General features: G+C 40.7%; 2 protein-coding genes across 7 annotated transcripts; one reads left to right on the top strand and one right to left on the bottom strand.

The window, feature by feature from the left end:
* The first annotated feature begins 53,883 nt into the window (after positions 1–53,883).
* On the top strand, positions 53,884–124,880 carry BMP2K (BMP2 inducible kinase). Of its 4 annotated transcripts, XM_067297458.1 has the most exons (16): positions 53,885–54,109; positions 78,582–78,700; positions 80,101–80,206; positions 82,038–82,180; positions 82,497–82,618; positions 83,709–83,790; positions 84,450–84,582; positions 87,295–87,398; positions 89,793–89,872; positions 91,551–91,711; positions 94,375–94,553; positions 95,607–95,702; positions 97,107–97,294; positions 99,227–99,384; positions 105,670–105,783; positions 119,261–124,880. In XM_067297458.1, the coding sequence occupies exons 1-16, from the start codon at positions 53,938–53,940 to the stop codon at positions 120,691–120,693; spliced, it is 3,390 nt and encodes a 1,129-aa protein (XP_067153559.1). In that variant the 5' UTR covers positions 53,885–53,937; the 3' UTR covers positions 120,694–124,880. The 4 variants fall into 4 exon arrangements, with proteins under 4 accessions (XP_067153560.1, XP_067153559.1, XP_067153562.1 ...); XM_067297459.1 differs by lacking the exon at positions 105,670–105,783 and having other exon boundaries at positions 53,884–54,109; XM_067297460.1 differs by lacking the exons at positions 53,885–54,109; positions 78,582–78,700 and adding an exon at positions 80,943–81,040 and having other exon boundaries at positions 80,162–80,206.
* A 1,497-nt stretch (positions 124,881–126,377) lies between these two features.
* PAQR3 (progestin and adipoQ receptor family member 3) lies at positions 126,378–135,037 on the bottom strand. 3 transcript variants are annotated; one of them, XM_067297455.1, is made up of 8 exons: positions 134,801–135,037; positions 134,554–134,716; positions 132,542–132,697; positions 131,570–131,767; positions 130,048–130,138; positions 129,606–129,754; positions 128,904–129,215; positions 126,378–128,367 (listed from the first exon to the last, which is right to left on the bottom strand). In XM_067297455.1, exons 1-6 carry the CDS (start codon positions 134,983–134,985, stop codon positions 129,612–129,614), a joined length of 936 nt encoding a protein of 311 aa, XP_067153556.1. In that variant the 5' UTR covers positions 134,986–135,037; the 3' UTR covers positions 126,378–128,367; positions 128,904–129,215; positions 129,606–129,611. The 3 variants fall into 3 exon arrangements, with proteins under 3 accessions (XP_067153556.1, XP_067153557.1, XP_067153558.1); XM_067297456.1 differs by having other exon boundaries at positions 126,378–126,688; XM_067297457.1 differs by lacking the exon at positions 132,542–132,697.
* Between the last annotated feature and the right edge of the window lie 8,841 nt (positions 135,038–143,878).

Raw genomic sequence — 143,878 nt, 5'->3', positions numbered from 1 at the left:
CCTCACTGACTTCTAGAAGGTATCGTCTCGCTCTGCAGAAGTCTGGAGCTCAGTAGCATGCTTTGACCGCACACTGACTGTGCTGTTGAGTTACCAGTGGGCAGCATAGTCACACCAGGGTGTTTCTGTGCACTCACTTTCTGAGGAAACAAGTCACAGAGCACTTGGGAAGCCTTACTAGCTTACCGAGGGGAGCCAGGCAGCTCCTGTTAAGCTCTGCTAAGGCAGTAGTTCTGCCTGGCTCCCCTAAAGCAGCCAGGCTGGGCAGTCCAGCCCCACACGGAGCCTGCCACGCTGCACACCTCAGACACATCCAGTGGGGGCTGCTGTCAGCTCCTGTACGCACCTCTTGAACACAGCAGGGGTACAGCGGGGCACTACCCAGCCACGCGGTTCGTGTGGCTTCAGGCACATCCTGCAGTACTAGGCACTGCTTCCTCGGGCCGGCCTGTGCGCTGCTACACAGCCTGGAAGCCCTGTACGCCTTTAGAGAAGACCTTCTCAGCAGGAGCACAGGAAGACTTGCAGGTGCAGCTATGTGTTTTGAAACTATTATATTCTTCGGTGCCAGATAACTGCATTAGAGGGAAGACATGTACATGGCTGTAAATTGGGGTATAGAGCTTCATCCCTTCCCTCGTGTTTTTGCATCTGCCTTGCTCAGTGCAGTGTTCTTTTAATTAAATTATGAAACAGTTACAGTGCTTCTTAGCAGAGGAGATCTCCACTAAGTCTCCCTATGAACCAGTTGCATGGAACAATTACCTTTCCCTATACCAAGGGTTCCTGTATTTAACCCAGCACAATATTAAATTAAATGAAATAAAGCACCTGTGAAATCCCCAATAGGTTTCTCTTCACAGGTCTGGCTTTCAGCTTGAGCAAAATCCTCCACTGCACAGAGCTTTTCCAAAGAAACAGACTAGAAATTGGCAGAAGTCCCTAGTCAGCAAGTGGAAGGAATAGGTTAAAACTCACCACTCACATAGTACATAAGTTGCAGCAAGACAATCTTCCTCAAAGAGATGCCCTCCCTGTGACTTGAGTGGAGTGCAATCTGCATTTCTCTAGGAGAAATTTGTTTATATGCACTCCCTATTGGGACAACAGCTTCAGGTATCAGCTTTGTCAGTTAGTTTTAGTCCTCCAAACCCACGAGCAGAGAGGGCCTTGCTCAGAAGGGAGCCAGGAAAGGTAGCTTTGCTGTTAGCTGAAGGGATAAGGAGGGTCAGTTGTTTAAAGAAGCTCTACAGCAAGTTTCAGATAGTTTTAAAGTTTTCCCTGCACTCCTGCCTTTATCTTCCTCCAACATGTTCGTTAGGAAGCTGAACAACATTTTTCCAGTTAAGTAAACTGATAGTTACAGTTGTGTATTCACTAGAGCAAATTGTGCCATCAACCAGTTGGAAATCTATGTCAAATAAGCAAGGATCTGAATTACCAGAGCAAACAAGATACCATTAGGGATTTTGTTCATGCATTGGCTTAATGACAGAGAGTGTTACATGGTTTGATTACTGCATTAGGATGACCATAGCAGAGCCAAAGAATGGCATCTAGAAAAATTCTATAGGAAATTTGCTGTTGTTAGCTAGCAAACTTTTGGGAGAAAGAAGTGTTTGAGAAATAGAAATTACAATCTGCAAGCAAATAAACCGCCAAGCCATTCCTTTTTCCTCTTCTGCACTACACTGCTGACAGACTGCATGACCTTCAGAGAAAGTTGTCCCAAGGTGCATCCTGTTTAGTGATTACACCAGACTGCAGGAAACTTGGGTCTGTAAGGTAAAGCTCGTCAGAATTCCCTCTCCCCCACACCATGAATACTCTGCAAAAACAAACCTTCATGTCATCATTGGGTGGATGTCTAGCAGCTTGTTTTAAGCAAGCCTTTTCGTAGTATGTAGAGCTTCCTGTAAAGTTGCTACCATTTAGAGTAGCTTGTTCCTTTCTTCCAAGGCACAGATCTTGGATTTATCACCAGGAAAACCGAGAATTATTCTGCCTAAAGATCCTTTTGATTCTTGTAGGTAAATATCTGGATTGACTTGTCACTTAAGCCAGGCAGCTCCACAGGTTTTGTCTAGAACAGACTTACCAGGCTGCAATGTACTTCACAATCCTGACTTACTCTATTTGGACAAGTCAGTTTTAAACTGCAAACACTATAGTTAGTTTTTAAGTGGATGATATTGGTTATCTACCATAGACTTTTTTTAATTAAGGAAGCTGTTGTTTATACCCCATGCTAAAAAAAAAGTACAACCTATAAGTAAACAAAACAACCCAACAGCATCTACTTTATTTCTCCAATCCTCACCATGTTGCCCAGTCAAATGACTAGCCAAGCTCACATATAAAGTTTTAAAGTAGAAATGATCAAATGACTGACTGTACAAAGCCTTGTAGTACTCTGAATAAGATCACAAGTTAAAAAGCTTTCAACATTTAAACAGTACTAACAATAAGTAAACAAGTTCTATCCGGGAATTATAGCCTCCTCCATTGAATATACAGGCCAAAACATACTAGTGGTTGATCAAGCACTGACCATGCAGGTCCTCACTGACAGCTGTTCTTCACCTTAAATTCTTTTTCCTCAATATAGTGGTACCTTGCAGTTTGTAGCCAGCAGCAAACTGGTTCTTAGGTGTTTCATTACAGTCCTTTTCTACTACCCATAGCAGATGATGGATATGTTTAAGCTTAACACACTTATGCAAAGAAGCAAAAAGAACAGGTTATTCCACCAGGAAAGGGGAGTCTGGACCTCGGGGTGACAGCCAGCAACACCATGCCCTCAGCATCAAGAGGCACAGGCCCATAATGGTTAAACAAACACAAGCACAACAGGTCTAGTAACAGCAGTCAGGGTCAGCCACATCATGATCACCAGATTACTCCATTATTATTAAACAAACCCAAATCCCAGCCAAAGCTTCAAGACAGTAGCACCCACAATTAAAGCACATATAAAAACAACACAGGCACCTCAAAAGACAAAGGCACAAGCCTGAGCTTAAATGGGGCTCCTGGGCCAATGGGCAGAGGGTGCACGGGAGAGGCCCCAGATGTGGCTGGTCAGGGCAATTAAGGCCAGCTGGTGCCCTCACAGCCCTGTCAATTTACATATCAGGTGTCTTTTGCAGTTTCTTTTACTTGTGTATGAGCAAGGAAATTCAAACATGGGAGCTTGAATCAAGCCACCTCAGCAGTATGAAAACTTTCCATGTCTGCAGTATCTGTGATCCAACTGGCTTTAAAGCATGTTGCAGACAGCTGATGTGCAGTTCTCCAAGTCTCCTGTGCAAAGGCAGCCCCGAAATGCAGCAGATGTTTTGTCCTAGCAGTGTAACACAGCAATACTCTAGGAAAGAAACTATAGAATTACTAAATGGATTGGAATCCAGAAGAACAGAATGAGATTTCTCTTTGCAGGATTTAGTGATGTTCTTTAATGCCTGTCAAGTTTCCACTTCCTCTTAGTACTTTCAGACCTTCACTATGTTGCTACCTTTAGGGAAGGATTTTTCCAAAGGACCTCAGAGGATTTGATTCTCTTAGAATTTAATTGAATAGTCAAATTCCCTGGCTACCTTTGAAAATTGTATCTTTAAAGTTTTGTTCGAACATAGATGTCTCTCAGCTACAAAAATGGTAAGAGTTTCTCAATTTATAAACAGAAGATATGCTATTGAAAGCACACACATAGTTTCCTGGAATGGGAGAGGGTGTACAACCTTGTGCAACTATGAAAAGATAAAAGGTGTACCTAAAGACCAGCAAAAAATATAGTTGTCAGAACACAGAGACTATGGAATTCTGTTTAAACTCAGTACGTGACATGCTTCTACAAAATTCAGATCTCATTCATGAACATCCTCTGCTGGTGCAAGGATTACATCACATAAACAGAAGAAAACCATCTATGGAGCTTCTCTTTTATTTTCTTGCTTTAGATATGTAGAGAGTGTTTTTGCTCTTTCATCAGAGAGGGCAAAGTTTGCCTGGTATCCCAAAGCAAGAATGGGACAATAACAACAACAGCAATAACAGATAAAGTGAAGACACATAATGTTCAGCTCCAAGATTTACAGGTGCTTTCAAAAGAATGTGTCCTCTCTTCTGCTATCTTAAAAGCAGAGCAAGGCTGATGGGGCATGAGCTTGTAGATGGGAGGAAGCGCAAGGAAGTTTGTCTAGCTGAAAGGCAAACGGAGATTTAAACTGTTTGACTTTTCATTCTTTGAGTTCTCTCTCCATGGAAGCAGGGAAGTTGGCATGGCATGGATGGGTATCCTTTTGTTATGGAAAATCAGGCTCGCCGGCCTCCATAACAGGGTCCAACCCTAGGTTCCTGCTGAGGCAGAAGTTCGAAGTCAGATTGAAGAAAAATAAAATTTAATGATACACGTGTGGTAATCACAGCTCGAGCTGGGTGCCTCCGAAGAGGGACCCCAAACAAAGAAATCCCTGGGCAATTATACCCTTACAATCTAAATTCCCCACCCCTTAAGCGATAGTTTGGACCAATAATAATAGTTAGGTCTGTGTTCTTCCCCTTCTTCACTGGGCCCCTTCATTGTCTCTAGGCAGGCTGCTGCTTATCTTCAAGGTGTGCTACTCCTGCCATCCGGGCAACTTCTTTGTCTCTCCAGCTTGAACCGGCTCTGGGGCCCCCTTTTACTTATCTAGGTAAAAATTCACAGCCCGAGGCCTAAGGCTTCAGCAAATTTAGCTACTAATGCTAAGCAAGTTATGCTAAGCAATTAATTCTAAACAGCTTCTGTTCAATATTCTCTAACACCTTTTGACTCCTAGGTTTATAACAGCTGCTATGACCTTATGCTTAATAAATTCTGGCTTGTTTGTAGGGAATGTGAATGAGCATCAGAAAACCTTCCATGGAGCTCAAGAAACTGCCTGCAGGACTCAGAGATAGAGTAGGGTGTTGTACACAGGGGCAATGAGATGGCTGAGGGCACCTCTCTTTCTGGTTCAGCAGTTTATAGTACATTCACAGGCAGCAGATACAACCAAGGTTGCTCTTGCTATGGAAAGTCATCTCTGTCAAACATGAGCTAAGCATACTCAGGTAACTGTGATACTTTGTGAAGATTAGTACTTATAGATTTGCTCAGGTCCTTGTTCAGATACAGTTCCTCTACGGAAACCAATAGCTACCCAAAGGGTAACTGCCCCCTATCAGTGCTGATGGATTGGCATGCCAATTCTGTCCTTGCTGGCCTCACTGGCTCCCTGAAATCCCCCTTTACCTCTGTTTTTACACAGGGGAAGTTTTCTGTGACTCATATAGTGTTCTTTCATTTCCTTTTCCTGAAAGGAGAATACTTACTGTCAATATTTAAGCAGTTTGATTATGTCTTGCATAACTCAAGCTGGCCGACAACTTTCCAACAAAGCATTTTATTCATTGGAAAATACAGCTAAGTGGAGAGAAATCTTTCTGCAGGAGGCTTTCTGTTTTAATGAGGGGAGGAAGAAGCGTTTTCTCTTTCCCAAGGGAAAATGTTTTGATCTTACATTTGGGAACTTTTCTACACTTTGTTTCATCATAAATTAGAGGACATTAACAAAGTAGAATCTGTACAAGATATTTCAGTGGTAGCAAAACACAGTATTTTAGTGGTCCCCAAAGTATTTTTTTCTTCTTGCCCTAGGCCAGCCTCTAAAAAAGCCAGTTGTATAGTAACTGGTCTGCTAACTTTACTGCCTACCCTTGGACAGTTTGAATACCTCATTATCTCTGTGCTCTCTTCCAAGGGATAGACAAAAGTAAAGATGCGCATGCAGTCACTATGGCTGCATGCTTAATTGCTCTGAATGAGGGGGAAAGACCCTGGATATGTATATAGCACTTCCCCTTCTCCAAAGCCGATTTTTATGTGAAAACAAAGAAAAAAATGCAGGGAGCACAAATTCTACATGGCCTCATCTACCAATTTGCTGTGTCTTCCATGGGACTGTAGAGACTGGCTAGGCCTCTTCTGGTTGCACATGGTGCTGTTTCGTGGCTAATTTCTCCTGAATGGCATTTCTTTCTTCCAAAGCCAAATCATTTCTGCCGAGCTCTGTAAAATACCTCTGTGTTCTAAGAGGCATGAATATTCCAGTGTTGGCAGATATTCTAGCCTTTGTAAAGGCTCAGAAGATGCAAGCCATGTAGTGCATGGGAAGAACTTTCTTGCAGGAATCCTGTTCCGGCTGTGCAGAGTCACTTGTCAGGGACAATAGCTGTTGGCGGAGCACTAATATGACAGAATTGGGAGTGCTGCCAGCGAAAGCAAACTCCTTTGTGGGTTATGCAATGTTGTGCTAGCCTGTCAGTTTGAGATCAACATTGATGGCCATCTGAAAACTGCCTTTGAGCATCATTAAAAAAAAAAAAGACTATTCAGCAAAAGGGATAATGGACTTTGTCGTACACTCACAGCAACAAAACCAGGTTGAGCTGATCGTGTGTGTGTGTGTGTGTGTGTGTGTGTGTGTGTGTCTTACACCAACTGCCCTCTGTGCTGCAGAAGCTCTGCACTTCAGGCAACAACGGTTTAGTCTGCAAAAAGGATGTTGGAGTGAAGTCTTCTTCACATGTCTTCTAAGAAAACTCCAGGATCATGGAGACCGCATGAAACAAAGAGTCTTTCAACTTCAGAGCTTTTGACTATAGGACCATCTTTGTTCTTGAAATTCTGCCTGTTTGTTGTTACAGGGATCATGGTATTAGCTAAATTAGCTGTAAGAAGTTGACTTGCTTTTGCACAAGAGATTTTGTGGCATTTAGCAAACTAAATGGACAGTTGCAGCTGAGGTCCATGAAATTTCAATTATTTCTTAACGTGTTTGAGTTATGAAAAACAGCACTTATTGATTCTTACCCTGTCATTCATTCTTGGGAAGTACTGTAGCCTATGAATGCTTGGAGAAAGGCTACTACATGCCTGCAATGATTTTAATTCACAGAGGGAAAGAGCTGTGTGGCTGTGACTGTGCCAAGCTGTCAGTGACATCTCTGACCTGTCTCATTTGGCATCACGAGCTGATGTGTAAGGGATTGCTCTTATCTCTAGAGTTTTGCCACTTCTAACCTTTCCTCACACTTTGCTCACGGTTTTTGTCTCCAAGCGATTCAAATGGAACCTGCTTTCTCTTGTACTGAATTAAGGTAAGCCAAATGAATGCTATATTAATTCTACATGAGAACTTCCACACAGATATCATGTGATATAATTAATCCATTTTATATTAGTGCCTTTAGGTTGGATGAGTCTTTCTGAGTGTCCTGGGGAAACCAAGCTGCTAGTGAAACCAAGTGTCAGCTGTGACTTTAGAGGCAGCCGCTGCATAGCATCCCCCATCTAGCATCCCAACAGCTGAACAGAGTCTGGAAAGGATGCCATGTGATTTAGACAGACAGTTTCATAATTGCACTAAGTGCTTCCAACTATATGGAAGAGTATACGCCACAGAAGATTTATGAGCATGCCGCGTGCACTTCGAGAAACCATGTGAGAAATGACACATGTAGACTGCCCACATGAAGTGAAAAAATGTGTGCTCAGGGCCTGTTCTCAGAAGGCCAGGCCTGGTTCCGTGAGCCAGTTGCTTATACAGTTGTAGGGCAACCTGCTCTAAGCCGTGGTCTGATCTTTGGGCAAAGGTGCAATAGTTCATGCGCTGCAGAACATGAGCTTTAGGTCGCTGAATCAGCAGAAAGCTAGTTTTCTTTCACCTCTCTCTAACTGCCTGGAGTTTCATAGAAAAATATTTTTAAGACAGCACTGAAGCACTTCCTCTTTGGCCAGAGCTTCCTGTTTTGCCTACATGGTCTGTCTCCATGCTTTGCCCTTCCCCCTGCTTCCCCTTCCCTGCCTGGAATGGTGCTTGCTATTTGCACCCTCTAGTGCCACTGTGTTCAGGCCTTGAAGAAAACTGCAACTCCCCCTCCTTGTTGCTCAAAAATAACTCTCCCAAACCCTGATTTCTCAGCACAGTTGAATATCAAGGTTGTTTTAAAGGATCAAAAAAAAAAATCTTTCTGTAGCTTCCAGTAGATTTTATAATAATTTCATTGCCAAGACATGTTTCTAGATCTTTGATTCAATAAAGCAAACAAAACTTCCAAAAGAGGACTCAGTGGGATTAGTAGGTTTTGGGGTCTGTGAGGTGCAGCTGTTTAGGGTAAGTTTGAGTTTAGAAAGTAAGATATATCCTTCAGTCTTGCTCAAGGCACCATTCTTAACAGTTGCCTTTACTTTTAGAGCAATAAAGTTTTTACTTTTAGAGCAATAAAGTTTATACACCACTAAATGACAGATAATGCGCTAACTTGTTGGACAAGGAGACTGCTACCAGCTCTGCCATCTGAGATCAGGCAGATCCCTTTGTTTAGCTATGCCCTGTCCAATAAGCATGTTAAGATCTTAAAAAGGAAGTTTTTGTTATGGTTGCAAAGTGACTCCACTGCTCAGAGTGACTCTATAGCTCAAGAGTGGCTACCTGCAGGATGGACCCCTGATTGCCTGACTTTTGTGACAGTTGCCTGTGCCTGTGCCCAAGCACCCTGCAAAGGGTTTGTAACCCATATAAAATACCGTGCAGGACATCAGAAGAGCTTATATGAAGGGAAGAAAGAGAGGGACTTTGTGATGAGGAAGAGTCACAAGCTTCAAGAATGAGAGAAGCTGGACTACTTGTTATAGGTGTTCTGCACTGGGGCTCAGCCACATGATTCAGTTCAGAGCTATTTTACATTACTGAAAAAACATTTCACCAGAGATGGAGTCTGTGAGGAGCTGATCATGGAAATGGAGATGACACCATCTGGTTTTAGTTTCCAAATGGGATGTGCATGGACTTTTGCTTATTTTCACCTGGCTTGCTGAAGAGACAGACAATGTTACAACAGGTGTTATATAATTGCAAGAGGGCCTCTTTAAATGCCTGTCTTCCTCCAGAGGAGTGATGAGTCAGCACCTTGTGGTCCTTACACCAGCTGTCTCCCAGCTGACCTGTGAGGAATATAAAGGAGCAAAGTAAAGGGAATAGGTTTTTTTTCTTTTGCTCTTTGCTTTGCTTGTGGTAAGTCCTGTGATGCCAGAGTGGAGGGTTTTTTCCTAGTGATTTTGGTCATTGCTTTTTCTCCTTAACAAATTTGTGTAAAATATTGCTGTGAAGAGGGGGAACCTTAGGTAATGTTTTAGGCATTATATCACTGCACTGATGTTTGCTGGAGGTACTTCTGAACTACTGTGTTTGCTGGTCTCTGTTTTCAGTGTATTTGAAACTCAGAGTAGTGTTTTGGAGTGTTAAATTGGGCAAGTAAAAATAACTCTCTGTGATTGTCCAGAGGATCTTAAGTCTCTTTGGGGTGTAAATGCTGTTAGAGCTACTTTTTTTATTACTGCTTGTTCCTGGTGCCTGCTGCCCATCTGCAAACTGGCAGGAATTGTCTGTGTATTTTTTAACTGTTGAACTGGGAAGCCTGGAGGTTTTGCTTAACCCACCTTCATTAGGTGCCTGGGAAATGCTATATGTCACAGGGGAAGAGCCAATATTTCTTGCTGTATTGTGTTTTGCTGAAGAGATGAAAGCAAGCCATCAGCAGAGGTAATAAAAGAAATAAAAAACCCTGTGGAGTATGTGAAATCTCTTACATGTTTGCTCAGGGTTTATTACAGCCCTGAATTAGGTGTTATTTTGGTAAAAACACTCTACTATGAGATGAGTGTAGTGACACCCAAGCCCCAGGGTGACTGTACTCATGCAAATGAGTGACTATGGCCTGCTGTTCTTTCCAGTGCTGTAGCTAGTTCTTGTGCTGCAACTTATCTCTAGCAGGGGGAGGGCTCGACTGTACTTAACACAAGGTAAAGGTTTTCCTGAAGGATTGATGTAAGTCAGGGGAGAAGGATTTGTACTTCAAAGTAGCAATGCCTCAGGGACAAAGGTAAAGGAGCCCAGAGAGGCTAGCAGGGAGGTAGTCAGACCTTTGATCTATCCTTACCTTGTCAGACTATGCAGATTTAAGGTCTCTGTAGAGATTGGCCAGGTGACAAGTTGTTGGTTGTGTAAAGACTGAGCCTGTCAGTCTTGGAGTTCCTTAAGGTAAGCAAGTCCCAGAGGACTTTAATCCTAGAGGATTTAAAAAATCAACTAAGAATGGGTAACTCCCACCCTGGAGAGTGGCAGACTAAATGATTGTGGGGAAGGCCTGGGTTGTGATATATACAGAAGTTTGCACCCTCTGCAGTGTTTCAAATGCTCTCAGCTCCTGAGGTTTAAAGTCAGGAGCTCCAAACTCAGGCAAGAGTTACAAGCAAGAAGATCCTGATCTGCCTGTCTCTGGTTATTAAAGAAGAACCAGCTCTGTGACTGCCTGCCAGCAAAGAGCCTGGATTGTATTATGTTGGACTTGAACAAGCCACCATTTTCCTTTCAGTACTGGGAGGCTTGTTTCAAGCCTTTGTGAGGAGCTGGCCTTCTCATGTATGTTTGCTTGTTGCTACCCCCCACCCCAGAAGAAAAGGTGGCTAATGGGATAAACACTGGAAAGCTTGGCTCTCTTCTCCCACATCATCTGCTTAGCAGCTGTCTGAGCCAAGAAGATCCTATCTACCCTGGGGGCTTTGTGGTATTGCCATCCTTAACTTGTTACAGCTGTATCTGTGCCACCCTGGGGATGGCTGCTCTTCTGGGAGGAAAATGGGCCTGCAGTCAGCAGCACTTGCAGATGCCTCTATGACTATCTGAGGGTTGTGGTGGTTTCTTTCCATGATGTCAGGGAGCAAATGCTACTTCTGAGGGAGCAGGTCTGTATTTTGGCCTGTTAAATCCTCTGCTGTGCTTCTGATGTGCACAGGCAACCAGGTGTGCTGTGTACCAAAGGCTAGTGTCTGTTTAGGAAGTCCCCAGCAGCCTGGATGCAGTGGACACATGTGAAGTATGTTTGTGGCAGGCCTGGGCCTCTGTGTGAATCCAGTGGCTTCCAGAGACCAAGCAGCCTGCCTAGAACTGACTCTCTGACCAGAAAGTCTGGAAATCCTGCATGAAGGGTGATGGCACTGTTGGCTCTTGTCTTCTTTTGCACTAGAATCTCTTCACCTCAGAGGCTTTTTTGTTTGCCTTTCCATTTCATCAGCTTCAGGCTCTGGTTGTGCAGCATCTCCAGCTTGTAAGCTTAGTGGGTGCTATTTCTTACCTGCAAAGACATGACTTTTTCACTGAGATGGTGTCAGTATGTGTTCCGAATCTGTTGCTCCTCATCTATAGAGGACCCATCTTCTACTGCTAAACTTGCATGGTAATAGCAACAATAGTTTTGGGAGTGACAGTAGATCACAACAGGGAGACATTTTACTGGGAACTTTTATGAAAGGATAATAGTGGTATCTCTCCCTCCTTGTGATTAAGGTTAAGTAATGTGTTGAAATTCATTTTGCCAATTTTCTGTGCTCAGATCAAATCCTTAAATAGAGAAATACAAAGAAGTTTGCTTCTTTTTTCCTCTTCTGAAGGCAAAAGCCAACAAAAAGACACCTGATCTAGATCAAATTACTTTCCAGGCAAGAGGTGTTGCAAACATGTGAAGCTGCCTTCTGAGCAGGTGACTCTGAGCACAAGGACAGGAGTTTTGTGTTTGACAGAAACATGGCCATCTGTCAGAGCAATTATTTGGACAAATGTTGGATAGGGCCTGGCAGTGTGTGAGAAGTGCTTTCCCTCAGATCCCACTTGAGCAAGAAGGGATGACTGAGCAGAGTGCTTGTGGAAAGAATGTCCTGGCAATTTTTGTTCTTTCAGATCTGCCTAATTTTTCAAGTGCCCTCTAAGATAGCCCAAGTGACTCTTGAAGTAATTGTGTTGTATTCCTGGGCATACAGGGCTCTCTTGCTGCCATTCCCTTTGAGAGCCTGACTGGAAAAGTATCTATCAGCTCTCCTGGACATGTGTCCTTGGCTACTGGTTAAGCCTATACACTCAAGGTTATACAGGAAGTGCGTGGCAAAGGGAAAGCATTAGTGCCTGTGAGGTTCAGCATCTATGCCTCAGTGCCTCTAATTTTAGGGCCTTTAATTTCTATTAGCTCAGGCTACCAAAGAGCTTCTATTATTCATTCCCCCTCCCCCCCACACCCTTTGCAATTGGAAGGGAAAAGGCCTTTCCAAAAATAAGGTATAGCTTAGAAATGTTCTATTGCTGAAGTGCTGAGCCTAGTACAGACAGAATTCAACTGGTGTGACACTCAAGTAGTTAATAGTCTTGTTTTCCTATCTGCAAGGGAAAATGATTGTTCCTCTAAAGCTTTTTCTCTGTGCAATAGGCTGCTGTCCTTCCTGGCTCAGCATCCGGCACTAACTTCCTCCTGTCAGATGAAGTGAAGTTTATCTATAGATGTCTTATAAATGGAGGAACAGGTGAGAGGCGACAGTCATGAGATGTGATGGTATGACCTATGCTCACTGTGTGTTTTGTTGGGGAGTGTACGTTAACCAAACTCAAAACTAAGTAGGTTTTCCCCAGTGCCCATAGGGACTAGTAGAGGCCCCTTCTAAAGGGGAAATTGATGTCTAGGTCACCAAGCTCAGAGCCCTTGCACACAACCCTGCCATGCAAAGTAAGCTTAAAGCATATCAAATGTAATGCAGGAGGCATGTTAACAGTGTAGTCTCACACTTGGTTTGAATAATGACTATGAGGGATGGGGGTTAATTAGTAAAGAACTTTGGGGCTCATGTTCTGCTGCTTATTTTTTGATTGTGGCATATTTTTTAGTTCCTAAAATGTATTTCTTTTAACCACATATATAAACACAAATTCTATTTACATGAATTGTGGGCCTAGACTGTGGTCCTACTGTTTGGCCAGGAGTCAAAGGTCAGGTTCAGGTTGATGGTACAAATTTTACTTTAAATGATGCTCTGCAAGGCTTTCTGGTATCTGGTTAGAGGCATTTCAGTACTAGAAGAAGGTTCACTTTTAATTACAGAAGGAGTAAAAAATGTAAAGGAAAATTCTTGGAAAATGCTGTATTACCCATGAAGACAATCCTGAGAAAGGATTCATTTTTTTTCTGTTCATCTGATTCTTTCAGAACTGCTGTCTTTTTTTTTTGTTTTTTAAGCAAGTATTTAAAATAAACCTCATCTGTTTAGCTGGGACAAGAGATGCCTATTTACTATTCATGTCCTCATGTTTAGCCCGTGCTCCTCTTCCTCATTCTGCAGTGTGGAGGGAGTGGAACATCCAGTGCCCCACTGATGTGTTTGCATTGGCTGAGCGCACTGCAGTCCCTGCTTCCCTGCTGTGAAATGCAGCCAGGGCTTTGCTGTAAATAATGGACCTCGATGTACCTGCAATGTAGTGCATCTTCCATGAATCTCATGGACTGTATGCACTGCACCTGGTAAGGGGGGTGGTGGCCTGCACAGGGATACATAAACAGCACTTACTAGCCAGCCTGGGTTCAGTGGTGGCATGAGCTGTCCTAGCCTCCAGGACTCAAGGTCTGCCCTCCTTTGACCCAGAGTCAGTGATAGTGAATGTCCTTACTTGGGTTTCCTGACCCTGCTGTTTATGCTGCAATTTTAGAGCTTGGCCCAAGCCCCCTTCAGGGTTATGGAAGATGGGTATTAATTAGCATGCCTTGCATCACAGTTGCAGTTTTGCTGAATTAACTTGGTGTTGTAGCTGCAGTCCCATTATTTACTAGCAGTAATGGAAGCTGATCCTGTCACTGATGGTGAGTTGAGTCCTCAGAGGAGGACATACTGTGGTCCAGTGAATAGATCTTCAAGATATGGGAGAGGTTTAAGTGTGTTTTCAGATGGACTTTCTATAATGTAGATGTCTTCATGAGCAGGACTCGAGCTTCAGTGAACCAGGAATTTCATTTTGGCTCTATATTGCTAGTACTGTTGGGTGCTGCTGGCAAATCTACAACAGATCTGGTGTGCCTGGATACCATTCTGTTGTTCTGCCAGCTCTTCCCTGTCAAGACTATGAACTGTTTGAGATGGGTGTTGTCCCTGTTCTGATTAAGACTTACTGTCTTTCTAAAAATATAGCTTTTCTTAGGAGTATGTAATCCAATTATTTTGTTGTAAAGAGGGTGTTTATTCAACTTAGTGATACTCTGGTGTTCCTTTTCTGCATGCATCCAGCAGAGAAAAGGAATGGCTTTGCTTTGATTGTAGACTTTTCTCACATTCTTCTTTTGAGACCAGTATTAAAGGCTGTGTGTGAGAGCTGGTGTTGAAAAGCGCGTGATCAATATGTTCTTGCAGCAGGTGCTGTACAAGGCAAAACAGTAATTTGGTAGTAATTAGCTCTGAGGTTCTTGGAGCTGGCTATGTTCCAACACTCGAACTGAAATATAGTTCTCTTGAATCTCTAGTGGCTGACAAGGTAAGAGTCCTTTAGCGGGGCCTGAAAAAGGGTCTATCTCTCCTCTTTGCTATTCCTAACATAAATGAAAAGTACAGGGTCTTAATGTCTGAGATATCTGTCAATCGCAAGTTGACCTTTCAAGCCACACTCAAAGACCTTACTTTTAGCAGAGACAGAGGTAGGGACTTCTGTTAGTCCAGTGTCAGTTAAAAGTGGGAAGGAAGCCAACAGGCAGCTTGTACTTTCTCTGTTTGTCCCTGGGTAATGTGGCTTCATAGATTATTAAAGAGGGAAGGGGAAGAGGTAAGAAATTAGAACAGCTCTAACCAGCTGGAGCTAGGTTTCTCCTAGCTGAATTGTTACAATTTGTCAAACAGAAACAATGCCCAATTGTTTGCCTTGCAAGTAAACATGACCAGAACAAAGCCTTGGCTGTATGTGTGCGCTTCTGAGCCTCCTTGCGCTTTACTGGCTGGCTGTGTGCTGGTCAGTGTGTGGCTTGTATCTTCAAAGACAAAAGGGGAGGGATGGGCAGGCAGCGACAGGCAAACATAACCCTTCCATACACTGAGATCTGTAGTTTGTCTGTGCCTGCCCTATGGTATGCCTCTGGAGTGTCAGAAAGATTTCTGTATCTAGTGACACACCTAACTAAAAGTAGAATTTGCAAGTAAGTTCAGATTGGCCAGGCTACAATTACTTCACTGGGCTGTACAAAGAAAACAGCTGTCCTACTGAGGTTTACAAATGTAGCTAATCTGGTTCCTACCATGGTCATTATGACTGTGTGGTGAGAGCAGGTGCAATTAGCTTGGTGCTCTCCGTGTTGTCCCTTTCTGACAGGCACTGCAGCACTGCTGAGCGGCCCACTACACCAACTAGTGTTCTGGGGTTTTTTTGTCCAAGAACTACGAAATTCCTCTTCAGTTTTGTGCAATGGAACAGCTCAACTGTTCATCTGCAGGTAGTGAGGCTCAGAACTGAAACTGGTGTTGCTGATGACCCACTCCTCTTTACAGCTCTTGGCTTTCAACACTGCTGCTCTGCTCTGTTGCCCAAGTCTGAAAACGGGGAGGTTGATACTTGGTTTCCCAGTGTTCCGTTGCACTGGGAGTCCCAACACAGTAATGCTTTAACTCGTGTGTTGCTGCCCCAGTGATAGGAGGGGAGAAATGTCCTTGTGGTGTGGGAGTGATTTGGAAACAGAAAAATTTGGGAAAATGAAATAGAGTGGGTCTAATAAGTCTGTCAACATGAAGTGTTTTGTAACCTTGTCCAGGCTTAGACTGTGTGTGTGTTGGGGGGGAGAGGAGGAGTTGCTGTGTGTCTAGGAGCATCTGGAAAAACAAGAATTTAAGGCCTATGATGGCAGAAGATGTGGTCAGGGAGGGGTGACATGTAGGACTGAGAACAGTGATGCTGGAATAAGGAAAAGAAGTATTGGGACTGATTGAGGTAAGTAGCTTGGTTTAGCTTCCTTGCAAGCAGTGGAGTAACTTTCATTCAGGGCAAGATAAGAGATAATTTGCCTAAAACTAGATTCAACACTGAGGGGTAAAATGTAAAGAAAAAGCTCTCCCCATAGGCACAAGAGTAGGCTGGGTTGTTCGAGTCTTTCCAAACAGCACTAAAAACCCTCTACCAATTTATGTCTGCTTTCTGAGGTACTTGAGGAAGCTGAGGCATTATGTTCTCTAGATATGTCTTAGTTACCCTATTCTCTCAAAGCCTTTAGGTACTGTGAAGAGGTCTCTAGTGAAGTAGTGGCCTCCTGCTTAATTGCTGCCTTTTAACTTCTGTTCCCGCCACAAAAGGCTATGCTAAAAGGCAGCACAAATTGACTCTTGACTCACAGTACTTGGCAAAGCAACCCTGGAACTGATTAGCCCCTAACTTCACTTATCGGCTTATCAGCCCAGCTCTCTGAGCTAGTGAGTTGGCACTAGAGCCTGCAGAATCAGGAAGGTGACATTGCTTTGGCTTATTATATTCAATCCATATCCAGAAGGTTTCCCCTGGAGGCATAGAAGGAGGTAGAAGATATAAGGAAAACACTTGATGAAGGCTGTAGAATAAGCAGCTGATATTTTGATGTGTGTGGGAGTCAGCTTGCCAATATTCAGAGGCAAGTGGGATTTTTGCAGCTGCATATGATGACCTGAAAGATGGGGAGCATGTATGCAGTCAACGACATGCTCTAATGAGTTATGTAATGTTCCCAGCACAAATGAGACTAGCATTAAGCCTATGAGCCTAGTTAGTACAGACTAGATGCTTCTCAGACTTCAGAAGATGCAGCCACAGTGTTAATGCAGTTGACAAGATGTCTTTGATCCATCTGACACAGCTCCTGTGTACTGCACTAATTTCCCCTTATGTGGGTCTTAGCCTTTAAAGGCACTGGCATCTCTTTTCCAGCCTGTGTGCAAGTCTGGATTTGTGTGGGGTGGGGGTTTTGCTCAGTTGGTTCTTGTGGCTAAAGCAAACAGCTTTTGAAAACTCTGTAATCAAAGCAGGTATTTGTGTCAGAAAGGAGAAAGAGGACATTGCCAGGCTTCTCTCAGAGAGGGGCAAGAGCAGCACAGGGGAGGAGGGGGTTAGGGAGAGCAAGTACAATGGCAGTTAATGGCTAGCCCTCATGTGGAACAACACTGTCTCCTGGCAACCTGTGGCAATTGGTTGACAGAGCAAAAGGAGCCTGGTTGAGGTGCCAAGGTCCATTTCAAGTGTTTTGGAGAACTTCTTGCTATTCACTTAGTGCAGACCTGCCCAGTTTACTAAGAATGCTTCCTTCTGATGTAATCCTCACTTGCACAGAAGTGCTGACAAGTTTATGTAGGGCACAGATCTGCCCATGGAAGTGGTGGGCAGTGCCTTCATTTGGTCCTGTTCTGGGCCTGCTTCTTGGCCATGACATTTTGTTGCCATGCCAACTTTTCAGTATTAAATCATAATCTAAGCACAGCAGGAGACCAGAAGCCTTTCAGGTCTAGCCCCTGTTCTCTCCTGGTTGGTCATATCACTGGTTGTGAGTGGAACTGGCTGGCTGCTTTTTGGCAGCAACAGCCCAGATAAAAACTTGCCAGCAGGGAAATGACAGTTCAGTTTGGAAATGGGTACAGAAGTTAATCAGAGTTATGCCTGGAAGATTTCGGGTTTCCCAGCTCTGCCACTTGTCTGAAATCAAGACTTCTCTGTCATTCAGCTTGCAGTGCTCCACTGACACAAGCTGCTCTAGAGTGCCAAGGGAGCATTATTGCTCAAAGCCTGCTCCAGTGCTGATGAGTGAAGAAAGGCTTATATTTTCTGGGTTTAAATACATGCTTGGCATAGATACTGCATAGATACTCTTACAGTAAGATGGCTTCTGGATTATCAGGCATGCTTCAGATTGTCAGGATCAAGGCCTTAAAATAGGCAACACGGATAACAGTGTGTATTAGAGCCATTAAAATACTGAAATAAGCTGATTGTACAAATTCTGTGTACTTTCCTTCCTGCATATCTCCTGTTTATGTGAAGCCCTGTGTACAAGTGGACCTGCTCAGAGATTTTTCCACCAGAAAAGCCAATTATACAGGATCATTTTACACTAGAAAACTCTCCTCTGCCCCTGGTTTTTCTGCGGTGGGGGTGAAACATGCTGGTTTGGGAGTTTGACCCAAATCAGATGCTTTGGTTTTCACTTCTTGACATAAACACTTGCCACTTAAACATTGTCAAGTCAAAATAATGATGGAGTACCTGGGGCAGCTGCTGGTTGCTGCTTGGTTTCTTTCAATGCTCTGGCTTCAGGCAAGCTACATGTCCCTCAATGCCCTTCAGCTCCAAGGACTGGGACAGCCTGACCCTTCTAGCCCATGTAGAAGGGTGACAACCTGTGCTACAACTCTTGTGAGATAATGGGTCAACAAAGAGCCACATAACTTGTAATGCTGAAATAGGTCAATTGAGAACCTGCTCTAGGACAAAAGAAATGAATGTTTTGTGGGTAGAAGTTCTGTGTGCTCTGTTACAGCCAGACAGGAGTTCACATCCATCCTGTTGCACCAAGATAACTCAGCATGTACTTTGCTGTAACTCTGAGCTTATAAAAGGGAGTTCCTTAACAAAGGAGGGATAACTGAATAAATGGAATTGGGGAACTTGCAGTGAAAAGCATTTTGTAGTTGGTTAAAAAAGCAAAGCTGCATTTTGCAAAGAGGTGAGTTGTTCTTTCTCCCACTTATTTCTTAAACTGTTTTGCAGTAGGAAGCTCTTCATTAGTTATTTTGATGAAACTGAATCTCTACAACTTGGAAATGAATATCAAATGCATCAAAACATACATCAAAAATAGATAAAGATTTCTGCATAAGCTCTGTCATGAGAAAAAAGTTGACTGCCCTTGCCTAAGCCTTAGGATTTCCACCCAGGGGTGAGGCATTACTGGAGAGCAACAGTGTATACCAAGTCTGTTTCTTAAATATTTCAGGTATCATGCTCACTTATGTTTGTCATTTTAAGTGACTGGAAGGTTTCTTTCCCTCCCTGTGGTATCACAGCACTGGTCTAAGGAGCATCCCCTCATTACCATTATAAAATGTGTGTTGGCAAGGTTTTCAAGTTGGCAGCTTCACTGTAGCAATTGTTGCTCAAGTGACTTGGGCTGTTCTGCAAGTCAAGAGTGGGGTGAAAGTAGAGCAGCTGGACTTGCTATTCTCCTGTTGGTCATAGTGATGTTGTTGAATAATGATCAAAACTGTTTTTCTCCATGTAAATCTGTACTGTGTTTTAGCTGATTTTTTGCTTTGATTACCCCTCTCAGGTTGTTTGGAAGGAAGACAGTGTTGGTCCTACTTTTGCAAGAAAAAGAGTAGCAGCTGTCTTGACATTCAAGAGACTGTGCTCTTGGTTGCAAGGAAGTTGCATGCTTGGACAGCTCAGGGAGCCTGCTAATATATTCAACCAAACAGAACAAGTTGATGCTGTGTCTGTTTCCTAAGGCTGTGAGTGACTTGGAGGGAGAGCTATGTGACAGTTCAGGGGTCCTGAGTACTTTGCTTACTGAGGTTTTTTCCTGTCCTTCATGTTCAGAGAGCAGATTCACATATTGTGGCCCAGTAAATGGTATTAATTTCCAGCTACAGACTACAAAGAATAGGCCTGACCTTTTACTAAACTTCACACTATCACTTCAGCCCCACTAAGAAGGGGATGTTTGGCGCTCTCCATGTGCTAGGATAAAGTCAGAGGTACTTGGTTGAGTCAGTGTGGAAAGCATCTTGCCCCTGTGCTGCAGGGGATAATGCTCTTTTCTCTTGTTCACTTTTTCTGAAGTGCCATCTTAAATACAGTTGGAGAAGGAGAGGGGAAAAGACTGAACATGTAGGATAGCAGGGTTAAGTGAGTGCATGTCAGATATTACCACTCTGATCCAGATAAATTGTAATCTCTCAGCCCTGGTGTAAATGACGATACGAAGAACAAGACAAATAAGATGGAAACCTGTTAAATGCACATATGCATGGGATACTAGTGTTTTAGGTCAAATGCAGACTGACAACTTTTGGTCCTGGACTGCTGCCCTGGATGAATGAGTTCATGACATGTTTACACTGGATGCTCTGTATTTAACTTGCTCTGCCTCTATAATTCTGTTCAAGAATATACTAGGAACTGCTGCACTGAAATACTGAACTTTACTGCAGGTATTAAGTGAAAGGGAGCCTAACATGGAGTCTTTTCTAAACACTACCTTTTATGTTAACTATTGCTAAAGGAAAAGGCTCCATTTGTTCCTAATAAGGACATACTCATGTGAGTCATGTAAAATGCAAGATCCTCTAAGGGACGTGGTTCCCACACTAGTCAATTACACTGGAGGAGTTATTTAAAAACAAATACTGTGGCAGTATGCAGGAGCTCTGGTTGTGAACCAAGACTTCTTCTGCTAGCTGCTATACCAAGACAGAACAAAGACAGTGCTTTCGGTGGCCAAATTCTGTTTGTTTCTGAAGCTAAAAATACCTATTTGAAGGTTTCAAAGATGTTCCTACTTAAAAACACATGTTCTTAAAGAAAGTACTAATTATGTGGTGGATGTCAACTGCCAAGGCACATGTTGGGAGAGCTCTGATTTCATGCTCTCTAGACAAGTATAGTTCAGTAGCTAGGACATAGTTTTTTCCTTTTAAAAACAGTCTGGTAAAGTGTAAGTAGCAAAAGGATTTGCTAGTTTGATCATAATGGCAAGTGAAAGTTTACATGCTAGCTCTACATACATTTTTATCTTCATCTAAAAAGGGTCTTAAGCAAAGTCATTTTATGCCTTAGATTGTATTCTGCATTTGACTTGTGCTTTTATACTGTCAGTAATGCCATACTTGTAAATATTGAAAGATTAAAATACTGGATATAGTTTAACTGCACTTGTTTTTATAATGTTGCATGAATTAAGGAAGACTTTGACTTGAGATCCTTTAAGTCATAATTGCCAGGCCTTGCATATCACTGTCCAGTCTGCCAATGTTTGGTGCTTTCCTTGGACTGACTGACTGTGCTCACAGACTTAGAGGAAAATCAGTTACTGTGTGAAAAAAGCAACAAGGCAAAAAAGCTGGCAAGCCTGGCTACCATGCACCTTCAAGGCTCAGAAATAAGATGATTGGAAAAAACCTAATTTTTTTAATTAGCATTGCTTGACTCATGCACCTTTAATGGTTTTTTTCTGACAAGTTGATAGTTGCTGCACTGCTAATGCATGTGGGCCCCTGGAAGAGAGTTTGGGATTTTGCCAGGGCCTTTGGCAGAGCAGAGTCAGGCCTTAGAGCTGGCTCATTCTTGAGTTTGACATTTCCTACTTGACTTTCTTTTACTCTCCACCTGCTGTTCAATACTATATAGGACTAAAAACTGTGTAAAACCAAGAGATAATGCTTACCTGTAACATGGCATGGCATAATCACTACTGTTTGTACTGATACATGTGTATGGGAGAAGTATCACAGTTAAACCTCTCTCTCTCTTTTCATGGAATCCAGGAGATAGTTTATGCAGTCCCTGAAGCCAGATAGCAGTCTGGGTCATCCAACACTGATTAGCTTCAGGGGAACACTCGGAAGCTCTGGTAGGTTGAATAGTCCTAGGCCTTATGCACATACACAACCAGCTGTGATTCTGCATAGCTCCCAGTGTAAAGCAGCGTGATGGGAAATGCTAAATTACCCTGCTTCAACTGGTCAGAGGCAGAGTGGGCAGTGTGAACGTCTCACTTGGAAATCAAGTATCCCTTCTAGTCAGCACTACCTCTTTGAGTCAGGGTTCCCGTGAAATTAAAGAGAAATGCTGTGGTAGAGGTAGAGACTGGAGAGGGAAGTGTGGGGGTTTTACTGTATAAGATGAAATGTCACCAAGCAACAACTCCAACAGAGGGGGAAAAAGGAAGCAAGAAGGCTGCCTTTATGCAGCAGCTCTGTTGCTCTGTTTTGCAGAGATGTTGGCATGATTACAGAAGTGTAAGGAGGATCAAAGAGGCAGTCTTGCAAATGACAGAAGCTTTTGCCATATCAGTTTTTTAGCCCTTGCTTTAGGCAACTTGCTGACAGCAGTGCGAAAGCTCTCCACTTATCAGGTGGTAGATTGAAGAAAAACTTGTCTTGCAGGCTTCATACTGTAAATGCAAATGCCTTCTTTGCTTGTGGAGTGTATCATCTACCTTGAAGGCCCTACACTTCTATACGCTTGATTAGAGGGACAACTTTCACACTTTCCTGAAGAGTAAAGGCTCCTGGAGATGTTAACTTCAGAAGTAGAACCATAAGCAAGAAGCAACAGGAGGTAGAAATATCCTGTGGGAGTCGGTGGTTTGAATGGCTGGCCATCAGCAATTCATCACTAAAGTGAGCTTTAGGAGAGACCCCCAAATCTTGTGGACACTGAGACAGGCAGAACAGGCACAAGCTTTAGTGAGAACAATTTGACAAGATCCATAGCATGTAAATCATGAGCATGAACAGAGATGTCATGTCAATAAGGAACCATGCTTAACCTGCATGTCGGTTAGTATCTTGGTGGGTGGAGGAGATGACTGCAGCTGCTTAGCCACACATCCTGAAATGGGTGGGAAGGTCTTGATCAGACAGGCCCTAGATGATAGAAGTGTTCTACCTTGTGTCTCTAAGAGCTGGTCTCTTAACATCTTTTTTTTTTGGGGGGGTGGGGTGGTGCAGAGCTGCTGCAAAATCATGTTAAGTTACAAAATAGTTCTGCATGGAGGAGAGTATAATTTGTTTTTTCTGAAAAAACAGCTGAATCAGGACAGTCTCTAGCTGAGTACAAAATACTTGCTGTACATAGCGTTCCCAAAGGCTCAGTCAAAAAGCAGCTGTTGAAAACGTGCACCCATTTTGTGCCTTTTTGCCCACCCTGCCTTTCTTGTGGCAACTCTCTGTAAGGCTGTTCTTATCAGGCATCAGACACAGCCTGACCAGAGTGCTGAGGAGGGGCAACTTCCAGAGCAGAAACCAGAAACACTGAAAACCACCAACTGAAACTTGGTGAAACTCTATAAGGAAAGAGGAAGCTATCCTTGGGCAAAGCTCTGTACTTGGCTCTGCGACCCAAGCAAGAAAGCAAGCCTGTTTTCCAGCCCCTGCAAAAAGCTGTGGCACTTCATCTGATTGTGATTCAAGTGGGAAGACAGCATGTAGACCTGGTAGTGTTGCTGATCTGAGGCCTGGCTGAGCCACATGGTGGGGAGTAGGTTTCATCTTTATTAGGTAAATTAATATGAGCAGGAAAAAAAATTCAACAGTTGGGTGCAGAAGGCTTTCCTCCAGCTGGACATGGAGGCAGTAAGTGGCAAAGCCATTGTTCTGAATGTTACCTGTTAGATGCTCTGAGAAAAGCTAGCTTGTGCCTGTGGAACTGATGGGGCAGTAATAAGGTAGTTACCACCTCAGGGAAGGAGAAAGCAAGCTTTTGGAAAAGGAACAGAGTGGAAAATGTGAAATGCCATAGAAGTAATACCCTTGCTCTTGAGCAAGTGGGCAGGAAAGGAGGTGGAGGAGGAAGGGAGGGGTTTGACTAGGTGGAGGGGGAACGTGTGAGTTGAGTGGGGCTGATGAGCTGTATCCTGAAAACATTAGGATCTTTTCATTTCTAGAAGGGAGGAAATAAAAGCTGCATAGTGATCTACCTAATTCATCCTGTGTCTTCTCTTACTCCACAGCAGGACAATCTATACCTGGGTGTCTTACCTGTTCTATAAGCCTTCCTGTGCTGGAGATGCCACCAGCTCCCCAAGGCATTCATTCAGTACTTAATTATCTTTCCAGCTACAGAATTTGTCCCTGAAGTTTAACCTGAATTTCCTTTGCTGTAATTTAAGTCAATATCTTTATGCCCTGAATAGAAGGAACACAGCACCGGCTGTCTTCCTCTTTGCTCTATTTGTAACTAAGAAAAGTTACTATGTTCTGTCTTGCCTTCTCTGTGATGAACCACCCCCTCCACTTGGTCTATACTCACAGGGGATGTGTTTTTCAAGTTTGTCATCATTCTCATGGCCATTCTCTGGATTTTATCCTGTTAGGCCACACCTTGTTTTGAGGCTCAGTATGCAAACTGGATGCAGCATTCCTGTGGATATAGAGAAGGGAGGGGTAAATTCATCTCTTGCATCCTGCATTCTTGTTAACATAGCCCTATACACTGCCCTTTTTGAAACCACATGATACTGTTGGCTTATGTCCATCTTGCAATCTACTGTAATCCCTTGAGCTTTTTCTGCAGAACAGCAGAGTGACTGGTTGCTTTTGCTGCTCCAAGCACAGGGCAGCACCTTGTTCTTGTCTGTACCCAGCTGCACTTTTATTTGCAGATCATCTCTCTATTTATTCAAATACTACTTAGTTCTAACTCTGTCCCTCAGTGGTACATGCAGGCCTTCCAACTCAGTGTCAGATTTAAGTGGTATGATCTCTATTATATAAAAATTACCATCAAGGTTTTCTGTGGAAATACTGAACAGCACTGGGGTAGGAACAGCCCCCTCTGGAACCTTACACGATACATGTTTCCATCTGGACAGCGGATTATTAAAAACTAGGCTTTTCCAGCAGTTTCTGCACTTCCATTAAATTATTTTCATGTAAATGGTTTCTTTTGCTTGTTTCGCCTGTGAGACAACCAGGTCCCAGGCAGGGTGGGGAATGCTGTCCTGTCCTGTCCTGACTTATCCCTACCCTCTACATGGTGTTCCTGGGACATGATTTATGTCAGCTGCAGCTTTCCAGGAACCATTGTACTGACTGATGCTCAAATGCCTGCAGACTTTGACATGCCAGGGTTTTCCTGAGGCACAGGAGCAAAAGTAGGGCAACAGTAATTTGGGGAGGTGGGCTGTTAACATTCTTTTAGCTGTTCATATCCCAGCTAAACCTGATGGGAATTTTCTGGGGCTAGAAGCAGGTAATTTCTTGGCCACAGGGCACATAACATGATAAATAACTGAAAATGCAGTTGTGCAATGGAAGCATAAACTCTTCTTCAGGAGGGTGGTTTGTTACCATTAAGTGTGGCAGGCCAGCCTGTTCTTACTACCCTAGTGATGTGGGCTACTACAGATGTGGCAGTTCTTGCTGCACTGTCATGTTAGTGTTCCTTCTCCTTGTGTGCTCAGAACAAAAAAAACAGTGTGTGACTGTCTCGAGAATGAGAGATGTCATTTTGGTCACAGCATTTCTTTTTTAGCAGCTGGATCTGAGACCAGTTTCTTTCCATGGTTGCTGACTAATAGGCTTAGCATTTCCCAGAATCCTTAGTTTTTCTTAACCAGTGTCTCAGTTCTCTAGAAATGCATTTCTTTGTCTTGGCACTCTATGAAGGAGAAAGAGAAACCTTCTGAGACTGGTGAAATGGAGACCCATGCAAGTCCCCCTAGTCACTACAGTGACTTTGGGTAAGAAAAGGTGAGAATGTTGTTTCCAGTATGGAATTCCAGTGACTTCTGTGGACTAAATGATCATGTTCCTTAGCAAGTTTTAAGGCCGGTGCCTATCTAGTGTGGCTGTGCTGGGAAGCAGTTTGCCCTGAACCCACGCCCATGGAGCAATGAAGAGGGATTTGACAGTACTTTACTGTTGTGTAGTAGAAGGTTACACCTGCATCCCTTAACAAACCAACCAGTACTAGGCTTACAACTGGGAGGTGCCCCTTCTCTGGAGCTTCCCAAGGCTTTGAGCATGGAAGTATGCAGATTCAATGATATATCAGGTTGGGAGGGGGAAATGCATAACAAACTCTATCAGTATTGAGGGGCAGGTTCCTTATCTCTTTCTCTGCTTCTGCCTCAAGGGCTGTATGTTGACCTAGGTTTTCCCTCTTGTCTTCCCTCAGCCCTGATGCAGGAAGCATGGCAAGGGACTGGCCTGTGGTCGCTTGCTGGGTGTAGAACATATTGCTGGTCTTCGGGTTGTGACAGTCTGCTTGGGACCCAGGAATCCCCCTCCAGGTGCAGAAGAGTTAGAAAAGACATTACAGGTTTGAACAACTACTTTTCTCAAGGGTAAGGGGGTTTTTTGTTTTTTGTTTTTAAAAAACAATCTTTTATAGGCCTCATGTCTATGCCCTTTCAGCTTCCCTTCAGGAATATTTTCTCTGGGCCTTTTCATAGAAGCAGTGCCAGGCTTTCCAGATTACCTTGCCCTTTGGTATGTTTGTCAGGCTTAGGGAATTTACCACTGGTGCTTTCCTTTTGCTGCTTCATGATACTGTGACCTCTTGTCCAACCTAATATTATGACTGTGTGGTAAGTTGGCCCCTGTGCTAGTAAAGAGCATGCTAATGAGATGAAAATTTGTGATGCAAGCAGTGCTAAATCTAAATGTGCATAAAATTTGCACAGGTGAGATCTGACTATGCTGAGGGGGTTGCTCTTGGCCTCCTTCTGTTGTGCACAAACTTGGGAAAGAAGCTGCACCAAGGCATCCCGAAGCTGAGGGGCCAATACGGATTTCTGTGCCCCAGCCTTTCTTTTCTCAGAAGTGAGTTTGTGTGCAGTCAATCTTCAGGACTAGCCATAAAGCAGGGAAGATAGCCATGAGCTCACGGTCTTTTGCACCCCACCCAGTTCTTGCTCTGTTTGCCTTCATTTGGAGGCCAAGTGAGTAAGGCTATAGTTGTCCTTCAGTTCCCTAAGAGTTAGAGCTATAGTTTGGAAATTACTTTAGGGTCTTCAAAATGACAGAATCATAAATCCAAATAAAATGTCTCTACAGCAATGCATGTTACTACCAGTCCTATAAGAGAGTGACCATGTTACACCTGTTTTGTTTGCATTCTGACATTTTTGTAACTTTCTACCTGTAATATTTATCACAATCCTGACAGTGTCCTGCATATATCTGAGGTAAAGCAGAAGGCAGGCTACTGGTTGCTTTCAGTGTCCAGGATAAAAACTATTCATGTCCTACTGAACGGTCCTTGAAATGGAAGGCAATCAGCTTTGCCACTAAGGGTGACTGATACTGTTTCCTCTTGTCTTGCTGGCAGTAACTATCTCATGCTGCCTTCTTTTCTATTTCTGAGAGATTTTGCTCTTCTAAGAGGAAAAGTATCCTTTGTGTTGGTTAAGGAATGTAGAGCTACCAAGAGGTGGGGCGTTTTGGTGTTATTGACTCTATTGCTGTAAACCACAAAACTCATGTGAGCTGTTCTTTGCTTGAAATTGCAGCTCTAGAAAACATATAATGAAGGGAGTTTTCTGGGGACTTTTAAATATGCCTCTTCGAAGAGAAGCTGAAAACATGAATCCTAGAAGCAAAAAATGCAGAAAATCAGGAAATATTCCCACCTGAAGAAAAGCTATGATTTGGGGTGTGAACTCCCTTAGAACTACTTTGTATGGTCTGGCTGCTTACCAAAGCACGCTTCAGTCATCAATGTGAGAACACGGGCACCTCAAAATGGGAGAAAGAAATAGAGTGCACTGTTAACTAAGTCTTCTCTTACATGAACTGCTTTTTGCTCTCAGATCAGTTGAGCAGTTGGCAGTCCAGCCAAGGAAGCACACCTGTTGATCTTTGAGGTTTGTGTACTTCAGAGCAGTCAGGAAAAAAATATTTTTGCTGCAAATCACTTGCAGTAAGTATGTGCAAGGATGTGCAAATAAGAGTATGTTAGCAGAGAGATACCAAAGGAGTTAAGTTAGGAGTCAAGGCTTCTGTTGGGTGAACAATTTACTAGTTTTGAAGGGAAAGTGGTAGCTGCTTATTGTTTTCATAACCCTTGCTTATGAACTCACTGACCTATAGTGAATTTAAGCATCTCTTTGATTTCTGCTCTGCTACAACCCTCAGTGCAGAAAATGTCCTTCTCATAGGAACATCTGAGTGTCCTAAATTACTTGGCTGAGGCTGCACTATGAGCTGAGTTACTGTTCTGTGACAGTGCTCCTGTCTCTCCCACTATTGCTTCCAGCTGTCCCTTGAAGAGATGGATTTTGGTGCTGTTTCCAAGCTGATGGGCAGCTAGGGTGGCCAAAGAATGTCTGTGTCCAAGCAAGTGTAACACCCCATCATGTTTGCTTTCCCATTCACAGCAGTTTTGCACTCTGTTTTATGGAACAGACGCTCAAAAAACCTACTTGTAGTTGGGGACTTTTGTTGGAACAAACTTTAAATGCAATTCCAGTCTTAAAAGTCACTAAAAAAAAAAACCCCAAACCCCTGTGAAATCCAAGTGTTGAGCAGTTCCCTGTGTATTTCCTTACAGCAAACCTCAGGAGCTGACAAATAACAAGTTTCCTTTTGTTTTTTGAGCTGCCAACACTGAAATGTGGAAGCTGACATTTGAGCTAGGTTCTCACACATGTGAAAATCTTTCTGAAAATTAACTGACTCTTCTCCCAGGTGAGATCACAGTGGAAGAAAATTCTGTATGGTGTGAATAACTGCACTGCAGCCTGTCCCTTGAGGATATGTGAGATGAAACCAAGTCCCACTCATATTACTACATCTGCTATTAAGCTCCAAAAGGAATATTTCCTTTTGATTACTCAGTGGCTCTGGACATGGATAGACAACATAAACAGGCAGTTTTTTACTGACTTTTCAGGGTTAAGCATCTATTAAATTGCACGGGAGAACTACGAAATGACTTAATAAGGAAGGAGTTCTTATATTGAACCCTTAAGTTCATGGCCTAAATCTGTTTTTAAAGACCTGTTAGGCACATTAGAACATAATGTGAAGAGCTGAGGTGTGTTTGGGCCTGAAAACTTCTGCCTCCTACATGCTATAGGGGTCAGTTCTGACCTATTAGTTGCTCTAATTTATAACTTGCTTTTGAAACTAGACCATGTGCATATGCCTTTAAGAAGTGAATCCTATTGTCCACTCTGCAGTTCATGTAAAATAATTTCCCACTTGAAATCATGTCTGGTTTAATGCTTTTATTTTCACCAATGTGAACTGCACTGCTGAAGTGATCATCTGTATTAAATGTTTATGAAGATGCTTCTCTGACAGACTACTAGAAAAAAGCCCCAAAGCAAATGAGAATCTGGGCCTATTTTGAGTATTTCTAAGGTAAGACAAGTACTAAATTTTTCTTGTGTTTTACAAAAGAATTGGAAATGCTTGCTGTGGATCAAATGCTGAAAGGAAACTGTTCTTTACAAAAGATACTTCAGTTGCATGTCATCAGTTTGTCTTTCAGTCCTACCTCTAACTCATGGTCAGTTTATTGCCTGGGCGAATGTAGCACACTGCCTCTTGCTTGGTTGCACTTTTATATTTGCATGCATTCTACAGCAGCTAGCTGTTTCTTTCCTCCTCTCTCTCCCTCCTGTTTTTCTTTCAGTGCTTCATCTTAAGTCATCTGCTTCCTGTTCAAAACTTGCAGAGCAAAATTTTGCAAAACATACTGTAATAGAAGCAGTTATTTAAAAATGCTGTGGGTCAGTTATCTTCCCAAATGTCCAAGCCTTAGATGTAGAAAGCTTCCAAATTAGCTGACTAAAGAGACTGTTGCTATTTTTCAATTGTTTCTGCTGTGTGTCAAGTCTTGACACTGAGCCAGCCTGAACTGGCAGCAGATTGCTGGAATAAGCCATGGGGAAAGCAGCAAAACAGTCATTTATCTTTGAAACAAAAGCATTGAAGATGGAATGTCTGATTCTCTTCTTACTTGGACTGGTGTAAAACAGGCACAACTCCTTTGAGATTAAGAACCGAAGAGCAGAAGGAAAGAATTGGGCTTTTACACTGTATACCTCAGCAAAAATATAACGTCAATTTTGTGTGATAAATACCTAGTTTTACTTCACTGGGTAGGAGGCAAGGATTGCTGAGAAAATTGTTACAGTAACTTTTCATGGTGTTTTCTGTTCTTTCAGGGTATATGTTCCTTACAGGACTGGGGTAAATCTGTGGGCTGAGAGTCGCTCTAGACTGATGCGGGTGAAACCGATAGGAGAGCTGGATTGCACTGTTAATTCTGGTAACAGGGTTGCTTGTCTTGGAAAAACTGGAGACTTGCATCATTTGCTGAATGGCATTTGTGCATCCTGCAAACAAGCTTGGATCAGGTTTTCAAGTCTTCTGTCCTAATAGAAAGCCAGCATAGCTATTGACTTAGTGATATTTTGCTGACTTGGTGCTGGTGTGAGGTCAGAATCAGTGCTCAACTTTCCTGTGTACAGAAGAGTCTCATTTTGTAATAATTTGATCATGACTGCCAGAATGTACGATGCGGAAGTGAGAAAATGCTGAGGAAGTAAAACAAGCTGTTGAATGACAGATCTCTCATCAGACCTTAAAGGGAAACTCCAAGGTTTTGAAAGAGCTGTTTGGGACAGCTGATGACTCAGAATAACAGCTATGATATACAAGTAACCTTATGGCTAATACAGGAATAGATCCTGTACTCATTCAACTCTTACTCAAGCAGAAGTCCTACTGAAGTCCCCTAAGGGGACTTGAGATATGTATCACTGCTTTAATTTTATAACTAGGGAAACTGAGTCTTTGGGCAAGAAAGGGATTTTTCCATGGAGTCATCCAGTGAATTGGCAGCAGACATCAGGAAGACTTAATTCTGTATCCCAGTCATCTGAGTACAGCATATACTGCATGTGGATGTATAGCCTAAGTTCAGGCACGTGACTGTGCAGTATTTTTCAGCTTCTGTGGTCACCTTATGTAAGAAATCTGACTTCTGTGTATATGTACAAATATATGTATTTCAAAGTAAATTAAGTACTAGAGGAAATGAGAACTCCAAGGCAATTTAGAGCAAAACTGGATTTCTACTACAAATATATGTAAGCTAGACTAAATATACCCTGTATTAATGGTCAGTCTTAAAGCAGCTGTTAGCTTTTGGGAGGCTTGATACGATTTTTTTTGCCCTATCTAGAGCTAAGTTATATGAATGACAGAGCTTTGGTTACTTGGTAGCTGCCTATGTTTGGTTTAAAAAAAAAAAAAAATTCTTTGCATCTTGTATTGAACCAAGCCATGTCTGAAGTTGGTTTCTAGGTGCTGTGAAGTGTGCTTAGGCTTTGGGCAGTATAACTATATCGTAAGTTTGAGCGTGGTTGCTTTTCCAGGTAGATGGGATCCAATATGACACAGACCAACCAGTAACAGGTCAAGTATCCTTTCAGTGGAATTTGATCTGATAGTTGTTCTGCTCATCTCCTGTATAAGGAAACTGATTTTTTCATCTTAATTGCCTTCATGACTAAAATGCAGTAAGGTAAACTAAGAAGTGGGCTTGTGCTAAGTGCTGTATGAAGAGAAACAGAGCTCTTTTCTGGGGGGGGGGGGGGAGAGGGGACTAAGGCAGGTATAGGGAGAAACATGTTTTTTAAAAAACAAATGAAGCCAGGAATGTGATGGCAGCACTATCTTTATCCTCATACTTTTGAATTCCACTGTTTAGAGGAAGGTGGCTTTATTGAGAAAAGGCTCTGCTAAAGGGGAAGGAAGAATAGTAATGTCAACTGAGGGAAAAGACGTAGGAGAGGACAGATGTGGATTCTGTTTTGTATCAGAATTAGATTATTTATATTAGGAGATGAGAGAAATGAGTTACTAGATGAAAAATCACAACTGCACAGTCACCTCCTGCAGGTGAACTGGGCCTGGGGGAAAGTCTGGTGCTACCAGAGGCAGGAGGAAATTAAGTTTTGGATTGCATCTTGTCTGGGCCAGAGATGTGCAATTAAGCCTATTTCAAGTATAGGTTAATTGCTGCATCTCCTTATGTGGAGATTCTTGGGTTAGGGTTCTTGGGTTATATCCTCTGTTCTGCAGCCCAATTGATGGTGCAATTAGCAATGTAGTTCAACTAACCCAGGTTAAGGGGGGGTATTTAACAAAGAGAGTTAAAGCCAGGATGGAAAAGCCAGAGACAGCTATAGCTTGAATTGGTACAAAACCAGGAGGAGTGGCTGATAGGCCAGAGGGCTGTGTTGCCATTCAGAGGGACCTCCACAGGCCAGAGATGGGCAGAGAGGAACCTTGTGAAATTCAACAAAGGTAAGTGCAGGGTCCTGCACCTAGGGAAGAATAACTCCATGCCCCAAGACAGGCTGGGGGTGGACCTGCTGGAAAGCAGCTCTGCGGAGAAGGACCTGAGGGTCCTGGTGGAGGACAAATTAACCATGAGGCAGCAATGTGCCCTTGTGGCCAAGAAGGCCAATGGTATCCTGGGCTGCATTAGGCAGAGCATTGCCAGCAGGTCGAGGGAGGTGATCCTCCCCCCTACTCGGCCCTGGTGAGGCTGCATCTGGAGGACTGGGTCCAGTTCTGGGCTCCCCAATGCAAGAGAGACAGAGTTACTGGAGCAAGTCCAGCAGAGGGCTACTAAGATGATGAAGGGCCTGGAACATCTCTCCTGTGAGGAAAGGCTGAGAGAGCTGGGCCTCTTCAGCCTGGAGAAGAGAAGGCTGAGGGGGGAATCTTCTCAATGTGTATAAGTATCTGAAGGGAGGGTGTAGAGAGGATGAGGCCAGACTCCTTGCAGTGGTGCCCAGCAATAGGATGAGAGGTGACAGGCACAAACTTGAAACACAGGAAGTTTGGTCTGAACATAAGGAAGCCTTTTTTTACTGCAAGGGTAACAGAGCACTGGAACAGGTTGCCCAGAGGTTGTGGAGTCTCCTTCCTTGGTGATATTCAAAAGCAGTCTGGACACAATCCTGGGCCAGGTGCTCTAGGTGACCTTGTTTGAGTAGGGGGGGGGTTGAACTAGATGATCTTCAAAGGTCCTTTCCAACCTCAACCATTCTGTGATAGTCTGCCAATTTTTGTAATGTCAAACTGAAGTCTTAGTTTGGAAATAGTTACTTGATCCTGCAGTTTTAAGCATTAACTGAGCTGGCAATGGAGAGATTGGTACTCTGTATTTATACTGTGCTCACCAGGTCTGAGATCTGACAATACAAGTGGTGGGGATTAAAAGAGAAATAGCCTTTTGTATGCTGTGTTTCAGACTGAGCAGATATATTTGAGTCCCTGCATATTTACTTAGCTGATGAAACTTCACTGGTTTTTGGCTGGGCCAGGAGAGGAAAACAGGTCTTTCCCCAAGGAGCTCTGTTTTTTCCTTTTTTGTCTTCAACTGTTTTCTTATTTATGATAAATAACCACATCCCACATGCTTTAGTTTGATATGCAAAGGCACAAATGAATGTGTTAAGAGGCCAAGATGATATGCTTCTGTTCTCATGGATCACTTTTAGTTCAGGTTAAAAGAATTCCTTTGCTTTGTGTCAGATGGGCTGGAAAGCCAAGTTACAGACTTATCTCTGCTCCCATTAGTTTTAGTAAAGGCTGAGATGAAGTTTGGCCATGTCTAGACAGTGGTGTTAAGACATGACGCTGGCATATGTGAGGACATACTTTCATTGAACTCAAGGTCACTGAGTGCTTCTGATGTTGATACAGATAATTATCTGAAAGCTGATTGGAATATCAAGAGACAAGAGTAAAAACTTCTAATATTAAGCGTGTTCAATATGAAGATGCAACTTAACCAGCTATTTATTTGCTTTATTTAAGATGCCTTCCAGGAAAAAAAGTAAAAATGGTGTTCTCTTGATCTGCCTTGTAACTAGAACATAATTTCCTGCAAGCAGGTCAAATGACTAATAGCAGAGACAAGAGAAAATGGGAATGTTTTCTTCAAGAAATATTTGGCATGCAAAACAGAAAACTTCTGTTTGAAAATCTGGCAGATTACCTTAAAACATATTAAAACATGTGAGTGAGCACATCAGCAACTTCCTGTTGCTGGCAGTGCTGTCTAAGTATATCCTAACTGTATGGAGCGATAATGCAAAGCCCATCTGGAAAGCATACAACACCCTCCTCAAAGCACTTCAGAAAGCAGAGAACTAAGACTAAATGGTCTTCTGAGATTTTGTTCCAGTGGTAGGAGATGACTTACTAAAAATACAGGACTTCTTCTATTTGTACATCTCACAGTGGTCTGGTAAGCTGATGCATATGATCTATGTTTTTCAGAGTAGATAGAATCACAGAGACTCTTCAGTCTGAGGCTGTAGCAGGCTGTCTGCAAAAGCAGGAGGAGCACCTGGGTCTGCTCAGAGTCCTATGCACAATTCATTACACTACACACTTGTCTACCTAAAATACCCTGCCTGCTGGAAAGCAGGATGAATATGTAAGATATGCCTCTGAAGCTTGTGTTCATCACAAAAAAGAAATCTAGTCATCTTGAACACAAAAAGAGTATAACCCAAAAAGAATTTGCAGACATGAAATAGGTTTTCTTTCTTTTTTTTTAAATGCAGTCTTGTCAGAATTTGATCAAGGGGAGGAACTGAAAGCAGTGCTCCCTGAAGGGATAGAGTTGCTCTAACATCTGAAAGATGCTTTCAGGAGTAGTTATGGCATTGCAGATGTGCAGAGCAGTGTACCCTAGGCTGGACAGCTGCTCTGCATTTAGCCTAAGTAACAGTAACTTTTTATTAACTGCTTCTAAAGTGCTTCCATTGGGTGTGACTGCTGATGCATCTTGCTTGGTCCAGCTGGCTCAGACCAAACCCTCAGTAGGGATTACTTTCAGGGAAGCAAGAGAATGCTGTAAAGGGCTGTGCCTCAGTCCAGCTTCCTGTCTGAGGAGGTCTGGTGCACTGCTGCTTCTGCAAACCAGTATTAATACTGATTTGAACCTAGTGAGATAATGTTAAATGGTCTGGAGAGTCCTTAATGGCAAATAAAAATGGGCACCATGTTTGAATCCCCCCTCTCCCCTCATAAGTTTAAATTGCTCTTATAGCCAGGGTTTGATACTGTGGCAAATAATTCTCTGGGAGTCCTGTGGCTTGGGCATCAAGGGCGCTCTTCAGTTTGCAGCTGCTACTGTCAGCTGCAGCACAAATCTGTCAGGATGGTGGTTGGGATACAAAAATAAAGTGGGGGGAACCACAGATTGGGACAGAAGCAAAAGGAAGGGCCAAGAGAAATGGGGTGGAAGCAGAAGAAGAGTCCTGAATATAAGGAAGAGAAAGCTGAAGAAGAAGAGAAAGTAATATAAATAACTGAAGAGAAGGATGAAATATAGGAGGTGTGGAATAAGGGTGATTTTATTGAAGAAGGTAGAACTGAGAAAGAACAGTGGAGAAGGAGGTAAATAACTGATGGGTTTTCTTCTTCAGAATACCTTATATGATGAATTATCCAAAATCTTCTAAGGGAGAGAAGGGAACAAGAAGTGGTGTACTGAGGTTCACTGTTTCCTTTATTCATTTGTGATCTCCAACCTTCTCCCCATTCCCCATTAGATGTGTAGTAATTACTTGATCTGATCAGACTGATTGCCCTTCCCATCAAGAGAGACTTCTCCCCCCATGCTAAAATGCTTTTTTCCCTTCTAGGCAAAACTGTCCAGTCTGTATTTGTAATTGTCTGTGTTATGGACAAGGGTCTTTTCATTCCAAGACTGAGAGTGCTATTTTGGCCAAGTACACTGAATGAATGTATTTATTTCTCTTCTCCTAACGCAGTTTCCTTTTACAGGACATGCCATTTTTATAAAGCTAAGATGAAATAGCCCAGGAAATTTTGGACCAAAATATTACAGTACAGATTGAGTGTCGTAACACACTTAAAATATTCCACTGTGCTATCCCATAAGGGACATGCATACTCTTGTTGACTCTGAGGTTGATGAGGTTGTTGGGAGACCTACACGAAAACATAACACTCTAAACAAATGAGTTTAGATGAGAAGGCAGTATGGAAGGAATCTAGTCCTAGAAAGGACATCAGAGTGCAGAGAATGGTTTGGTTCATCTCTTAGGGATTAAACAACTTTTTCTTTTAAGCCTTTGAAATCAGGTTATTCTGGTAAGTATCTATTTACAGAGATATCTGTGTAGGCTAAGTAAACTCAGTTCTTACACTGTAACAGCTTCTTGGGTACTCAGTCCTGTGACACAAAGTACATAGTATTCCTCACTAGAAGTTTTATGAAGAAACAGGGGCAGAGGAAACCTGGGGGGCAAATAACTTGGAAGCCATAGGAGGAAGTTAGAGCAATTTGTTTGTCTCCTCCTGACTAGCTTTATGTCTAATTTCAACTCATCTTTATAGCAAGTGAGCCCATTCTTGACTATGTTCTTCCTTTTTATGTGCCCTGCTGAAAGCGAACTTGATTTCAGTGCTGCAGGGTTTGTGTGAAGTGACTGTCTCGGCATGCCCTTGGGCATAGCGGGTGGACACAGGCTTGAGGGGAGTTTGTTAGAAATCTGCTAATGCTGTACTGTCAATCTCTTAAGAAAACATTATGTAAAAACAAACATGCATGAAGGATTTATCTATAGGTGTGTTTTTATAATGTGGTTGCTCCCTCTCCACCCAAGCTGAGTTGAGGGAATCAGGTTTAGGCTTGCATCAGCGTGTGGAGTGTCCCAAAAATACAGCCACAGCTTTGCTTTCCCAGCTGGAGTTCACTGACAAGTCAGGCAGACAGATGTGCTGCAAAAGGGTATGGGAATTTGTATGTTATCAAATTCAGAAATAACCAGGCAGATCTGCTGCTGGTGCAAACCTATGTAACTGTTGTACAGCCACATGCTGGTTTATGGCACCATATATATTTGATTAGCTTTGTTAGAAATAGCTAAGATAAGCCTGTAAAACCCACAACAGTGGGGTTTTGAGCTCTGATATCAATGCATGCCATCACTGGGAAGGTTGGACTTGGAGCGGGGAAGGTGTTCAAGTTTTCCTTCTAGTATATCTTAGTGCTGGTCTCCCAATAGACAGTCAATGGGATCTGTTGTATGTCTAAAAGCAGTATTGACCAAAAAATAGGATCTAGGCCTTAGGCTCTCAGGCCAGCAGGTTATGGCTGGGAGATGGCTCGTCTATCCACCTGGATCACTTCCAGCACCCTCAAATGTGTAGGGGTTGTTCTTCTCTATCTTCTCCTGATCACTGGTTTTCTCAAAGTATGGAGAAGACTGCAACCTTGTCCTCTCTCTGAAAGGCAAACTGCTTCACAAGCACAATTCCCACTCTTGTTTCCTTGTTTCATCCCACACTTCTACTTCATGAAACTTAATTTTTTTCAGTCAGCTCAGTGTAAGTTGTAGAATTATTAGCTCTAACACCACAATCCTTTTTACTTTTAACTCGGACTGTTTTCTGGTTTTCGTATACAGCATGACTCAAATGCTGTGTGCTTTCTCAGTATTTGAGAAATTACGTTCCTACAAAGCAGTTCACCAAACAAGGGCAGAGACTGCAAGATGGAAACAAAAGGAGAGGGATAAATAAACAGGGGATGTTTGACAAGCTACAGCAAGCTAGTTTGGGTCTCTAAGAATGACTCAAATATTGTCAGGGTAGGATTCTTGCATACATGTCTAGCATATTTCATTCCTTTTTGTTAAAGGAATTCCTATTTGAATAACTTCTAGCTAATATAGTGTTTGTGCAGGAACCTGATCATTTTATTTCCTGTATTATTAGGGTAGGAGGGGGAATGAAGAGGGAAAGCAGATCTCATTTGTTCAGCTTCAATGTCATACTATGTGTTTTCTATGAAAATGTTCTTTTCTCTTAATGTGATATATTCTGTCCCCTTTACATTGGATGTGTGGGGAGCCCTATGTTTTTGAAGGTATTAAGAATCCTGAAATCTTATACGTCTGTGTGGTGTATGCACAATTAACTTGGGCAAATTGAAAATGAATTTATCAAAACACCAATCTTGTAATAGCTTAAAAGGGCATACCTAAAGTCTTATATTTTAAACAGGAAACAAATGAAGAAATACAATCTTTGTCTGCTTGATTCAGCTGCCTGATTCCTAAATGCTAACAAAGGTTTAATTTTCTTTGCAGAATATAGAGATGCTTGCTGGGGAATGAAAAAAAACCACTACTGTGCTGTGAGAAGGATAAACCGAGAAGGAGCTGTTTTAATTGCTTACTGTAATATTAAGCTGCTCTTTGTACTTTTGTGCATTTTTTTCTGTAGTTCCCTAACGTTGTGTGCTGTATGAGGTTACAAAACAAATGACTAGAATTATATTTGTGAACATGGCTTAATTTGCCACTTCAGGCAATGGGGGGAAAAGAGGAACTTTGAGATGTAGTGCCTGGTTTAACCATTGTAAGCTTGCCTGGGCAAAGGGTGCTTTGCCTGTTGTTATGATACAAATTGTGGAAACAGAAAAATGGTCAAACAAATTTGTTTGTGCATTGATATTAGCTAAAATGAAGTCACCAGAGCCATCAATCTTCATTCTTCAAAGTATAAATGGTTCCTGGGAGGTCAAGTAGTAATTTCTGTTGTAAAGTAATGCTGTACATTTGCCTGCCTTATGCAGACTTGAAGCCTTCTCAACTTTCTATCAATTAAAAGCAGATGCTTACCCAAGCTATTGTTGAGGTAAATGATGGAGTAAAGGTTGAGTTTCAGGATAAGGATGGCTGAAGTTCATTCTCTATTTTTAAGTGGATTCAATACTGACATTTACTTCATGAATTATGACAAATTTAATAGTGAAATTCCCTTAGGTTCATGCAATATACAATTACGTAAGCCACCAGGAAAAAAAGCTAAGAAATGATGCTGCTCAGTTGGCTCTGCCCCCTTAAACCTGTTCCTTTGTATCTTTAATAATATGACATTGTTTCTCATCTACAATATATTGGGCAATTTATTCTGCCCTCTTATGTATGCTGTGTGTTCTGTACTTCAAAGAACATCAAACCATTCTTTATCTGCTTCATCAATGCCAGGCAAGCTTGTATCCTGCTTTAATGATGCCGCACATGCTTTTTTCCCCGAAGGCAAAGCATGTTCAGGGTAGAACTGTAGAGCATGATTCAGCAGAAGATGCATGTTCCCATTAGATTAGGATACTGTGGTGGTAGTTTGTCAGGTTGATATTACTTGTACTGTGATTCTTACCTTACTATTGGCTTTAGCTATGGGAATTGAATCTAGAAACCATTTGGTCCTAACCCTACCTCACATGTTGAGTTTTCCCTTTTCTGTCTCAGCAACACTAGAAGACCGGTGTGGCAGGGTGGGAAGGGAATGTGTCCTGTGGCTCTTTGAGTATAGTCCTGCTCTGGTCCTCGTGGTGGAGAGACCACACTGTTGCCTGTGTTCCTCAATCAACATCATGGTTTTATCTCTTGTGGTGCCTTCCTGAACACCTAGATTCAGCATTTCTGTGTTGAAGTATCTCAAAACTTCCAAATACATGTGGTCAGCATGGCTGATGGATGCCTTGGAGGATAAGCTTTATACCAGAAATGGTATAGGTTGCCTTTGAAGGCTAAGCTTGCTGTTGTCTCCATGCCTAAATGACGCAGATGAATCCAAATACTGGTTTGATAACCCAGGACTAAGCTCAGGGACAAATGCCTCTTCCTGTGCTTTTTCAGAAAATAGTTCGCTCTATCTCAATCATTTGTCACATTGGTCAGTGGTGTTGATTTGCTTTTTTTAAACAGCAAAGACTACATATTTGACTTTTTATCTCCAAATAAACTTACTTTCATATTTTGGGTGAGCAATGATTTTTATTTGATAATCAAATATAGCTTTGAATCTCAAGTAGTTAAAAAGAAAATAACACATGCTCCAATTAACTGTCTTTAATGCTTCTGTTATGCAGGTTTAGTGTACACAGACTTGTTTCTGATGCAAACTGGAACTGAGTTTTAACCTTCCTAAATGTGTACATGTTCACTGTGTACACAGAACTGCTTAAGTTGATCACTTGTTATATCACACCCTCCCCATTTTCCAAAAGCTGAGTTCATGTCATTCCACAAACAAAGCTGCTTTGGAGAGGCTAACTTTATATTATGCAAGGGTGGTGCAGTGCACTAAAATCAAGAAATCCATGGTGTTAATATTAAATAGTTCTCACATCTTAGCTGTGGGCAGTTTTCTGTTTTATTAAAGGTGTCAAAGGCACAGGAGGGAAGTTGTGCTCAGCTGCTCTTCCTGCTTTTGCAACATCTCCCTTATGATGTTTAACTACTCAGCCTCTCCCAGTTCCTGATTCCTTAGAGGCCAGAGGAGTTCCTCAGTGTGTTAGTTGGATCTAGACCTTAGTAGGGACTTGAACCATAAGTGTCTTACAGCACTGCCTGTAAATGAGTCTATATTCAGCTATTAACAAGCTGCTGCTGCCTCCTTTTGTAATGTTATTTTCACCATAGATATTCAAGTGTAGATGCAACCGTCAGTAAGCAGCCACTTTGCTTCTCTGTGACAGAGAGAAGCAGCGGGAGTTGGAAGCATTTCCTTTTGTAGGTCACAACTCGTGGTGGTTTTCCCCCCTCCAGCTATCTCAGAGTTATTAATTGAAAAGGCATGTCTGGCTTCATAAGGACAGTGGGGTTGAAAATGCTTTTGGAAACATTATTTACTGTGTTGATGCATCCAAACCAAATGAAGCACAACTGTGAATTTTTTTTTTGTCATTGCTCAAACTGTATCTCATGTCACAAAGCCAGGAAAACAATGTTTTCTGCTTCTCACCACAGAAGATAAACCCTCAAAGATGTGGGTTTTCTTAAATTGACCTTTCCTTTGAATAATGTTTGTCTCATTACTGGAAAAAATGGTTGCATGCACAAATATGTGCTCTGAAAATAGCTGAGATATTTATCTAAATATTCCAATATTGTTTTATGAAAGATAACCTAGTAACTGTCCACGATTCATCTAGATTTTGGTAGTGGACCATACCTGATGTTTCAAAGGAGGATGTAAAACAAGTAAACACATATGGAATTAATATATAAGGACACTTCTATGATCTGGAGCTAGTTATGAATGAGGGCTCTTAACTTCCATGGTTAATATATCACGCTGCTTGATGTCTAGTTTAGTATTAAGAAAAGTCACAATTACATCTCCTTTGAATATAGCTAAGCTCTTAGTTTCTGTAGCCTTAGTGGCAAAGAGCTCTACAGGTTGGTCCTGTGCTATAATGCATACATAATATATGTATGATATAACTAAACATATCTGATACTGTGTGTATTTATATGTCTATATTTTTCCACAACCAGTTTAAAATGTCTGCTTTTTGGTTTAACTGCCTAGCTGCTTATTCTTATAAACACAGTATGAATAATTTTCTTATGTTTTTCATTATTCTACTTACTGGTATCATGGTCTTAGTCTTACCAACACTTCCTAGTGCAGTCTTTACTAACTTTCCACATGCACAGACTCTTTCATGGGCTTTATTATAGCAATATTAACAGGTATTAGCTGAGGCAGCTGATATGGAGGCTGTTGCTTTAGTTTTGGATGTGGCATTTTCCTTATTTTCTAAACGATTGGGTTTGAACGTTATAGGACAGGCTAGCTGTAAATAAACATGAATGCCATGCTCCCTCCTGGGTATACCCACTGCTTGCAGGGAATGAGGAAACATTCTCTTTATCACACATGAAGTGCTTCAGAAAGAGTTTGAATAAAGGCTTTGCATATGAGTATGAAGTGCATCGATTGAACTAAATCAGTCCAGAAACTGATTATGCAGTCTGCAGACTTGCAGTGATTTAATTAAGCTTGTGTCAAAAAAGACCGTTGCTACATGGGTGTGACTGAGTCCCCAAAATTCAATCACTGCCCTCGGTGGCAAGTGTTCCCTCAAACTCCTGGATCTGTTGCAACATTTTGTTGTAGACTCAGCCCTCGCACTAGCTCTGGGATACTCTGGCATCTGTTCAGTGGCAACAGACAACTACATTTGGACAGCTGAATGTCATCTGCTTTGTGCTGTGCAGAATCCTCCATCAGGTCCAACAGAACTCTTCTTCCTCTTTCCCAGCTGGACAAAGATGATAAGGTTATCACTGACCACCGCTGCAGCGCTCTTCGAAGTCTTGGAAAGGCTCGTTTTAAAGGGGGATGTCATAAGCTTGAATTGTCTGCCTTGACTTGTTTCTTTTGTGAATAACGCTCTTCATTTTACTGACCAAAATAATGTCTCTGGGCTTGCCTTTACAATGAAGATTAAATTTGGTTCACGTTTGTGTTTGTACAGCATACAGGACAGGCATGTACTGAAGCTCTAAGGAGCTAATACAGTAGAAAAACTATTGCCATAACCAAGGACTATTCCTTGTTCCTCCTTATCTCAGCATCTGGAGGAACATGGCCTTGGTTTTAAAGGCGTCAAGGGTCTGTAGCTCCCACTCACCTCAATGATGTTCCTAAGTGAACACTACTTCCAAAACATGGAACACCTGTGCAACAAAATACGGTTGTTGAAAACTGTAGCTAAACCTTTTGAAATAAGTGGGGAAGAAGGGGTTGGTAGAAAACCTACTTGTTTTCTTTCTTATCTGCACAGCTTTTTTAAAAAGTAAAATATTTTGAATGCCACATCTTGAAAGAATCCAGGATTTGATGTGTTAATCTGCTGTTCTGGTCTCTATGCTCTTCCTGTCTGGATGTTTACATAATAGAGCACTGTCTGCTTATGCTTGGTACCGGCAATGTTTGAAACATCATCTAACTTGTACCCTGTTATTGCCAGACATGATAGTAAAACCCAGATTTGGTACAGTGCACAGTGGGACTGCTCCCAAAAACAAACCAAAGACCAAACATGAGTCTAATAGTTTGCCCTTGCTTACATGGGATACGTAGCTGTGCCAAGCTTTTCTCACTTCTCTCCTAATTGCCTCTCAAGGCTGATGCTTCTAAGTGTGTGCGTGTGTATGTTTAGGAATGTAGCCAGCACTGAATCTACTCCCTTCTCACACTTTCCAGCTCCCCATCCACGCTGATGAGAGGACTTGCAACCAATGGAAGCCAATCTTACTGTTTGGTTGACTAAACTTAGTGCTGAGAGTAGAGTATTCCCTTTATGCCCTAGTTGTAGCATATCATTACAGATTATAATTAAGACCTTTCTAAGCTGATCAGCATCTCCTTGTTTGATCCCTTGTTTTGATGCATGAGCACAACTTAACAGCCTGATGACTGTGGACAAAGTAAATTAGGGATGGATTAAGTTCATGATGCAGAATGTCAGGAATGCTGATATCACAGAAACTGTCATAATGCGAAGTAGCTTTTGACAATTCTGCTCTTAGGATTTAGGTGGCAAAAATAAAACATTTAAAAATCTGTGTTTAAACTTGTGCCTGGTCTCTGTGAAGGTCTACGGAGGTGACTAGGAATCACTCAGGAGTGATGAATCACTTGCTGCTGGAGAGCTAGGCTCCAGTAGTTGCAATCTGAAGCGCTTGTGTCTTTTTGTTTCTATCGGCTCTTGTCAGCAATAACTGTGTTTACAGCAGGAGTGCCCAGGTTTTGTTCATGGTTTGCTGGGCTGCTGTTACTCATCTCCTCTCAAGGACACTGTAAGTCTTAATTCACCAGCCCTTGTAAAGATTAAAAGCATTGCTATTATTCAGTGGCACCCCAATTAAACAATGACTAGGTGTAGGTATTTCATAGAGACTAATAAAAGGCTGGAAGGAACTGATGGCCCAAGATCCTGCAGAGAAATTTTTATTGCAGTTATGAGCTGGAAAAAAAAAACAAGGGAAAAATAGAGAAAGGATTCTTCTAATGGATTATGCAATTTTATTGGCATGGGAAAGCCAGTGCAAGCCCTGAAAAAAAATTTAAGATCTGAAAGCCAGTCAGGTTGTTTCAATCATCTTTCAACTTCCTAGCCAGTTTAAAAAGCGAGCTTGAAACACTTCATGCTTTTGCTGAGTTTAGCTCACAACTAGTCCTCCCAAACATATTCTGCCACCAATCTATATTTATGGGCATATGTTGTTTTTTCTGTTACACAGGTCCCTTTTCCTTCTACAGTTAAAGCTGGTTTTCATGTATTTTGAATGCAAACCTACATTACTTTTCTTACTAAAGTTCAATAAAAAAAAGAATGACTTCCTCAGTTGGTACACTAAAGTCAAATTTACAGCAGTCTGAAGGCCATTCCAACAAGTATATAGGAACACAAGGATAAATGAAAGCAGGCAGCACCTTGCAGGCTGGAACTTTTGGTTCTTAACTTCTTTCACATCTTTGTCAGGTTGCTACAATAAATTGGATAAATTTTGTTCTCAATGTATATATAGGAATGTAGGGTAGAAAAGAATCAGATCATCTGTCACCATGCCCTAACTAGTATCATGTGTATTTACAACTCGGGTTTAATCTGTTCTAAACTGATGCTTGTCTATTTACTCTTAAAAAAAAAAAGTTTAAAGAGTTTCTACAGTGCTTTTAATAATGATACTGTGCTTAATGACTCTTCCTCTACTGCTTCATTACCCTTATAATAAGGAAGCTTTTTCTACTATCTAGCTTGAATTTTCTTTGCTGCAAATTGAACTAAATTTTTCTTGTCTTCCCAGTAGTAAACACTGAGAAAAACTGATCAACTTCCTCTAAGTAACATTTCTAACCTGGAAAAGCAAATCTCTCTTTTCTCCTCTTCTGCTCTCCGAGAGAATTTGACTGCTTTAACCTAAGTAATGTGTCTTAATGTGCGGTACCCAAAGTTGGATGCGGTACTCCAGATGAGGTCTCAGCAAATTAATTGCTTTGATGTCCTACAGATGTCATTTCTCTTAGTATGTGCTGGGGTTTGCCTTTTTTCCAGTGCTACTCAATTGTCAATTTCTGTTCACACTGTGAGCTGCTGTAGTGCTCAGATTCTTTTTGGCAGTCCTTCTGCTTTGTCAGATACTTCTAATTTTATATCTGAGTTTGATTTTTTTCTTTCTGCATTTAGTTATTGCAGTTACATTTATTGAATTTTATCTTGTTGATTTCAGGCCAATTCTCTATTTATAAAGATCACTCTGATTCCAGATTCTCTCCTCAAAACTACTTGCAACTCTTCTCGGGTTTTGAGTCATACGTGCAGTGTGGAAGTGTATGCTTTACCACTGTCCAAGTAATTAACAGTAATCTTGAATAAAATCCACTCTGGGGAAGACTACTGCAGTGCCCCAGTTCCAGTGGCCTCTCAGACAGGCAGTGGTAGCCTTCCACATATTTATATGCCCCTTTAATATGTTTCTATCCCATGTTCTTATATCGTTTCCTTACTAAACTGCCTATCTTTCACTGTGTCAGAATATTTTGCTGCTTAGTCTGTAATGCTATATATTTCAGAAATCTTTAGTTCTGCACATTTTTATTCCTTAGATGACTATCCTAAGGGCCTGTCCACAAGTATCATAACACTTAATTACTTAAGTTTTCTGAAATCCCTTACCTTTGCTTTGTTATTTCTACTACTTTCTTTATATAGTGAATTTCATGGTTTTGCGACTGCTTTTATCTGAAACACTTTCACTTCTAGATTTATGGCTACTTTCACCATGTTATTTTAAAACAGATCTTACACAGCTTGTCCCCTAGTAACCTCCTCCACTTTCCAGAAGAGAAAAATATTCCCATCTCATGCCAATGACTTATGTATCCTATATAATATGCATTTGAGCTGTGGAGCATGAAATAGCAGTCATTAGGATATGTCATAGCTCCATCTCCATCTCTTTGCATAGTGGAACAATGGGCAACCAAATATATTTCAGAAAAGAATATTGCAAAATTAGGAATAATGATTACACTTCTGTTTTTCTGTACCTACCTAGATACAGCATAATCTAGCAGCAGTTCTCTATTCCTCCTTCCACTTCTGTTGAGGTATGTAACTTCAACTACTGTAACAGTAGATAAGATAGTTCCCTTTCCTCAGCCTGGATGTAAATGCTATTGGATAAAGGACTTGCAAAAGTCTTAATGCTCTATCTAACCTGGCTAAACTAAAACTAGCGTTCATGTCTCCATACTATTTGAAATGCACTTTTCGGTAACAGCTTGTGACCTGAAATAACCTATACCAAAATTAAACAACTTATAAGCAAGGTAATTGTATTTATATGTGGGGTTTTACTGATATGAGTCAGCCAGAAATGACAGCTGTAGTCATTGTAGTTATAACCCTTGAATATTTAAGAGTGCATCAGCACACAGATTGCTCAGTTATTACCCAAAAGACACTCCTTTCCCCCAGGCTCTAAGTTCCAAGGACTTTTTCCTTCCTTTCAAGCTTACAACACTATATAAAAAAGTAAGTATTTTTAGCGTAGGGACTGATGACCAGTGATATTCGTGCAGTGTTCTAAGACTCAAAAAATACATGGGGAATAAAAGTCCATTGTACATTTCACATAACAAATATAAAAGCAAAACCTGTATCTGCAAATAGAGTAAAAAGAATATGATCTGAAATAAAATTAGCTTTTGTACCTCAGGTGCTGTGGCCCTTCCATGACTTTTTACTGCTACAAGGAGCTTTTGGGCATATTAGTGCCTCTGGTAGGTCTCAGTGGCACATGGATTTTCTTGTGTGACATTAAATAATGTATTACACCTCAAAGATATGTAAGAGAAGGCTGCTATATTCTAATTTGTATGCTGCTCAAATTAAGAAAGCACTCAGACTTGCTGTTTATGATTGATAGATTCACATAGATGCATTATGCATAGCTAGTGATAATTTTATAGTTTGTATTAACCTTTCTCTCCCTCGTGGTTACGCTCATTATTCACTATAGACGCTGGCGGTCAGGAATTTTCTGACAAGATGATCTTTGCAATAACAAATAACATATTGTCCAAACTAAAGCTTTCTCTGGGATGATATCAGTTTGACAAAACTCTTGCGATCAAAGTTTTCTAACGTCAAACGAGATAGCAAAAGGGACTCAAAGGCATTACGGCCCAGTTCCTGGACGTAAAAGTTACGTATGAAAGCAGTCCTCTGACCAAGAGCCACTAGACTGACACAATGTCCCTCAGAAAACTGAGGGAAAGAGACCTCCTAGCATGCCCCCGGATGGGAGATAATGGTGGCTTGTCAGAAGTTCTTTTTCCTTCCGGCTCTGAACATGGACACGACTGGGCTATTGTTAGGCCTCTGACGGCCTGCGTCTTCCTAGACGTAGACCCAGGGAGTCAGAAAATCCTGCTCCTTTCCATCAGCACGAGATCTCAGCAGTGAGGACTGCACTCGGATAACCCAATGGGTACATGGGGCTCAAGAGGCCCAGTATGGCCATGTACAGCGATACTTCTGGATGGATGGCTTAGCTGTGGTGTGGGTGGCGCACTCTGGAGTTCTTAGCTGAGCCAGGCACAGGTTTGACTCTAGACTCCCCTTTTCCAGAGTGAAAGCCTTGGCATCCAGTTCTGCTGGCTATTCCGTGCCTGTTTTGTTCCTTATTGGGGGAAAAAAACAAACCCTAAGACTCTTAATACTTTGTAGATAGCACAGACTTTTAAAAAGTATCTGGAAATAGAAATGGGTTAACAAGAATGAGAGCAAAAGCTCCAACTAAGATGATCCTCCCTCCTTTTTCAACTCTTAACATTACGCTTCATTGGAGTGTATTATTGTATTTGGGTTTCTTCATTAGAAATGATGTAGCGTGCATATGTGACTAATGATCATAACTGTCCTGATTTCATGGTCTGAGGCCAGTAGTATTATAACAGCTTCCACTAGTAAAGACCTGCTCTACAGTCCTCGTGTCTGTATTTTTTAAATCAGACATAGCTGGGAGATGTATTTTTTCCTACTGTGAATGATATATTAGTAGAGAGAAGCCAGCTTCCCTTCCCAGCTATACACACCTTTTCCCCTTCTGTTTATCTCAGTAGCAGTTGTAGACACAACAGATAGCTACACAGCATAGTAGTGTCAGCCTTGGAATTTAGGCATTTTAGTTTTCTTGTAACAAAGTTTAGCTTTCCGGGAGGAGAACAATGCGTCACCAGCCAGATATCCAGGGACTATCAGCAGGCCCTTTACAAAACATGTACCACAGCTTAAGAATTGCTGGAAAAGGCCATGTGTTTCAGTCACATGCACAATTTGGTGAAGGAAAAGAAGTCATTTTCAAAGACTTATTCATTAAATGGGTTAGCATGATGACTGAACCTCAAAAGGCTACACGTAGCACAGTACACGTATAAGCCAAACTTACTGTATATCTTTAGGACTGCAATTATTTAAGTTCCTCAAGGAAAGGTGAAATCAGGTTATGGTTTTAGGTGAGAAGGAAATAAACTAAACAGCTGGTGATCTGGGAATAACCGGGAACCTGGATCAAAGAAAGTAGGAAAAAGTTAGACCGAGGAACTGAAAACACTCTTATAAAGCCAGCAGAAATGTGTTTCTTTATCAAATGAAGCAAGAGCCAGAACCGTGCTACAGAATCCCAGTCATCAGGACAGACATAAGACACTGTTGTTCTCCAAAAAAAGATACAGAATATTATTAACATGAAGCAATTTACCACGTCAAGATGCAAGCAATTCTGAGCCCTTCATAGCCTCTGACATACTGCTTCCTCCACGGTTTCTATTCAGGACTTTTGCAAACACATCTGCCATTATGTTTTCCCCGATTTCCCTTGCTGTTCTCATCTGGCTATGGGTTGTCACATCAACTAGCAATTTATATTCTGTTTGGTCCAAAACGCATCTCTAGCACAAATCTCACATTGCAATCAATGACTCTTGACCTCAATGTCAATGAGAGTTGCACCCAGTGTCACCAAAGCTGAATTCAGCAATCCATTTGTACCGTGTAGATTTTTACCAGCTCCATCCCTGGTTCTTTTCCATTTTAATATCAAAAATCAGTAAATTATTTGTTTTTCACAATTCCTTTTGTTTATTTCCTGTTTAGAATAGATGGTAGAAACTGAAACTGATCAAAATTTACCTCTATTCACTGGGTCAAAACAAAGATCAGACAAGGCACTGACTCTGTAGTTCATTTGTGCCATCCCTCTGTACTAAGTGATTTCAGTCCTGCTCTTTGTTCTTTTCCATGCCAACATTTCACAACATACCAAAGCCTTTCTAATACTTTGTATATATAATTAAGCAAACAAAAAAACCCCTTTCATTGCCACTACGGTCTCTGAGATAGTGAGCTGAGCTATGACTTGATCCTAGGAAAAAAACAAAACCAAAGCCAAAGCAGTTGTCTCCTGGGGTTTTCCTAACTTTTAGCTCATCGTAAACATTTTATTTGGTTTTAGTAACTGTGTCTAAAACAGACTCCATCAGGGTCAGCAGCATGAAACGAAGAAACAATATTTATTAAGACAGGAAGATTGTACGGCTACTTCTCTGTGTAAATGCTGTTTCTCACGGCTCCCACAGGACCAGAAGGAAAGCAAACATGAAACAATGATGAGATAAGAAGAGGGGGAAAAAATAAAAGTGCTTATTAATATAACTTTCTCTCTGGTAATGCCTTGTTTAGGCTGACTGAATTATTATAAGATAGAATAACCCTCACATACTTGCATAAGGACAAAAAAATTTTACTGCAAGAGTTGGTGAACACTTGAGAGTCTATAATACAAAGACAGACCTGTTTGCCTTAAATGAAGGTAAAGAATAATTAAAAGAGTGATACTTAAAAAAAAAAAAAGTTTTACAGATTTCTGAAAATCAGAGAACAGATTTCTGAAAAGTTAGAATTTTTTTCTTTAGCTTCTAACATTCCAGCCTGGGTAACTGCATCGAAAGTGTTCGTCCAGGGGCAGTGAGGGGCCTTTTCAAAATAACATTTATGCAAGGAAAGGCTTCTACTTCTCTTTTTCTTTAAAAACTATTTTCTATAAGGGACATTTAACATTTTTGCAGGAAGCTGGTTTTTTTTTCTCATGGGATTGATCTGAAACCAGTTTATGTGCTGCATGAAGAAAAGAGTTAAGAGTAGGGAGAGATGCATGGAAAATTTTTGGTATATTGAGGTGAAGCAGCATGCTTAAGGCTGCCTAACAGCAAAGGGTCAGGAGCAGATTTCAAGCACTCTGATTCAGCACTGTATTAATAAAGCCACAATACATTATCCGACAATCTGTGAATCTCACTATCTTGCCTCTGAGAATACAGCTTCTGTTGTGTTAAAAAATAAAAATTTGAGGTTTGTTTTGTGGAACTAGTCATGAAAGAAGGTTCAAAATGGGTATTATGTCCTGCATAAAGGTAGTAACTGGAATCATTTACATTCCATTATGGATCTGCCACTATACAATTTGAAAAAAAAAGGGAAAAAAGCCTCAGCATTTTAGACTCCAGGCAATGAAAGAAAGAACGAAGCAAGACCCTCCGATATTGTGATAGAGACATACAAAGCATGTGATCAGGACTTTTTTGCTTTCTTTCCTATTTTAGTGCAGTAAAAGTTCACCATTGATTCCACAGCCATAAAAAGCAGCAACTTACCTTTATTGTTCTTTCTTTGGTAATGAAAGCCGAATACCTCCTATGTTTGCACAATTCTTAGAATTGAAGGTCTAAGAAAGAACCATTATATAGTGAAGAAAAACATAAAAATAAGGATAACTGCTTTGAACCAGCTTCTGCACGATCTTCCCTCTTGTTTTTTCTCTCTCCTCACCTTGGGATTCATCATTCTGATTCCCTCCTTGTCGTCACTGGATTTTTCTTCATGCCACCCAATGTTTTGCATCCACCCGGAAAACAACCATGCTTGTCGCTACTTTCAAGGTTTTAAAATCTGTTTTCTGTTTCTTTTTGGAAATAACGTGAAGACCTTTCTGGCCTCTTTGTGATACTGCAACTGTGTCAAGCATGCCTCGCAAGATATGGGCTCGTGTTCCTGCACTCCTTCCAGGTGTGTAACACCCAGGCATCCCTACTTTGCCCAAAACAAATGAGGGGTTTTGTTTTCTGTAAGGGAGAACAAAGTTTCCTCTGGGTTTCACACAGTGAGTGAAGACTTCTCACAACTCTTCCTTTCTTGAAATTAATATACTGTCTAGAAATATCAAAATGTAGTTCCATTCAGGTGAAGAATTCCAACAAAGTCAGTGGGCCTACTCACATATTCGAAATCTAGCACTTATTTACCTGCTGGGAGGATTGGGCCCATTATTTTAAAGTGATTTGTCAAAATAGTCTATACTATTCAACCTTATTGACCTATACTTAATAGAAGGGAATCCTTAACATGAAACCTCCTCACACCATGCTGGCATCTGATACAAAAAGACAGACTATTTGGGGGTGAAGTTTGCAAGTAAATGGGCTGTAGAACATCATAGGTTAGCTATTGTGTGGTTCTTCAAGATTACTCACAAGGGACTAGCCATTTGTGTGGCTATCTATGTGTCTCTTAATCACCACAACTCCATGGGCATTTGTGATACATTGATTTGCCAGTCATGCCGAAGTACTTGGCCTCTACATCTAGTATGTGAAGACAGAGATTAGTAGTGTTAGTCACAGTATAACGGGAGTGCTTATTTTGTCTGATCTGTAAATAACTCAGGCAATAATTTCATCTTTCACTTTAAACAGCACAAAAATAAATGGGGATAGGGAGCCCCAAAACAAGTAAAAATGAATCCGCTAACCAAAAAGCCAATGCTACACTCTTGCAGCAACTTTTACAGAATACATTATTTTTCAGTTGAGGACAAGCAAAATTTTATTGCTCGCTCGCAGTAAGTTGATGTGCTTTTAACCTAGCTCCATTTTTTTCAAAGCCATAATTAAACCATACTTCTAAGGAGCTCAGGCATATAGCACTGTAAGAATGTCCTCATTAAGAAAAGGCTGCTGATCATGCCATTCTCCTCGCAGTACTCTGTTCCTTTCATGTGCAGTCAAAATACCTCTCTTCTAAGGAAAGCCGTGAATTAGAATCTCTACATGCTCCTGAAAAATTGATCTCCAGTTACTGAAAGGAGAGACATGACTGCAGAAAGGGGACTACTAATGCAAACAGCTTTATCTGTGCTGTCACCATGTGACAACTTGTCACTTCAATAAAGAAATACTGTCATTTTGTTACCAACCTGGAGTACGGCAATACTATTAAGTCAAAGCTAATTTGATTTTTGAAACATTAACTCAAAGATTTCAAGCTTCTGACTTCTCGAGAGGTTTTACTGACTCGATGGCTGCTATTGCTGTCCATCTTAAATTTAGAACTTCATTTGGAAAGGCTGCATTTTCAAATTCACATTAGAGATGCCAAAATGTGGCTTCTTTTAGTCATGTGAGAGATTAACTGTAGCTCCCATATAATTTTTGTTTTTATTGTATGATTTCATCTTCTAAGGGAAAAAAAGATGCATGAATACATTATTTGCATGTGCATAGAGGGGACTACCCAAGGAAAACAGGCTTGTAATCAAGCTACCTTTTGAAAGACTCTTATCTCTCACCATTTTTGGATGAGTAGAATTGCTTAGTTCTAGTACTAAAACTGGATGTCTTCTGACATTTTGGATAGTTTGAAATTTGGTTTCAATCTGAATGTTAATTTCAACAGGAAATTTGGGATAATAAATTATTTAGAAATGCAGGGTGTTTCCCAAATTATGTTTCTAGGGAACTGTGACAAATATTGCCTTAAATGGCCATCTTGACATCTAGCAGTATGGCGGTAATGACATACCTTTCAGTCCCCGGCACCCTGGCTGCTGTGGCTCTGTACCTTTCCAAGCAAGCTCACAGACTTGAGCAAGGGACTGTGAAGACTGGGCTTCTTGTGATTCAGAAAACGTTTTTCAAATCCAATTTTTCTTTTCCTGGAAATTTCACAGGTGAAACAAGTCTCATGTTGGAAAGTTCCCAGACATGTCTTGTCAATGTCTTTAGGGAAGATGTCCATAGAGGATATGTTTCACAGTGGGGAATGCACAGCTGACATTCTTCTGTCCAGATTCATGGTTTTCTACTGCTGTTTTTCAGTCAGTTAACTCCTAAACAAGTGCATATGTGGAGCCTCCCTATTGTAAATTTACACACACCTTGACGTCAGTAGAGTTATTTCTTGCAGTTCTCAGTTTCCCCGCTAGAAGCAGTCTATGGACCTCAGAGGGTCCGCAGGCCTCTCAGGTGGCCCGAGCAGGGTGTTCAGGGCCATTTTTACCACCGTGGTAGTCTAAAACCCCTTCCCATCACCGCCCGAAGCTAAACTACTCCACAGCCACCCTTCCTGAGAGCACCTGCTGTCTTTAAACGCACTGGGCGGTGTCAGCGAAGCAGTGAAGGCGGCCGGGGCCGACGGTGAGAGGCTCTGTTTGCCTCACGCGTGTTTTTTTGTTTTTCCTTGCGACAGCTCTGCGAAAACGCTAGGCTTCCTGCGGGGCCGAATCGCCTCCTTTAGAGGAGCGGGCGAGCGGGCGCCCTCGCTCAACGCCCCGAAGCGGGAGGGTCGCCTCAGCGCGGCGAAGGCGGCGCGCGCGAGGCGGGCGAGGCCGTTAGAACCCTAACGGTCGCCGGTGTCCTAACGGTCGCCACGAGGCGGGCGGGGTGGCGGAAGGGGAGCAGCGCGAGGCGCCTCTCCCCCCCACCCGCCCCTCCACGTGCTCGCGCGGGCCTGACAACCTCACTTCCGGCCAGGCGGCTGGGTGAGCAGCGGGGAGGGGGGAGTTTACGCGTCTGTGAGGGAGAGGGAGCCGCGCATGCGCCGCTCGTCCACACACTGGCGAGGCGGTGGCTCTGCGTAGCGCGCAGCTCCCCCCTCCCCCCCCTGCCCCGCCCCGCCCGCGCGCGCGGCGGCGGCGGCGGCGCTGGCGGCTGCGCGCGCGCGAGGGCTGGGAGCAAAGTCCGAGCGGCGTCCACGGGGCAGCGCGGCTCTCGGCGCCTGCTCGGTCCTCGCGGCGGGGTTTTGCCCGCCCCCTTCCTCCTCCTTCTCCTCCGCCTCCCGGTGCGGGCGCAGGGAGCCGGCGGTGGCGGGCGGGCGGGTGAGGAGCAGCGGGGCGGGGGCCGCGGCCGGCATGTGAACCGGGGCAGCCCCCTCCCCGCCCCCGCCCCCACACACACCCTCCGGCAGCCGTTGGGCAACGGCCGCCCGCGGGCAACGGTCGCCCCTGGCCGCGCGCGCGCGCCCGCCCGGGCGGCTCTTTCGTGGGCAGCCGCCTGCGCCCCGCCGCTGCGGCGCCCCGTCCCGCGGGCCCGGCGGGGCGCCGCTCGCCATGAAGAAGTTTTCTCGGATGCCCAAGTCGGACGGGAGCGGCGGCTCCGGCGGGACGGTGTGCGGCGGCTCCGGCGGCGGCGGCGGCGGCGGCAGCGGCGGCGTCGCCGCCTTGGGCAAGGTGTTCGCCGTGGGACGGTACCAGGTCACCGCCGAGGAGCTGCTGGCCGAAGGTAACGGCGCCGGGGGGGCAGCGGGCGCGGTGCGGGGCGGGGGGGAGGCAGAGCCCCCCCGTCCACCCCTGGCAGCCGCTGGCTCGCCCTTTCGGGCCCTAAATAGCTGCTTACCCGCTCTAAGCCGGTTAAGGGGTTTTTGTTCTTTGTTGTTGTTGTTGTTTCAACTGTTGGCTGGTGCGTGGGGCTCGTTAGGTGGCTGACAGAGTTGCCTGGCGTATCGGCCTGAGTGCAGCAGTGTTAGACGTGCCAGAGAATGGCATGGTGTTGTGGGGCTGGCGATTCATTGGGGAGAGTGAGGGGAGCTGGGGTTAGAGACCGTGTGCCCAGCAACCAGTGCCTGAGAACGGGGTCTTGTAATCCTGTGGAAGGCTTCTGCCACTAAAAAAACACTGACTTCGTTTTCAGAACCTGGTAGACTTGCAGTTGGGTCACGAGTGAGCTTGGAGTGCTAACTACTTTTGCTGTAAATAATAATTCGTTCAAGTGTGCTTAAGATTTCTGATTCCTATCTTAGATGCACTTTCTGTTGTTAGGCCTTCATTTGGTCTTATGGCTGAGTTATAAGAATTAAGACAGTCATAGAATTGGTTAGTCTTTCTTAGTTATACAGCTTCAGTAGAGCCTGTGACATGGGGCGTCTTGATGACAGGCATACGTGAGTTTTACTGTGGGGGGGGGGAAACAGCATGGAGTTGATCTCTGAGTTAGTGGCAGCAGATGTTGTAAGGTCTTCAGCATAATTCACTTCCTAGGTCACTGAACACAGGGCCTGTCCTGTATATTTGGTAGACGCTGAAATTTGTAGCATTACTACGTACTGCTTTGGATGTTGTGGGTAAAATATTTTAGCCTTGTCATTTTTGTTTTGTGTGTTGCTCAGAGGAATTTATGCCTAAGTGTATAGTAAACTTCGATTGCTTATGTGTATTTCCTGATGAAAATTTTGTTCTTATTAGCAGTTCTAACAGGTTCATAGGGATACCATTAATATTTAAAACAGAAAATGTATGGGTGGTACTTCATCTTCTATTACTCTCTCAAAGAAGCTTAGACAATACAGTAGAATTGATACTTTAATATTTAGAATGGAATATTTTGGTTTTGATTTCTGGAAGCAAGGTTTGAGCTTGCTGTTAGGCAGCCAGGTAAGCAGCTGGCTACGTGAGTTGTCCTTGCTCCTTTAAGTCATTGCCATCTGACAGAAGGTCTTTTCTCGGCAGGGCTGGTTAGAGAGTAGAGGCTTCTGGATAAGTTATGGAAATAGGCACCTGAACAAGTTGAGGGGGTAACACAAAAAACCCCCCATGTAGTAGAAAGCAGAAAAACTGCATGTTGCCTTGCTTGGTTTAGCATATTATTAAACCGGGGTTTCTCATGAAATGCTGTATAAAGAATTACTACTGATGCCTATTTTTTTTGTTCTTTCTTTAGCTTGTGGAAACAAATTCACAACCAACAGTTGAGTATTGTGCAAATTACCTTGCCTCGTTTGGAGGCAGAAGTAGCTAGTTTTCTACAGCTTTTATTAGTGTCTTAAATATGGATGACTATGAATGAAACTCATAAGAGTAAGGACAGCGTACATCTACTGCATCTTGGGAAAAGTCTGCAAAGTCAACACCAGAGCTATTCAGTAGCGAAGACCTAAAAAGACTTAGAGGAGAATAAAATAACGGTTGACAACCACATAGTTAAGGTGGCAGTAGTAAAGAAGTGGGGGATCAGAGGAAACAATGCTCTTGCAACTTTTCTGACTGTTGAGAAACTGTATGTGGGGGGGGGGGCAGAAGTGACTGTAACAAGGTCACTATGACAGAGTTCTTTAATGGGACCCCTGTACCCTTATCAGACCACAATAGTTGATGAATGAGTAAGTGTCTTATTATCTAGGTATTACTTCTTGACAGTCAGTTTTTCCCTGTACTTAGTAACAATTAATGTTAGGTAATATTATATTACTGATATATTAGTATTTAATGTTACTATCAAATATCAATATTCATGCTTAATGATACTCCTACTTAATAATCCCCCTCCTTCAAAAAAAAACCAAAAAACCCCACCACTTTTTTCTTAGTCTCTCTGCCTAAGGTAGTTTTCCTTTGCTGAAAACCAGGCTTTCTGAGTGATGCAGTCTCGTCTGACAGTTCTCTCTGTATTCAGTGCTGTTGAAATACCGCGTATGAGTTGTTATTTTAAGAGGTTTGTATCAGACTTCGAGGTTGTGTAACCCAAAACATTTTTAGTAAGTTTATGAATGTAAGCAACTTAATGACAAGCCTATTATGGCAGAGATGCCCAGTGTTCTGTTAGCAGTGCTGTGGTATGGATATGCTTTTTTACTAGCTATTCGGTTTAGTAACTGGATCATTAGCGTTCTGTTGGGGGCGGGGGGTGGAGGGGAAACAGTTTGTATCTGTCGGGCACAAACTGTTCCTCCTCCCCCAAACATGCGTACGTACCTGTTCCAAACTTGGCTTTTGAATTGTCTTAGAAAGCTGGGTCCTGGTCTTGCGAGTGACTTAAGCTCCCTATAACTGAAGGAGGTTGCAGTACTGGTGCCAAGAGGCTTAAGTTGTGACTATACTGTTAGGCTACAGTCATGAATCTCTGGTAGATGTCCCATGTTGATATGGATGTTGTCCTCAAAACACTTCTCTGTAATCTTTGATTTTTTTTTTTTTTTGTGTGCAACATTTTAAAGGCAAAGCTATGTAGCATTGTCGTCTAGTTCTTTTGCAGAAATAATTCATATAATATCAAATACAACTGCATCCTTCTTGTGTTGAAGTAATTGTAAAAGCTGTAACTGTACAATTACTAGGCTCTTAGCTTGTTTTTTGTTTGTGTTAAACACTTCTCTTTTGATTATTTTTTTAGCCTTAACTCAAGGGTCAGTATACTGTTGGATGGAGTTGTTTGTTTTTTAAGGCTTATTATTCAGAGATGGGTAAAAACAATCAATTGGAGTAAGGCTTGATGGAGAAAATGAGTTGTCAGTTATTTCAATGCAGGAGATGGAAGTAGCAAGAGGGTGGTAAAAGTATGCAGGATAGCGACTGACATATGTGGAGTGAAAGCCTTATATTTATTTCTTGTTGTACAAGCGAATGTGCAATGAAACTGAAGTTGGGAAAATTAACGGTGACAAAAACATGGAGAAGTCTGTCCTTTTAAAGTTGTCGGTGGTGTACTAGGCCCTGAGTTAACTTTTTTAGTTATGGTAGCTCCAATATAGGGAAAAAAAGATAAAACAAAGCCTTTCTAATTCCAACATTGCAGCATGTTGGACATGAAAATGGGTGAAACATCCTTTTTAATCAATTTCAGATGTCAAATGCAAAACAGTTCAATATTGTGAAGAATGAAATGGAAAGTAAAAATAAACAACTTGTGAAATAATTTTTGTTTATGTAAGGAGGAGGCCATTGTGGCTTTAAATGAGGGTAAGATTACCTCTGTTTCTGGTTTGACTTAAACAGATAGGAGTTATTGAAGGGAAAGAACTGCATTAAAACTAATTTTTCTGGAGACTGCAAGGGTAGACACTGGAAGATATTTTGAAATTGGGATTCAGTTATCTTATGGTCTTGATTGCTTGGAGGGCCTTAAAGGTGTTTAAATAGAGTAAATAAAGATTATGCCAGATTTGAAGGAGTTTCTGTACTACTAGATTTAGCAGATAGAAGTGGGCACGCTAGCTGGTGTATTGAGATTTATTATGTGGTTAAGTATGTTTTACTAAACATAGCTAAAACAAGTCAAGAGGCTTATGGCTTAAAAAAAAGGAAGGGGGGAGGGGAACAGAGAGGTGATCTGTACCTGAAATGTTCAATAAACTCTCAAGTTAGTTCCTGGCCCAGTTTGAGAGCTTTTTTGTGGGCATGGAAGAATGCACATAGCATTACTTTTGTCATGTATCCTATTTAGAATTGATTAAAGCAATCACGAGGAATATGAAATTGCATCTTAGAAAAATCTCTTGTGTAGCTTTTTTTTTTTTTTCCCTATGGTACAGCTAATAAACTTGCTCAGTGTCTTGCACGTCTTTAAACTGATATTTCAGGGACCACAGTTTCAATGGATTCTTCAGGTTGGTTGTTCTTCTGCTATCCAGGACAACTAGTACCATAGCTGGACACTTCCTGATTTCTTAGTTAGGCTATTTTCAGCCCAAAAGAAAAATGAGGTAACTCTGTGTCAGGCAGTAGTCGCTTCTGATCTTAGGGGAACAGCCTGCAGAGGCACTAAACATTTGTCCCTTTGGAAGTACTCCACCAGAGAAGCAAGAATGCAGTCCTCCCCTTGTTCTTTAGGCTAAAAACCCTTTAAAACAATGAGCTGGGACTCAGCCTCCTAGGTAAAAGAAAGAGGGAAGTGTTAGAAAACAGGTCTTAGACCATCTGGAGTTTAAACTTTTTAGAGAACTTAACAGGATTGGAATTTGCATCTTCTGATGGTATGCTCTTATTGTGTAATAAAAGCATAATGTGGCTAGTAGGCAATATGAAGTTTTTATACTGGGCCAGTGCTACTGGATTTAGAGTCATCTTCAGTTAAGAACCTTAAAGGAAAATAAGCAGTGTCCTAGAAACAAGAAATAAGTCATTTTTGTCACATACTGGGAGGGCTAATCTTGCCACAGATAAGATGCAGTGAACTGGAGTTCCCAGGATTATCCAGTAATTAGTGTTTGCCTGTGATTCAGGTGTTTACCCTAGTTATGGATGATGAATGTCTTAGTGTTATATGATTATAGTGCAAGAAGGTGTTTTTTCTCCTGAAAATTTTGGCTTTTGGGGAAGGACTGTATCAGCTGTATCTGGACAAAGCACTAATCTTCTGTCATGTACAGTCGTTTCCACCCTAACTCTCCTACCAGTCGGTGTATAGCTCATGAAGGGGGAAGTGAAATGCTTCAGACTTGCATGGAAGGAACTGGGTAATGCCCTGTGCAACTTGCTCCCAGAAATACCCAGCCTAATTGTTAAGCAGTGGATAGGCTCGTTGAATTTAGAAAAAGCGGTAGAGTGCTCTCTGGCTTTTCTGTCTTGAGACTTCAGATAGAGGGGTTGAACATGACACATGACTACGCTTGCTCTATAACCTTCTGTTTCTTCCTTTGCCCTAGGATAGGTGGAGAGAAGACTAGTAGCGGTTATACTGTTCTCTTCATTATTTTGGCTCATAAAATGGGAGGTTTGGTGTTGTGTGATGTTGCACCTTGCAGTGCTATGACTTAGAAAGCTGTTGTTTTCTAAGTAACTTTCTAACTAGGACCAGACAGGCTGGAGAAATGCCTTTCAAGTGGGGATTGCTTTTAAGTTAATTAGTTATGGTGTTTATATTAGACAGAATGTTTGCTTCATTTATTTAATATGATAGTTAAAGCATTGTTTCTTAAGAAGAGGGACTTGAAGTATAAGTGAAAACCTCCAGTCTTTTCTTAAAAAAATTGGAATCTCATTCTCTTTTCTTGTAGTCCTCCTCACTCTGATGCAATGTCTCGGAGTTCCTACTGATAAACTCTGAAAGGAATGAGCTTCTTGTAAGCTCAGCTGTCCTACTTAAATTTAACATGCAGTCTTTGCGAGTAATTGATGACCCTCATTATTCAGTTTGTCTTTTATTTTCATACTGTCCCAGTCCACTCCCAAGAAAAGTAGCCATGTCAGGGAGGGGAACCCAGGTCCTGTTTTATGAGGTTTTATGCAGTATATTAGCTGATTATCATATTGTCATTTAATCTTTAGTGAAAATGCCTTTTACTGGAAGTTTTTTCTTCAACCAGTAAGAAAGAAGAGCAGTGTTAACAGTGAACAGGCATCTTGGGGGTGGTAAAGATTGGATTGCTTATCCTTCAGAAAGGAGGCATGTTAAGTTCTTCAAAATCAGTCCTAGACTTAGAATCATTTTTAAACTTATGTGCATATTAGTATCAGCAGTCCAATTAGTCCAAGCAGACTCACTTTCTGACGTGCATATGGTTCTTCCTGCCCTGTTTTGTCAAACCCCGTTTCACTTAATCTTTCATACCTTGATTTTTGAGTGATTAAAGGAAGGTGTTTTAGGGAATTGCAACTCTGGAAGCTGCTGTAATTTCTGAAGTGTGCTGTGCTTCTGCATCTACTGTTCTCTTTCTTGTGAAGATTTGGCCGTTTGGTTGTGCTTTTTCTAAACAGGCAAATAGGGGGAAGTGCTATTGTGATGGGTCTGTTGATTTTGATACTTAGTGTTTAAATATGGCTTGGACCAACTTCTTACACTGTAGAATGAGAATCCCAGTGTTGAGAGTCTATTCCTGTGGCAGATGGTATGAATGCATCTGGTGCCGCATCACTTTCTGTCTTATGTGGCTGTATACAATGGTAATCTCCTGATATGTGGCGAGCAAAATGTTTTATTATTGAGTTTCTTCAATAGTTCAGCGGTTATGTAGCGTGTGACCTGCTACTCATTGCAGTAACTACTGTTTTATTTTCTAGTTAGTCTATATAAGGTAGTTAAATTTGTTTTTTCAGATGGATTATGCACTTTTTTGCTGGAAGGTTGTTCTAAAAGATAAGTTTTGGAATTTGAGTTGTGATTGGGCATGTGAGTTTTTTCAGAGTGCAACATTATTGAATTTATTTGCACACAATCTTATAGGTCACTCCTATTATTCTTTTTGTCTTGGACATGGTTTTGCTGTGCTAGTCTTTGAGCAACAGAAATGATTTGTTAGAGTTCAGGTAGAGGGAGAAAAAAGCAGCGTAAGTACTTAGAACTTTATGATTTTTATGTTGGCTAAGAGTATAGAATAATACATGTGAAGCTCTTTCACAGTCTCACTAATCTGCATGGCTGCCTTATATCAAGTGTAACTTCGGACTAGCATGCAGTAAGGTGTTGAAGGAAGCTTTAATTCCAGGTAATGAAAGATGGGGAGAATATGCTTTAGTGCTTGGAACTTCAGGCTTTTCAAGCCTAACGCAGGCTGATATCAACTTCAGGCAAGATTCGTGTTTTGCGTTTTACAGGATGTAACTGTAGTCTATGCGTAAGAAAAAGAAACAGGAAGTATTTGGGGTTTTGGCATGTGATCCTTACCTTACCTGCATATTGATGTTGAAATGTTATATCAAGTAAAATACGGGTTCATGTAACATGGAGCACAAAATAAATGCTGTAAGTTCAATTGGTTGGCATATTCAGGTAGCTTGTGTACTTAGTTGAACTTTCATGGTACTTTGGGAGAACATGAAATCATTCTTATTGTACCGGTTAATTCATGTGCAATGTTAGGACTCTACTGTTGCTCATCCACCCCCCAGAGCTGTCAGGTGCCTCTTTCACATAGGTGGATGAATTAACACAAGAAGTTAAGAAATATCTGCAGACTGATGAAAGCATCTATTGTACAGCAAAGACAAAGTTCAGCTCTTACTGACATGTGGTCTAATGCTCATCTGATTGTCAAGTTTTTAGTCTTTGCATTCCCTAAGGACACACGTTTCTGCATTGCAGTGAACATGAACTTGTAATCTATTGACATGACTTCTCTGAGTGCAAGTAATTGATATTTTTCTTTTTGAAGAGCGTTATCAATTTAGTTTCTTCTGTAGGCCCAGAAGTAGTTAAATACTGAGCAAGAGCTTTGGAATCTAGTAGCTGTGAGCTAAGTTCTTGGGACAGTGGCCAAGAGTCAGATTGTCATGTAGGAAGAGCAACTTGGTTTGGAGCAGTATCACATTAATATGATGTGCTATCTTCAGTCATCTTTCCTTAGCCAGATTTAACAAAGCACAGATTAAACAAATGCATGTGCCATCTATTTTCTTTTTTTCCCTTGCACGTGTGTTTTGATTAAAATGTGTTTATTGCCTGGCTTTAAAAGAAACGGAGCAGGATATTATTTTCGATGTGCATGTATTGTTGGTTCAACTGAAAGCTTACTTGTTGTTTATTGTATCTCAGGGATTTTGTATGTCGACGTAGAAAGCAAAAACTTTGTTAGCTAGTAAAAGTATAGTTCTCTTTCACAGTGGTATTAATCTAGGAACTACTGATTCTGAGAAGGATATGTTTATTCCTGTGGGCTTCGTTGCCATAGTACCAGGGCTGTCAGTCATTAACTAGTAGGTTACCCATATGGAAGTATTTCTACAGTTGTTTTGTGGCTGGAGAACCAAAGTAAACACTGGAAACAGAATGTGATTTTCTTTGGTCTCTACCTAGCAGCTTAACTCCAGCCTTCCTTTGCTTTTGCATCTTGGAGGACTGTGAACATGCTCTATATAGGCACATGTCCATCATGTAGGCTTAGGCATCTTTCTAGCTGTAGATGTTTGTTTCACTGTACACGTGTGCACCCAGAGTGCCTGAATGCTTCGCTTTTTGTTAAATAGATTTCATTTCCAGTTCAGGGAGAAAAGTCTGAGATAATCATTTAGGTTGTGCTTCTCATCTCTGTGTTGTTTTACAGTGTTAGTTTTCAGTCTTCAAAATGTAAGTTTTTAACTTTGGGCTGTATTTATTTTATTGGAGCTATTTTTCTGCCTCCGTAATAGTGTAGATAGCTGACTGGGTTACAGTTTGTAAGCAGAGCTCTGTGAAGTGACACTGTGAATGTCTTATGCTGTGCCAAAATATGAAGTAAAAGTGTGTCAGATGAAAGGTGTTCAGGCAAACGTTTTATTAAGCATTTGTGACTAATCGTGAATCAAGGCGTTGTCAGTCAGTTAAGAGTAACTTGATTGCTTAAGATGTTGTCCCTATCCACAAATCCAACCATTTCTTAGGAAATCTGTTTTGGAGTGAAGCTTTTTTCTCCTGGATCCTTACAGGTTTAGTTTAAAAGCGGTTGACATATTGTATGAACAGCTGTTTCATTAGATGTTTGAAATACTGGTTCATTTCTAATCCCTATAAATTGGAAGTCTGATGCTAGTTTTCAAATCCCAGTAATACTAAGCAGCAGTTCACTGATGCGTGTCGTATGGTTTCTAATGTGCTGTTGTGCTGCTGTAGAGATAGTTTGTCCTGTTTTTCTGCTCAAGCTTAAGAAGTTAGGCAGCGAATATGAAATTTCATGAAGGGCCAGATTCTGTTTTTTCTCTTTATCCTTGTTTAGCTGCTGACAAGGGAGGAAGATAAATGACTTTTCTCCTGCTTTCCTGGTTGTCTTAGGAAAGGGTTTCAATCTCTGAGCGTTTGTCTACTGGTGAAGAGGGCAGGAACATTTTGCTTCCTCCTCCTGATTCATCCATGCCTTGCTCTGAGTTGCCCAGGTTGGTTAGTTCTTGCTAGCAGCAGTGGGATGTCTTGGATGTGGGTGGGGTCAGTTGTGAAACTGGCTCTCCAAATAGAAGCGGAGTGGGGAAGAACATGCAGAGAGGTAAAAGTGTAACAACTGGAAATAAAAATTGACATGATCCTAGGGATCTGATTTAATTAAACAGGGAAGTGGGGAACACATCTTTTAGTTTGAGTAGCAAAAGATATTTTGTGTTTACTCATGCTTTGTTCCTGAGTAACATCAACACAGATGTTAAACAATATTGAGCCTGTGTTGTGGAGCTGAAAGCTAGTTAACTTACCGTATTCTCCCCTTAAAGGTATTATAGTTTCTTCTCATCCTTGGTTTTTGTTACATTTACCTTGCTACTTTTGCTGTAAATGATGCTGACACACACACCTCTGCACACACATGTGTGTGTATAGTGAAAAAATTAGGTAGACCCATATAAGAGTGAACACCTCTTACCTTTCTGTTTTCTTTATTTTCTTTTGTCTTGATCCTCAATAGGTTTCTAAGCTAGTATTGATCTGAAGAACATCACATCCCCATAGGGAGCATCATTATCCTGTGAGTGGAGAAACAAAGGAAGACAAGGGATTTGCCCCAAGTCATTTAACAAGTCTGTACAAGAGATATGGGTAGAGTTTGGAACTTCCTGGCTCTGTGTTGGTTTCTTCTTCATCACTTCTGTAATATGCTGTTAATATACCTTGATTGCCATATACAAAACTGAAGTAGAACTAGGGAATGTGGATGTTTCAGATGAAGAAAGGAATTCAGATGTTCTAGGATTTTAAGAGGTTTTATCTAGAATAAAGTGTATGTTGGGCTTCCTTCCAAACTTGCACGTTATTTTAATGGATGAATTTGTTCCTTTAGTGCCTTGAACCTTTTATGTGCAAGTCCTGTAAGAGACATATACTTACATCTAGTAAGTCTGATTCTTGGTCTGATATATTGACTCATTCTACCTCTTGTGTTCTCACTTTATATTTGTTGTTTGAACTGTGATTTCTATCCATGCATCCTGTCTTTCAGTACGAGTTCTGTAACAGCTGGTTTTTTTTCACAGCATTTGTCTGTTTTTCTTATAAAAGAAAAACTAATTATAACCCAGTATGATTAATATGACAAATTCATATATTCTTTTGTAATTCCTACAGGTTAAAATTTGCGTGTACTGTTATTTACGAAGATGCTTGCTAAACTATTTTTTGGGGGTTGGATAATTACTAAATGACTTGCACAAAACTATAGTAAAGTGTTGGGGGTTTGGGGGTTTGTTTGTTTTTGTTCTTTCTTTTGCGGAGACAGGCTACCAATGGAACAAAACTTGGAACTAATTTTAACTAAACTGCTAAATGTGCATGGGCTTAGTTAGTGCTCTTGAAGTCAGGCAGAGCCAAGTGCTCTTTTGGATCACAGTGATGTAAACACAGTAGAAGATCATTTCTTTTAATACTTTGTTTTTGCAGATATAGAACAGATATTAAAGCATCCCAGGCACTTAATTACTCTAGTGACATGAATTGTATAAGGGACCTGGCTAGAATATAGCATGTCTTTCATGGGACAAAAATAGTAAGTGTGAATGAAATTCGTCATGGGAATGTTTGACATGGAATCAGTTTTGTTCTGTGTTCTTTAAATTGAATGAGCATGTGATCTAGAGATTTAGCTCAGGTCTGTGTCTGTAACAGACTTTAACCTTTAGTTCAGTGTAGATCAACTACCGCTTAGATAGCATCACATGATTTTTGCTAAATGAAATAGCATGAACGCAGCAGAAAAATTATTGCCTGGATGAGATATCCTGAGATTCCTTAGGCACTCTGAAGACAGCAAAAAAAGTTCAGATTTGTCATTGTAGTTGTAAAAGCAGTGTAACCACACTGAAACTCATCAAAGCACTGTGCACTGAATCTAATTTGGTTTAGCCTTTTAGATATATTCAAGACCCTTGAATCTTTGTTTAAATTTACAGTATTGGCCTTCCCAGTTTTCTGCTTCCTTCAAATATGTATGGTTTAATTATCTTCATCAAAGTGGCCACTTCAACTTTTTTGCCCTTGGCCTGCTGTTCTGTCAAACCAGAATTGGATCATGTAACTGCATTTGTAAGAAGAAATTTTTGTCAGAGGACATCTCTTGGTTTAGATGGTAGATTAGTCAGTGTTCTGTTTAGAGCATAAGCCAAAAGCACACCAGCTTTCAGACTGGTCCGTTTAACAAAAAACAGCCTTATTCAGTGTTATGACTGTTCATTGGCTTTCCCTTCAAAACGCAGTAGACTCGTGGGAGGTATTAAGCCATTTTGATAATCCTTACTCTGATACTCAGAACCTGGCTGTCATAGAAGCATTGATTCTTTACTGATAAATGATGAAGCCAGTCATACTATTTAGAAGTTTCAATTTCTCTTTTTAAATCATCAAATGTCCCAGCGTGAGGTTAGGGAGTGTTACTACAGAGCCGTTCCCGAGCATAAATGTGATATAAAACAAATCAGATGGCAGTCTTGTGAGAGATATTTCGACAACTAGTTGAACTGATCAAAAGCATAGAACATGTACCAGATAGAGCTTTAAGAACTTCCTGCCCCATCTAGGTGCCATGGAAGTACCATTACTTCAGATACTCTTGGCTTCCATTTACTGACATGGGCAGGGTGAATACTAGGTATTTCGCTGTCAGGGAAGTTTATTGGTCCCCTGTTGCTGTAGCTGAGAGTCCAAATAGGTCTATATCTGCTGCTCTGGTATGCTGAGAGTTGAAATGTATACCACTATTTACAGACAGCTAAAGAAGATGGAAAAGGTAAGTAAAGAGGTGATGAAACTCTCATTATACTGATACTCTCAAGAATTCATATCAAGTCTTCTTATCTACTTAATTTGGTTGGTGAATCCAGTTGTGATCACACTAATAAGTGAAAATGGGTCAATGAACTCAGTTGTGATTACACCCGTATCTAGAAATGGGACAAACTATGTAGACTCTTCCCGGCAATGAAGAGATCTGAATTTCATCTTGCTGGCTTAATATGTATATGCTTCCTTAGAAAACATAGTAAACTGGAGCATGTTCATATGACACAAGCCTTAGTCTGAAATGATAGATTTTAGCCTTACGAATTAGTTGATTTCCGAATGGCCTAGTGATGGTTTTGTTACTGTGGCAGCGAAAAGTGGCACTTATCCAAGATGCCATAGAGCTAGCCATTTTGCAGAAGCTGGGAACCCGATGCTTTGCCTTGTTTCTGTGCCATGGTAGCTTTGTGGTGTTCCGTGCGTGAATTACTGATGCGGAGAGTTACAGACCCGTTCTCAGACTTTCTTTGCTTTGGATTTTTCTGCTTATGTATTTAAATCACAATTAAAATGACGATTTCTTTTTTTCTAGAGACTAAGTACAGAGCAAATTGAAGTCCATTAAAGAGCCTTTTTTTATTGTGTGGTAACCATTAAAGGTTTTGGAACTAAATTTAGTTTTTATACAAAAAACGTTGCAATAGTTGCACACCAGATATGTAGTGTATCTGTATCCACTGATTTAACCAATTATGTGACTGCAGTTTATTCAGACTCTTGTTTATTATATTGGAAATATGATATGACTTCTCTTATCAAGCAACTTGTTAATGGAAAATTGGAATTTAAATATATTTTTTAAAATACCTATACCATTCTGTGCATTAAAGTGTTTAGCAAAATGTCATTTGAAATCAACTTATAACAGTAGATTCAAATCATGGATTCTGTTTACCATATCCTTGGTGTTCTCGAATGAGTAATTTCATTTTCCTGTCTAGTCTATATTCACAGATTATATCCTCCTCCTGCTTTTTAAACTCCCTCTGTTTTCAGTTTAGAGTAAACTAGACACTGAGTTGGATTTAGCGAAAAACCTGAAACAGAGGATGCTCAGGTAAAAAACCTTGGCATCTGTGGAAGAGACAACTGCTGTTCAAAGTTGTTTTTACCATGCTGGCAGATGCCAGTAATAGGTGTTTTAGCAATTTCTTGGATGAGTTCAGAAGCTTTATTGTGAGAAGTTGGGCAGGAAATGCATCCTGCCTGAAGGCTTCACTTTGGTTACATCTTCAGTAAGAGGATATGCCTCGCCTCTTGAAATTGGAGAAGTGTGAGATTTAATAGCACTGTCAAAGGGATTTGAACTAAACATTTTGACCTACATTACACAGTTAACATAATCCCTTATATAAATGTTTAGTCAACAGTATTGACTGTGAACAAAAAAAGGCACTGTTCGCGTTAGTTAAGAAGGTTCTGTTTTGTGGATTTCTATTTGTTTCTGAAGCTCCCTTTTTGGTAAGGGAGGCATGAGTGGTTTGAAGTTCATATCCCTTGGAGAAAAACGTTGCTTCCTCCTGCAGATGGCTGTCTCTCTTGTAAAGTGTTGGCTTCAGAAACTTGTATGATGTTTCCTGAACTTCTATGCTTTTTATTCCAGACCTGGTTTAGGCTAGATAGGGGTTCTAAAAATGCAAAGCTAGTAAATGATGCAATTATGAGTAATGCAATTCACTGTGGGTGGGAGACCCAACGACAATACTTGTAGGCTCATCCAAAAGAAATTGGCTTTAAAAATACTCGACTGCCCTATAAAGGGAAAACATGCTTATTTCAGTGTACTGACATGCACAAGAAATGTATGAAGTGTGCTTGCATAGCAAGAATGAGTTAGAGAAAATATGCAGGTGTATTGGTTGCTGTACTGTGTATCTCAGATGTAAAAATCACTTGAAGGTCCTTGCATGAGTTGAAGATAGTGTTGTTCCCAAACTGGAAGATTCTGTTCCCTACACATGGAAGCAAGAAGAGGAAAAACTGAAAGCTGTTTTGTTGCTGTTACAGATGTGCCTGTTAACACACTGTTTACTGTCATTGTACGCTACGCTGGATAGACTTGAAATGGCCTTTCTCAGATACCTCTGTGTAGCCCTAAAGTGCTTCTTGGTCCCCACCAATGCTGGGAGCAGACTTGGTTTAGTCTCTTTAAACATAGAACTTGTGTCCTTTCTGTGAGAGGAAAGCTCTTATTACACGACAGTACCCCTGCTTCTCTGTTCAGTGTACTTTTCAAGTAGTAAGTATCTCCACAGTGGTGTACTCCTAGAGCTGTAAGAGCTGACCTTTCAAATGAATGAAGCCAAAGTGCTCATGACTTGTCGCCAAATCTTACTTCAGGTTCCTACTTCCAGTTTCTGTTAGTACAGATAAGGGACCCATTTAACACTGCCAAGTCTCTTTGTTTCAATATGATATTTGAATCCGTAGGTGAGAAGAGGTTATGTTTCAGTCTTCATAATAACCTAACTGCACTGTGTGCGATCTACTCATCGGGTTCTGTGATAACTTCCTTAGTAAGAGACGGCGAGTACCTGATGACTTACATAAGAGAGTCTGTTAAATATAGTTGTCGAGGTAAATGTATTGGATCTTTCAGTGAATAGGAAGTGTGGGTGATACCATAGTATTATGATGTAGTGCAGTGGTGGTGACTGATATTCTTTCAGACAACTTGGTTCAGATTTGAAATGTGGGGAGGTTTTTTATACTCTCTCCGCAAAAGAGTGTGGGGTGTAGAGGGAAGATTTTTACCCAAAGAAATTACTTGTTTTACCTCAGAGGCATTAGATGCTATGTTGCAGGGCTTGGCATGTTAAAGACTTGCAGTTTTTAGAATATGCATTAAATAAGCTATTCAGTCAAGGTGGTTTCATCTTCCTTAAAATTTACAGAATGTCATAGGAAATAGAAATGCTTCAATTTTAGTAGCTGTACCTAATTAGGCTAGTTTACAAATTCATCTGCATTAGGAAATTGTCTGTGTTTATCTCTGAAAGTGGTATAGCTGAGGCAGCTAGTCAGAATATTGCACAGGAACAGTGCCCTTATTAAGGTAGTCAGCTGTGGATAGCAGGTAACCTGGTTACTTTTAAGAAATGCTGAGCTTTGTTCCTTTTGCTGTTGACCAGATCAAAGCTTGGATATCTCAGTCGGCCAACTGTCAGACAATATCTGCTTAAACCTAGATCTACAACATTAGCCCTTAAATTTAAGTTGTCTGTGGCAAAAGGTATTTGACAATCCAGTGGACTGTTGCAGGCCTCCAGCTGACTAGAACAGGTTTACTGAATATAGAAAAAGAATATTCTGAAGTCTGTATCACCTCATTGAATTAGGAAGTTTTTAATACAGTTAATTCTGGGATGACAGAATAGATTTGTGTAGGAAGTCTTTTTTTGTGTATGAGAGGACTTGTTCCAAGTTGCCCTCTTGGAAATCCTCTTACAAAGAAGTCCTGCTGCCAACTGCAGCAAGAAAAATAATTTACAGGACTCTGTGGAGACTTGCCTTTTAAAAGGCCAATTAATGACATTTTAATGTGTGTCTCATCAGTACATATGCATGCTTGCCTTATATTCTTATTTCTCAATTCTTTTTTCCTTGAGAAAGAAATATGTTGTCTGATGGAAGGGGAGGAAAGCAGAGAGGCTTAATGACTACATCTTCAAAATTTAAGAGATCTTAAGCTAAACAGTTGCAAGGCACTGCGGATAGACTCCAGACTTCCTTGCTCGTCCTTGCAGGCCAAGAGTGAAAGACAGCAGTATCAGAGATGGTGGCTGTAAGATTCCTCTTGAGCCTTTTGATGATAAACTGAATCAGCATGCAAAAGTTGGTCCCAGTTGATGCCATAGGAATACTTCTTGGGATTTAAAAGACAAACTGCCAACTTGGGACTGGTATTTTTAATATTCCTCTGTATTCCACTTGTGCTGCTTTCTTACCTAGTCCCTTTACTGACACGAGGGATTTTTCCACGATTTCTGGGCATTGTACTATAGCATGTTGTGTAGCACTTGAGTTTGTGTAGAGTTAATTCTTTGTCTGGTAGCAAGCTTATGGGATACTTGGTCTTCAGTACTAAGTTTGCCATGACAAGAAGAATTATAGCTGACATTTCAAGTCTGTAAAACAACTTTGGGGATAATGTTTTCCTGCTGGCTGATCATAAAAAGTACTTGCACTTGTTTGCAATACTGTCATCTGTGGGTTTTGCTTATGATTGCCCATGGTGAGAGTTTATCGGATTTTGTTTTTTATTGGAAAAAATTCTCTTTGTGCATTAGGCGCTTGTTTGCTCTGCTTTGCTGCGTGTTTCTCAGTTTCACTGTAAAAATACTCTTTGAAAGCTTGGCATGTCTTTTGGTGCATAGGTGTTACTAAATAAGAAAGCTTTTGATGCAAAACTATATCAGACTATTTTTTTAAACTTTCTCAGAGCTGCATAGTAACTTGAAGCGTCTTCATTGCCCAGAACACTCTCAGATGTTCACGTCCAAGCCTTGTGCCAAGTTGGACTGTGGTTGGTGCTGGGAGAAATGAAGACCCGAGAGTGCCAGTTTGTAGGCAGGACTAGAAGCCTGATTGCCTCATACAGGTATGAATGGCAGATATTAACAGGGTGTATTGTTATGTCCTGTAGGGTTGTCCCATGGACCAAGGGTTGCAATTCATGGCTGTTACTTTTGCAACGCTGCCTTAAGAAGAGATGCAGGCTTGAAGAAAGCAGTGCTTCTTGTTTAACAAGCAGTGATATTCAGAGCGTTATGCAGTGGGAATTTGTGTGGGCAGCAGGAAAAACGGACTGCTCAGTAGTAGTATGTCTCTTTGAATGCATTGTCTGCACACTCAAAATGGGGAAATATTTAAGTCCAAAATTTGCATGTACAAGTGGATTATTTTAAAGATAGTGAGCTATTTGTACTCTTAGTTTCTGGAATGCTGAGCTCCTGGGCTTGCGGGCAACATCTGTCAACCGCTATTCCAGATGGAGCTCTTACTCAGAGCCTTATGTTCAGGATTGAGACTTGTGGAATATGCTTTACTAAAAATATATGCACACAAGTATACATAAACACACACACACACGTGTATGCATATACATAGGGTTTACCAAGTGACTGTGCCCTCATAACATATCATAATGAATCAGTGGAACACTTGCCTCTGATCTGTGGTGTACAGCATTTAGAGTAGGTATTTCAATACACTGTTCCATTTTGCTTGTTTTGTTATTACACTTGTAGTGGTCTGCTTTCTCATGGTCTGAGAAACCTCTGACCATGTTTTAGTTGGAGACTCTGAAATTCACATGATGTATTTTTCTTGCAGCTTAGTGCAATTTGAGGGTTAAGTTAGCACAACTTGAGGCTGGTTGAATACTGGAACAGGTAGCTCAGAGAGGTGGTGGAGTGGTGGTGAGTGTCTTGAAGATACTCAAAACCAAATCAGACACAGTCCTGGCCAACATGCTGTAGCTGACCCTGCTTGAGCAGGGCAGTTGGATGAAATGATCTCCAGAGGTCCTTTCCAAACTCAACTGTTCTGTGACTTAAGACTGCTTTTATTCAGTAGGTAGGCCACTTTACCGAGCTTTCCTGAAAAAGAGCATGGGCAGGTGTTATGCCTTTGATTTGTGGCAGTACAGCCAGAGTAGTTGAGACAGTTGATGTATGGCACCTTCTCAGTAGCTGGCATTGCTTTGCTGGGCTCAGGGCTAGCAGTGGCGGGTGCAATGTGGCAGTGGTGTTGGAGTGAATAAAGTGATGGCAGTGTACAGGGATGGTGAAAGCGGGATGACCTTTATCCTTACTCTGCAAGCACAGCCTACCAACAAGAGATATATATATATTCTGACTGTTGCCAGAAATCTTCTAGCTTTGCAGGAAAACTGGTAATTAATTTGATGGGGTGCTTCATCATCTTCTCATGCAGGGGTGCTTCAGGAATGCAAAGGCAGAATTATCTAAATGCTCAGTGCTGAGGAGGCTTCCTTGTCCTATTGAGTCATTGACAAAAACTGAACTCTTGAGCAAAAATTCTTCACAAGGTCTGAAAATCATGTGATAAATTTCTGCTAACGTGTAGGTTCTCAACAGTTCTCAACAAGCATGCGGTGCTTGAGTCTGACTACAATTTTCAATTACTTTTGGCACTGTAGCAATATATTAGCATCACAAAATTACTCTCTGAACTTCAGGAATGCACTGTGTTTCTAATAAAGGATATGAAGATGTGATAGAGCAGGGTGGAAAGGCTGTTGACACGGGTTAATTCATAACTGTGGCAGAACAGGGTTTTCTCAAAATTCCTTGCAAAAACAACACATTTATGCTTAATAGTTGTTGAAAAAGGGTCTTTGCAAGTAGTCTATATTGAAGTGCCCATGGATCTTGGGAGCTAGTTTTTGCTGAGGAGAGGGGGATGCTGCTCTCCTCTTAACTTTTTTTTTTTTTTTGAACTGGATTTTTTAGTGTCTTTGCTGTTTGTAATGTCACAGAGTTCAGAGGTGTGTTTCTTTCACAAAAAATATACTTTTTGTGAAGAGCATGTACTTGGAACATTTCATGAGGCCTTGCTGCTGTCCTTTGCTGTAGACTTGCAAGATTTTTGCTTTTCAGCATCATTTGGAGCCTGTCTGCACAGCTTTCATACTGCTGCTTTCAAAGTCTGGTCTCATTGCATATTTTCAGTAGATTCATAGTCCCTAAAATGATTCATGCTTGTGCGCGGAGCCTGCAAACTATAGTGCTGAGAAGGATATGCAATTCCAGGAGGTATGCAACTTCTGAGGGCATCTCTGGTTGCAGGTTAACTTTATTTTGGTAGTTGTTGGTGACATCTGGTCAGCTTCTAGTTCCGGAATAACAGAGAGCAGACGTACACTGAGTGATCTAGGTGTGAAGTGATGCAGTATGAGATAGCAGTGAAAGGATTGCTCAAGGCAGAGGTGGTTGATTGACAACACAAATGAATGCACATGAATTATTTCCTTCTTGAAAATTACATTATCTGAATTTCCAAGAAGCCCAGTCTGGTATTTTAAAGAATGGTAGCATGTGGATGGTAAGATATACTCCAAAGAAAATAAGGTGAGCAGCATATGTGTGGGTACATGGGCCCTGGAAAATAATGTTCACTTCAACCTACCACTTGCAGCTTTGCAGAGAGAGGGACACATGGCCTTCTCATTGGCCAAGATCATGCAGAGCTGAGAGCACAACTTGACAATTGGCTTCAAAGTAGAAGTAAACTTCCCTTTAGGTTACTCTGGTGCATTAGGAATAACTTCACATAATGACTATAAATGCAGCTGCTGGACATGTGCCTTAGCAGGAGGCAGACATGTTGGCCTTATAGCCTTTCTTAGGGCTCACAACTCAAAGGGTTAGCTTTCTCAAAACTTGTTCTTTCTCTCTCTCTTTTCCTTAAAATTAAAAAAAAAAAAAAGAAAAAAATTAAATACCTAACTGTGCTGATGGTATAGACAAAGAGGGAAAAACATGAGGCAGTGGCCAGTGTTTACTGTAACACTTGTTTGAAGAGCTTTGATATATTGCTTCCCATCTTTCTTTATTCATTTCAGGCTACTGAAATGTATTGAAAAGCTCAATGGAAATGCTATAGCTGAAAACAATTTTTTTTAAACAATGATTAGCTTTATAAATACTTTTGACTATTTGTTTGTATTTAAATGGAGAATGTTAAGACTTAGATCACCATCTCTGTCTAACAGTCAAATTTGAAAGCATTTGTAGGGAAGACTTTTATACCTTGACCTTCTTAAGAGTGACTGTAGTAAACTGCTGTTCCTGGTTCAACAGTTGAAAGTGTGGGTAGTAATTGTTGCATTTTACTCTGTGTGCAATTATCTTGTCAGTGAAAGGTAAGTTTTACTTGTCTGAGGTTTGAGGATTTAGTCAGATAGTCAACCGGTTGGAGGTGTAACACTTGGTGCTTCTATTTGTTTTAAAGGAGTATTAAAAAAATCTTTTTTCCATTTTGTTGTGTATCTGTCTGAAGTGTGCATAATGTTTGTTCAGCATGTCTTTGCTCACAACAGTTCTATCAAGAAACGCTAGAAATGAATCAGCTGTCTAAAAGGTAGTCAAGATAACAGAGCAATCTTTAGTTATATTTTGTTTTACTGGAGTAAGTAAATAAGCTATTTTAAATTCTGACAGTTTCATGGTTTTGCAGTTGGAGTTTCAAGAATATAGTGTGGTAAGATGTAAGCAGAAAGTTGAGACCCTTCGTGCTTTTCAGAGTTGTACTGAAATGCACATGGGGGAAAAAAAAGAGTTGAGAATGTGGCCACTGTAAGTGTGTGGATTTGTTTGTTTTAAACTTGGGCTCAGCAAGTTAGCTAGTTAATAAGGCTCCCAAAGTGGATGACTGAGATGGAAGAGATGACTGTTCAGGGTAGGAAGGACTTATGAATATCAGCTTGTTGAGGTTCTTAGTAATGAGCTTCCAAGCTTGCAGGTTTTCGATGTGGGAAGTTTATCCTAACTGTTGAAACTGTAGATGATACAGAAAGGGTTTTTAGCTTACTGTTTTAAGGAAATGTGACTTATGAAATGTGACTGTTCTGCACACCTTTTCAGTGTTGTTCAATTTCAATTAGGTTTCATGGAAATAAGACACTAAGATATCTAATTTGTACAGTTGTCAAAAATGGGAAGGGGGATAGGGATGATATGTTGAATCTACCACTCTAGCACACAATAAAAAGGACATGTTTTAATATTTTTATTTAATATTTAATTATTATTTAATATTAATTTTGATCAGAAAATAGCTAGTGATTCTAAGTTGTATCTTCTTAATCCTTTATGGTATCCTTTTTTTGAGGTTGACATATGCCATATCAGGTTGGCCAAGCCCACTGCAGTGTCATCATACAAAAAGATACTTCTTTGTGCTCGTGCCTTGCATACGAGTCTGTTAGGAAATCCGTATTAGTACCAATTTTTAGAAGGTGCCTGAAATGAGTTTACTGAAAAGTAAACCCGCTTGCTTTGCTAAAATACTCTAATGGCTAAAGGTGGTGAAGTTAGCATAACTGTATTGCCAAAAGTGTTGATAGTCTGCGCATATATGTGATTTGCTGGATTATTACATTTGATGATCACGTGCTTTTTGTCAATTTTTTATCAAAGATAGTATAAATTTTGGTGCTCCCTTAGATGAGAGAACCTAAAATTATGTTTCCCTCGGATGAAAAGGCCTCAAAGTCAGCACGGCTGTTGCTGGTCGCCCAGTAGGTGAAGAATGTGTGCTAGTCAACTAGTCCCTGCATACCTGTCCTGGGACCAGCCATGGCATGTTGTGGTATTTCTCGTCTGTGGGAAGATGGGAAGAACCTGCGGGATGCTATGGGGGAGTTGGGACCTGAATGCATCTTGCAATGGGTCAAGTTACAGGAATCTAAGGGGAGCATCGAAATTGCCATGATGGGTGGTATAGAATGGACGTGTATAGGGAAAGTGGTGGCTTAAAATCTGGAACTTCATTGTCATCTTTTTATGTACAATAGCATGTGATAGTTTGTTTTTTAAGGTGTTTTTTTGGATGCATTCTGTTCTGGAAAACTTGGTGGGTTTCCTGTCTTTACTGGTGTCAAATAATAGAGAATTTCTTCAATTTATAAAAATACTAGCAAAATGCAAGCTCCTATGCTGACCTACATGTGGAAGTGTAGTTCTGTTCAGCCTGTAATCCTGAGTGTCCGCAAAAAAGTGACTACTCGTTATTTCTGGGTGTGTTTCTGTAAAATGTCCGACAATAAAACGTATGTGGCTTGCTTTTTATTTCTTCTTTGCTCCCTACTAACATGACAACATGTTACAAGAGTTTTCATAAAAGTTTTCTAGGAGATTCCCAGACTTTGGGAACTTCAGCTTGTCTCAGAGGGTCTTTCACTTCCTGTAATTAGTCTTAAAAAAATAAATAAATAAAATCAAAAAGCCCTTCAGTGGGTTGTGCTTACAGTGGTGTTACTTTGAGTGTTCAGGACAAACTGATAAAAATGGACAAACTGATAAAAATGACCTGTAAATGTTTACAGCACTGATTACTGCTTGCTTTGGTGCTCTCAGTGAGAAGTTTAGTGTCAGAGACTATTGGGAAGGTTCATGGGTTAGGGTTTTGCTGGACAAAGATTTCCAGAGAGCTGGTTACTTTTAGGGTTCCTGTAAATATTTATATACGTAATCAAGCTTCGTTCAGAGTTAGTCCTTTCATCAAAGATCCCACTGGCATTTTAAAATGTTGCCATTTACTAATGGAAAAGCATTCAAGGTCACATATCTATCTACTCCTGAGCAGAATGGGGAGTAGGTCTGCTTTTATGGCTGTTTCCAGGTTTCAGGATTAGTTAATATTGCCACCTAATGGCAAAAAGAGCTTTTGTCAGAATATTCAGATTTTTCACTTCTCGTGTGTGGGTTTTTTTAATTACTTTTTTTTTTTTTTTAACTTGATCATATCTGCTCTGGTTACATAAAAATGACTGTCAAGGCAACTTGAAATCCAGTGTTTTGGTATTGTCCTGCTGCTAGTTGTAGAGAATTTTAAGGCTATCAAACTGGATAAAAGACAATGAATGTTTTGGTCTTCCAGCACTTAGAATTTTGTGTTTTACCCAAGTATTCTTCATATTGTGGCTCAAATATTTGTTCTTAAAAGCTGAAGACTGTTACTTCTTATTGTGAGAATTATACAGAATGTTTCAATAAGAATGGCCTGTACATCAATCCGTTAGCATAATGCTCCAGTCCGGTATTAGGGGAGCCCTGTAGGAACATTTCTACCCCAGTTGGAACTTAGCATTAAAACTTGAGTAACTTAAGAGCATGTGTCCTGTTCATGTTTTGGGAGTACCCTATGTAAACCAGGTTAGGTTTATTAGGATAATATTTTTGAAGAATTTGGGCTGTTATATTAAAATTGGCAGTAATTCTGTTTTGACATCATAGCATCTCATTTTTAATTTAATTGCGCATTTAGACAAATAATAGATATTTGATCTAAAAGAAAACTTCCTAATGAAATGAACCTTCCTCAGCTGTAAATTCTAATGCACGCTTCTGATGAGACTTCTATCAAATGAGATGCATTAGACTTTATAAATGCTACTTGCAGGCTATATCAGGAAACTTGGAACATCTGCATTTCAGTTGGCTACATGATTATCAGAGCAGTTAATCATTCTAGTTTACATATTTCTGTCCTGATTGTAAAACTTAGTTTTTGTGCTAGTTGAAAGTTCCCATGGTAATAGTTGGGTTACCATTAGACAGCAGTCAATTAAGGAAAGTATGGATTGACATGAGTTCCTTTGTGGCAGGTTTCCTAAAACTCTGGCAAAGCTGTGTGTGTGAACCTTGAGGTGATATAATCTGCTATAGGCCATGAGCAGCATTTAGGATTAGCATAAGACAGATAAGAGTGAGGGTTATTTCCTTTGGTTTGCATGAGTGTTCAGAATACTTTGTGCAGAGGCCATTTCCCTTTGTTTCTGTGCGTAATAACTTTTTTTTTTTTTCTCTCTCTCTCTCTACTAATGAAGAGAAAAGGAAAAACCTAACACTGAGGTTGGGAGAAGGGCTCAAGTGTTTGGCTTGCAGTTGAACTTGACAGTGTTCATGCTCCCATGACTAGTCGAGTCATGAGCATTCTTACTCCAGTGGTAATATGTTTCAGTTTCATCTGTGTTCAACAGGGGTTTGAATAAAAACATTACTTTAGAGCCGATTCTTTGCTTGCACTATTAACGATTTTGGGTTTCTGCCTATTTCTATCCTACAGTAAAAACTTGCAGGACTTCTTGAATATTTCTCATGACTCTTGGCTTAATATCTTACTCTTTGCATTTTAAAATGTAGGTTTAGGAGAAGAATAAGAATCTACTTTATCAAATACTGGAGGGTTTAAAAGCTGTGAAGGAATGGAGAATACCTTCAATTTGATCTTATTTCTAGGTGAGACTCTGAAAAGACTTCAGGGTTGGTACTTGCAAAACAGAGTATATGGAGTTCACACAAGACTATCACTTGAATGTGAAAATATTAAAAAATATATTTCTGTTTAGTGATGTAACATAATTGTACGCTTCCTAAGTTTTTGTCCAGAATACTTCATGTAAGTGAGTTTTGACTGACATGTCAAGTCTTGGCAATTTTGAAAGTGCTTATCACTCTGCACTTGGAGACTGGCATGCACACTTCCTCATTCATTTCTTAGCACATAGTGATGTTGGTTAGAGGAATAACCATCTCTATTAGCTTAATTCATTCGTAATTTTTTTCTCTAGGTGGCTTCTCAACTGTGTTTCTGGTACGTACCCATGGTGGAATACGTTGCGCACTGAAACGAATGTATGTTAACAGTGTGCCAGATCTCAACATATGCAAGAGAGAAATTACAATTATGGTAAGTAATACATTACTGAAAATTGTAGCACGTACTCATTTACAATGCCTGTATGATAGCTCACTTCTCTCTAATGGCAATCTCTTCTAGACCACTTTTTCTTTTGACCTTATGGTCCTGGTTTTGCACAGTTAGTGCTTTTCAGAAACTAATACGCAGTGTGGGGTTAGTACGTGATAAATTTCTAAAGCCACTATGAACATGTATTTGATTCCATAGTTGATAATTTTGTTAGTAAATTTGCTTCCCAATAAAGAAGTAGCTGCTTCTGGTTGTGAAGTGATAACTTAATTCTGTAAGTTTTGTACATGCCACTGTTCGGTTAGCTGAGTGATGCTGTCGGTTACTTGCACAAGTATTGTCATCTTTAGTAGGCTTAAGCATGTGCTTGAACTATCCAGCATTGAGATGATTGATAGGAGTGTAGCTTAAAACTTTGAACTCCGCTACATAATTAGAGTAGATCATCTGTTTTTCTTGAGCTGATCAAGAATAAACAAAGAGAAACTAGAAGGTTCTCCCCCCCCAGGTGCTTTTCGGTTTATGATTACTTGATGGCTGTTTAAAAATTAAAAAAAAAAATCTGTCTTGTTCTTCTCCAGCAGATATTACAAAGGTTATTTCTCTCTATCTTCACGTACTTCTAGCTTAAACATGTTCTAATCATAGAAGCCACTGTGGAATTATCAGGAATAAGAGATCTTTTTTGTTATCCAAAAGTTGTCATATAGGCAGGAACTCTGCAGTGCAGAAGAGTACACTGGTATTGTCAGATGTGTAATACACATCTGCTTAAATTCCACATGTAAAATGGCTTGATTTTTGCTTTGGGACAACTTCAATTTCATACGTGTTTTTTAAATTTGTAATAGTTCTGGCTGCAGCTGTGTAAGTTTTGGCTTCCTTTCAGCTTATTATTATTATTATTTTTTCTTTTTTTTAATAATCAAGTGTGTTCTGCAATATTGCCACCTCTTCATTTATAGTGCTCCTATCTGGAATTTACCTTGGAAGTGGCAAGAGTAACTTGATTCTTTTTTTTTTTTTTCTATCCGTTACCTATCAAGGCTGTTGATAATATCAGTACGCAGCTTTGTTTTAGCTTACAGCAATTTGGACTTGTTTGCACTGTCCAGCCAGTAGCACATCAGTTTCCTTTTTTGAATTGTAGTTGTACTATATTCTGTCTGTAGCTTTGACACTAAATTTGCTGGCAGTGATGGACTTCAAACATATTCTGTTTGTGGGTACTTAGTAAACAAGTAGTGGATGTGAGACGTGGTCTTGCTTAATTTGAGTTTGTGAATGACTATCAGAAAACTTGTACCTTTTTTCATTTGATAAAATTTTTCTGTGTTCAAGTATAACATGCCTTCTGTATTTTTTCCCCTATCCTTCAGAAAGAGTTGTCTGGGCACAAGAATATTGTTGGCTACTTGGATTGTGCTGTTAATTCTGTAAGTGATAATGTTTGGGAGGTACTCATTCTCATGGAATATTGCCGAGGTAAGAGATTAGTCTTTGGTTTTCAGAGTAAATGCAAAGAACACAGTCGTATTGCTAATCTGGGATTTTTATGTAAAGTTTTTCCCTTAATTTAAAAGGATAAAGTACAGATCTCACAGCTAGAATCCAATTACTTCTTTTCACATTTTTGTTTTGTGTTGGTAGTTAAGCACCAAATTTGTTGAACATGTTGAGAAAATGTTGAAGTCATTGTCATACAGCTTTGTAATTGAGTATTTTTAGAAATATGAGAAAAATTCATATAAATAGAATGTGAAATGGTTCCCTTTCATTGTTTCTGCTAATGAACATGTGGTTAGAATGTAATTTGATAGCAAAGATGGGAAAACAAAGTGTGCACAAGGAGGCAGCTGTTATCCCCCTCCTGATTCTTGTTTAAGCTCATGATACTAAAGATGCTTTCCTCTTACCTGACAGGTGACTTTCTGTAAGTCAGCATAATATAGTTGGTATTGATGGTGCTGGTCATAAGCAGGACATAAAACCATTATTTTGTAATGTACCTTTATTTTACACAGTCAAATACAAACAGTAAAGTCAAAACAGGTGGTTCCAGAATTTTTTTTCCCATTGCACATAAGCATTAGAGTAAATTTGCTGATAATAGAAGACGTGCTGCAAGTAGAAAATATCTTTAGAGGAGGAAAAAACTCTCCACTGTCCATAAGGCTCTTAAAATACTTTCAGCTGAGTTTTACATTGTTTTTGTTTCCAGTAGAAGCAGCACATAGAACAAGTTGTTCCATCTGTGCCATAAGGAGCCAAAGACAGACTTAGCGATGTACTTTTTGGGGAAGGAAATGAGGAGAGAAGGTGAAAATTCGTATCTAAACTTCTGGCCCTCCATCCTGTGGTGACGTAGTGCTCTCTTATGGGTGAATTTCCACACTATTGTGGGAACCCACTTCAAACTCTGTGTCAGTGACATTGTTTCCTTAGTCACAGTAGTAAATGCTTGAGGAAATACCTCTATGCCTGTTGCCATTCATAGGAGCCAGTTTCTCAGTGTTCAGCTTAACTCACCGGTTTGGGCTTTTCTGAGTTTGGTTTGTGGGTGGTTTATTGCCGGGTAAATCCTCCATGCAAACTCGCTCCCATATTTCTAGATTTAATTTCTGCTTGCTTAATTCTGAAGCCACACAGAAGTAAACTTCCGAACAACCTGACTGTTAGGTTTTTCTTTTTCAAAAGATCTTTGTGTAGAAGGAACGCTCTTCATGGCCCCCTAGCTCAGGAGTCGTGCTTGGTCTGTTAGCGTTGAGTAAGCACTGTGATAGGAAGAGAAGGCTAACACGGTAAAATTGCCTCCAAAAGCGAAGTGATAGTTCCTGCTCCTCAAAAGAAGCCTATCAAGAGGTTACGTGAGGGTTTTTTCTCTGGAGTGGGTTCAGGCCTCCCTTGTTTCTCTACTTGTCTTTATAGGAGACAAAGAAAGGCTGTGCAGAGTTCAATTCAATTCAACTCTGTTGCCTGACAGCATTTTGGCTGTCGATCTAAATGCAAGAAGCATTTTTGGGGCGACATCTTTGTGTGATGGATGCTTTTTTGTGTTTGCAATAATTTGTCCCAAAGTGATTTCTGTCATAGGGTTTTTGTCTGCTTGTTTGAGATGGTAATTTTTCTGTCTAGGGTGGCATAGGAGTGCAAGATTGGAAAATGAGGGACTTCTTTGTAATGCAGTGACTGTGGAAAACTTCATTGTATCTTCTTTGTGGGCTTTTTACATGTGAAAAACATTTACTACTGTAAATCATACCAAATATTTAAAAAAACGAACAAACAAACCCAAAAACCTGTGCTGCTTCTTTAGCTGGGCAAGTTGTGAATCAGATGAATCAGCGTCTCCAGACAGGCTTTACCGAATCGGAAGTAACGAGAATATTTTGTGATACCTGTGAAGCTGTCGCCAGGTTGCATCAGTGCAAAACTCCTATAGTTCACCGGGATCTAAAGGTATGAACTTCTAATGTAAAGGAACATTTAGCTGAAATGGAGCAATCCACTTTAAAAGGATTGAGGGTGTAGGAAGTATTTTAAGAGCTTGACTTCTACTTAGGGAAACACTTGCTTTTGAAGGAGTTATAACCGGAAGACTAAACAAGATGACATCAGTTATTGCTAATGCTAAGTTTATTACTTGATTTTTCTGAAAACTCTCCGTTTCTTGTGTGAGTGTGTTTGTGAAGGGAAGCATGTGTTTTAACAGTTAACTTGAAGATTAATGCCATTGTTTCATCTGTTACTGTTTCTCTGTTCATTTTCTTTGAAGGTGGAAAATATATTGTTAAATGACAGTGGAAACTATGTTCTCTGTGATTTCGGCAGTGCCACTAACAAATTTCTAAATCCTCAAAAAGATGGTGTTAATTTGGTTGAGGAAGAAATTAAAAAGTAAGTTTGCTTTGCTTTCAAGTGACTTTTCAGAAGCACCAAATGTGCTGCTAGAAAGTCAATGTATTACTGTTTATTGGGATGCAAAAGATCAATGAGTAATGTGCGGGTATCTTAACATGAGTTTTAACTTAGTGATTGAACAAATACTGAAATAAGTGTAGTAAAACAGCCAAACTATTTGGTAATGGACCTTTTTCCATTTATTCACTGATAGTTTCTGTAAAACTGAAACTCTGAGTAGAATAAGGGCATTGAAAAAAGCACAAAGTTTTGAAATCGAACAGTTTGCAAGTATACACCTGGCTAGTGTCCAGTTTGGGAGTCTGGTATTTTAAACTGTGCTATTCTCATAGAGCAAACTGTAAATGTATGAGAGGAAAAGAACTGGTATACTTAAGTATTAGAACAGGTCTACATACAGTCTTACTGATGAAGTGCTCTCTGTGTCCTTTCTCCCAAGACTGATCAGAAAATTATTTGAACTTTATTGCTGGAGCATTCTTCAACACACATTGGATTGTGTTTGCCCCTTCATGCTAACTGTTGCAGGGGAATAAACACAGACCCTTCTCAAATTATAATGTGATATGTGATTTTTTTTTTTTTTTTTTTTCAACTCTGAAAGAATACTCTTTTGACTACAGGTTTTGAAATATTAGTTAGGTGGGGGTTTTTTGCTTGTTTGTTTTTTTGGGTTTTTTGTTTTTTTGAAGGGTGCCTACTGTATGTTTCAGTATGAGATGGAATACTCTTTAACTCTTAGATGTTTCCTGTGACTATTCGGTTCTTGCAGTATGTAAGCAAAGGGATGCTAAGTTACCAAAGTACTTGCCCTGGGGAAATACTTTGAAGAGCAAATGTTAGCTGACCTAAAACTATCATCCCCAATAATCCATGTTATGTAGGTACTCCAAGTATTCTCTCTGATGCTGCTTTTGGTTGGTGGGATTGCAGTAAGTGACTTAAGCAGTGTGAGAATGTTCTGGATGGATATCAGAAATTTAGGTGTGAATGGACACTGGAAAAGATGCCTTTGGTCCCGAGGCAAGCTTTTCACCTATGTCCTCTCATAATTATGTGCTGTTAGGTATACAACGCTATCGTACAGAGCTCCTGAAATGATAAACCTGTATGGAGGGAAACCAATTACTACCAAGGCAGATATCTGGGTAAGTAAAAAAATGAGATATTATGAATTGTGGAGCTTTAATTAAGAGTAAGAAATGGTTAAAAGCCACACTGACTAACAGGAAAAGTATTTCTCTGAAATGAGGAGAGAGGCTGTATGTGGCAGAGCATAGTAGAGGGAAGCTTCACAGTCTTTCCGCAAGTAAAGCGAGTGCTTTACATCATGTGTGATGAGTGTTCTGAGCCAAGGGAGTAATTATTTATTTATTTTTTCCTTTCTGTTGGCTCTGACTACTGCTTGGTAGTCACTGGTGATTTCTCATGGAAACCTGGGGACAGCATGATAACGTAAGGCCTGTTTAGTAGGTGATGTACTTGAAAGCCATCGCAGTGAAGTGAATGAAGACTAAAACCAGCAGAAACACTGGTAGTATCTCTGGGTTATATGAGTACGCACATGCAGCTTTTTTAGTTTCACAGTTATTTGTTGTCTAACCTATAAGTCAGTGGGAAAGTAAGTTCTTATAGCACTGCTTTGTATATTGGCTTATCACATCAGCAGAACGTTTGATCACGCGGCTGCTAAGTACCAGTGCAAGTGTCAGCCGTAGCTAGGATGCCATTTGTTTCTTGTTGGAGCTTTCTTATTGTTTAAGTGGCTTTTCTCGTCTTTTCACAGTGCCTGTATTTGTTTTCACAGGCGCTTGGCTGCTTGCTGTATAAACTTTGTTTCTTTTCGCTTCCCTTTGGAGAGAGTCAAGTTGCTATTTGCGATGGAAGTTTTACCATTCCGGACAATTCCCGATACACTCATAATATGCATTGTTTGATAAGTAAGTATCTGCGCAGCACTGAACTATTTGCCTCGGAAATGAAATAAAACACAGAAGACCCTGGTGGTGTGGAGGAGTGACTTGGATAAATGGTACAGGCTGACTGGGTTGTTGAGTGAGCAGTGGGAGTTGCTCCTGGCTCCTGTCTCTCGTGGACCTCTTGCCCTTGCCCTGGAAGAGAGGCTTGCTTATCCCTTTGCGCAGCAGGGGAGGGTGCCAAGGGTACAGAACGGAGGTGCTGACCTACAGGGGGATTTCAAGAACCAAGAGAATACTTTGGGGAAACTGCACCAGAAGTGGGCCTGTTGGTTGAAGTACAAACAAGTCCCTCTTCTGGACAGTTTACATCTTAAAATCAACTGTTGTAAAGTGGGTCATCAGCTGATAACCTGAAAATCCACATAGAATAGTACACTTCAGAGACCTGGCAAATTAATTTATACCTCTCCATTCAGAAGAAAACTGCTGAAGTTGAAAAACAAAACAAAAAAACCTTTTGGTTGCTTTGGGTGACGTGGATTATTTTTTCTGACACAGGTCATCTTAAAGCACCGAGGAAGAAGAGTGAATGAAAATGGTAGCTCTTAATTTATTCATCACTGCATTATGCAATGTCAGACTGGAAAAGAGTGTGTGGGGGGGTTGTTTGTTTTTTTTCCCTATGCAGGTTAGGCAAATATGGTTAGCTAGATGAATCTGAAGTGCAAGTCAGGTGTAGAAACTTAAACTTACAGAGGTGAATTGCACTAGAGAGGATTTTACTGCAATTTTTGGGTTCATAGCAGAATATGAATCTAACCAAGGTCTGTGTGGAAACAAAACTGTGGGGCATCAGCTCAGGTAAAAGTTGGCAAGTATAGAGAGTACAGAGGAAAATTTTGGGGAAGAATGAGTTCTGAGGCCAGTGATTTGTGTCTTCATCTGAATACAAGGATATCAGATCTAATGTTTCCAGCAATAATCAGAATCTTCAGTTGTGTCTATTTTAAATTTGGAACAAGTTAACTTCAAAAAAGAGTAACTGACACAACATGAAAACTTGAGGATGTTGAAAAAGGTGCCCTTTTAATTTATTTCTCAGTTGTGAATGTATAGAGCACATAGTTCATGCTTTATATAATAGGAAATATCAAATCCAAAACACTTTTTGGCACATATAGTCATAACTGAAAGATAAGTTATCTAGCCTTGTGTGAATACTTAATAACTGGCCAAATGTGATATTATTTTACAAGTGATTAAATATTATTCTCTGTGAGCAGGGCCATACAGTTTTTTCAGGAAGAGTGCAGGTTTTAATCCTGTCTCCTTATTATCATGAACTCTGATTTATTAAGTTTCAGCTAATTGTTGTGTAAAGAGGAGCATTATTTTCTGGCATAGGATACATGTGGGTGGGGAAGAATCTCAAAGTCAACTTTTCTTCTTTTCATTTGGAATTCAAGTTATAAAAGGTGTTTCAGGGAGTGCTGGCTTTATTTCAGGTCCCCTACAAGGGGGGGAAAAAAACAGTAGCAAGCTGAACCTTCTCCACCTCATGAACGTGTGATTTCAGAATCAAGTGGCAGGAGTCACCTCATAAGCGTTTCATTTCCACTTAATTTTGATGTCACTATGAATTCAAATGTGCTTCGTTTTTTAAAACCCATTAAAAATACAAGTTGGTGGGAACTGTGTTGGACATGAAATAATGGATTTCAACAGAATCATGAAATTTGTAAGAATATACTAATGTTTAAAAAAAAAAGTTTTACTTCAAGGTTGGTCACAAAATTTTGTTTCAGGTTGGCTGTACTATACAGTTCTGGAAATCTAACTCAGCTTTTTCCTATATAAAAAAAATGAGAAATTAAAATTGCATAGGTTCTTCTTATTCTTTGTAGCTGAACAGCTTTTGGAGACTTTTGCTTATTTCTCAGAAATCTTCTACTCTGTGTTTAGGCTCCTGTCATTTAGGCAACACTTCATGTTTATATACACAGTATCATTTTATAAACAATATAGAGTAACTTTTTTTTTACTTGAAAAACACTAGATATTACATAGTATTTCATTTGAGGTTTTTTTCTACTTGTCTTCAAGGGTTATGTTCTTGGAACATATTTTTTAAGGGGGGGGGGGGGGAAGGAACTTCATCCCTCTAAATGAAAATTTCTGCCTACATGGAATTCTCAGTCTCCATCTGGGAAGATCATGTTTGAGAGGGATGCCCCATGTTCTGTGCCGTGTCTAAAAAAGTCCTTTTATCCATTCAACTAGCTCTTCTGCTTTTCTACAAAAATAAGTTTATGTAGCAGATGAAACATGCAAGAGAGAACATGATGTGGACCCTTACTCTGATGTGAACAATAAATCAGATTTGTGCATCTGCCATTAGCTACACATAGTTTTATATTAACCCTAGTAAATGCCAGTGCAGTGCATTGTTTTGTTGCTGTTTGAAGTAATGACTTAGTACTTCAGCTGAGCTGTGCCTTCCACAGTTGAGAACAAAAATAACAGACAGCATACCTCTTGACCAATTACATTTGACCCTAGAAAGTATTTGACTTGACAAAAAGCATTAAGAAAATAAGACTAGTAATAATAATTGTTTCGGGTGAAAGCTCAGTTGACGAGAACACCTGCTTTACTTTGTTTTTGCTTGTAGCACACTGCCTAACAGGCATTTCTCTTTCAACAAGCAGTAACTGGTCTTATCAATTTTTGCAGGATATATGCTTGAACCAGATCAAGAACAGAGACCTGATATCTTTCAAGTATCTTACTTTGCCTTTAAACTTGCCAAAAAGGATTGTCCAGTGTCCAATATTAATGTAAGTAGTCTTGGATTTTCTCCAAATTTTTAGTAGATTTTGTAGATCGATCTTAGCATTGTTAAAAGAAGTAGAAGTCTACCTAATCAACCAAGAGACTTTCATTTCCTCTTAAAACTTGGTCTCTAAAATTAAAACATGGAACAGAATACATATGATACTGAGTTCATGAAGTTTTACCTTTCTAAACAAAAAGTCAATTCTGAGGGCTTAGCTTCATGAATTACGTTGAAGTGTAGTAAAACCTGACCTGTGCTCTTAACCCTTATTAATCTCTGAAATCTAATAGAATTAGTATAAAATACACCATAGAAGTTTATCTTACTGACTGTGGAAAGTTCAATGTTGTCACTGTGTGAAGTGTCAAAAGAGTAGTTCTGTTGATTCTGGATGAACCTTTCTTCATAATCATCCTTAGCCATTACACTAATCAATTGGAAGGACTATACTGAACTGCAAAGGAAAGCAGAATAGTTTTTTGGTTCCTGCGTTTCTACCCTTACTTTACATGTGAGTCTGATCTTTTCCTCAAAGATCATGTTATTCACAGACCAAATTACTGTGCAGTGAAGTTGAAGGACATAATAATGTTCAGTATTATGAAGTGAGTCCCAAGGTAGACATAATGAAATTAGGAAAACTCAATCTTGTTAACTTTGGAGCAAATGTCAAGCACAGTAACCTGTGCCTTCGTAGACAGACAAATAAAATTGGAAGGTATCTCAGTGTGTTTATTACCTTCTATTTCTTGCTCCTGTACAAAAAGAAACAAGGTGCTCAGTAACTTGGATGTTACTTTCTGGAAACTTTGGATAAGTAAAAGACAAGTATTTGGAAAAACTTAGAATATTTATTGCTTGTAGGCAAGGCTAGATTTCAAGTGTATGGAGTGTTTTTATATTATGTCAGTGCAGTGTGTGGTTAGGATCACGTGTACGTCCTGAAAATGAAAGTTCATAATTTGTTTGGGTGTCCTTAAACTGAGGATAGGTGCAGTAATGATATTTTCCCTTTAATATTTCATCCTAAAATATGAACCTGTATTTAAAGCGTTATCTTAACATAGCATAAATTGAGGGGTTTATTATGTTCCTTACTGTGAGAACAATATCAACTCATTCAAGTGACATGAAGATTTATCTGTTTATTGGGTTGTTCTCGGTAAGGAAAGAATCGCCAGCTTGCTTGGCCTTTTGCCCTATGGTATATAGAGCTACGTACAAGTGCCTGGAGTTTTCTTACAAAGTCAAGCTGGGTTTTTTTGATTGTCTGTCATGGGAGCACTAAGAGCAGCAATCTACACTCTGGTTTCAGTTTCTCCTTATTTTCTCTGGTTGTGCTTGCCTTTCCTAGCACCACTTGCTACCCTTGAGAAGGGGGAAGGAAGGAGGAAAAAAAAAAGGGGGGGGGGGAGAGAAGTGCATGTGCAGGTTTGGGACTATAGGAAGGAGGGATAGATAGTTTATTGATGAAGGATTCAAGGCTTCTAGTACCATGGTGATGACTGGTGTAAGTGAGGAAAAGGCTTCTGAATGCTTTAGCTGCCAGTATTATCACTGAGGGTTTGGGACCGCAGGGGTAAGAGAGGCAAGTCCCAAGTTTTGCAGAGCTAGCAGGAAAAGTTAGGACTTTGATGTTTTAAAGCTTCTCATTTATGTTGGTCCCTGTATTTTGTTGTGTGCTGTCAGTGAGGTGGGAGTTAGGCTTCCAGACTGTGGTGGTGGAGGAATGTTTTTGAGCACGAAAAAGCTCATAAAGGCAGGGTGAGAGATGGTGATGGAGGAGCCCAATTGGTTTATAATTACTTTCAGAGTCAGTTTCTTACACTAGAGAACTAACAGTGGGACTAGAGGATGGGAGTGACCATGAATGTTTGTGTGATTAGGCAGTGTTTTGTAGTAGGGGTAAGTTTAAGGACCATAGAGCTTAAATATTGTATTGTTTTGTGGATATTGCATTGCGGTGGAAGAGCCGAGTGGGTTAAATAAACGACTGTCATTTCATCTGAAATTTAGGTTTTGTTTTAAGCCTTAAATTGAAGGCTAAAGTAAATTTTTTTGTTTTTTTTTTCTGTACAATTATAAACAAATTAGGAAAGAAGCTTCTGGAGGAAATAGCTTACTTTATTGCTGTGGTGGTAGTGCGTAAATGAAATGAAACAGTTGACATAATAGTGCTTCAGACTAGTAATGTGTTAGTTGCTATTACTTTCATAACAGAGCATGGGAAAACTGTTGTATTAAGACATTTTTAAATCTACAGCCATGTGACTGAGTTCTGCATGACACTTTGTGACATGAATAACTTGAGCGCAAGTATTCCTCTTCAATTTGTAATGATTCTTTTCTTTCAGGATTTTACTTTTTAAATTTATTCAAATTTATTTTTCCCAAGAATTCTCCTGTCCCCTCAACTCTTCCTGAACCCATGACAGCTAGTGAGGCAGCTGCTAGAAAAAGCCAAATAAAAGCAAGGTGAGCAAAGGGTATGGTTTTATATTTTCTTTTTTGTTTAATTCCTTTAAACTGCGCATTGATGTCTGAAAACTTTTGATATGCTTGCTAATAAACAAAAATATCTTAGCAGCAGAGGTTGTTAGAATAGGTAAGCCACAAATGTAAATGCTTCAAGTCTATCTTTGGATTCTATTCCATTGCTTATTTCATTGTATTGAGAATCCATTGACAGAAAATGAAGATTGCCATTTCATAATGGAAAAAGCTAATTGCTAGCAGTCTGTACTTGATCTCCTTTTTTTTCTTTAGTGTCACGAGTAAATTTTGAAATAAAAAGCTTTTGGAGGGGGATCAGGGTAATGTGTTATGGACAAACTATTTTTCAGGATGTTTTTTAAAGCTGCTACCATCTGACTGATCACTAAATTTGAAGACAAGTGGATTGTGTTCCTCCAAAAATTACAAATATTCCTTTTTTTTGCACTGTTTAATTTAAAAAAAAAAAGTCAAGAGTTCTTCATCTTGGTCTTTATTTTGGTATGATGTATGGTGTATCCTTAATTCTAAAGCTGGAAGATTCCTTTGCATTTTTATTCCTTGGTAATGAAAGTTGGGGGGGTGGAATCTACAGACATCTGTGACTTGAATGTAGCTGAATGAATAAGTACTTAAGAGCTCAGTTTTGACAGTGACTTTATTAGCCTTTTGTGAATGAGAAGCAAATGAGTGGGCTTATCAAATGCGCTTTGGGCTGTGTAGATATTTCTGTGGTGTTTTAAACTCATGTCGTGGTCTGGTACTTAATTGGTTTTGCTGACCCTGCCATCCATTGGTAATGTGCAGTAGAGGGCAGGCATAGGCTATCTGTGGAACGTTTTAAACTCCAGCTAAATCTGTCAGACAATATTAAGGAGATTCATAGTTCTTCCTAAATAACATTTTCCGGATGGCCTAAGTTTACAGCAAGCTAAGACAGACAATGTCTTAATATAAATACAGTAGTAACTAATACAAGGTGTCGGGTACTATAGCTCAGATGGTGAATTATGGTTTTTTAGCAGTTTGCTAATTTTAAGAATTGCCTGGAGTTTTACCTGAAAATGGGAAGAAAGCTCTAAAGTAGTTCTTTGGTTTTGAACATCTTTCTTAGCCTGGCAGAATATAACACTGCCCTGAACACTGCCCTGAAATATTTCAGGGAAGATCCAAATAGTTTGAGGAGGTGACAGGTGGTGCAAGTGCTAGAGGTTGAACCTTCCTTTTGAAAGTAGGAAGGATTTGACGTAGCAGATAAGATTTCTCCTTATTTCCTGTATGTGTGAACAGAAGTCATATTTCCAGTCACCGGAATACTGACTCAAGGTCTGCACAAAACTTTGTATTCACGACTGCAAATTACAGGAAACTTGTACAGGGAGGTGTTTCATCTTCATCTAATGCCTTGGTCTCCTTGGGAATAAGGCTGTTAAATCGCTCCTTCTTACTGTGTTCTGTAGCAGTCATATTTCTTATGATTGAAAGGAGTGGTGGGTGAATTTTAGGTAGCCAATCTTAAAGTATTAAGATCCAATTGAAGAGTAGAGTAGCACGTGGTTAAGGTATAACTGAGCTATTAAGACATGTATTGTTTAATTTGAAGAAGAAGAAATAGTAATTTTGAATGAAGTCTTTTCTACGGAAAACTTTGCCTTTTTAGAATAACAGACACCGTTGGACCAACAGAAACCTCAATTGCACCACGACAAAGACCAAAGGCCAATTCAAGCACTGCCACTTCTAGTGTGCTGACGATCCAGAGTTCAGCAACACCGGTCAAAGTACAAGTTCCTGGTGAATTTGGTAATCGTGGGCAGAAAGGTAACTTGCCGAAGTCTTCAGTTGTTTTGGTCGAACCTTACAATGCATTGTGAACTTCTTTTTCTGGTTGCTCTAATAAGACTGACCTTAGTCTTAATTCCATCTCCTTTTTTTTATACGTTAAAGAAGAAATTCTCATCTTTTCTGGAAGGCTGTAAATGGACCAATAGTGAGTTTGATGAAGTGCCACAAAACTAAACAAAGAGTTGAGAAGTGAAGGATTTTTTTGAATGTGCTTGATACTGTTTTTAATTCAAGTACCTTTGCCACTGTGAATTGTGGGGGCGGAGTTCATTGTTTAGTTTTGACTTCCAAGTAATTTACTAGCAGTAGTTATCCTTCTAGTTTAGTGAGATCACCTTCCTTTTTCTTAGGAAAAATATTCTTCCTTTGCCTCAATAAATCACAAGATAGCCATAAAATGTTGATATTACTTTAGGCCGAGACCATGTAAAAACTTCACTTCTCTAATGATTGACCAGTATGTTTCACATTGCACTGTTGATGCAACAGAAGGGTAACAGAGGGAGATGCAGTCATGTGAGATGTATTTTCAGTAAGTCCTGGGGGGTGTGTGTTTTTTTTTTCTTCTTTTTTTAACCTCATTCAAAAAGAACTATGCATCTAGTAAGTGTGAATAATATTAATTTATATCTTGAATACTTTCCTAGTTGCACTTTTTGATATTATGTGTCTATTGCAGTATTTGCACTGCAGTATGCACTTGGAATGCCAGGTGTACTAGATAGAGGCATTTATTGGGACTGTGTGTACATTAACGGGTGTGTACATTAATGGTTGTGAAGGCAAAAGGTTTTCTTTGCTGCAGCAAGGGACAGTTTAGCAACTTTCAGGGAAAAAAAGATTCTGGAGGCCCTAGTCAGTTGTTTTTATCATATTTGAAAAAAACATAATGCTTCATATCTCATACAAAATTTCCCCCAGCTCCCCACCGCTTCTTCGTCCTTTTAGGGGAGAAATAGTGCATGTGTGCCCATTGTCTCTTGAGTCAGTTCTTCCTAACAACAACTTCTGAAAAAATGTAAACTGCCAGGATGTAAATCCTGCGTTTGCTGTGGTGGACTAGTGGCTCTGGGAAGTGTAGGCACAGTCAGTGCCTGGTCAGCTTTGAGAATGCCCCCTTCTGGGTGAGTGACGCTTAGTGGGTTCTTGTCTGCTAATCCTGCAAATCAAACGATGCTCGGCTGAGGCTGAGTTTGCCTAAGCAAGTCTTTGGGATATAATTTTTATGATGAAAACGAAAACCAGATAAACTAGCATCTCTCCGTGTTCGGAAGCGCTTATGTAACCTGAAGCTTTGAAGCAGAAGGTGTTGACTTAGTGCTGAAGATACTGACTTAGCACCAAAGACAGGGATGTCAGTCACTCCAGTGTTGCCAAGTTATCAGTTCTGAAGAGCATGATTGTTCCACTCCTCTGTTTCTGCTAGGCAAATGGAAACCCTACTTGTAAACACAAGATAGCCCAACTAACTTGGACAGATGTGGAGGGGAGACTTTGTACAGAGGACTAAGACACTTTTTGCCTCATGTTAGAGGCAGAGAAACTGGGCTGTTGAACCTGTGGTGGAGCAAAAACAAGGACATGCAGTACACTAGCCATGTTTGCCTCAGACAGGTGAAGGGTTGGAAGTCACTGGCAGTCCATTACCTGTCAGTGGTCCTCTTTAAAAGAGAAGATACTGCCCTGTTTTGGGTTGTGTATATGTTTTGGGGTTTTTTTTGTTTTTTTGTTTTTGTTTGTTTGTTTGTTTTACATTAGTAAGCAGAGGTTTGGATTCATTGAAGAACAGCTTCAGGGATGGCATGGGGAAAGCCTCCAATCAGAAAGCCACTGAGAATGTTAGTGTCCCAGGCATAAACAACTTGCACTGAGTAGTGTCCAAATAACATGCAATCTGAAAAGTTTGTCCTGTTGTGACAAGGAACAGATCATGCCTGGGAGCTCTGGAATATAAATGCAGTGTGCAAGAGACAGTGTGTTAGTAACTGCTTACTTAAAAGGCTACAAAAATGAATAGATAAACTCATCCAGTGTTTTGTTTCAAGAATTACAGATATACAAGCCAATAGTTCCCTTTAAGGAAAAAAAAGGGGGGGGGCATGCCCCCTATATTTATATCTATATTATCTATATTTAAACAACCATTATATGAAGCCCCAGCTTACTTCCGGTGTTTGGGGATTTTGTGTAGTTTGCTTTCCATTATACATAGAAAATCCAAAAGGCTTTATTGCATATTTTCGCTTGACAAGGAAATTATCAGAGATTGTTTTGATGAGAATGTGGAGACTGAAAGGAATGGAATCGTGTATCCTAATTTTGAGTTGGAATAGAGTTAGTGGATTTGAGATACTAGAAGCTGAATGTGAAGCATTAGTGAAGCAGAGCCCTAGCAACCAGCTTGTTCAGATCACTGTAGACTGAAAGCAAAGGAAGCTTCTCACATCCTGCAAGGTATCTTCAGAGGGGGTGAAATGTGCAGTAAGTTTTAATATCTATCAACAGTGCCACTTTTCAAACTGGGAAGTGAACTGCAAATTATTTAACCTTGAGTGTTAAAAATGAGGCTAACTGCCAGGGCAGTTCTGTGGTTAAACACCAGCAATCAGTATGTTAATAGTGTCTTTTTAACCCTGTAGGAACCATGCAGCCTGGAAATGGGCAAGAAATGTTATTGCCCCAAGGGACCAATCAGCACCATCCACAGCAGAACAGGGTTCTTCAGCAACTGCAGCAGGGGGACTGGAGATTACAGCAGTTGCACCACTTGCATCACCAGCAACAGCAGCCTGCAGTTCAGGATGCTTATATGCAGCAGGTACAAGTTATGCTTGTTAGAGATGCTTCTAAAATAGTAGCAAGTTATGTCTGTTAAAAACGTTTGGAAACTCATGCTAGTTAGACAATTCTGCTTTTGTGGCCTTTTTTTCTCTTGGTTGGGAGAGGGAAGGGGATCATCACACCTGCCCCTTCTGTTAAACTTTGATTACACATCTGTCCCTTGCATAGATACTGTAATACTTACCCTAGAAAGTTGCTTCCTTTACACTGTCTAGCTTTTGCTGCTTAAACCTCAATTCCAGCTTATTTTCAATCAGCACTGTGTCTTGCCCAAGTAAAGGTTTTGGGCTTGTGTAAGCATGCTTGAGAGAAATGTTAAGAAAGATCTGTATGACAATGCTGTGCTTGCAATAAATGGTTTTAGATTAGACCACCTGAGTAGGATTGTTCTCTTCTTGGACAATGAAGAGCTGTCTTTTTGTAATGCTTCAGTCAACTGGGATTTTTTTCATGGATACTGCATATTCTAACGCTGTCCAGCTTGCATGCTGTCAAATATGGTAGCTTAGTTTACCTGTTACTCTTCCATGGCATAACTATTTGAAAATGGAACAGAAGAGGAGCTAGGTCAGATGAAATCTTTTGGATCTTGCCCAAGACACCTATTGCTATTCCTGTTTGTTTGCTGCCCCCACCCCCTTGTTGGGCAGTGTTATTACTTAAAGCATAGCTGTTCCCCCCCCCCCCCCCCAAAGGGGCTCAGTACTTGTGAAAATAGTAAAAGTTGGAGTGATAAATGACATGCCTTTAAAAGGCAGTGCAGAGTATGTAGGTATAATCTTTTGTTAAACAGCCTGGTGTTAGTTGGGGGGGGGGGGGAGGGGACAAACACTTAAAGCTTCCAGGCACACTGTTGTTAAAATGCAGTGACTGAATAGAGAGCTGATTCTCTGTTATGTGGCTTCTTAACTGCAAAATGCCATTGAGGTACAGAGGTGATGCTTTATCCAGTGATTCTCCTAAATACCTTATGTTTCAGGAGTGGGGATCATGACTTCTTAAAGAATTTTATTTTTCTTCCCAAATATAGTATCAACAAGCAGTGCACCAACAGATGGTCCAACAGCAGCTGTTGATGCAATCTATGTACCAGCAGCAACCTTTGCAATCTCAGTATCCCGCTATGGTATGTCAAGAATGGAACATGGATGGTTTAATGGTCAAATATGTGATATGTTTAAAAGTCCGTTGCAAAGTAGCAGCGTACAGGAGTTAGAGCTGTTGTAATGACCTAAAGAAGACATGATAAATACTGAGAAGCTGACCATCTGAAATTATGTTTCCCGGGAATTAAAAATAAAATACGTTGACCCGAACTCAGTTGAAACAACTCATCTGGGGTTGTACATGCATATTAATTAAATGGAGTATGTCTTAAGCAATTTTGAGTAGTTATGTACTAATCTGAAGGGTACTTGGTGCTTAAGGTTTCCAGTAATGACCACAGCAACAAATGTATGTTTTTCTAAAAAGTGATAGGAAGCACGGCAGCATTAAAGTCTTACTTGAAATGTGTCTAAGATCACTAAGTAGTTAAATTATCTAAATACAAATAGCTGCAAACTCTGGTTTCAGGCCCTATTGCACTTGTGCTTATGTAGCTGTATTATGCAGCAGTTGCATTTAGAAGTGCACCTAAGGAACCCATACAAAATCCCTAAGTCTTAAAGAAGTATTAAAAACAAATCAAAAACAGTGCAGTTGGCACCCTTACATTGCTGTATTTCTTAAAAATAATTATTTCAGGTTGGATGTTATAATGGAATGGTACTTGTGTAAGCTTGACTGAATTATAATGGTTACGACCCTAACTAACCCAGAGGAATCCTTGCCTGACGGCATGCTGAAAGCACAAATGTTCTTGCACTGGCATGTGCAATACTTCTGGAAACAGACTTTGTCATTTGCTGATGATTAAGCCTTGAAATAATCAGTGTTATATTGGTCCAATCTTTTATTTACTTTTAAGCACTTTTAAAACTGCATCCAAGAACATTTCAGCTATTAATGCTACTCTTCATTGAAATGGTGTGGTCTTCTATCATCATGTGGTTATTTTCTTAGCGCTTTCACTAAAGAGTAAATGTTCCTGTATGTGCTGCATGCTGCTGCTGCAGCATGGTGGAAACTTGCACTTACCTAAAGGTATGGGTAAAGCAAGAAAACTAGTTCGTATAATCTGTTTTTTCAAAAACCAGGAGAAACTGTCATGAAATTTTAGTTCTTAATTTCTGAAAAAAGTGTATGATGAAAACAGGCTTCTTGGTGCTGCTGTAGCATATGCTTAGCTTGCAATAATTGTAAAAAGCTAAGCAGTAATACGTTGCGAGAGGGAAAACAGTATCAGTGAATGACTGGCTTGAGCAGTTTTTTCACTTATATACTGGACAGTTCTAGCTTCTTGCTTCTGCTGAAGCTACTGAGCTTTCTTGGTTCTTGCTGCATTTTTCTGGAAGGCTTGTAATGTTGCATAGCGGAAGAACTTCAGGCTGGGCCGTGTGAATTTTAGTAACTTGATTATCTTATTTAGGTGCAGCAATATCAGCAGGCTCTCATACAGCAGCAGATGCTTGCTCAGCGGCAACAGCAGTCACAACAGGCACAATCTCCTGAATATATCACTTCTCCACAAGATTTCTCACCAGCCTTAATCTCCTACCCCGCATCGCTTCCAGTGCACGTTGGAACAGTGGTGGATTCTCCTTATACTGCAAGCAGGCAAGTATTCTGTCACAGATGTGCCCAAGGGTTCCTAATTGCTTACATTACTAATTGTGATGACCATACCTGATTCTTTTCTTCAGAAATTACATGCTTCCTTTAATAATAAGGAATTTCTTGAAATGTTTACATGGCTGCTTCTTAGTGGTAGTGGATTTTTTATTTTCCTTTTTTTTTTTTTTTTGGAAAGAGAGTGGAGCACTTAACTCTAAACAGATAAAACAGATAACCCAGACAGACCTGATCCAATTTCTTAAAGAACTTCCCTTCCCTTTTTTCTTGTTTGCTGTCTTAGTGTTCAGGAAACTGATTGCTGACCACCTTGCTTTGGGTGGTCAGTAGCCTGCGTTTAATGAGGTAATGGGCATATTAAACTAATCTCAAATGCTTCTTGTGTCATTTTCTTGAGTCTTCCAGTCCAGTCTGAAGGGGAGCCCCCTCTAAGGGAAGCTTTATTGTTGGGTTTTATTTGCTAGAAGTTCTAACTCGTGCACCCTTTTGCAGGGGCCTGTGGACTTAACCTTGTTTAGTAAAGGGTAATGAATGATGACGTTCCCCTGAATACTTACTTAAAAAAAGTGTGTAGAAGGAAAAAACCCTCACTTTTCTGATGTTTAAAAAAAAAAAAAAAAGTCCACATGCTTGTCTAGTTCACTGACGCTCTGAACTAGGCTAGTGTATGTGTAGATGCATACTATACAGTATTTAAGGAGAAACCCTTTGCAATTCTGGGAAAGCTCCAGTTCTCAGTGCAGTCAGTGTTGACACAGACTTTCAGTTGATAACGTGATTTATACATTTCAGCTGCTGCTGGTATTCTTAGTCTCTTCTACATTACACTGTATTGAAAGAGTAAAAAGGCAAAATGTTTTGTTGCTGGAGGCTGCACTGGTATGATTTAGTACATTACTGTAAGCACCTGGGCTTGACCTCACCAGGGAGGTAGTGTAATCCCGGGCAGAGTATGTGGTCCTGCAGTTCTGTCCCCATGTCTGACACTTAGCATCTGTACTTCAGTCGAGTCTGTTGTCAGAGTACTTGAGCTGGAGATAATATTGGGAAGGAATCATTCCAGACTGGAAGTCCATGTGGAAATTTCCAGATTCTCGAATGCTTGTTCAACTAAAGATGGTGATCCTGCTGTTAACTCCCGGTCAGTGAGCTGAAGCTAGCAACAATTCGCAATACATAAGGGTGATCTCATAACTGCAAAAGATGAGTGCTTGTCTTACAGTAATGGGTGATGAGTTTTTTTCCATGACCTACTCTGTGGAGTACATCGCATTGTATTACAATTTTCCTCCTCTCAGTAGAAAGAGCCTGTAGTTTTGTGGGATGGCACCACATGCTTGAAAGGAAAACCAAATCCGTGCAAAGGTTTTTTAGCATCTCTTTAGATAAGACTTAGACAAGCAGATGCTGTCATGTCAAATAGTTCGTTATTCTTATCAGTTTTATGGATGTAGGACCTGAAGCTGCTTACTGTGTCTGCCTGTTGTAACCAGGAGAGAAATAATTCATGAATAAGGAGAACAGATGAAAATTCCCTCTGTGTGTGTGTGTGTGTTTAAGAAAAAAAAGCTAACTTGAGACCGTCTCCTGTGGTAGTACAAAAATGAACAACGGTGAAATACAGTTTTTGTTGTTACAGGTCACCTTAATGAAGGGTTTTGTATTTTGGCTTCAAAGAATAAATTGAAAAACAAAACATAAAAGAAGATCACATACAGAAATGATGCGGTTGAACCGTATGATCCAAGTGGTCCATTTTACCTTAAGTTAGCTCTCAGATGCATTTGGGATAAGCTATTAATGCACGTGTATTACTTGTACGTAGTGTTTTAACATAATGAAGTACAGCATCAAATTTCACCCTAATAGACAATCCTGTAACGTTTCTCTATTTGCTTCCATAAACTGACTTTACAGGTCAGGTATTCCTGATGCTGAGGCTATTTCCAGTTACCCAAAGCAGAGCATCAATAACCCACCTGATATGTCAGGCTGGAATCCATTTGGAGAGGACAATTTTTCCAAGTTGACAGAGGAGGAGCTGCTGGACAGAGAATTTGACCTGCTAAGATCAAGTAAGGGACGCTTGAAGGCTTATTTTGCTTCACAGTAAATAAGGGCTCTGTAGCTGCTCAGCAGTGCCAACAGCTGTCTTGCCTAAGGGCCGTGCAGTCTGTATACACAAAATTCTTTCTGAGCATTTGAGGGCAGAGTTGGGCCTGTCGTCTTCCTTTCCTTTCCCTTTTTGAACATGTGTGCGGTGGGAACTCACTGTCTAAAACTGGTAGTTACTGGCTTGAATACTGCAGAAATGGCAATATCCTAGCTCTTAAATACTGCTTTTGTCATCTTGATTGTTAAGAAATTCTAAACAGCAGAGGTATTTTGTCAGATAGGAGGGACAGTTTAGCTGCTTGCTTTATTGCTTTCCAGCTTTTTTCTTGCACACTAGAATATTCTCTGGGTCTGTTACGCCCTTTGAAAATGCCTGAAAGAAAATTGGTCTATTACATTATGTTAATGTTTTGTAATGTCCTTTTTGATGAGTGGCTACATGTAAGGGCTGCTTAATTGTTCTGATATGGCAATAGTTGAATAAAATTTTTCCTCTTTAAGTCAGTTCTCTCAATGATTTTTCCTTGGAATTACTTGCTTTCCTTAATTGCTTAACATGTATTCATTAGATGTTCTTCCTAAAACTGGTTTTGTCAAAATGAAGTTCATTTGCGAGACTTGTAAGATGTGACAACGTCTAAAATACAGATTGTAAATACTTGGATGACTCTCAGCAAGTTCCTTGAAATTAAAAATTCTAGTCAAGTTAACATCAAGTATTGAAAGAAACCAATCCTTCCAGTTGAATCTGTTTCCTCCTGGGTTTCTGGTTTAAATTTAGCAGAGTAAGATGCACACATTACCTGTTGATCCCTAAGGAATGTGATGGGTATTAATCTTGTCAGTCAAAAGGTAATCGATTGTTTTGACTTGTATCTTGCGTTGATCAAATAAGACTTCTAGTTTTGAGATGCAGATGTAGCCTACACAAATACCTTACAGTAGAAGAACTGTTCTTGCTAGAATTTTGTGGACGTGGATATTGTACTTGCTGAAAAATGAGCATTCTTCGCAAATCTAAGTTTAGAATTTGAAACTATTTTTTCCCAGTAGTAGAACTGAGCAACTTAGGCATGCTACTTAGGAATGAAGCCTTAAAAGAGTTTTGAAACTGTATACTCTTGAATCTGGAGTAGACTAGTTTAAATGCAAAGGTCACGATAACACTACCCATCTCCAGAATCTTCAGCTGACTTTTGGATTGCTGACTGTGGTTATGGTAAGTTTTGTGAATTGGGTTTGGTTGAGCTGTATGTTTTGAACAGATGCAGAGAAGAATATGTTAACTGAGGAAATATTTCAAGTGGCTTTATGAGTCAGCTGGAAGATGCTATGCAAGAAATATGCCTGCCTTGAGTAGCTGAATATAACAGTTGAAGTAAGTTGGGAAAATAGGAACTCTTGTGTAAGGTGAAATAAAACAACCAAACTTTTTCAAGTCTCATTCATATAGTGTGACTTTTTAAACTTAACAGAATAGAAAATACTAGTATATAGCTGCTTTGACTCTGTGGTTGTAAGGAGATTTTTCTCTTTCCTTGTAGGCTCTAGTGAGCTTTGTATAAGGCTGTCTAATCGGGAAGCTTTACAGCTTTTTTTTTCTTTTTTCTTTATACTTCCTTCTGTACGTCTCCTTAGAAGAACTTCTGACATTGTATTTGGATGTGATTGAGTACTTGATACGGAACTAGGAAAATACAAAGCAGTGTATTAGTAAGATGGTTAAACAAACTGTCTAGAGGTTAGAACTGCTGCTGCTTACCTAGCAGTCCCAGCTCACTCACCAAAGGGAGAGCATGACGAGAAAGCCTTTGCATTCCGGCTGCACTTACTTTCTCTATGCTGAAATGCTGAATAACATAGGAACTGTTAGGTTGTTCTTCAGGATGTCATAACTGGAAGGAAATATATTTTCAAGTGTTTACTTCATAAAAATACACTGTACAGTGGAAGACTAGGCTTCATCTTTTGATGCATGTGCTCAGTATTTTGCTTCCTACTTGTTCAAATATGCTGATGCTTTTAAGGTAAGAACTGGCATTTCTGAAGAAAAGGAAAGAATAACTTGGAGCTAAAAGTTGCTAACTGCTGTCTCTGCATCTCTAGCTGAAAGAATAGTTAGTAACTTTATTTCCCCTATCCAATTTTTGTACTACATCTGCTAAAAGTCGTCTTTTTTTTTTTAAGAAGAAATCTACTCAGATATTTCTTAGCTTTTCCCTCATTTCTTAGTATAGACAGTTTAATGCACAGAAGAGCTTGATGTGATAATAGACTTCATATGCTGTATGTGAAGAGTAAACATAGCAGCATGGTTCTGCTTAGTAGTTACCAGCATTGGGTTTTTTAGCCACTTGAGTACAGAAAATGCCCCCCCCCCCCCGAAAAAAAATACTGTGACTTAACCAAAAGTTCACTAGATGGCAGGCTTGTTCATACATAACACGAGAGGCAGTAATGGCTTTTCTTAAGCCTTTTGGATCCATTTCAGTTGAAGAGCTCCAGTGGAAGCAGGAGTTAATTTGTCCATGTATAGACATTAAAGATGTCGAGGACCTTTTAAACCTTTTTTTTTGTGATTAAGGAAGTGGTGCCTTATAGTTCTTAAGCTTGTTGGTTCAAGATCATTTTAACTTACCTTGCAGTGTTTCCCCCCCCCCCCCCCCCCCGTAGTCAGAGGGAAAATGTTTATGCATGACTTTGCCTACTGATACTTTCTCAGACTTGTGTGGAGTACCAAAAAATTGGGGGGATTTATTGTACGGTTAAAGATTACAGCTATAAAACTGTCTTTAAGTGTGTAATACTTTCTAGAATTTCAGATATATCTTAAAGATCAATGCTTTTTTTGCCGTGGATGTAGATTATTTCCTATGAGAGCGAGCTGCTGTTTACTACCAAGTCTGCTCAATTTGTGAGTTTACTGTGAATCCTTCTGCCATCTGGCAGAAGGAGAACTGATGATTGGGGTTTGATGAGCAAACTTAGATCATGTGTTACTAAACCCAGTGGCTGTCCTGTACTTTATAGCTAGTGTACATTGTTATATAAGTTTGCTCGCTGTGCTACTTGGTGCTGAAATAGCATTAGAAATGCTAATCCTTTGTTTCCACGTTCAAAAGCCTGGTTTGTATTGCTGAGTTGATTCATTATGCGTAAACTTTATTTTTAAAGCTGTTGCATTCATTACAATAATATATGAATAATTAAATATACACAGCCATTGTTAGAGCATCAAGATGTCATCACTGTTTTTGTGAGGCTAACACTGCTATTCGATTTCATACATTTAGTAGCTTAATGTCCTCATGTGCTTAGAGGTGGGTATTGCTGTGATGGTTAATTACTTTTCCTTTAAAAAGGGAGTTGACTACTACAACAGAATACCTTGTGTACACTGGGTGAAGATTTTCATGGTTTAAAAAAAGAAAGTTGTCACTGTAAAAAGTAACATGCAGCTGAATGAAGAGTTCTGGGCTGAGCACCTTGGTGGTGAGCTTGGATACAGAGGTATAAGATGGAGTTCCTGGGCTTGTGTACAGTATTGTTTCTCTGACTAATTTTTTTTGACTCTTTTATTATTACTGGTGAAGGTACAGAAGTAACACATGAATGACACAGATTCTGACAGTGTTAAACGGAATTTGTTTCTTATGGTGAGCTCCTGTAGTCTCTTAATATTCTGCACAGAATTGGGAGAAAAGAAAATGAGACAGTTTTCTTACCAGGAAAAACACTATAGCAGCCTTCTTGCTGAACTTCAGAGAGATTCATGTTAGGCCCACAATCAATTTGGTGCTTCTGCTTCCACCTGTGGTTGCAAAGCCTAGAAACCTCTGTGCTTGTCTCTTTTGCACCATGAAGGAACCACCTTGGCCATCTGTGCAGGAAATTGCTTTATTCTTACTAGGTTTCTTTGTGCACGGGTGTTTCTTGTACTTGAGAAAACCCCAAGAGCGCTGTCTGCTGAAGAATGTTGGGTCAGTCACCTGAATGAAAACAACACCTTTTTCTGTTCATGGCCTTAAACATGCTGTAGCTTTCTATGGAAGAGGCATATGGAAGTGCCACATGGCACATCCTTCTATCTCTGGTAGTGGTCGTGGCTGCAGTCATGTACTTATTGACCAAAGAAACACTTTGATCTTTAAGGATGTTGCATGTGGACCATAACAACCTCTAATATTGTGGGTCCCATTGAGTTTGCTTCTGCTTACATGAAGTTGGAGAAACTGTCGCTGTCTCTTGTCTCCAAAACACTGTCCGTTAAAGGGAATTGTATCTTGTGACAAGGTGGACAAATGAAACTTGTGCCTGGGTCAGGAGGGAAAAATGGTTCATTCTTTTTGAAAAGCTTCAGCCTTGAGCTGACAGTTTTTCGACTTTATTTCCCTGGAAAATGAAATGTATCCCATTATGAGTGTGTCTAGGTATCACAGAGGAGTTGAAACCTTATATTTACTCTTTTTGCCTAATTTGGCTCTTTCATGCTTAGAATTTCCATCCATTTTATTTTCCCCTGTCCCTAGCCCTTGCTCAAGTTAAGAGGTGCTGATGTCTTCTGTGGGTTTGTGCTTAAATAGTCTTACTTGCGGGCATTTAATTCATTGGCCTGAACCATAGTTGTTCATATTGTTGCACCCCTAAAAATTCTTCTACAGGCTAACTACCTGCAAATTGTGTAACAGTCAGCTGACCGGTCGTCTTCTGGAAGCAGGACACAAGGGATAATAGAGGAGAAGCTTCCCTTGCTTAGTCTGCTTTTGTCGAGATGCAAGTGGAAGCTTAAATGCATTTCTTGACAGACAAAACTGTCAAAAAAACAATCTTATGCCCTGAAGAGAAAGAAGCACATGGGATATGAGTGGAATCACAAATAAATACTGCTCTTGGATGTGATGTTCTGCAGATGTTTGTCATCAAGGCTCGAAGCCAATAGTATAAAACACATGCCTGCTATTCTGCTATTGAAGCTAGTCTTCTGTGAATCTAAGCTTTTTTTTTTTTCTTTAAGATTGGTGAATCTGTTAATCTCTGCTTGTGTCAATGCGTATATGTTGAAGTGATAATGACTGCTTAATCTCCTACACTTGGAGTCCACAACAGCAATTACATTTTAAGTAGAGGCTGGCTGTAATGGAACAAATCCTACTTGTATTTCTTTCTTGAGTCTAACTGTAGATAACAATAAGACAACTCTGGTTATGGACACTTTTATATGCAGAGAACACTTGTCTATGAAACTTCAATTTCAGAACTCGTGGGCTTTGTACACAAGGTTGATAGGTATCTGTCTGAGGTAGATTAGCTTGCTGTCTAGTCTGTTGTGGTTGCCTTAGTAAAGCCTCCTGGTTGCTGTATTGGAGGGCTGAATAGCAAACGTGCAGGTAGCTTGGTGTGTAACTTGGGCACAGTTCAGCTGCCTCCCTACAGCATTAAATTGTCAAGAAGGTTGTGCTGCAAGTTGTGCAGAAGAGCAGCTGGTTGCTATGAAAACAGGGCGAAGCCAAATGCTGTTTCCTCTGCTTAGAGGATAGGGGATTTGGTAACTGAAGATAGAAAACTTGTCACACTGACTCTCTTGAAGTGGCTGATAGGTCTTGCTGGATCCTTTTCATTTTTGACAGAGTTGAAAACTTATTTCTCATCTCGAAAAACTAGTCCAGTGTCCTAAGGAGCAAAGACCTTGCAAAACAGATGTTACATTTCTTTGTGTGTTATGATGCTCAAATGGTTTTTAATTACTGAGATGCTTTCTGTTACAACAAGTAACATATTCCTAGCATTTTTGCTGTGATTCTTAACTTTTCTGGTTTTGTGGTCAAGGCTGGCCAAAACTTGGACAAGATGAAAGATTTTGTGCTTTTGATAGTGATTCTGGCTTAATCTCATCAGCCTACAGAGGATTAGTAACTTGTTACAGAGCACATACGCTGCATGTAACCTGTTAAGGGTATTCTCATGTAAAGCATTCTGTCAGGAAGCAGGTGCTTCCTTTGGAGTGGGACAAAGGGATTAACAAAAGGTGTGTGTGGATGAACTTTGTCAGATGGCAAAGAAGTGTGAATTCAAGATATGGGGATATCTTAAAACAAACAAACAAACAAAAAACCACCTAAAAGCCTAACCCTGGGTACCTCACTCCCTCACCACAAACAGTTACATGTCTTTACATTGGCGTAAGTCCTGCCATTTTTGTTTTGTTTTATTTTATTTTTTGTTCTGTTTCATTTTATTTTTTACAGACAGGCTGGTGGACAGGAGAGCATCTTCAGATAAGAATGTGGAGCCACATTCTGCTCCACAGAACAATCCTCCAGAAGATCCCTTTGGTTCTGTTCCTTTCATTTCTCACCCAGGCAAGTTACATCTGTAACATGACTACCTCATATATATACATGTTTCTGTATTTTTTGAAGTAAGTATATTCAATTAAATGACCAAAGAAGGATAAAGGTGCTGGCTGCCTTGTGACAGTAGATGAGTTGAATGTTTGTAAATGCTGATTATCTCCAATTAAAAAATACCTCTGCATTCACTCCCTGGTACTTGTACTATGTACAGACTATATGTAGTCTTTGCAGTGCAAATGTATCAGATCAACGTAGTCCAAATCATTTGTGTAGAACTTGAAGAGGGGTCTGAAAAACTGTCTGAAAACAAACTACTTAAGACCAAATACTGCTACTTCCCTGTAGCCTACTTCTGCCACATATTGCTTCATTTAGTTTGGTTCTCCAGCCAAGTTAAGACTGCAAGCTTCTGCTGTGTTTAAGTGCATAGTTGTATTGCAAATAGAGTATGTGTATGCATGGATGTATGTGTATAATATACGTGTATGTATATGCGTATGTATGGGGTGTGTGTGTGTATACAAATGCATATATATGTACACACATTAAAAAAGAAATGTGAACTTAGAGGGGGGTGCTCATTGTTGCTTTTTACTTCAGCTTTTGCTATTTTTCACTTGGATGGAGTAAAAATACATCTTACGTTCTGGAATTTAAATAGAAAACTGCATCATCCTCCATCTTAATTGTCAGTTTTAAAATTCACCTGATCCAGCACTTTACTCACAGTTATAGTACCTGAGGCAAAGTAAAACCCAGGTGACAGTTTAAATGGTAAGACCAGCTTTGATTACTTATGGAGCCGTTTAGCCACCTACCTAAGTTGTGTTGAGATAAAAGTGCCTTAATATAACTTTAGAACTATTCTTATATAGTTCAAAAGCTGAGATAACATGCCTTAAAATACATGACTTGGAGTGAACTTTACTTAGCATCCATGTTCCCTTTTGCTTTCATCTCATATTCCTGAAGATCATTTACTGGGGCTTAATGCTCACAAATGCTCTTGTATTATACATGGTGAAGAGTGAACGCTGCTTTTTTCTATAAGGCAATTTGTTGTAAAAACATCTTTGTTTCGTATGTGTCCTCTTCTGTTGTCAAGAAGACATGAATTAATTCTACATGGTCTATTAATGTGTTCTTAACTTCTCTTTCTATTCTGCTCACTCAGTAAGGACAAGGTTACCCTATTTGATCATGTTGTTCTTAAATAGTTCAATAGAATGTGAAAGTAATTCCTGAGTGGAAAAATGCTTGTTCTCCCTATGCATGGAGGTTTGGAAAGATTTACCCTGTTGTCTTCATAAAAAGGCTGCTTCGTTTTGTAAGCGAGCCTAAATTCATACGCAAAATAAACAATAGTTACCCCTAATCTGAAGTGGTGGCTGTCGGTTGCTTACTCTCCCATTTGGAGTATGGATACCCTTGTATCTAGATTTCCTTTTTCTCCTTACCTGAGGCTTTTGAAATGTGTAAGCTCAACTGCTGTGTATCAGTTAGCTATATTATAACTTAGACTTGAATGAATAGCCTCACCGTGTTACATGGTATGAATTTGCTTTGGTTATTTAGAGATCTGAGCTTTAAATGTTGACATTCTTAAAAATGTTAGGAGTAGTAACTCCTCTTTGGGCCGGGAGGGAGTGCTTCAGTTACGGCTGAGAAAAATGGACTGGCTGAAATCTTGAGTTGTTGCTTGAAAGCTATGTTGATAACTGTTTTGCTGAAAACATGTTATGATTTTTCAGTGGCTTTTTGTTCTACTGGCTCATAATTGGAATTTAAGAAAGTATGTGCATCTCTTTCATTTGAAGGAAGATACTTGGATTTCTGTCATAAGTCTATTACACTTAGCAAATATTGAAGTCTGAAAATACATCCTTTAAAAGCTGGCTTGTTTTCCCTGCAGAGTTGTCCTTGGAAATGTGTTGTAACTATGCATTGTGAGCAAGCTGAGAAAGGGAGAATGGTGTTGACTTGGACATATTTTATTCCTGGTTGAGGACTTCCTAATAAAACCTAGACAAATGTCCCTAACGTACAGATTTCTTCTTGTACTCACCTTTCCTGTATCATGTTGTCATTCTGGGTTTGTTCCTTGCAATTGTAAAACACTTAATTCAGAAATAAACTGCATGCGTACCCTACTCAAGAAATCAGAGGGAAGATGACTCAATAGGAAGTGGAACGTATGGCTAGTATTTTGAGTGCAACTCCAGTGAGTGACTGTCTTGATCTAGTTACAGCAGAAGTTTCATTTCCTTATTGCAAAGCATCTGTAGTGCGAATATTGAGTATTTTATCAGTAGTCACCCAGATTTCTCTGAATACTGAATTTTGACTTGTCAAACTGCCATGAGATGAAATGTTGATGCTATCAATCCATTATTTTTGGAAAATTTGAATATTGGACTTGCTTAAAAAATGACAGTCCCTATTGAAGATGTGTTCTACTATATGAACAGCCTCTGCGTTGGAACTGTGGTCCTTTTCTGCCCCCCCCCCCTTTTTTTCTTTCATTTTTTTCTCTTTTTGAGTGACATAGGCCTCAGGTTCATAAACGTTGTACATGAATTGTAGCTGAGCAGAGTTGCCCAAAGTATTTCTTCCCTTACTAAGGCATAAGGTTTCTCTGGTGAACGCAGCACTTGACTAAATACTATTCTATCATGTGATACAGGATAGTAGCAAGAAACAAAGGGTCATGTAACATCCTTATAACTTGGCAGCTTTCCATAGGCTGCTGGTAGTCCAGCCAAAGAATTGCGATCAGGTACATTTGCATTTGTCTGGGAAGATGACGCAAGGACAAGGGAGATATGGAGCTTGCAATTGGAAGCATTTTATCATTGTGGCTGGAAAGGACGATGGGGCTCCAGGAATGGCTAACCCTGGGGATTCTCGCTCTGGAGCTGATAGTGCGCTTCAAGCTGCTGCCAAAGGAGGACCTGGAGTTGGATGGACAAAGGCGGCTTATCTTTCAGAGCATTTCTGCTAGATTCTTCTCAGGTGGGAACAAAGAGGCAGCAACAACATCATGTATGTCACTTAGCATGCTATGCAAAAGGTGTACAGTTGTGAGAAACTAGTTGGAAAGCTGTTAGGATCCTTTTATTACAGTTGGTAGGAAATCAGTGTAAAAGCACATAGTGTTTCCCACAGTTTATATCCAGTTAAAACCAATGTTTTTGGAAGTACCACATGTAAACTCTTTGTATGCACTATTTTATGCCTCAATGTGTGTGGGAAAATAGAAATGAGTTACAACTTGAGATGGCTAGAAAAGAAAATTGGCTTGAGAAAGGCTTCCAACACTTGATCTGTTAGAAGCAAACACTTCAAACCCCTTATTAGGAAAGGGAAGTGTTGACTAGCCATTAATGCAGCAGTTAGGACAGTCACCTGGCATGTGGGAAGCAACTTGGAGTTCTTGAATGCCTGAGCCTCTGGGTGGCTGCTGTGAAAAATTGGCTCCCATAGTCAGCATTTTGGGGTGGAGACTTTTGATTCCAGTGTGTTTTACCAGCTCTGTTTGTAACATCGTTTCTCAACGTGTTAAGTTCAGTGTTTCAGAAATGCAAAAGAACAGAACTTTTCTGCCATCTTCTAAGAAACAAATGTTGTGAATATAGTTGGTTTGCTGTTGAGCTATACTCAGTGGCCTTTTGACATCTCATGGTTGTTTTGGCAGATTTCTTCTGGGGTTAAACTGGGCTAGGTTCACTTTGCTTCCCTCACTTTGTTGCTGGAATTCAGAGAAGTCATAAATTATGTGAAGAAGCTCTCAAACATCATGCAGATGGACTGCATAAAGAGTAGAGATGTTGGGGAAACCTGGACTGGAAGTTGCTTCCCAGTGCAGGACCTGAAGCTATCTGCCAGGCATTTTGCTCCTCTAGAGAATCTCAGTGAACTGCCTCTTGACTCTTCTTGTTGGAATAGAGCTCTAGCTCTGCTCATCTGTTTAACTGTTCTGCTGAATATTTGTGTAGTTCATTTTTCAGTACTGTAGACATGCTGCTTCTTGATCAACTCTTCGGGTATGTTTTTTCTTTTTTTTTTTTTTTCTTTTTTTTTTTTTCCTCCCCTGATGTATGTAGGTAACCCTTTCCCAGTCACTGCATGCATCTTCACTGTGCAGAGACCAGGGATAAAGGGAAGTTTTAGCTCTATAGTGCCTTCCTTTTGATTCCCGTATTTCCTGCACCCAAAGACTTGGTGGTATCTGTAAATGAGTCTTATAGGTGTCTATCTTGGAATAAGAGCAATTCTAATTCTGTGATGTGGTATGTAACTTGGTAGCCTCAGCTGTGCAGACCCGACGGAAAACCAGCCAACTGTATACCAAATAGCAGTACAATGGAAACGATCTGGAGATCTGGACGCAATATGTTGCTGAACAGACTCTGCTACAATAGCTGTTCCTTCATATACACCGCTTTGCACCCAAAAACTGCTTTCTCCTGGCATGAAGAAATGCAGTCAATGACTATTCACCTGATTATTCTTTTTGTATACTGTTCCTAATGAGGTTTCGAACTGTTACCAGTTTCTATCCCACAGCTTTGGAAGCCTTGTACTGCAGCGCAATCTGAAGAAGCTTTAAATGAGGCTCGCAATTAGCCATCATTTAGCAAGAAATACCAAACATGGGAATGGAAGTAACAAAAGGATGACTCGGACCAGCTTCCTGTTGTGTTCCGCTTGAATATCAAATACAATCAGTGCACCTTTTTTCAGCGTTTCATGTTCTTGACTTGTGTTCTGGAAGATGCCTAAGCTTGCAACTTGATATGGCTGATGCAGAGTCTTCCAGGTTTGGATCACTCTGCAATTAAAACAATAGTTGATATATGATTTTTGTACTCACTGAAAATGCTGCTGATGTTAGTTAATAACCTTTCCTTCCCTGTGGCTTTCAGACATGCGTACTATTTGGTGGATGGAGGTACAGGATGTTTTCCTTTACCAAGATTCTCTTTAGACCTTTCCTTTTCTAGGTATGAGTTAATGTGCAGAGGGATTTGAAATTACTCACGCTTGAAAAGAATAAATGATATGTGCAGACTATGCCAGTAGTGTGCTTTTTCTCTCTGAAACACATTGGTGGTGGGTTTTCCGTTTTGTTTTAGCAAAGCCTTGGGACAATTGGGGTTGTGCTTCTCCCCCCCTGCCCATGTCTCAACATAGAGTGTCTTAATGTATTTGAAAGCATTTCCAAGGAATCGTTGTTGGGCAGAAGTGTTTTGTTTTCCTTTTCTTTCTTTTTTCTCTCTTTTTTTTTCTTTCTTCCTTCCTTCTTGAAAATAAAGGTGGCAAGCAGTGTAAATCCACTGCAGTATTCAGCAGCTGCTGCTGTGGCTGTTGTCAAAGAAATAGTGCACATTTGGTTCAAACATGCTGGTAATCCTTGGGCCTGACATGTGGCAAATTGCTCTAAAATGATGATGGCAGTATGTTACCAATTCAAAGAAAGCTTAAAGCCCTTATGCCCCTCTTGTGCCACCCCCGCAATACCCTGAAATGATGTACCAGCAGAAGGCATGTAATTACTGCAGTTGTTAAAGGGAATTCATCCTCTTATAATCGGATGTCTAGAAAAAGAACATCAGAACAGAAAATTTCCTCGAAGATTGGGATGTTCTTATATGATTAAAGATGTTCCACCCGACTTTCATTTGAGCGAAGAACAATTGTCTCCTACAAGATGCAAACCTGATTAGATATGTAGTAATCTGAACAGTACGTTACAAACAGATGTTCCTTCACATTTTTTTGGTGTTTTTTATAAATATGCATCTGAACATTCTTTGCAGCAGTTCAGATTGAGATGGTGGTATGAAATCAACATGATGGAATACTTCACTTTTGAAATCTATTTGACCAGCGCATTAAGAAGTCATTAAGCATGGAATTTTCTCTTTGGGGCATTAAATTTCTATCTTTAGGGCTTTTAGTATTTATTTATTCACTACTTTAGGAGTGAAAGATGTTGAATTGTAGTTAGAAGAGAGATTACTGTTATGGGCCTAGAATTAACAGCTAAACAAATGACTGAACTTGCAGGATATTTTTTGTTTTGTTGCTTTGGTTTTGACACTGTTCCCCTGGAATCTTTCCCTGCCACTGGGAGTCAATGAAGATGCAGCAGATGGGCACATACGCAGAACGCATTTCTTGCATCCGGTCTGACCATGTCAGACTGGAGTGTGTGCAAGAGCAGTATCTTAGACTAAAGTGTGCTTGGAGCAGACGGATCGGTTTCTTAACAACGTGTCAACACAAACTGAGGAATGAAGTAAGATGCTTCCTTTTTCCCAAAACGTACAAATGTGGAAGCAGTAAAGTCACCACTCTTAAAATGCTTCAAAAATAAAAGCACATTCTTCAAAAGTGCATAGCAAGAGAAGTTGCAGCTACCAGCGTCATCTGGCATGTGCTCCTTGATTTACTGTTGACGCTGTGCAAGTGCGCTCATACGCACTCCCACACATGGTGATGCTGAAGTTTTAATAATATCGAGCTGTTGCTGTAGCCTGTGAGCTCCTACTCATCGAAAAATGTGTTGTCTATTTGGTGATTTTGTTCCTCTACAAAATACAGGAACTCAGTTGTTTATCACAGCAGGAAATTTAATATTCATGCTTATTGGGAAGAGTCGGAGATAAAGAGAAACCTTAGGGATAGAGAGCTAGGAGTTCAAAACAGCCTTTTCAGAGATGATTTGTATTGAAATGAGGGGTTTGAAGCTAATAGGCCATTAATTGCCTAACGCTGAGATGATCTTAGGCTTGGAAGAGTGGATACGCTCACAAAATCTGAACGACTTCAGAATGGAGACATTAAAGAAAGTGTTCTCCCAAGCAAGTGGATATATTTTTACAAATACGTGTATTCATGCTTTCTTTTACTGCATGCTTCTCTGTTCTTAAGATGTTTCAAAAATGGTATATGCTGTAGTCGGTGTGTAAAGCTTTTGGCTGCTACTGTTAGTGGAACTAGAGGCCGCAAAAGTGGTTAGTGCCAAGACAGGTTGCTGTGTAGAAAATGCTGTAAAAGTTAATAAATACTTCAGGTCTTAAATATTCCTGCCAGCTGTTTAAGCATTGTTCACATCTCTGCATCTGTCGATGAGAAATGTGCTCAGCATCTGCCTGAGGAAGAGACTAGAGCTCCAAGTAGAAAGCTTCTCCAAATAAAACAAGTACTTAACACATGATGAGATGGCTGTGCTGCACTTATTATGGAAGGCAAGTCTCCAGAAAGTAAAGTTCCTGAATGGATTGTTCCTGTTTTCATCCCTGTTCTTCTAGAGATTGTAGCTATTGTATTCAAGAAGCAAATTTAGGATGCTAATGCAATTTTTTTTTAAAAAAATAGATTCTCTAAACTCCAGATCATTGTTTCCCAAATCCTTTTGCTGGATGTTGCTGTCAGCAAAAGTGATAACAATAGGTGTCTCTGTTGTCAGTAGCCAGACATTGAAGTGACTTGTGTGCTGGTAGTAATAAGTTTAATGTTGTTGAGAAAACTGTTTTTAAGTGTCTCGTCTTGCATTGTCAAGTCCCGTCTGTTTAATGTATTTTCTGTCTGGAGAGGTCTACTGCTGAGAAGTAAATATTGTGTGGTTTAAATTACTTGTTCAGCAAGTCCGTGGCTGTTTGTGTAGTTTGTTCTGTCTTGCTGGTGTCATTTGCAGTTTGTTTTCTGGCCAGCGTGACTGTGGCAGTAATTAATGAATAATGTTTAAATCCTTCTGGTAAGCCATAGGCATTAGATAAAACTGTGGTTCAGTTCTTGTATTGCAAAAAGACTTCTGTCTTCAGCAAGTAGAAATTAGGTGTAGACATGCAAACACTGCATGTGAGTGTAAATTCACATGGATACTGACATGCATAGGAAGGTTTTTCCTCCTAAACATAAGTGTAGTTAACATCTAACCCAGAGAGATTTTCTTTTCATCTAATTGCATTTATGTTAACATTACAGTGTTCCAGCAAATACTGGTAAGGACAGGATTTGGAAGACTTCGGGTTATATAGTGCAATGTGAAGGCTGTACCTTTGGGAAATCTAAAGTAAGCAGCCAAATAATCCAGACTGTAATTTATTGGCAAACCAAATATGTAGTATTTAAAATTAGAATAGATAAGAAGCAATCTGACACCAAAAGCAAACAAGAAACAGCTCAAAGCCTTAATCACCTGATGTTTTTAGTCATTTCAGTCATCTTGTTTTTGAGCCCATATGTGAAATACCTTATTTGTGAATTTGTATTTTAATTTTGGGTGTATTGCAAAAGGGCAAAATGGCTACTGAATGAAGAAATCGGCTATTAATCCTTTTTTTTAAAAAGGAATCTTGTAAAACTTAATAGTCTAGTCTATGCTTAATCATAGAAAGAGAAGAGTTGACTTGGCCTGGAAATTGTGTGCTTATTTCCTCGTGAAAGAAGAAACTGTTAATAAAGACCATAAAAATGATTGATATATTATTTGAGAGAAGTAGACAGTCATGAACTTGATTCTGGTTGAAGTTCTTCTTTTTTTTGATCCTATGAGCACATTTAGTTGACTGAAATTACAGTGATGGTTTAACAAAGCTGTAAATGGAAGGTGTTACTTTTGGTTAGGTGGGAACTTTGAGAATCTAGTCCAGTGCTGTGGATTGAGTTTGTTAATAATCACTTTAACAAGGAACATCCCCTTTCCCCGGGATTGTGTCAGGTACTGCATATGTAGTAAGTTTGGGCTAGGTGCTCCCAACGTAACATGTTTGTGTTGCACAGTTACTCATTAGTTTAGGCTATGAAGTGGGATACGTGGATGGTCATAGCCAGGTATAAGTGAACTCGAGATGGCCGTTAGCCAAGCCTAAGCTGGTTATCGGCCAGAGTCTTTGCTGGCCCACCCACAAATATGGCTTCTCTAGTGAGAAGTGAACTTCGTTGAGATGAAGTTGCCTTTGTGCACTACAGGAGAACTTATTTGGATCACCAGCAAAAAAATGTTAAGTGTGTTGATGGAGCCACGTGCTACACCGGCACCAAGAGTTAAATAGACTCCAAATTGCATATGGCTTTATAAATTAGAATCAGTATTTAGGACTGAACCTGGAAGCTGCTGATGGAACAGAGGTCTAACATACTGTCACAATGAATTAAATGGAGAAGAGATCCTTGAGCTTAGACATGACTTTTTCATACCAATAAAACAGGAGAGATTGTCGCAGGCGCATGTTAGACTTCTTCATTTTTGTTGTTTTTTTTGGTGAGTGAATTTACTTAAGTAAAGCTTTGCATGTATTTTGACAGTTGGGGAAAAAAGGAAAGCTGCCCCCCACCCCCCCCAAGAATGCAGGATCTTAAAGTGGCTGTTTGCCTTGGTGTATACCCTTTCTGTTTAAAAAGGATTTTTTTTTTTTTTTTTTTTTTTTTTTAGAATAGGCAATGAAGTTATACTGAAAGATACCTACTGATGTTTTTGTGGGAGTAATATGAAAGCAAGATCCTCTAGTACTGTCAGTATCTTCTGCTTGTGACTGGTACCTGCTGCTGCTGGTGCAAGAGCACGTCGTACATTAAGATTGAAAATCATGTTTGTGAAACTGAAATTTCTGGAACTTTTTTTCTTTAGTTGGCTGTGTTTCTGTAACTTTATCCATAAAAAGAGAGGGTTTGCCTGGTATGTGCAGATTAGGTTAGTCTCTGCAGTAGAAAGTGACAGATGAAGTGGAGAAGGTCTCATAAATACAGCTGTGTGATTATAATCCTTCTGAGTGGTTGCTGACTTGAACATGGTAGTTACTGCTGCTTGTGTGCTGCTTCTGCAAACCCAGTCTTGCCTCAGTGCCTGTCAGCTTCTTGTTCAGTTCTCTGCATTGCTGTGTGTCATGTGATGGTTTAATCCCTGTGCAAGAACGTGAAAAAGTAGCATACGTTATCCTCATTTGATTTGCCAAGAACAGCCTTTGAACTGAGTATCTTCCCTCCAGTTGAAAATGTTGCCAACGCATCTTCTACGTTTATCTTGGAACTGACTCTTGAAGAGGGTATGATCCCATTTGAGTGTTCAGAGGGCATTAAAATGTATGGGATTCTGTTTTTAATAAAACACTATGAAAATGGTAGTTGGAAAGATCAGTGTTTTTCCACTATGTGGTAACAGAATGTAGCATCAAAAATAGCTTTTATTAGGATAAATTTCTTTTTTTTCGTGGTTCGAATGGAGAACTTCCCATGTTCTACAAAGCACTCTGGGAAGAGCATTGAGGCAGCATATACTGTATTTTCAGTCAATAAAATTTTTTTCATTAGTTGTCATAGGTATTTTGAAGGATGAATGTGCATGCATGAAGCAGTTCTGTCAGCGTAATGTTTTCTGTGTGTCTGCATGTTAAGGTAGCACTACTACAGCCTGCCTGTGGCTATAGACTCTTAAATTTGGCCACATTTGAAGGTAAGATGTCATAGCAGTCCTCTCTGTTACACTCACCTGTGCCTTGGTTAGGGGTGGCTTCCTCCTGTATGGGGATGTACATAGCATGGCCTACAGAATAATACTACCCAGCCCTTTGGGATACAGCTCCATTCAGAGAATTGGAAGTACTTCACAACGACAAAAATATTGTTAAATGTAGTTCATTGTGGAGGAAAGTATGGCCAAAGGAGTAGGAAGCTGTGGGTGCTCACCCAGAGGGTCAGTAGCAGCCCTGAGAGTACGTAAAGGTCTGTCAGAGCACAGGCTGTGTCTTGATGTCGCTTGATGTTGCTCTAAAATAATGCACGTTAAAAAGCATCATTTGGGCTATGTTCTAGTTTATGGACCTTGGAAGTATTGTGACTGCCTTGTGAAATATTAACCCGTGAAGGAGCGAGAGGAAGGTTCTCTCTCCTCTGCAAACTTAGAAATGAATTCAAGTACAAAAATATTTGTTCTTGGATACTAAGCCAGCATCCTGTACCTTATGGTAAAGCTGTTGCATAAGATTAAGGGATTAGCACACTGAGCAGCAAGCATGTAGAAACATTAAAGCCCAAAGTCAGCTGCAGTACAAATATGTAGGCAGATGAACCGGGGAGCAGCAGTAGGGAAGAGGGATACATGTCAAGGAACGCATGCGGTATTGTTGCTGCGTTTGTCATTGCTTAATTAAAAGCAGGCACACAAGCTGCCTGACTGCAGTAGCTTGTTCAGTAAGAATGTGGTTTTGCCATTGTTCTAATCCCCATCTGAAGGCTGATAGATAATATTTGGACTAGAGTGATTATAATATAGCCTCACTTAGGTACATCATAGAAAGTTTCGGTCCTTGCTCCGTGTGTACAAAGAGGTGAATTCCGTCCCTTGCCAATTAGCACTAATTGTCATGGTTGTTACTAGTGTTACACGTTAGGTTAAACATTCTTAAAGCCATCTTGCTGCCCTATGACTTATGTCCTAGAGAAAAGGACATCTCAAGAGCAAATATGTTTTCCAGAGCTGAAACCAAGTGTTTCTATTTTTGTGCTACTCTTTCTCTTCAAATAGAACTCTAAAATTCAATTATGCTGGTGAAAATCTCTCTACAGTAGTGTGGCTCCAACAGATACTGAATAAAGAGAAGCTAGTATAAAATAAATGTAATGAATGCCGTGCTAATGGCAGTATGCAGGCTTATCTGATCCGCGTGCTGTTGTGTTAGTAAAGAAAACAGATGGCAAAGTTTTTACTGCTTCTAGTATTTTTAAGCCAACCATTGCATGGCAGAGTCGTGAATGAATTGTTTGCTTAGCTCTAGTTGTCAAATAGTAAATGTCAGGGATGAGGATGTCAGAGCAAAATGAACAGATGGATTTCCTCCCTTAGAGAAGCTGAGCTGATGGATCCTAATTGCAAACAAACAAGAAAACACTTCTCTCAAACTTAAAAAAAAAAAAAAAAAAAAAAAAAAAAAAAACAAAAAACAAAACCACACACCCTTCTTCACTTCCCGCCCCTCCAGTTTCTACACTGGCAGTTAGAAGGGACTAAATGTGGAGCTTCAGTGCCACAGGAAGAGAAAACATTTATTAGGCACGAGTTTGAAACATCAAGGCAAGTATATTTAAAAAAAAAAAAAAAAAAAAGGTCCTGTGAAGGTCGCCCATGTTGCTCTCAGTGTGAACTCTGCTGCCATTATTCACGGGCAAGACCCTAATGGAGAGGGACCATTTCTGCTGAAACTGAAGGTGAGCACTTTGGAAGACCTCTTCACACGCGCAAATGGCAGTAACCATCAAACTTAATTGTCAGTGGGGTTTAGGAGGGCAAATAACAGTCATACTAGTGGTAAGGGGAGAGTGTTTAAAATGAGAGTGTGACCGTTTCCATCAAATTGCATTAGCTGATTACCTTGCTATGTCCATATGGATTTCTGCGTCCGTTTCTCTTTTTGAATGCCTCAGCATGTGCTAGTGAGACAAAAAAAGAAATGGTTGTGCTTGTTGCCAAGCTCTCCGAGTCCTGATTGTTCAGTTGATGTAAGGAGCTGGTGGCCTGTAGATGAGAGACAGAGAGATGCTGAGCTCCTGCTGCAGTCTTCCCTGCAGCTGGGATGTGAAGCTTACTCCTTCTTACACAGGCCCCAGTTTTCACAGATCTCCTAGGAGCCTAATGATCTTGGAGGCATTGGGCAGAATTGTCTGGTGTCATCGGGATGGGGAACTAAAAGCTAGGGTGTCATGCACTCTTGTTTCCCTTTTGAAACCACACTGAGTATGTTAGTATTGCCGTATGGTTCTGACTGCCCGGTACGCGCCTTCGTACAGTGGGTCGATCATCTAGAACCTCTTCAAAGGCAGCCTTAAGGCATTGCTTGAGAGCTTGTGATTGTCAGCAGGTCACACGTGCTTCCTGGTATACAGAAACTGCACAGCAGACTTCTTGGTAGGACAGTAATGTTAGGCTGTCTCAGATTGGTTGTGGGTGTGAAGTGGTCCCCAAGACCTGAAGTGATTTGTCTGAAATTGCTGAATTGTGTCGGGTTGGTTTGTTTTCACTTGTGCTGGCAGATAGTTTTCATGATGAGAACAATACATTTGTTAGAGCACAGTATCAGAACTTAACTATTTCAAGAAATAGGTAGCTTGTTTAAAACAAAACAAAAATCGGTCCTCCATGCACACTCCTGTTCTCCTGGGCAGGAGCTGCTGGGTAACTAGAGTATTAGAAAAGCTGTCTCTTCAGAACACCTGTGTTCATTGGTGTCCTCCTCCCTGCCCCAAAAATGTTAGTATTGTATTTCTAGAGGTTCTGTACTTGACAATGTGAGGTCTGACTACTAATCCCTTTTATTGGTGTTATTTTAAACATTAAATGTGCTTTTAGCTCATTCCTCTCAGGAACTACAGAACATATGTTTGCATTGATTCCTTGTATGTGTGGGTATGGAGTATGGGAAGTAAGTGTTGATTTCTAAGAGTGTATTTCAAGTTTTGTTCTACATTTTCTTTGGACCTGCAGGTTCCCCCGGAAAACAAATGGAAAACTCGGCCAGCAATCGAGAAAATAACTTAGGCACCCCTACCAAGGCTGGAAAACTGAGCCATGCTTTTAGAGATCCACGGCCAGGGAGGAAAACTGCAGAGGGACAAGTGAAAGGTGGCGATGAGTCAGAGAGTGATTTTGAATCTGATCCTCCTTCTCCCAGGAGCAGTGAGGAAGAAGAGCAGGAGGATGAGGAAGTCTTGCAAGGTGAGAATGGAGACTTCAATGATGACGATACGGAGCCAGAGAACTTAGGCCACCGACCTCTTCTCATGGACTCTGAGGAAGAGGTGGAAGAGGAGGAGGAAGAGAAGCAAAGTTCTGACTCGGACTCGGATCGTACCAAGCGAAAATCTGTGGAAGGGCTCTCCAGCAGTAGATTTAGAGAGGGCATTGGCAGCAGTGAAATTGAAGAACCCAACCTAATGCTCGCTTCCCTGTCTGAAGTGCCAAGTACTGTAATCAAGGTGAGCTCTGGCCAAGAATTTGATGTGTTTGGGGCTGTGCCCTTTTTTGCTCTTCAGCCTCAGCCACAAGCAAGAGAGAAGAGTGACAAAGATGTCTCTCCTCAGACTGCTTTTCCTGGCCTGAACCAAGAGCTGGATGACTTTGATGTTTTCACAAAAGCCCCATTCAGCAAAAAGGTGGCTCAGCAAGATGGCCAGGTGGTAGGAGCTGAGACTCAAATCTCACCTGCCTCTCCACGGGGTGTAGATATTTTTGGCTGCACCCCATTTCAGCCTCCCCTTCTCCCAAAGACCGGTGGGAGTAAAGAGGACCTGTTTGGGCTCATCCCTTTTGAAGAGATCGCAGGGAGTCAGCAGCAGCAAAAGGTAAAACAACAGCGTAACCTGCAGAAGCTTTCCTCCCGCCAAAGGCGCATGAAACAGGAAGTGTCTAAGAACAACGGGAAGCGCCACCACGGCACCCCGACCACCGCAAAGAAGGCCTTGAAACCAAGCTACCGCACCCCTGAGAGAGCCCGCAGGCACAAGAAAGCGGGCCGCAGAGACTCGCAGAGCAGCAATGAGTTCCTGACCATCTCAGACTCGAAAGAGAACATAAGCGTTGCTTTAACTGACAGCAAAGATCGAACCAACCCTCTGCAGACGGACGAGAGTCTGCTGGATCCTTTTGGAGCCAAACCCTTCCACCCTCCAGACTTGATGCGACATCCCCAGCATCAAGGATTTGGTGACAACCGTGGGGATCATGGTACAGTAGTAGTGGCTGGTAGACCTAGGCAGAGCTCCTTGCATGGGGCCATTCACAGTGGTGATGGGCTAAAAACAGATGACTTTGGTGCAGTACCCTTCACAGAACTGGTTGTGCAGAGTGCCCAGACCCAGCAGCAACAGGCGTTAGAGTTGGATCCCTTTGGAGCAGCTCCTTTTCCTTCCAAGCAGTAAATGCTTCCAGTGGGGGTTCCCCTACCCCCCCATCTCTCCAGGTTACTTAATAGAGGTTTTAACTAGTGGAATAACTTATCTGGTTGAATTGACAGGGAACCTGGTTGTACAGTTTACTCAAGTTAAAGAGGGTGTGGCCAGCTTGCACCGCAAAATACAGAATCATGGCATATTTTGTTGTTCATCTGGAGAAAAACAAAGACAGGAGCATCATGTTGATATGACAGGTACTTCCCAGGACATAAGAGAAATCTGATATGAATCATTGTCTGTCACTGACTTTGTGGCCCTGGAACATTTTGTCATTCTGCACTTCTGCTTTGCCTTCTCAGTCCTATGTGATGAGCGGAGATGGAGGGCAGGGGATAGGCAGAAGTTGCATGAAAAAGGTTTTTCGTACATACAAGTGGGCTAAAGGAATTGGAATGGGTTCTTTGTCTCAGTCGCAATAGATGGAAGAACCTAAATGTACTAATATCCAGATTAATCTGCTGGAAATTGTCGAGTCTTCGCTTCCTAGATGAAAGCTGTCTTTATTAATCATGAAATAAAGAAGCCAAGTCCTCCAAAGGGACAGTGGCCCAGAATTCCAGAGCACAGCTATGGCTTGGGACCTGGTAGACATCTATGCAGCTGCAGAGATGAAAGGCGGATTACTTTTTTTTTTGTGTGCCTAAATGTTCAATTTCATTATTATTTTTTTACAGTAAGTGCCATTAATGTAAAATAGCAAACTGGAAGTCTAGAGTTAAAACTAAAGATGCAGAGAATATAATGGTTTGCGAGATGAAAAGCCTGAATGTAGGAAAGGAAACCAGCAGGGATGCAGCCAGTGTTTGCAGCACTTTGAAGACTACTCAGTACACTGGGGAAGAGAGGCTGGTTTCCCTGAATAAAACATCTGGCACAGATGGATTGTTTCAGATTACTTGTACAGTTGACTGTGAAATGCAACCGTCAATTTTATTTGACTATGAATTGGGATTTGTGTCTGAAAAATACCTTTTCTTTTCCTCTTGGATTTTTATTGCAAAGAAAATGTGTATTCTTTCAAAACTTGTGGTTTTTTAAAACAATAATAATTTTATGAAATGATTGTAACCTAATGTTCTTTTAAGTTGTGATGAATCTATTATTGTACTTAAGTCTATTTTATAGAAAGTTTTGCTAAATGCACTGAGCTTTGAAGAAACTTCACTCTGAAACCGGAGTGGTTTCAGAACAGAAGGGGTAAGCAGCAGGTAGCTTGCAGATGCTGATCGCTACTGTACCATTAAACTGCATTTCACACCGCGAAGCCTTACAGGCAGGACGCTTGTCCTGCTGCAGAGTACCTCTGAGACATTAGGTGCGTGAGACATGGCTAAAAACTTGGGAGCATGCAGTGCCAGTAGATAGATGATGGGCAAGTGATGTAATGAGACTTGCTGAAAGCAAGATTTAGTTACTTTGTTATAAAAGCACGAGCTACCTGTAGGCGGGCCAGCCTCTCCATTGCCTCGCAACTTGTGTCAAGCCATTTATACCTACTGTGGAGTGAGTATGAATCAGAACAGTCCAATTAGTCTACATTTTTTCAATGGCAATCCTGTGGAAGGAGTGGAAGGAACTACTTCCTCTGCTTATCCCACCTTGATATCCTGCTCTACTGAATGCTGATGAACAGATAGGTGAATGTTTATATATGGAGACAGTAAGTGTCCGTGGTTTTCCCTTCTCTCCTCCCCCCATTCTACCATAGGTTAAGTGAAATGTTTAGGGTGGTACATTTTTCTTTTTTCCAAGTCTACTAAAAAAAAAAAAAAAAAGTTGAGCTGGTTACACAGTCACCCAGAGATATGCTGTGGCAATGGGGGGGTGGGGGGTGGGTTCTTTAAAAATATTTATAGAAAAAACATGTTAAACATGTTTTTTTTTTTTTAAAAAAAGACTTCTTCCTTTGGTGGTTTTGTTCAGTTGGTTTGAAAAAATGCTGCCTCAGATATATTTTGAGTTTTTCTCCTAATCCTAGATTTTGAAAGTAACACATACATAGCTGTGCACCCTCATTGATTTTTTTTTTTTTTCTTTTGTTCTGACAGGGTGAAATGGAAATATTAGAGCTCTACTTGCTTAAGTTGGCCTTTTGCAGGGTTAGAAGTTAAGCTTTTAAGAGTATGTGAGTAGAAATGTTTCAACTCTATTTGCACATGAGTTTCTTAGGCTTTATTACTACTGTTCTCACCTGGTTTTTGTGCCAAAGGCTGTAAGAAGCGCACGCCAAGTTTGTAGCATTTTATGATACTCAGGTTAACTGTGATTTATACTTTCCTGTGCGTGCTTGTTAGCTGCCTTCGTACAGTTTCCTTCTGAAATTTTACTTACCTGCCTAATGAGTTGTTGGAACAAAATTTTGCAGAAAAGTGGGACAGTTGGGTGGAAACCAAATGAGACTAAAATGGACAATTGACCCAGAGTCTTAAAAGTGGCTGGTAAGTCTTCACTGACGCTCTGCAGCCGTTGCTTTCCCTGGAGTAAAAGGAACTGAAGGGTTTGCGCGGCCATTTAGTGTGGGAGGCGTGGGTTTAGCAGCATGTATGAGGAGTGGGTCTCGACTCCTCTGTCTGAAAGGAGAAGAGGTTTGCTGTTAAAACCCGAAGAAAGGTTGCGCATCAACGGTGGTTTAGGACCAAGACTTACCGTGGTCCTAAATCTTCAGGTAAATTAAGAATAGAAGGAATGACATTTGTTGTCTGTTTACCCTGAGACTTCAGGCTGAGGAGCATTACAGGTTTTTCTGGTGTGTAGTTTTTTGGCAGGGGGTTCTTAAGTGGTTTTACTGCAGTACAGGTGAGGTTAGATTATACACAGCAACTAATAGAGGAAATAAAAGCAAACCGTAGAGCCAAGTTAGCCTAGAACTGGCATCATGCCTCTGGCTGCTTATTAGTTATGGCCAATGATATTTGCTTCCTAATGGCCTTAATAAACTTTGCCCTATGTATTCTCGTTAGGAAGCAGGTTTTTGCATAAACTTTTTTGGTTTTAGAGTTAGAAATATTTTATCCTGTTTTTGTGACTGAAGAGAGATGAGCATGCCTCACTAGGGTAACTTTGCATGGTAGATTTGGTTTGCGGCTTGGGTTTGATTTCAGCTAAGATGTACTGTTAAACAGAGACAAAATGTGGTATTGTAGGGGAACGTGATATCCTTTTGCCTGTATTCGGGGTGTGTGTGTGTGTGTGTGTGTGTGTGTTCACTTTCCACCCTAACTGAAATACTGGAAAGATCTTGCTGCATTAGAGGCGTACCATACTGCCTGTGAAGACAACACTGGCAAGGTAAGGAACTGACATTTCTCTTCCAGCAGAGAATATCCATTGATTTAGGGCTTTTCTCTTAGTATTAAAGGACAGAACCGCAGACCTCTCGGAATCAGCTGCCTAAGAGATTCTGTCAGAAGGTACTAGGCCTTAATGGTTGAGATCATTAAAAGAAAGAAAAAAAGTCGTCTTTCTTTGCCAACTGTCAAAATAATAGCTTTGAGATGTGCGTGATTTCTTCTGCTGACCTGCGTAATGGGGGACCCGTGAATACCAGCTTTCATGGAAATACCTTTTAATCATTCTGGGTGTCCCAATTAGTAAAAACAAAGTATCTACTGTGAAAATAAGTTGATATATTTACTACTGTGAGAAAAAGAGTTTATCTGGAGATTTTTATACTATATGGTGTATTTTTATATATAAAAGTTATATATAAAATATACACATGCTCGCACACATGATGTATCTCTTGGAGTTACTGTGTTTATAGTAACATCGCAGCCACAATCATTTTCATGTGACTGAAAGAGTGAATATAAAAGAAAGCAGCGAAAGGAGCAAGAGGGAAAAGTGCAAAGGGTGACTGCTCGGTTACATTTTTGCTGTGCTTCTTTTAAAAGGAAGATCAAGGAAGTTGTGTGTATAGCTAAGTTTGTGACTAAGGCATCACTTAATACTAAAAAGCATAAAAACTATTTTAAAACTGCTGGCATACAGCTTTTAAGTGCACTTTCCTGAACTACACTTCCATGTCTTGTTAGACTTCAAGTTTCTAAAGCTTTTTTGTGTACCACTAAATAGAGAACTTTAACTTTTTATGTGAAATTGATGTAAGTCATAAAATACGTGCAGTTGTTAAATAAACAAACATGATACAGTGACTTTGCAGATCTTCTTAAACATTGCATTATTTAGTCTTCACACTTAGGCTTCAGTTTCTTCACTATAAGCAATGCTTTTTCTGCTTGATGCTTTCTGCAGCTGTAGATTCCTGTCCCTGCTTTTTTTTGTTTTCAGATGCTTATATTTGCTGTCCAATCATCATTTTTGTTCAAGCAGTTAAAATGCTATTGACTGTGTATTTTTAATTCCTTGGACTCAGTATTACTCCTTAAAGCCTTCCAAGCAGAAAAGTTCTGAAGGTGCGTGCTTGTTGTTGTTGTTTTTTTTTCTCCCCCCAAAAAAAGGGGGGGGGTAATCGAAGCTTTGTCCTTTTTTCTCAATAGCCTAAATTTTAAGTAGAGTTTCTAATGCTAACTCCATGGACTGAGTTCTGCCCCTTACCCTTCTAGATATAATTTGTTTTGGGGGGTTCTTTGTGGTGTTTTTCTTTTTCTTTTTTTTTTGAGGCTGCTTGTACTGATTTCACTCTTAAGCCTAAGAACAAAAACTGTGATGAAGATGAATAGTGGCAGCAGGACCCAGTTATTAAACAGCAGCAAACATTCTGGTTGTTCTGTCTTCTGCCTATTGCCCATTTCATTCTAACTTGGTTACAAACAAATCCACAAATACAGTTTAATTGGAGGCTGTGCTTGATACAGCTTGAGCTAAAGTGGCTCTTAAGTTCTCCCTTTTAAACAGCTAGTTTCACCTTGCCAGCTGAAGTTTTCCGTATGCACAGTCCTCTCATTTTAAAGACTTGGGCAAGTTTGAGAGGAAGCTGACTTGTGGGAATCCTGAGCGTCATCGGTGTAAAAGTCTTTTGGGAGCGCTAGCTGCGCACTTGATCCAAGTGCGAGAAGGTGCCCTTGCCATGAAGCCAAGGGTGCAAACTGATTCCTGCTGGCTGCTGCCACTGGGTGTAGCTGCAAGTCGGGTGTATTGAGAGTGGCAGGATGTGGGCAAGGTTGTTGCTTTCAAATATTGGCATGTATTTTGGCTTCTCATCACTGTTTTTAGGATGCAATTGGATTACTTCTGCTAGGGCAAAAGTACCTTTACCAAGTTGAGATGAGAAGAGTACTATGTTTTCAGTTGATGCAGAGGAAATGGACCTTTCTTTTTTGTTTAAGCGATAACAGCAGAAATGACCCAAGCTCTTAGGGTACAAACAAGACATTATTTATACTGGGAAACAATCTAGATAAAAAGGTGGTAACAAAATTGAGTTAATCAGCAGATGCACATGTCTAACAGACCCTGGAGATGCTCTTTCAAAAAGAACATCATGCAATAAATATCAATAGACTAGTGCAATTACAACACCTGCCCTGCCCATCTAGACTGTGTTCTTGATAATTCAAGAAAGTCTCCTTATTTCTTTCAAACGCTGGGGAGTTGCCAGGGGTTCTGTGGCTGAGCATTTCACATATTTCACTTAACTAACATGAAACTCTTGAGCATAGTATTAAAAACAAGAATGATGTTACCCCAAGTACACATCCAATGAACCAAAATTTATTTACAGGTTCAATATTTACATAAATCAGTGTCATGCAGCTTGATAAATTTTATCAGGGTCATAAAAATGTATGACTTGGCAATCAGTTTCCTTATCCAGTGAAAACTGCTACAGTAGTTAGTTTACATAAAAAAAAAAAAGCAAACTATAAAATCAGTATGCTCTCAAGACACAATCACGCATTGTTCAAATATTGTTTACATATCACTGGAAACAGGCTTTTTAACTTGCAGGTTCCTTGTCAGGCTTCAGTAGTAGTCATTAGTGCACTTGAAACTTGCTTGGCTGTCAAGTTTAAAAAAAATAAAAAAAATTCAATGTTCACATGAAAAAGCTGAAAGGTCTGGGAGTTAAATTCTAAATGCCAAGTCAGTTCTTGCCATTAATTGTTTTTGGAGCTGAGAAAAACACTACACTGATGAACTTCATCTACAGTTAGCATTATCCTCTCATAACAAACGCCAGCAGACCAGTACAGGAGTTAGTGCCCTGCATTTTCCATCTCAGATGAACGTTCAAATGCTTTACAGTGAAGTTTGTATCACTATATCCTGGACAACATCTCCTGGGTCATAGGGCCACCAAGAGGGCCAGGGGCCTGGAGTACATCCCCTACAAGAAAAGGCTGAGGCAGCTGGACCTATTTAGCCAGGAGAGGAGGTGGTGGTTTCGGGGGACCTAGTAGCAGCCTGCTCTGCATGGAGAGGCATGGCCAGAAGATGGAAGACAGCGGGTGCAAGCTGAAGCAGGGGCAGTACTGACACGCAAGAAGGGCGGTCTACCATGAGGCCAGCCAAACATTGGGACCGGCCTCAAAGAGGCTGTGCAGTCGTCTTTCTCAGAAGTTTTCTAAGGTCTGATGGAAGAGAGGCCTGAGCAACCGAGTTTGAACTTGGTGCTGGCCCAGCTGAGCAGGAGGCTGGACTAGCGGCCCACCGTGGTCCCTTTCCCCTGAACGATGCTGTGATGGTCCTGCTGCACTAGCAGGGCTCGCTGGGCCTGAAGGGAGAAATGCCCTATGCTATGACTCCTGGTAAGCAAAAACCCATTCAGGGAAGACATCCTCTCTGAGAGGACAAAGGCAACAGCAGAGGATAGGCAAGGCTGATTGATAGGTTTTCTTGTGCGTTATGCAGCTTTTAGTATTGTTGCCCAAGGTTTTCCTAGCCCAATGCTACGCAATGTCATCTCTTCCTTGGCCTTATGTGGTAAGACAACTTATTTAAAATGGCAAAAGGCTACTATCAGTATGTCTTAGGCTGACTGTTGTCAGATTATCACACAGTCAGAATGAAGGTATTTGTACATTTCTAAGGCCCCACTGCTGCAGATACCATATGGATTTCTAGTGACGTCAGCTGTACCACCTTATGATAATCCCAGAACAGAAGGTTTCTGCCTGTAGCCATAGCAGAAAGTTAGAGGTTCACCTGCTTTCTGACACTATTGGTGCTGATGCAATCATGTCTTTCAACTGTTCTGGTTCCAGATTATAACTGTTTTGGATTAACAGCATCTTGATGCATGCAGAGGAAAACACTGACTAATGCTGACTAACACTTGATCACGCCATGCAGCAGCTTTTGCTACTACTGCTCAACTGAACTGTAAACACAGGCAGCTGTTGTACAGAAGCCACTTAAATTGTTTCTAACCCAAAAATATGAAGAATTCCAATCCAGTTTGGAAAACTGGCACCCACCAAGCTGAATTATGCTGAGTTACAGCTATCTAAAAACCTGTATGTTTCAAGACTCCTTAGCGTTCATATTACAAGGCATGGTTTAACTACAGTTTTGAAAACCCAAGGCAACTTTTACTGTGGGAAAACTTATGGCAATACATCTTTTTTCAGTAAGAAAGTGCTGAAAGTACAGCATAATACATGATATATTAAAAGCCCCAGTTCAGTGATTTGAATTCACAGCAGTATCACTTAATCAATTAGGGTGTATTATTTATACCTGTAAAAGGAGAGAGAAAAAAATTAACTTGTTTAAAAAAAACCTCTTTGCACCTGTCTGCTGATTGCAAGAGTGCACAGAACTTGAACTGCTGCTACCCTCCGAATATTTCAGAACAGTATTTTTACAAGCACATAAGGGATCTAGTTGTTTGAAAAAGTTGAAGTAATGACATGGTCCATAGTGGGGGGAGCTACTTTGAAGATTTGTAACACAGAAAGCTATGGTGAATGATATCTGCTGACATCTGCCAAAAACAAGGAAAAAAGCTTTTCTAGGAAAGTACAAGACTCCACTGAATTCCATTTTACACATGACTGTACTGATGTTTAAGCATAAGCACATCACTCAGACAATGACTCTGAAAGATACAGCACACTGTACTGATGTGATTTAGATGCAAGACCAGGTCCAACCGTTTATCATAGTGCTAAAAGAATGCTGTTAGGAGCTTGTTCCTTCATTCTGCACTTGAACAAAAACCTGCAAATCACTGAACCGGTATAAGGGTCTGTTAGCTCATCAAGAGTACTTACTTCTGTCGTTCATGTTTACCATCAGGAAAGGAATGCAGTGATGCATATACTTGCTCATATGGCCCACCTTTCCATCACCCACTCTGGGAAGACCTGTTTTGTACTTCACTGCAGAACAGGAATGATTGACAAGGAAGTTTATCCAAGACCTGGGCAATGTTTTCTTCCAAGCTCCTGATAGCGTATGTCCCAGCAAGTGCGGAAACGCGTGAGAAATTGGAGAGGAACCGCCTCAGTGCGTAACTTCACAGTTCAGCTTCTAGATAAGGTCCAGACCCTCATAATCATAAATTTCATTGCAGTAAGATGTCTCTGAAAGATAGGGGAGAGACAGGTTTTGTCACTTAATATCTACAGGAAATACATCATCTCTTCCTTGATTTCCAAAAAAACCTCAGATAAATGCCTAATAAGCTAAAAACTGGCAAAAAAGCTTAAGTAAAGGCTTTGCAGGAACAAAAGAACTGGTCATTGCTACAGACTTAAAAGGGTGAAACAGCAGTATAGTTTAGTGGAAGGCTTGGTCTCGAGCTGACTACTTTTTTTTTTTTATTCACACAGAAGCATTACACCTGTCACCATTTTCTCCAGAGGCACTAAAAAGATTAGGAAGATTGTGACATATGATGTGTTAAAAACGAGATGATTTAATCCTATACATGTTGGAACTTCACCTTCCCACGAGTATGAAAACTGCTATACCTTCATTCACAAGTCCATGCTGTACTCAGGACAGGGCTTGCTGTGTCTATATTGCATGATATAAACTGTAGATTGATGCCACCAATACAACATCACTACTGCAAGGATATGCCATACTTGGTGACTAGATCCGAGGTAGTTCAATTGTCCTGTTGGAAAAAAAAGGGAAAGAGGTGAGTTAAATTCAGCAGTAACTCATGCAATGCGATTAGCTATCACTCAGAAGCTCAACTCCACACTCAGCTTGTTTTTTCACAACCGTTTTCAGAAATTCTGTCTAACTTCTGATTCATCTATACACAACGTTTTACTCTATACGAGAATATTGAACGTAGAACATATTCAACCTATGATCTCATTAAAGTTCAGGACTCACAGCAAGGATTGTGACACTGTAGGAAGCTTAACTGCAGGAAAGAACACCCTGAAGAGAATTTTGTACCTGGGAAGTATCGTTCTGGAACTTTGGAAATATAGAAGAGAAAAGCTACTGCAGCGATGAAGTACATCACCACCACACGTGGAGCAAACTCCTGCAAAAGGTAAAGAATGAATGAAAAGAATCATTGTCTACAAACAAAGGCATGACAAAACCGAATTTGACTTCACTACTTATATTAACTGTGGAACAGAATCTGATTGTTGACATTATGCAAAAAGGCCAGGCTAACTGAGGATAACAACTTCATCTCAAAAGCTCATTTAGTAGTTTGGATCACAGGGATGACTGGAGGGGTGGGAGAGGAAGAAACTGCCAAAATAGCTCACACAATCAAGGTTTCCCAGCCGGTAACTTAGAAGCCATGACCACGTTTTATATTATGTACCAGATTTTAAAGCATCAAGCTGGTGATTGGAAAGCACTCCATTGGTATAGGTTGCTTTTGTTAGTTTTCCTTAACAGGGAGTTTTGTTGCCAAAAACGGAGTAGTTTTCACAGGAACACAGTGAGTAATGCATCTACCATTCTGCTACAGCAGGACAAACTAAACTGGAAAAGAGCTGCTCATCTGTTTTTTTACAAGCCCAGTGTTAAGTGCCTTGTCTAAAGACTACACGTACTCATAAATCTCCTCCTCCAGCAGGAGCTCTGGATCAGGCTAAGTCATCACCCTAGATAACAGTTCTCATGAAGGGCCAGTCTAAGAATTTGCACAGTTAGTGCTTACTGGGGAAAGTACAGGTGGTTTTTGGCATAATTACATCCCTGGGTAATTACAATGATCCCTGGGTTTCTCATCTTGAGGCACAACTTCACCCTCTAGCTCTGCTGTGCTTCCTGTTTTTCAGAGCTGAGTAACCTTTAGCCATAATTTGAAGTAGCATAACAAGAACAGGAAAACAGTCTGGTAACTTCACAGTGATGTTAAGTGAGGGTTGTTTAAAAGTCAGAGCACTGCGTACGCAAATATTGATTTTTTTTTTTTAATTTTTATTTCTCCCCCCCCCCCCCCCCCCCCCCCGCAAGCCGTGGGAACAGAAGAGGGAGCAAAGGATCATTTCATCACAGTCGTCTTGCTCCCCTCTCTTCTCTGAAGGTATGGAGGCGGACAGCCCGGGGCGGTTGTGCAGCCTGACAGACTGCTTCCTGCTCCTCAGCTGCGGTGAGCTAGGGTTGCATCAGCCTAGGCAGGCTGCTCTGCCCCACAGGCACATACATACATACGTGTGTATATGTACACATACACAGACATGTTTGTCCCGTTTTTTTTCTTTCTTTCTTTGTAAATTAGTCAAACATTTTATCTATTCAACCTGTCTACTGACTCTCAATAAATCTGAGTGTTTGCATTTAGATAATACCACCCAAAGAAATCCTCTGTTTAAAGAAATTCTTAATTACCACTATTTCCCCCTCACTTCCAAAAGGGTGAAGGGAAAATAAGAGAGCTCAGGGAAGACAAAGTGAAAAACAAAAGGTAATCTTATTTGTTGAAGGGTTTTTTTTGTTTTTTTTTTTTTACCTGTACAATAGATGCACCAATCCCTCCGTTGAGCCAAACCCAATGGATTGTAGGAATAATTCCATATCCAGACACTGAGCAAAAGATGATGGAGCGCAGCCTGTGCCACTGTTGCGTGAGGTAACTGGGATGAATCTGAGCAAAAAATACTGCCAAGATCATTGCCAGCACAGTGATTAAATATACCTGACGCCAGTACTGAGAAAAAAAGAAACGAAAGCAAATTGATGGGTTTTCTCTCATCATGTGTAAAGGTAAGCTTTTGGTAGAAAGATCAGGTTACTAAATGCAATGATGTGTCAGTTTGCTTGTCACTTCTGTGAGCACAAATGAGAGGGGTTGAATGAATGGACTCCTATTAATCAATTGACAGGGGAAACGAACCCTATGGCTCGGGTATGCCTTCTGTTAGAAAACTATTTATTTCGAGCACCGCCTTAATTAAAATGCGTTTTAAATACACCTCTGCGTAAGCTGTGCAGTTCAACTACCACATGGCTACTTCAGATAGTCTACCCTGCCTATCAGGAAGCTGCCAAGTTACAAACAGGGATATAACTTAGGACTGAAGGGAACTATTTTTATTTGTCCTCTATTAGGTGAAGAGAAAATAAGCTTCTTCCAACCCCATGTAAGCTACTTCGTAGGAAGTGATGTTTAAAATACTTGTGATTGGGACACATCCCATAATCAACCTCATGCGTTTGACAAAAGGTAAACCCCATAAAGTTTACACTGCCTTCATATAAATCTACACATTTTCTTGAAACTGAGGTGATTGACAGCTTAAAAATGAAAACCTGAATTTACCCATCACTTGAGCAAGTACAGCTGTGCTGACATCTGAATGAAACTATTTGTTCCCACTGCCTTCCTCCTGCCTATGCAATGAACCCCTTTCCTAAGGCATGTGAACCATGACAATGAGATCACAGGTACTAAATGTCATATGAAGGAGTGTTTTAAACTTACGTTGTTACAATAAAATGCATAAAACACGCCTGATACATAGCAGCCCAGGATACCAATGGAAATTCCTGCATAATCTAATGCCATCCATCGTCGGCTGGTTTTCTCTGAGCGATGACAACAAAAAAGATGATATCCTACTGAGCAAAGCATACAGACCTACACAAATATTCAAACAAAGATGCATTAATTTTTTGAAAACTGAGAGGGATTACAGCAAGCTCGGACTCTAAAGCTTTCAGCATAAAACTAACTTGTTACATGTTCGGCAGTGTTACTTGGTGTCACACAATTATGATTCCTGTCAGTAATCAACTGAAACTAACATAAGCTTCTCTGGCAGACTGGAGGAGAAACAGAAATCTTTGCATGACTTGGTAATCACAAGCTGCACAGCGAAGAAAACTAGGCTATTGAGGCCAAGGGCATAAGGCTGAGAAAGGAGCCAGCAACTATGGAGTAGGGGTATGCAAAAGCTACATCTGCCTAAGTACAGTGGGTTGATGAATGAGGCATGGCCCACCTACTGCAGGTGGAAACCAATGCCTAAATCGAGCCTGAGTGCCCAGAACCAGTGTTGTTCCACAGAGGGAGCACAGAAAAAATGAACCTCCTAAGCTCCTCCAATACACGGGCCACTTATTTTGCTACTGAGCAGGCATCAGATTTTTTCCCTGAGACATTTGTTTTGTGTTACCCTGCATCTCACAACAGGAGTGGAGAAAACAAGACAAAAGTACTGCCCCAGCCATTAAGGAAACCTACCAGCTTCTAGTTATACAAAGGCTTTTTGTGTTCCTGATGGAATATGGACAGTGTTCCTTAGAGTCATTCTATCAGAACTCTTGCTGCTGGCCTTGCATGCTTGTTTTAGGGATTGTATATTTTACAAGAGCTTCAGCAGTAAAGTGATGATACATTTTAAGTTTTTGGTGCTGAGAAGAGAACAGATTTGAGACAGACATGCTCTTGCTCATAGCAGGTAAAAGATGTTTTCTTTCTGTACTTAGGCCAAATCCTTGCCATTGCCAACAGAATGAAACGTACAACAGTCGTCTTGTTTAACTTGCCTAAGTCTGTTGCTGAAGTAAGGCTATGTTACGCAGGCTCTCTTGTACAAAGTCATCTGACTTGCTTTAAAAGAGGGTCTGCAGAGTAAGGTGGGTTTTTTTTTTTTTTTTTGAGAACTGAATGAAAGGAATTAAGGCCTTCGGTATCAAGGCAGTATCTAATGAGTACAGGAAAAAAAAAATTAATCTGTTTTTACTACAGAAAATGGATTACCACTATCGTACCTTTTCCTGTCCTATATTTATTTTGCCAATAATGTATTGGCTCAGGGTTTGTTTCAGACTTAAGTTCTCTGGAGCAGGAACAAGATTCTTCTGCTATGCAGCATAGGAGCAAGAATGTCTTGTAAAGCATGCACTCTTTAAGGAACTACAGTTTTCTGTGACAAATGTTTCTATGTAAGAGGCATCTACTAAAAATGAGAAGGACAACTGCTTTCAGCAGGAAGTTGCTTACAGCCACTTAAGGTACTGCACGATCGGATTCTGTAAGGAATAACCAGAATAACTTCTGGAAAGCGAAAGCAATGTCAGCACCATGCTGGCATGCTACAGCTACCTCTTCTATCCTACAAACTTGGGAACACGAAGGTTAAAGCAAGAGCAGTAGTACAACTGTAGAATTGCATCATGCTGTAGTTGCCAGTCACCTTCCCCTTGGTGTCCCTTTTCAGCAGCAATAGATGCTGTCTGTGTCATGTAGGACAATACTGAAGTCAGACCTTCCCCCTCTGCAGTAAGCCTTAGATAACCTCTCCTTTAAAGCACGCTTCCCCCTTGCCTGACTCCAGTCGCCCTTGCTCTTTCTCAGCTTCAGCCAAGTGCTACCCTCCCACTCCTCGGGGCCTAATACACGTGGAAGGGGAGTCGGGGGCCTTTAACCCCTTCCTGCTCAAAGACAGTCGTTCCTCCCCCCCCCCCCGGGGGGCCAACGGGCGGCCTTACCTGGAAGCAGAAGAGGCAGACGGAGCAGATGACGAAGTCCTCGCGGGAGGCGCCGGCCGCCGGCAGCACCGCCGTCAGGTCGTAGATGCCGAGCGTGAAGAAGAGGACGAAGCCGAGCAGGTGGCTCCAGATGTTGACGGTCTCGTTGGAGAGGATGAAGAGGCTGCGAGAGGGGAGACACGAGGGGCGGTGAGCCGGGGCCGGGCGGTGCGGCGCGGCGCCAGCGGGGTCCGGGGGGCGCCCTCACCTCTTGAGGCAGAGGCGGGAGGGCAAGTAGGCGCGGTAGCCGTCCGTGATGTAGGGGTTGTCCTTGAGGAAGACGGGGATCTGCTCGTAGGTGTAGAGGCGGATGCCGCGGGGCACCAGCACGGGCCAGTACTGGTAGCTGCCCAGCTCGATGTAGTGCGCGCTCCGCAGCAGCTTCTGGTGCATCCTGCCCGCCGCGCCGCCTCAGCCCTCCCCGCCTCGCCGCATCGGCGGCCGCCCCCGGCCCTCACCGGCCGCCGCCCGCGGGGCCGGCGCGCATCGCCCGCGGGGGGGTCCGCCGCGCCGCCCGTGGGGGGCTGGAGAGGGCGCCGAGCCCGGCCGGGGGACGAGCGGCCGTTACGACCGTTGGGGAGTCGCGCGATTATGGCGTCACCGCGCGGCTTCTCCGCCCTGCCCCACGTGGGTTCTCGCGCGGCCCCTGCGCCGTCCGCGCCGCCGTGCGACTCGGCACGTGGCGGGCAGCGGCGCCCTCCCGCGGCGTCGCTTCCTCGCGCGGCGGCCGTTGCGACCGTTGGGCGCGGCCGTAAGGCGCCTCGCCGAGCGCGCGGGAGCTTGCGGCGCCGCTCGCTGAGGTAATCCTCTCTGCCCGCATTTCCGGGTGTCCGGTCCCCCTGGCAAACTCTTCCCGGAGTCCCCGGTGCTCGCTAATACCCATTTTAAGCGTTTAATGTTTGGATACTTGTGGGCCACCGGGGTTATTTTGTGACAGATGCATACGGTGCCGTTTTTTCCCGAAACTTTTCAAAGGAAACTGGCTATATCAAAACTAGTCTCTGAAAGTGGAGTTTTCATTTTGGGCTGCAACACTGGTTCCAGGCTTGTCTGTGCTGTCTGTCGGTGCTCAGAATAGGATTGAAGTGCTGCAAAAGGCAGCAACACTTGTCAGTGATAAGCGTAGGTATAACTCATTTTCTAAAAGTAATTCCTCTAACAGGATATATAATGAAGTGATATGTTATTCTCATGTTAGCGAATGTTATTATTATCCAAAAAAAAGTATTTTCCTGAGAAACTAATGGTGAAAGGTGTTTTGCTTTTAAAATCGTAAAAACCAAGTCGTTTAGGTAGACCTGGATGTTGCAAGCCTTCCTAAAATATGGGCCAAGAAACAGAAACATGAAGTCAAAAAGTACTAAGAATTTTCATTCCTTGGAGGAATCATACTTGCACCTTGTAAGAGGATGCTTCTGTTAATTGGGATACTGATTATTAGCATTTTCTTTTTTCTTGTGTGTTCTGAAGTACAAAAAAAGTATTTCTGCTGAAGAGAGTTCTTCTAAAGGATCTACTTTGCCTAAATAAAAAGAAGTTGTGGGTCATTTGTCAGCTGCTGTAAAAAATGGAAAAAGGAGTCATTCAGCTGAATCCCTGTCTCTACATCTGGCTTCATTTTCAAAGTTGAAAACCAGTGTTTTGAACAGTAATCCGTGCTAATTCACCTGTCTTTCCTCTCCAGTAAGTTACCATGCAGTGTTCTTCCAAGGTCTTTGTCTTCTTCAGACAAAAAGTGCAAGTACTTCACCAAAATGGTATGACAAGTGTTAGAGGTTTTCCCATAGCAGAGAAACTTTTATTGGGGAGGGGAAAGATGCAGGATGATGGGCTTCTAAGAAAGTTCTTGCCAAGCTAAAACCTTAATTTGTCTGAATTGTCCATTGAATTATTAATTCCCTGAGAACATTGTACCTGGAAAAAGCACTTTTTTTCTAAGTCCTGTGCACTTTAAATTAAATTCTAAGTGTTTGAAAGGATTCAGTCAGAAGCAATCAGAGAAGACACTGCTTTTTTAAAGAAGCTGTAACTGGCTGTTAAATTAAAGCTCTGAAACTTTGATAGAAGAAGTGTTACTGGTTTAATTACTAGGGGAAATTCAGAAACAATTAGGGCAGCTTTAAATTAATTACTTACAGTGTTTGTTTTGAGGTTATTGAACAATTGTGTTGTATGCCTAAGTGATTGAAATTAGCCATGTGGGCAAGACAGTTTTGAAGTAAATGGACCTCCTTCAGTAACTTTGTAGCTTGCCCTGATTCCTATACTGTATTCCTAATTTTACTGGTAGATAAGCTCGACTGGGGATAAAGACAAATGTGTGTGAGAGGTTTCACACTTCTCTGTTGACACCAAAATCACCTGTGCAGACAAACATAGGGAAGTCTTTTTTTCAAAGGGGAATCTGAGGAGATCATAAGTTAACTGATGTACTGTTTCTTGAAGACCCTACTTGCTCCCTACTGAGTTAAAATCTGCTAGTTATCAGTATAAACAAAGCATTTCTAGTTTGTTTTTTGAAGTATCTTGCCTGTGTCATGTCCTGTTTGGGCTCATGAAATATCCAGTAGTAATTCTCTAGGCTGTAATTTAAGGAAAACATAGGTAAAGAACAGCAAATTTATTTTAAGTAATTAACCAGTATCAATTCTCTTATACAGTAATTTTTATGATACTACATTATCTTTTCATGTTTTGTTCCATGCTGCTCCATTTCTTCAGGGGAAAAAGGGCTTAAAAGAAAAAATATCCAAACAAAACATTTCTTTAAATACTCATGACAAAATCCGAGCAAAAAGAAGTTGTTCAATTTTGAAATGGAAGAATGAATAGGGTCAAAACTTTTTTAATGCCTGTTTTTGAGGCACTGATTCATCTTTTAATTTTCCTCCTTTCCACATTTCTAGCAGGGCTGACCGATGGGAGCAAGATTTCACAGAACTGCCTTTCGGACTGTGGCAGCTGCAAAAGAGGAGGCTTATTAGAGCAGGTAAATAATAAGAGAATCTGGGTCGGTGTGTTTGTTGTATGTGACTATGGAAAATTCAAAGGTGTGAATCTGCTGTGTGAGAATCCACCGCACAAGCACATTCTTTGCTCTTCCTCCAGATGTCACTCTGGCACTGTACAATCAGCCTGAATGGTTTTCCTCCATCCTGGCGGGAAGGAATTTGTTATACTTGTCAGCTCAATCAGATGCCTCTTCATTGACTTTCTAATTAACAAAGAACTGGTACTGTGACTTGGGTTCTTATCAGCAGTGCCATTTCTTGTAGACCCCTATCACTATACCTCAGGGGAGTGCTGATATTCCTAAAGTGTATTTGATTCAGTATTTGATCCCATTCTTCTTAAATGCCTTGCAAAACACCTCCTGATTTTTGTTAATGGGGGATTGGGCTCTTCTTAAGCTCTTTGTGAGCAAAGAAAGGGGAGGTGCCCCGGGACTGCTTTTCCCACTGTTGGAATCTGCTGCTGTGGGAGAACTTGGCTTGCTCCAAGTTTTTCAGAAGAGCCAATTCAGTGCACAGGAATGAAATCTGTCATCAATCTTTCCTTACTTGAGAAAACACATTTGGGGATGTTAGTTGAAGGTATTGCATGTCTTCCTTTTCATAATGCTTACAGTTGAGAGACTTTCTCGGAACTGTGTCAGCGTATACCTACGTTTCTCTTTGCCTGTATAAAAGTACATTCGTATTTTCTTCAGGGTAACGGGGGAGGCAGGTATATATCAGGTTATTGTGTTCATGAGTATGCTTTAATGCAAAGCTTGTGAATAAAATACCGCCACTGGTTTACAGGCACAGATACCATATATTTATTCATGTGCATAAAGCGATTTTGGTGCTGTATGTATGCGCAAAGATGACTTGTGAATGGTCATGTTTTTGTGTGGAGTGCATACATTATGACTGTTACATCAGAAAATAAAGTTATTTAAAGCCCCTTGTTACCTAGAACAGATAAATCCTGTCACATCCCCTTCTTGGAAGTAGCCAAAGCATCTGTGAAATCAACTACTTGATGTTGATATGTACTGGAGTTATATGTAAGAACATAAGGTTCATAGCCTGGTGGAAGTCAAGAGTCTTCAGAAGGGTGGGAAAGAAATAATAGGAATCCCAGGGGCACCCCCAACCAACAAATTCCCTTTGCGAGACAGCATTTGGAATGCGAGTACCTTGTGCCTGATAACTAGAGTGACCTTAATACTAAGACTGCTTGATTTCAAGGCCTTCTTCCCTTGAGATGCATCTTTCTTCCCTGCACTGAATGTGTTAGGGTTTTTTGGTGAAGGTCTCTATGGTTTCCTATACCAAGCTCCTCACTGTAGAACCTGAGCAGCTTCCAGGAGCGCCCAAAACAGAACGCCTGACATCTGTCGTGGGGGGTTCAGGCTCTCTTTTCCTCTCCCCGTGGAGAGATGCATGTGCAATGTGCGCAATGAAGTGACTTGTTTTGGTAGGGCTCTTCTCCTTTTTTTTTGGCGTTTTTGTTTTCCAATTCAATCCCTTTGGCTTTCAGCTCCGGCTTCTGAATCTCAGCATCTGTCAGTGGTGCGATAAATTCTCTTTGGTGATAAGAGAACAGCTGCCAATAGCAAGAGCAAGGATGGCATTTGGGCTTTTTCCTGCCGTGTGAGAGCTTACACTCAGCAAAAAATGCACTGCGCGCACAATGGAAGAAGGCACCTCTTCTACCCAGCCTACTATTTTTTTTTTCCTATTTAGCTGCATCTTTTCCATCCATATTAAGCAGACACACATGAACAATTGTGCAGCATAATAGAGTCCTGAACCTAAAGGGCTGGAATTAATTGACAAATGGCTTTTTTTCTGGGTAGGTTCTGAAGGTGAGAGTGGTGAGGGGACAAGACAGGCTTTTTTGGGGGGGGGGGGAATGGGAATTTTTAGGGAAAGGAAGAAGCTGTTTGGAAAGCTGCTTATTCAAGTGGGATGATATTTCCTAGCACAACAACCTGCTCCCAGTGAAATTAGTGGGGGGGAAAAAAAGCACTTTCTGTGGAATCTTGAATTTGGGAGCATGTTCTTTTCATGTTTAAAGGTCTCTCTAACCCCAGCTTGCTTACAAAATTTTATCATAGCTGGAATTCATGCCACCACAGAAAGCAGTTCTAGACAAACTGTTTTGACTACAGAGGTTTTGTTTCTCTAGTCACAGTGAATTCATTTGAGTTATTTACTATGAGGATGAAACTCCAGGACTTGTGGACAGCTTTGGTCGATATGGTAATTCCACTCCTGGACAACCTTGGGGTTTCTGACTTCTAAAATAAGAACAAGATCATTCCTGTGACAGTCACAGCTGCCCCTCACTTGGCCAAAGACTGAAAGCAAATTTCTGTGGGGGGGGACACCGTGTTACTAAGATATGGTTACCAGGCAAAACAGCCTTTCTGTAAAGTAGTCTTTCAGTTATGGTTTTCACAACTGTGACTTCTATAGTGGCTGCTCAATAGAGCACGAGGGAGAGGAGAAGCTGGACATTCAAAGATGTTTGATCACGTTTTGAGCTATATAGATACTCAGAATGATTTCTTGCTGTCAGTGGAGATTAGGTGCCTGTTCCATCACTCTTGTTGTAAATCCATGCTGTCGCTTATGGACCTATATCGGTATTTGAATGTCTTTGTAAATGGGATAGGAGATGCTCCTCGTTAGATTCTGTATGGGATTTGTCTGCCTAAATCAACTTGACCTTTTTTAGCATCCCTTCCAAACTTTTCACGTGCTCTTAAACTTGATCTATAAACTGCTGCTATAATCCTAAACAAGGCCTGGTGTTTGGCTTTTGAGACCATCTGATGCCACTTCCTTTGTACTTGGCAATTTTTACCTCCCACGTCAGAAGAGAAGCAGCTTTGGACTGTCCACAGGGACTTGTTCATTTTGTTCTTTCTCTCTCATACAGAATATACCAGTATGTGATTCTGTTAGGCGATGGTAATAAGATATGGGCAATAACCTCCAAAAGGAAAGGAACGCCGTGTTTTTTGCTGTTGCCTCTTGCTAGAAGATGTCATGTTAATGCATTAACATGCACAACCATTTTGCTCTTCGTGACTACTATTGCTCTCTAATGATTTAAGGTATATTTTTTAGTTAAGAGATTTGTGAATCCAAGAACTGTGTGACTGTTGAGTGGTAATAACCATTAATAAAGATGAGAACCACAATGTTTTTTTTATTCCCCAGGATCGTTAAGCATAAGGTACTCATCTGTGTTTTTTTGCAGTTCTGCCTAAGGGGTTTTAGCCTAAATCTAACATCTCTGTGGATCTGAAAATCCCTGGAGAGGTGACTTTTGATTTAGATGAGGTTAGGACTTTATGACCGGTTCTTATAAAGTAGCCTTTGCCTAATTCCAGAATGCAGCTTCTCCAGCTCTTACTGTGAGGAAGTTTTGGATCTGAATCCAACTGCATACCTGGGCCAGTGTTCAAGCAGTTCCTGTAATTACTCAAAGAAAGGCATTTGCAGTTTTTGCTCGTGAACTGTTGGTGAAAAATGGGACATTACTATTTGCAACTTTCTCTAGCATTTGTAGCGATTTGCATTTTTTTTACAGTAGTTAGATGAAGCAGTGTTGAGAGCACTGTAGGTTAAGCAGTATTAGAAATTCAAGGTCAAAGGAGGGATAGGGCTACAGAAAAAAATCTGTCATTTCAGAGCCATAAAAGTTAAGCTGATGGTTCAGTGCATTACTTCTGTCTTGTTTTTTCTTCATCTGCCAAGTTGAGCATATGCAAATCATGTTTTTTCCTGCATGTGTTGCTAAATGCCAAGATCTCTGCTAAGTAGCAGTGGTATAGTTTGAGAATCTGAGATATCAAATTAAAGGTTTGCCTTGCTTCCAAAAATGCTTTGGGACAGAATGGTCTGGGATACGGGGAGGGAACAATTGTCTCATTCTACTAGCTGCATAGTGGATATTGTTGCCTGTCTGCCAAGACTGGGTTTTTCCCATTGCTAGTTAATTTGTACTATGAGATTTTAGGTTTTCCTCAGTTATCTTGATTACGAAAAGTTGAATCCCATAAATTTGATCTTCCAAGAGATATATGGTTAATTTTCTCTCTGTCATCCTCACTGGCTGCCTAGCTTTTTTAAGGCGTGGAGACCTTTAAGAGCGAACATACACGGAAGAGACTGTGCACTAGGAAATTTTGGGCAGTCAGTGAAGAATGAAATATGGTATGAGTAGCAAAATCCTGAAATTGTTCTTAATATTTTATTTCTGAATGTGTTTTATTTGTGTAGTTGTTAGGTGAATAAACACCACAGTCCCATCTCCATGCAAGACCAGGAACCTTAAAATATTTCTTTTCAGCAATTACTTGAACTAAGAGTTCTCTGCAGGGGAGAGACAGAAAGGGATTAGTACCCTGCTTTCCTGCCTAGTTTCCTTTTTTATCAGTGTTTAATTATTTCATTGATTATGTCTAGATATTGAAAGTAACTTGTTGATTTTTTTTATTATCAGCTATTAAGCAAGCCCCATAAAAGAACTTCTCCCAGTCCTGTAAGCATTTGTTTGAATTTTTCTCTGTTGCTCCCTAGCTGCATCTTCCTTGCCATATCCTTTGGATCACAAGCCATGCTTCCTATCGTATCTGATCTGTCATGCAAGTGTCATTAGCATATCCTACAAGGGACTGCAGGGCACTTAAATTGGACCAACCTTGAGAATCCTGTTGTGATTCTGCTCCTTTTTCTATAATCTCCAAATAAAGATAATACAGCCTCTTGTTTTGATACCATACTTAGGTAAAATGGGGTGGAGATTTAACTCCCTGTTCATATCCTACACACTCAAGTCAGAGCGTGCTATTGCATCATCATAGTTTTATGAAGGAGATGAAATTCTGTTACTGTTGCCCAAAGCCCATCTTTATTCTGTTTCTGAGTGACTGGTAGATTGAAAGCTCTTTGCTGGACAGCAGCCGTATCATTAGAGCTACTATTTAGCTTGCTTCTGAAGTGTCACTAGGAAGTGATCTTACAACTGTTTGAAGTGCGCCTCTTCCATTTTTTACATCTTTTGAATCTCATGGACATGCTGAATGGTACGAGTGAATTATGAAATCTTACAGCTGACCCACTGATCTGTGCTGCTAGGTAGGGTTTTTGGGTGGTAACTGGGGTGAAGAGTGGATATTTTGGAGTGATGGAAAGTGAGCAGAGTTCAGTAGCTCTCACTTGCTTGTCCTACAGCCATGTGTCATGGAGAAGAAGAATTGGGTTTGGTTATTATGGGCCTTTCTGACAAGCTAGGATATTTTCTGTCTGACTGTCTCTCTCACACACACACATGCGCACGCGCGCGTGCACACACACACACACACACGACAACCTCACAAGGAGTTAAAGAGCCACAGATGCTTTCTCCTGACTGGAGCTGGAAGTTTGAAGGGCAGCTGAATTTGCTAATGTTTGTGCTTTGATGCAGAGTGTGAGAAATGTTGATGAGGCATGAGGCAGAACAGCTTGCTCTATTGCTGCTGTATTGACTCTCCAGTGCTGACAGCAGTTAAAAAAAATGGCATTTGTACATAAGCTTAGTTAATATATAGAACTTGGAAGACAGCTAGGAGCAGCTACGGGCAATGGCCATGGTCTGTCTGTCTCTCTCTTTGTCTCTCTCTTTTTAATAGGTTTGTTTTCCTGCCCAGAACTGTACTTTAATTTTCAATCACTTTGCTATCACTAGGAAAGGCTGACATTTTGGGAACACGTGTACAGTATGAATATGGCAGTATACATGCTTCGTCATACAAGGGGGTGTGCAATGAGGTCATGGTTATTTTCCTGGATGGTAGCAATGGTGACGTTTTTGTGTAAAGTATAAAATGCTGTGTTCTTTTTGCTGGAGTGGTAGTCCATAGCATGGCTCAGCTGGGATCTTTTAAAATCAAAGGTCCACTGGAAGGGCTATGCTCTTTTGGTTCCCCAGGAGATATTTGTGTGCATTTCCCTGTGAGCTTCCCTGAGAAAACCTCTACTGATACAGGGAAACTATTTTAACAGCCGCTGTTTTTGTTCTGTCCGTGCTGTGCTTGGCCTCTCCACTGTGTGTTGCGGAGGGAGAACAGATAACTCTACCAACACCAGTACAACACTATTAGAGATACGGCTACGTGTGACATGGCAAAGAGCAAACAAAGTGTTTTTACCTGCCCTGATCTGAGGACTCACCATCCTCCTTGTACTCTTGCAGTCTAGTCTGCATTCGCTCTCGTACTGCTGAGCTGCTTTCTCGTATG

The sequence above is a fragment of the Apteryx mantelli genome, chromosome 5 (genome assembly GCF_036417845.1).
Source record: "Apteryx mantelli isolate bAptMan1 chromosome 5, bAptMan1.hap1, whole genome shotgun sequence".
Taxonomy (NCBI): Eukaryota; Metazoa; Chordata; class Aves; order Apterygiformes; family Apterygidae; genus Apteryx; species Apteryx mantelli.
The sequence above is the reverse complement of the archived record's forward strand: the minus strand, read 5'-3'. Positions and strand labels throughout refer to the sequence as shown.

Bases quoted from the DNA above. Each gene is read 5' to 3' on its own strand.
- BMP2K (XM_067297458.1), top strand. From the start codon at position 53,938: ATGAAGAAGTTTTCTCGGATGCCCAAGTCGGACGGGAGCGGCGGCTCC. The intron at 83,791-84,449 runs GTAAGTAAAAAA...TTGTTTTCACAG, and splicing joins CTACCAAGGCAGATATCTGG to GCGCTTGGCTGCTTGCTGTA. The intron at 91,712-94,374 runs GTAACTTGCCGA...TTAACCCTGTAG, and splicing joins TGGTAATCGTGGGCAGAAAG to GAACCATGCAGCCTGGAAAT.
- PAQR3 (XM_067297455.1), bottom strand. From the start codon at position 134,985: ATGCACCAGAAGCTGCTGCGGAGCGCGCACTACATCGAGCTGGGCAGC. The intron at 134,717-134,800 runs GTGAGGGCGCCC...CCCCTCTCGCAG, and splicing joins TCCCGCCTCTGCCTCAAGAG to CCTCTTCATCCTCTCCAACG. The intron at 131,768-132,541 runs GTAAGTTTAAAA...TTTTTTTCTCAG, and splicing joins ATGCATTTTATTGTAACAAC to TACTGGCGTCAGGTATATTT.